Source organism: Somniosus microcephalus, chromosome 22 (genome assembly GCF_052327205.1).
Source record: "Somniosus microcephalus isolate GS21.2 chromosome 22, FLI_Smic_1.0, whole genome shotgun sequence".
NCBI lineage: Eukaryota > Metazoa > Chordata > Chondrichthyes > Squaliformes > Somniosidae > Somniosus > Somniosus microcephalus.
Window position 1 is genome coordinate 51,934,971 of NC_141008.1, and position 123,702 is coordinate 52,058,672.

The 123,702-nt window shown below is 43.0% G+C and overlaps 1 protein-coding gene across 2 annotated transcripts; it reads right to left on the bottom strand.

The window, feature by feature from the left end:
• Positions 1-626: 626 nt before the first annotated feature.
• Positions 627-89,653, bottom strand: LOC147102304 (clathrin heavy chain 1). 2 transcript variants are annotated; one of them, XM_085964717.1, is made up of 34 exons: positions 89,526-89,653; positions 89,242-89,410; positions 57,274-57,481; positions 50,533-50,801; positions 49,765-49,926; positions 48,634-48,747; positions 42,887-43,060; positions 38,409-38,606; positions 37,659-37,859; positions 35,346-35,498; positions 33,354-33,476; positions 31,775-31,912; positions 30,346-30,510; positions 29,968-30,148; positions 28,464-28,627; positions 23,974-24,099; positions 23,565-23,707; positions 22,662-22,896; positions 21,916-22,038; positions 20,430-20,575; positions 19,337-19,520; positions 19,044-19,236; positions 18,214-18,371; positions 17,470-17,634; positions 16,716-16,823; positions 16,175-16,342; positions 15,944-16,093; positions 14,972-15,103; positions 13,608-13,718; positions 13,052-13,222; positions 11,457-11,678; positions 8,226-8,246; positions 2,798-2,873; positions 627-1,632 (listed from the first exon to the last, which is right to left on the bottom strand). In XM_085964717.1, the coding sequence occupies exons 2-34, from the start codon at positions 89,281-89,283 to the stop codon at positions 1,511-1,513; spliced, it is 5,046 nt and encodes a 1,681-aa protein (XP_085820843.1). In that variant the 5' UTR covers positions 89,284-89,410; positions 89,526-89,653; the 3' UTR covers positions 627-1,510. The 2 variants fall into 2 exon arrangements, with proteins under 2 accessions (XP_085820843.1, XP_085820844.1); XM_085964718.1 differs by lacking the exon at positions 8,226-8,246.
• Positions 89,654-123,702: the final 34,049 nt, after the last annotated feature.

Below are 123,702 nucleotides of genomic sequence, written 5' to 3' on the forward strand. Positions count from 1 at the left end.
TCCACTGTTCTGAGCCAAGTTCCACAGCTAAAAGCCTGGTACAGCTCAACACGTGCGCTCAGGGGATAAACACTTGATGGAAGGCACCCACTGCCCACAGAACCAAAGCCCAGCCAGAGCAGGTACCTTCAAGTCAAACAACTGGAGTGAGTGATTTGTATTCCAGTGAGGGAATTGTTAAATACATCAGTTCAGAATGTGTCCTCCATCTACATTAGATGTTGGGTACTTTCTCATGGCGATGCAGGTTTGACCTTAGGAGGAAGCACTTTCAATTTTAGTTAGAGACAGTACATGCAAGCCAGATACAAGCCTGCTTATACAGCCTTAAACTATGTTCCTTTTTTATATAAAAAGGAATCATGAGGAATAATTAAACTGAGCAGATAAAGGGTACTCGGTTAGAGGTACTGAATCCAACAATAGAGCTTAGAACCACTACTGAAATACTCAGTTTGTGAACACATCTTAATTCAGTTTATTACTAGAACTTTGTAAGCTTCTAACGAGTTCTTTTTAAAGCCCCACCCCCCCCCACATTTGTCAGAGGACAATTGACCCCAGTTGTAAGAATTAATGAACTAGAATGGGCACAAAGGAACAAAGAAAACACACCCACACACAAATCAGCAGAGATCCATAGTCCTGTTACTTTATTTCCAATCAGCTTTCAAATTGCACAACTGACAGGACAGTTTAATTCTTTATTCTGTACACTCAGACAGTGACCTAACACACCACAATATCCAGCAAACGCAAGACCTTAGCACAGGGTTGGAAACACAGACTGGGTTCAGGGAGTTTGTCAAACAATGGTCCCACATCAGCACTGTATTAGCACAAAAAAAAGGCCATCCTTAACCATGAGGAAGTAATGGTGTAGTAGAAACTTTAAAAACCTCTGCATGGTTTTAAACTGAGCCTGCATAGATCAGGAAGAGTCCAAGTTTGTGAACTTTTTGTAAGTCTTCAAAAAAATTGAAACTTTACAGAACTAAATTTCCAACTTTCAGATCATGGTGTTGGGTGCACTGTGATTAGTGTTTCCTTTTTTGCTCATCAACATCTTACAGGTAAGCAGCCAAGTCCTGTACTCAACTTCTATCATAACTTTTATGAATACAATGAGATTTACTGCTTTATTTTATTTTATTTTTATTTTTTATACAGCCCACAAGCTGCTCACAGACAGTTGGGAGATATTAAGTATTGTCTCACTAGAGTGCAAATCAAATTCTTTACAACAGACTGTTTTGCAGGACATGTGCTCGCACAAAGAGCTTTAAATGCGACAACCATTCCCCTTCGAAAAAAAAAAATCACAATCTAATTAACATGGAATGTGAGAGATGAGTTAGACAGCTGTGATCCAAACATTTAGAACTAGAAAACAAAACAAAGACTGAAGTCCTTCATGACATACAATATAAAGAGCTTTACTTTCTCTCCTGTTGCAAGGTGGAGGGAAACTGGCAGATGCTGAGCAGGTGGGTAACTGGGATCTATTGCCTTACATACTATACCCATATGTGCCAGGCTGAGCATATGGTTGGGCACCGTAACCATAGCCATAAGCTGCCTGTGGAGGGACGCTGACACTGGGTCCTGCTGTCAACATGAGCTGCGACTGACCTGCACAGAAGAAAACAAGAAAAAAAAAATTAGTGCACATCCAGGTTATTTTGAGGGAACTATTTGCAAGGGTCTCAAGATGTGGACTGTTTGAAGCACAAGAACTTGAAGAAACCACAAAAAGTCCATTCCTTCTGCAGATCAGTCATTTAATTGCAGGAAAATTTTGTATAAATACCCTAACGAAAGTGAGCAAAACGCTCATGTCGCCACTAACACTACTTGCCAAACATTTCCCCCAGCTCCAGCTGGAAGACGACTTCATCCTGTGGAGATTAATCGCCATTTATAATTTAATCATTAACCAGTTACAATATTTAGGCTCCTTCAACAAGTTGGATCAACCAGGTGGAAGTGCAATAGTTGAGAAAAAATTCTCATGATGCCCATTTGTACCATCAAACATCCAGTAGTTCCTTGGACTAACTTTTCAAATTTGGCTTGCATAGGCAGCATTTTCACTTGTGCACTAGGGTTAAGTACCCATGACAGGTCTGTCACAGATGGAGCAATCATAGGAATTAAGACCATTGGGCAACAGATCAGTGCCCCAAATATCAGCAACACTGTACTAAAACTTTCCAGTGGATAAAGTACTTTGTGCCATGGTGTGGGTGATTTGAGACCCAGGAAGATGCAAAACAAGTCACTAGGATTTCAGTTTTTAAAAAGTATGGGGAGCAAGCAATTTAAGCTTGATCAATTTGAATGGCAAACCCAGAGTAGTTACAAGTTGTTGCCGGAGTCACTGCTATTAATCAATTTACTTGAAGTCATAGGTTTAAGTGCAATGAGCTGAACCAGTCTAGTGATAGTCAGCCCGCTGGTGAGGGAAAAACTTTGTTATCTCCAGTGTCAGACTTTTGACCTGTGCTTGCAGTCCAAGTCAGTTAGGCTACTTACACCTACATGTCAGCATTTAAGACATAGACCAGAGTCTTTGATCTCAGACCACCAAGTTTCTGATCCAGTATCTTTATATATGTTCATAAAGATCCAAACCTTGTGCTTGATCAAATTTGAAAGTTTTAGCATTGATATTTTAGCACCATGCTCAATTTACTGCAAAATCCCATTACATTTCTGTACCTTAATTGCCACTTTGTAAATGGTTAAAAATTAAGAGTCCATAAAAATGAACTGTACTGTAAAGCTATTTACAGACCATAAACAATGGGCGTCGTCTCCGTGGCCTGCTCCTCCTCTTTCCTCAGTGATTCAGACACATCCAACTTGTCCACCTGAAAAACCCAAACAATTCCCAGTCACTTGTCTCCCAATGGCAAGATTTGCTTCTGCTGAACGTCAAAAGGAAAAGCCTTACAAATGCTTAAAATTGTTAGTTAGAGATTTCCAAAACAGAGGACGAGTGACCATTCAATGGATTGCAGTGAGCAACACAAACTACTAATTCAGTTGGTTTAGATGTCTAACGTATGGCAAAGCTGATTAGTTTAGTTTACTGCTGAATTTCTGGATTGCGGTTTCCTTTTGCCCAGAATGCTGCATTCTTCTCTACAATTACTGGGCAAGTGTTCTAACCATCAGAAGGAAAACCCTGGCACGTCGAGTGACCTGCAGCACCAACATGCAGGACTTTGGGGTGCATATTCAAACATCCACCTCGAAGGCATCAGCAGCAGAAGAGCCACTCGAGGCCCATTTATGTCCAATTGCTTGTTTCACAGATTTTTTTTTTGGGGGGGGGGGGGGGTTGTGTAGAGGATGGAAGGCAGGGAAGGAGACGAGGACAGAAGACAACATGAAAAAGGTGTTCCTGCAACTTTAATACTTGTATTTGAAGTTAAGTTTCCAACTAACCAAGCAGTGAGTGGCTTCTGGATTGGGAATATCTGAGTCACATGCCAGAGATACAGCAGATCAGTGACTTTCATACACCAAGCACCTACTGCTTTCAATCAAGAAATATGACAGCCAGGATACACAAGCCTCATATTTCTGCCTTGTTCAATACCAAGAGGGCCAGCCACGGAGTTAATGGTTTTTAAAACTTGTTGCAGATAAAGTGGGGAACAAGCCAGCTTCTCTATAGTCTGAAGACAAGTGCATATCCAGTTGCATTCACAGGAAAATGTATCCATAAGGTCTACACATTTCCCATGGTTTATAGTGCATTATTTCTTTCCCCCAGCACAGGGAGGATAAGGTAAATAGGAGTTGGAGCTTTTAGTTTACACTTAACTAGCCAATACAAGTCCCTCCTCAAAACAATGCCTAGTAAGGCAGCAATGGAACCCATTTTGCCATATTCCACATCCCCAGCAATCTCTAAGAAGGGACATGAATAAAAATCTCAATACCATTGTGTAAACACATTCAGTTGTCGGGTCCAGGTTAAACAACTGCATGCAGCAAGGATGCTCTGTATGAAATCCAAAGGACTGGAGTAAAAATGAATTTTATTCCTGAAAAGGAGAAACTGAACTACAGAAAGAGCTCAATTGTAGTTTTAATTTTCCTACACTACAGATAAGAAAAACCCCTTTTGAAGTTTGCTTTGTGCTTTCCCCCAGATGTAGCAACTGGATCGACACAAGTTACTATGTTTGGACAACAAAGCTGATTGATCATTCTTCAAACTTCTAATTAAGTTTTATGAAGGCTCAAGTTCACATTTCTTCCCCCTCCTTGCTGGGGCATAGTTCTACTACCCTCTGGTAGTCAGTCAGTCAGTCAATGACCATTTACAATCGTGGTCATTACAGCAAAGCCCCATTCTGAAGTCCATGCTTGCTTCCAACAGGGCTCACTGAACAGCCATCGGGAGCAAGTGCCCAGGCTGATCGTCCTCCAGGGAGGACAAAGACCAATTGTAGTGCACCTGCTCCTCTGGACAGCAGCCAACTCAAGACTGGGGGGGTTTGAACCTGGGACTTGACTCAGCTACTCATGGCCTTAACCAGCTGAGCCTTAAAACAAGAGCTGTTAATCCTTAAAAGGCTCAAAGTAGTGTGTTAAAGTGAAGCTCATTATATAAAAGAGATTTCAAATGTACCTATGCAAAGGCTTAAGCGGTTAGTAAAAGGAGCGCTAGCTCACCAACACAGGATATAGAAATGCTGACGATTAACTGTTGCATGCAATATTTGCACCTTGGCCTTCATCCATTGAATGGTCTCCCACCCCCATGCTTGTTATTAAGATATTATTGTATTAGTCAGAGGTATGCAGAGAAATCAAGATGCAGATCCAGAACAAGCTGTAATTAAATGAAGCTAGAGGCATGGGGCAAAACTGTGGGTTTTAAGCAGCAACCAGTGTGAACAAACTAACAGGGACTTGTATAAAGGCAGTTTGCTCATCCTGCCTGCAGTGGCCCCATCAACTGGAGCAATCTACTCTAGTCACCTTTCCCTGCAGATTCATATTCTTCCCTTTCCAAACTTATCCCATTCCTTTTTGAAAATAGTCTTCCCCACACTAGCCACCTGTGAAAAGCACGAATAAGAGTCTGTCACCTCGTCAGAGTGGAAATAAACCCATGTACCCTCGAAACTTTCAAACTTCTTCTCAACCTTCAAAACTTCTTCAACCAAGCAATCAGCCGCTACACTGGAGCCATTTGCTCACTCTTGCCGGAGGGACTGTAAATACCATTAGTTGAAAAAGCCAAAGCAAATTTGTATGAAAATTATGTTCTTGTAGCACAAGAAGTGAATTTGTTGGTGTTTGGGACAGTTAAAGCACTAACCCCATAAACATTCTTGCCAGAGTATTTGAAAATTCCAGTGTCTAGGCCATTTAATGTAGTTACCAAGACCAAAAACAGGATTTAAACATTTATGAACCAGTTTAGTCACCGAATCCTGGAGAACAGAATACAACAGGTGAAGAATGGTCTATGCATTCTCAATGCAGATAAACTCTGACCGAGTTTCTATTTGGGATGGCATAGAGAATCCAAATCAAATGCAACTCCAGATTAAATGAAGGAATCAAGTTTACTCAATGGGGAAACTTAAACATAACAGGTAGCAGTGGTCTTTAAGTTCCACTGGCAGGTTAAGTAGAGATTTATGCACAAGCTGAATGCTAGTGATTGTCCTGGAAATGGTGCTTTTGGACACTCACTCATTTGGTGTGCCAGTGAAAAACCTAAAACTGACCCCACCATTACTGTCACTTTTAATTAGAATGGACATAGCACTGGTGATGGATCCACAATTCATTAGAATCATAGGCATAAATTGAGACCAGCAAAATATACTTGCACACCTCCACCAGTGCAGTATTCTACACATTGAAAAATATTGACCATCTTGGAGGGACAGTTTCACTCATTTAATTGCAAGAATCTTTGTCAATTAAACAAGCTATAAAGTGGGTTTACACAAAACCAAAGTTGCTTTTCAGCGAGAGGCCAAGTTATACTGCCGTCCTCACAACTAACAGCCCATCAGGAACAGACAGCGGTAGAAGGGAAACGCAGGGTCAGACATTCTAATTAAGAGGAAGCCGTCCACCATATAAGGCAGTTTAGTCTCAACATTACTGCAAATCAAGCCCTAGATTTCAGCTTTCTAAGCAAATATACTTCAAGACAACCCAACTGTTTAAGACAGTTTATAGTATAAATGTCTGGTTTAAAGCCATATCTGAATAGATTAAGATGGAATCCTCAGCCTACATTGTCCGATATCCAAAAATTCTATTTGGAAAAATGGCACTAAAATGTAGTCTGTCCCTGCTCACCCGTTTCCACATTAGTAACCATTAGTTTAAATGAAATTAAGCAGATGTAGTTAAAGGCCTTTACCTTTCAAGATAATGGGGCACAGGGAAAACAATGTAAAGAATTAAAAAGTGTACATTTGTCAGTGAGCATCAAGTGTCCCTTGATATTCCACCCCCCCCCCCATCTCCACTGCTCAACACAATAGCAAGTGCCTTCTGCAGACACACTAGTACCAATGCTGCTCTCCAGTTAGTGACTAAATGCATGACCATTTCCCCTTCTAGTGTGGGGAGGCAACTAATCTTTACTTGACAACACCCCAGTGAGGCCAGTATTACTGTGAGCACAAGAATCAAAAGGAGGAATGCACCATACATCAAAAAAGGAGCTGCTAATTATTCAGCTATTGCACCAGAAACATTACTTCACCTAAATATCATCCACTCACATGCCTAATCATTTAGGACATATCTGGACTATTCACCCCCTCACTGAATTTAAAGATTTTAATTGTACACTGCCATGCCACAAAGAATTCAGTAACTTAGCTGCAAGTGACCAAAATGTAACATCCACCCTAAAAATTAAACAGGGAGGACGATGCCTATCCACCTTGCCCAAAGGATACATATATTTTGTAACCATCCAACAGCCACAACGAGACAAGGAGGAAGCATTAAGCATAACTAAGCAGCAAATCTCATTATGGGACAGATGCAAGTGTTGCATAAAATTAAAGCGTTTTAAACTGATCTGCATGAAACTTCTCAATTTTTACATACCCCTTGTTAATAGCAGTTAGTAGAGAATACAGAACAAACTGCAGCACAAAAGGCTTTTCCACAAATTGCAGCCAGCAAACTGCAGTTTTGATTGAGAAAAACATGCCGATTATGTTTCATTTTAGCATTTGTGTGCATGAAAAAGAGGCAAAAGTACTGAAGCAAAAAAATGGGCCCGAGAGATGGTTCTGCCAAACAGGCTCTTCAAAAGTACACACGCAGCCAAACAGCAATGCTTCATGGCCTCAAACGTGACCCCCTTGCAAATGGAGTTGCACATGCTCAAGTTTTAAACAAACACACCGCAGTTCAGTTACCCGTTTTTCACACACACTCAAGTGGCTGGGAGGGGGCTACTGAATGGTTGTACCCACAACACACACTGCTGCCCACTTGCCCTAAAGTCCCTGTGGAAATAGTTCCACCCCATGGAGCCACTTTGCCGTGGCACAAATTTAAAAAACTCAGATTTAATCAAGCCCAGTTGATTTCTGGCTACCTCATTAAATGGGGAAAACATTTTCACTTGGACACTAAACCTGAATTTGAAGAGCATCCTCCGAAATGAGGGGCTCTTCCCTGCCCTTAAACCAGTCGGCCAAAGCCAGAGTTTGAAGCTTCAATGGGGCACCACAGGGACTAACTTGAGAAACAGTGCGTGGGACAGGTCCCATCATGAAACCCCTCAAACTGCCTTGTGTCTGTCAGAAGGTATTAACAGAACTAGTTCATAAGCTGGTTCACAATCCTCTGGAAGAGGCAAGACGGTTTGCATCTTACATCACAATCTTCAATATACTCACATCAGTAGTGTAATACCACAGTGGAAAGTTTTCAAAATTAAAAAAGTGAAAACAAGTCCAGTTTTAAATTCTGAAAGGCAGGGATTGTGAACCAGTCACCATATGGCCACCTGCCAATTCCTGCCAGTGACTTATAGGTCACTGCGAAGGTCCTCACTAAACACTTCAACTGCTCTAACTCTGCTCGGAAGGATTTGCAGTGGATCTAGTGGAATTAAAAAGCAGCAGTGTAAGATGGGGAGGAAACAATTCATGCAGATTTCCTGAGGTTCAGTCTCCAGAACTAAAGATGGAAAATGAGTCAACTTTCACCTTTTTCTTTATTTCATCAACCTGCAAGGGAATTCAGAGGGTAGCAGCTTAGAATCCAAACTCCATGTCCAGCACAATAAAGCAGGTAGAAAACAGCAAAACAAGGAGCAAAAAGTCAAGGAAGGAAAACCCAGAATGGGGAGGGGCAGTGGAAGGGAAGAAAACAGTAAATAGCAGCATTTCAGTGTACTACAAAATGTCAGGAAGGACACCAAATATACAGATGAATGCTGGCAGAATAAAATTGAGACAAGTAACTCACAGCAAAAATGGGGACTGATATTATGGTGTACTTTAGCTTAATCTAATCTAAAAATCAGACTCCGCTATTTAACAACTGTGCAGCGCAGCTTCCAAGTCTTCAGTATCCCATACAGCTGTTGTAACTTGGGTCAGATTAGAAAACCAAGAATCAGGAGTAGGCCATACAGCCCCTCGAGCTTGCTCTGCCATTCAATAAGATCATGGCTGATCTGTATCGACTACCTCTAAATTTCCACATTTAAAGTCTCCATTTCCCAAACCAACCAACTTCTCCAGATCCATATGCCAAGTCACATGAATGGACTGTGGGAAAACTGACCATTAATACTTTCAAGCTATATGTGAGATAAAAAAAAAGGACAAAGCAAGCTAGCAAGTCTTTGCTTCACTGTGAAGAAAGCAAGCCCTGCTCAGCCCAAGGCCCAGTGTCCTATATAGGAAACATACCAAGTGGTGTAGTCCCATGGCAATCAGAGCCATTACTTGCAAGGGTAACTTATAAACTGGCCAACTCTTGGCTACGTGGAATTTAAGTTTACACTCCTCCAGACTGGCTGCAAGTTGAGCTGGATTTCAAACCTAAATTTTATTATGCCATTCATCTGCAAGCAAAAAAAAGTAGTCTGCAACACGTACAGAAAAAACAATTAAATCTCAAAATAAGACACTGCAAGCATATTAAAGGATTGTAATTCTACACAGGAAAGTGTGGCCCAGGAATGCAAGGTTGTTAGATAAGGCATTACAGTGTAAACAAAGTAGTGCTGCAGGTGTGGATAAAGGAACCGGATAAAGGAAGTCTGTTGGCCAGCTCAGTTTCTTGCTGTCACAATCTCAGCCACTTCTCAGCATCAGATACGATTCAACTTGGAGAAAGAACTTTGTTACTCAGACCAAGTTTTGTTAGTACAGTACAGCACGATCTAGACGGATAATGTCTTCAATCACATGCCCATGGTTGGGAACATTTACCAACATTTCTGGTACTGTCTAAACAGTCAGCAATTCTGAAACTTCAAATCAAAAGCAGTGAGGCAACCCACTTTAAACTATCTCCCATTCCATACACTAACTGAAAGCTATGAGAAATTAGTCCTCTTGCTTAATTGTAAAGTTGAAAGTTTACAGTAAGGTCACTACTAGAACCCTCTTAAACTAGAGCATAATTATGTCACGTCCATTGTTTAAAAACCCTACTTACGCAGACCAAGAGCCAAGTCAATAGTTAAGCTAGTCAAACTTAGCTCAACATTACCAAGTAAAATGATCTCCCTTAATAGCAGGGAGTGCAACACCAGCACACTTCATTGAAATACCAAGTAGAACAGGAAAAAAGAACCATAATTCTCAAATGGGGGCCCTGGCAGCATTTTCCAAAAAGTTGTTCAGTTTAGTTCTGTAGGCAGACATTAAAAAGCAAATGGGTCTCCAGCAAAGTTACTGGTTAGCAGTTGAATTAAAGAAAAAAAGCACTACTACAGGTGGTTGCCAGAAGTACAAGTCACTCGAGCCCTGGCCAAATGGAATTGCAATGCTCATTAACAGCAGAATACTCACTGGGACAGGCCTCATGTTAACAGTTAGCACAGTTTAATAAAAATGAAGACGGTCCATCGGCAATCTTGTAGTACAGGAAACTCAGATATCCGGCACCAACGGGACCGAGCTGTTGCCGTCCCGTCAAAACTGCCGGACAAACCAGCGCTCATGTTAAAACATATGGCAGCTTTTGAGCTCCGTATCTAGCAACAAACCCTGTTGCTAACAGCTTCTAAACAGTCAGCCGTAGCTTGCAAGCGTCTCTAGCTAAGCAACCGCTTTAGCTAGACCTTGCAGAGCCTGACTAGTGAAAAAAAAGCAACGAAAAGAAAAAACTTACTGAACCGACTCCTGAATTTTGCCAGTGGCTCGAGCATTCCAGACAGTTAACCTCGGGATAAACCAAAGTTTCCTGTAATTGGGACAGTGTGTGGACCAACAAGTTTTTAAACAAGAGTCTGCACAGCACTGCACTCCCAAAGAGGTTTAAATTACAAGACAAATGAAGTCATTGGAGATTAAAGTTGATGGATTTTTTCCAGCCTTTCCAGAAAGCCTTTTTCAGTAGCCAGATTACACTTAATTTATGGTAGAGTTTAAATGCTTTTTAATATTTAAGTGAAATGAAAGGGCTTTTATAATACCATTGATTAACACTCAAGCATTAAAGACAGGGTTAGGGACCCAGCTGTTCTGTTAGGCTCTCGGCAGTTGAGTAAACTCACTGCAACCCACAGTTGGCAGATTGACTGGTCACATGTGTGATGCAACCCAGTGCTGTCAAACAGATGCTGGTTTCTTGCCAAGAGATTGTCTAAACTTGTCTCACCTAGAGTGGACTGTGGGAGCTAGGAGGAAATAGACAAGATCTAGCAGCTTAAAAGGAGTGGGGAAGAATAGGATTAGATAGGAAAAAAGTTATTTGAACATATAGAATACAAGAAAGGAGAAAATAGGGAACATGAGTGCCAGAACTAGTGTTTTAATCTGGGGTTAATCACATTATTCTGCATGATTCATTACAGGCTCAGTAGAGGAGCTGAAGGCAATAATCTAGTAATGCTCAGCAGGAATTTTACTAGGCCTGCTAGTCTAGGGTTAACAGTTAATCTTGCAACCATTAGGTTGAAGCACTAGTGTAGCTCAAACAGCAAACTCTCAGGTCAGTTTAAAGTTACTTCTGAATCAGTCAAAATACACACAGCCTTCTTAAACTACCAGTTAAGCTAATTGTGCCAGTATGCTGTGCATTTCAAAAAGATGCTGAATCCCCAAAGTAAAACCTCAAACTAGAAGCTATTGATAACTTTGCAGTATCCATGTAGCTCATACAAGCATCTTTGGAGATTAGAATCTCCAACTCTCAAGCTGTGACATTCCTTGCAGTTAGAGCTCCTTTAAGCTCACTCCAGTACCCTGGTCACATACCTTTGAGAGATACTCCCTCATCACCTGGATGAAGTATGGCATTGAGAAATCCATGATATTGTGCCTCCAAGAGAGCTCAAGCACAACGTCTGGCCTCAGCAGGTCGTAACAAGTGAACAGACAGGAAGCAAAGCACTCGTTCTTCCCATCTTCAAGGAACCACTGCAGCAGTTCTTCTGCCAGCTCGGTGTCCTTGGACTCAGACGCATACTGCATAGCATCCTGAAAGCAGAACAAGGGGAGTGCACGATTAACTTGAAGTGCACTGCAAGGTATATACACAAGTAACCGATTGACTAGTTGCCTGCCCCCAGATGGATGATCAATGGCTCCATATGTAAATTTTAAAACCCAATATTCACCCCACTTTTGAAAACAGGACATCCAGAACCAAATAAACTACTTTAAAGTCATTGCTCCAATTATTTGCACCCAATAAATTAATGCATGCAAGTTATTCTACATGCATAGCTCACTCTTGCACAGAAAAGCCACCAAGTCTAACCAGTTTTACACAACTGTTCAGCCCAACCAGCATTCATCCTCCACATGGGCTTAGGATCACTCGCTTGTGCACCCTCTATTTCATATGGTCAGACCAGTTTATGGCATGGTGACCAGAACTCCAAGTGGGGAGCAAGCACAGCATTGCCTCTGAAGACAGTGCTGGGATGTATAGCCAGAGTACATCTTTTAAATGATTTGCACATTGTCCGGACAGTCTAGGTCCTGCAAGTCACCCTGCCATTCCACTCATTGTACACTGATGCATTTTTGCAGTCAATGTGCAATACTTTATCCTTGAGCAAATCTTTTGCTGCATTTGCAGCTTCTAGTACTACATTTTACAATAGTTTGGTTTTGATATCTAAATTATAGATTAGAAACAGGGCTCCAAACAGTCTACATACATCATTCACTCTCCCAACATTACATTTCATGAGTACTTTGCCTCTGGCACAGATTTCAAAATCTCACTGCATTTTAGGTCGAATACAAAAAGAAATAGCAAGTTATCATCATCTTCATTAAAGTTTAACTTCAGAAGTTAATAGGACCTTTGAAGCTACAAGAGTGTAAATATTTGAGCCATTTAACCTTCATTGCATTCCTGTCATATGGGGCAAGCTGACTAGGAGTCTACCAGACTGCTAGAGTGAAAGTCTGATGCCTCCATCAAGTATAGTGCATAATGGCGCTCCAAATGTTGTCATTTGGCTACAGAAATAAAAAAATCTAAACAGGGAGCAGCAATAATGACCACCGAAATTGTGGTTCAAGTTCCCTCACACACTCACTTTGAAATTTCATTCAGTATGTCGAAACAAATCCCAGGGGCTGCTACAATTGGCCTCAGCATTTCTGGACTGAAGGTGGGTTAAAAAAAAAAAGCCAAGATTTCCACTCCAGATTGCAAACTGTGACTTGTATTGGACATTGGGCAGGTAGTGCAGGGATGCGGAATACCCAAAGGAAGTCCATCTAGGCTGGTTTAGAGCTCATAACCCCAGGAGTTGAGAAAAACCAATCTCAGCAACTCCACCTTCAAGGTGAACATGAACTGAACTCGAAAGCACAAGTGAAAGGTATCTTACTTTGTATAGCCTGTCCTTCTTGCATAGCTCCACGCTCTGCTTCCAGCGGTTGTTGCCCTTGAACAGATACGCACCAATTCGTCGGAACTCAATCAACTCGTGTTTCTCAAGCCGCTGAGCCAGGGAGATATTATCGAAGTTGTCATATGCATCTATGGATGTGCGAAGAGCCTAAGTAACAAGGATACATTTTTGTAACTTTCAGTATAACCAGACAGTTAAATGCATCTCCCATCTACATACTAACAGCTGTTCCCATCCACCTGCATCATATCTACAGCAAGAACTGAATTGGCCAGGACCAACTCCACCCACTTACTATCATAGGGTACAGCCAGACGCTTCAGGAATTCTCACATCTACAGTTAGTTAAAAATTTGCCCCACAATCCTAAAACCCTCTCCATCATTTCTGCTCTTCAACCATCTTTCAAGGTCGTAAAGCTCAATCTGCTCGTTTTATCTAATCAAGTGAAACTGTGGTATATATGGGACAGTAAACTGTTGCTATAATACAGCTCGTTTGTGAATACCTCCCGATTCTCATCCTCACCCACCTGGTAGTCCTCCTCTTGGATGAAGAGGTTATTCAGTGATTCATTCACAGACTTGTTGTTGTTGCTTTGTACAGAGCGCAGGTAGGGTTTAACCAGATTCAGCTGCTTAACCTGAAAATCAAGACAAGTTTGAAAGTTTGCAGCTGCTAACCATTTAAAGAGAGTTGTATCCCTATCAGACCAGCCACAGCACAGGGGCAGGTGCTCTAAATAATGTGACAAAACAGTTCAATACCAGATTAAATGAAAAATCAGAATACCATGCAATTCTGAATAGAATTTTCCAACAGTGATTCAGGATCACCACTGGCAGATAAGGTCCAAGGGGCTACAAATAGCCAGGAGCCAATTGGTCACTGGCAGTGCTATGTAGCAGGATACAATTTGCTTGTGTTCTTGGCAACTTTTATCAAAGCCAATGCAAGACACCAAGGTCTGAAGGATCTACCTTCAAAACATGTTACTTTGCAAGATTAGACAAGCATATTTAACCAGGTCTCATACCTGCATCAATGTTCTAGATATCACCTTTGCCACTCCTCAACTTTACCCATCAAGTTTCAGCTACCTACATTACACTATCTAGTACTAGTGTGGCAGAGAAAATGGAAGACCTAATAGAAATTAGCAAGTCAACCCATAATTTCCCCCCCCCCCCACTGGCTCAAGTGTTTACTCACCAAGTAGGCAAATCATACAAGACCAGAAAGTCCCAGGTTCAACTGCTGATATGTACCAAGTCAGCTGGGTAGGCAGAGTTGGGGTGCTACAACTGACCAGCATCCTTGGATCAGAACGGGTGAAGTGAACGAGAATTCTTCCCCCTTCTAGAAGAGTGGGTTCACATTGGAGTGTGGACAGGATCAGGCTTAGGCACGACACCAACCAAACAACCTGCTGGCGCTTGCCAAGGCTCTCGTGAGGTAGTGACAAGAGTCATGGAACTGTACCTAATCAAGGGGTTAATGCACTAGGGAAGTGAAGATACACAAATGGTCTATTATATTTTACCCTGAAATCTAAATGCTCCAGCTTCGATTTCAAACCACCACAGGTTAATTTGAGTCCTAAAGTAATTCAAACATAAAACAGAAAATGCTGGAAACAAGCTGGTTTTTCAGCATTTTCCATTTCTCAGATTTCCAGTATCCACAATATTTTGCTTTTGCAATTCCAGTATCTTGACTATGGGAAGTTCTCAGCTACTGACTTAGAAAAATGTTACATACCCCAAAAAGGATTCCTCAATTAGCTTAACCAAAGCAGCCACTTTACTAGTAGCAGCACAGATTTGTTTATCTGAAGCACCACAAGTTTATGTATTGATATTGTAATTAGAAAATTGCCAGTCTTGCAGCGAGTACCTTGGTGAAGTAGTTCACAGCACGTGTATGGTCCAGACGAGGGGACAGCACCATAAGCAGGTCGTTCAGTAACAAAGGCTTAAATTCCAAATAGAACTGTGTTGCTTTGTAATAGAGCTCTACATTGGCCACCTGAGAAAAATGAAATTGGATATTAAAAAGTGATTAAGAAAGCAAGTTTTACTTCAGCAGGCAAGCCAAGAAAACTTGGCTTCAGCATATTAATGTTACAAGTAGCAAGTTTTTTATAAAAAAATGCTTGTGCAACTAATCTACAGAAAGATTGGAATACAATTCCCAGGAGTTTATACACTTCACATCCAGATCTCCCTTCATATATTGCAAGCTTATCTTGCCCCACACAGCTTGGACAAACCTATACCTTCCTCCAACCACTGGGTGGCACAGTGTACAAGATGTCCATGGTCTCTAGTGTCACCCAGTGGGTAGAACTGGTACTAAACATTCGGTACTACAGCTTTTGTGCAGAAGATCCCCGGTCACATTTTAGCCGGTCTCAGTCAACATCACCCGACTGCACCCCTGTATTTTTTAGTATTTGTTGACTTACTAATCTTACTTCTGTTGCTACCTTTCTCAACAAGGGTAGTGCTTTCAGGCCAACATCTTTTGAAGACAAGGGTCATCAGGGAGGTCAGTATTCAAGGGCCTGTCCTAGCTTCAAAGTTTGAAAGGCACCAGTGTGACAATTAGCTACCAGAGACAAAGTTCTAAAAAAGAGTACTTTTAACTAGTTATTTGAAAACAAGGGGTATAAATGGAAAGAAACATCTCCAAAGTACGAGAAGCTTGCTCAGAACCATAAGAAAACCAATTATTTTCTTGCAACAGCTGTACCTGAAGTTTATCAGCTCCATTAGTTCAGTCTCCAATTTTAAATGAATAGCCTACAATAGATTTGCCCCCGACTTTGAATAAATCAGATCTGTCTACCCGCTGAGAAATGACTACCTTTGTGATAATGTCTTTGAACTGTCCCTCCTTCCATGCGTCTGTTGGGTGGTTCATCATGGTAATGATGGCATTGTCATACTCTTCATACTTGTCATACAGGAAGACTAATTCGGCCCAAAGGTGAGCCTGCTCCGCAGCTCTCAGCACCTGTGCAATTACAGCCAGTTAGTAAATATTCTGAGAGCACTGTGTATTTTTGTATCAGAAGACAATGCAAATTTAGGTTACCTTGGGAATGTTGACTCTGGACCAGAAGAGCTCCAGATGTTCCCTCATCTTCTGTGGTTTGTATTTGGAGTATAGAATAGCCAGTTCAGTAAACATTCCCATATGAGCACGCTCCAGACCCAGAGCTGCCTCCAACATGGTGATGAGTTCCTCAAAGTAACCACGGTCCTGTGAACAGGACACATTTATGAAGATAGCGTTCAGAGCAAGCAGAGAACAAGTTTACACTACATTTAATCCATATGCCACAAGGTCAGCAACCTATGTAGACTGATTTGGTCAGTTGTTTAAAAATATCCAATAATGCTTATTTCTACACATGCCTATTGAATAGAAGTGATGTACAATAAAGCAGTCTTCTATACAATTTCAGTGAGGTTAAAGGTCAGTGCAACTGAGTGCACAAAGTTTGGATAAAGTCAGTACAGACAAGTCAAGTCTACCAATCAACACGCCTCAGTATCAAACAGCTGTTTAACCAAATTAATGATAAATCCGGTGGTCTGACAAGGCTACTTTTCCTGGTCATTTCAGGCATTACCTGGTAGTAGTTAATAAGTTCCTCCAGTTCATCAGCATGTACAACAATGTGGAGGCCACACATTTGAGCTAGACGGAATTCCTTCCCCTCAACACAGGCAAAGCACACCTAAAAACCAGCAGAAAAGACAGAGTTAAGAGTCATGGAAAGGAGATTTAAATCAAGCCCAGATTCAAACTTCAACTAAATTTCTTCTAGATACTGGTTATGGAAAATTGCAAACTGTTTGACAGCAACAACACTTGGAGAAGCTTCTTCAAATTTCACTACTTTATAATTGAACACTGTATAAAAAGACAGATTCCATTATAAACTTTCCCACCATAGAGTTAAAATTTGATTCGAGAGCTGTTGGGCTTCTTATTTATACAAGGGAGTAATTTTCACCATGGTCTCCATTCCTGTTGAAAGAGCATTTCCCCCCCCCCCCCCCTCAGCCAGAGGTAAAATTCCCCACTTCACCCAAAGAATGTCCAAGCAATCCTCCCAACTTCAGGAAAGGATGAACTGGCTGGGTCTCTTCTCTTGAAGATAGAGAGGTGACCAAATAGAGGTCTTTAAAATTATGAAAGGTTTTGACAAGAGTGGACAGACTGACTTCAGGAGGGACAGTGATCATGGAGACCAACCTACATCCCATACCTAAAGTTAGCAAACTGGAGAAGTCATCAAGATGTCCTGAATTTAATACTCAAGTGATCAAGTACAAGTCAGCAAGGCACTTAGTAAGCTAGCAGGGTGCAGAAAAGTGTACCTCTTTCCAAGTACGAGTGCTGTTTGCTTTGCGTGCACCATCCACTGCAGCCTGATATTCCCCAAGGTGAACCAGGGTTGATGCCAAGCGGCCAAAGTTGGAGACGTTGTTGTACAGCAGCTTAGCAGCTTCATACATTTTCTCATCATAGCAGCGATCACCAACCTGTGAACAAAGTTTGTACTAATGAACAGAGCCAATACAGTACTGATAGGAACTTGACCACATACCACTGACATCCAGTCCCACTCCATGTCATTGAGAAGCTTCACTGTTTGGACCTTGCAAATATACCCAGGGATCTTTAAAAATGTACAATTAGCAAGTTTTCCCAAAAGCTTACAAAACATTTACTTAATTTCTAGGGTTCCTATCCTTTTATCTAGCTCAACATTGCCAAAATCAAAAAGCAAGCCAAAAAAGGAGACCTATATCCCACTGACAAATTAAACTGGAGGTCATCAATTGTCTCAATGGCTCAGATGGTCAAGGCAGCAAGTAGCTGACCCACACAAGCCAAAGGTTGTAGGTTCAATCCTTAATCCAAGTGTTACTAGATCTCTGGCTGCAGTGTCGAGTTAAGAAGGGATTGATCACTGGCTAGGGTTTCTACTTCCAGATCCTCTCCAGCAACTATATATGAAAACTTTGCTTAAACTTCAAACCTGGATTCACATGCATTACAGCTTTACTGGTCAGCTGCTAGGAGAGAGATCAAGTCTGCTTCAGATTGAAAACACTTACTTGCTGGATGTGAGCATTGTTGGGACCATTGATAAACTCCTCCAGCTCCGCCAAGCGGTTGGTTTTTGCCAATGCAAAAATAAGTTCCGTCTCCACATAGGACTCACGGGCCTTCTTCCTGGCCATCTGAAGGTATTTTACGAGGTCCTCCCAGTTACCTGAAATTAATAGAAGACAATAAGCATAGAGGCAACCAGTCTGCTCACATTACCCTCTAACCATTAGAGCAGAATTAAGCTCATGCCTCAGTTTTGTAATGAATACAGGAGGTTGCAAATCAAACTCAGCAAGAATTTAACAAAGAACTAGGAGGAGTAGGCCATACAGCCCCTCAAGCCTGCTCTGCCGTGCAATAAGATCTAGCTGATCTTTGACTTCAACTCCACTGTCCCACCCGATCCCCATATCCCTCGATTCCTTTAGTGTCAAAAATCTATCAGCCTTGAATATATTCAATGATTCAGCATCCACAGCCCTGGAGGAGGAGGAGGAGAGGGGGGGGTAGAGAATTTCCAAGATTCACAACCCTCAGTGAAGAAATTTCTCATCAGTCTTAATGGCTGACCCCTTATCCTGAAACTATACCTAGTTCTAGACTCTCCAGCCAGGGGAAACAACCTCAGCATCTACCCTGTCAATTCCCCTCAGACCCTTGTGTTTCAATGAGATCACCTCTCATTCTTCTAAACTCAAGTGTACAGGCCCAATTTTTCAGGACAACCTTCTCATCCCAGGAATAAATTATTGTGCTCTTAATTTGAAATCAAAAGCCATGAGAGCTCAGTGATGAAGAGCAGATTTGGAAAAACATATGAAAAAAAAAAAGTTACCACTTTTGTTGGCTGCTTCTACAACCTCCATGTATGATGATGGATCATCTGCCTTGATATAAGAGTCAATGGCCTCTTTAACCATCTCTTTTTGCAGCTGGGCTTTAGCAAGTTGGCTCCACACTGCAGGTTCATTACATCTTTCAGCAAATTCATATGCACGATCCAGATTGCCAATGTGTTCAATCAGCACCTACAGAACAGTGCCATGTGTTAAACAATGCTATTAGCTGCACTTGAACTGTTAAGCTACCAACATGCAAGATTTGCTACAGTACATTGCATCATCTGACCTGCACTGCAGATGTGTTCACATCAAATTTTCTGAAGATGGCAAATGCCTCTTCAAAGAGCTCATTACTGATGGCAATGTTGGCAATGTCAGGGGCATCATAGTTGTCCAGACGATTGATGTACTCCATCACACGAGTACGGTCAGCTTTGATAGCAGTGAGGATCAGCAGGTTCTGCAGATTCCTGGGTTGGAGAGGGAAGTCACAGGATTTCTGTACATTTTGTATTTATAATGCTAGACAAGACAATTAGAATTGTGCTTTTGTTTACCAAAAGGAAGGGTTGCCAAGATATGGTTCTATAGGCACCAATTTTTTTGCTGCGTCTCATCCTACTGAGGATTCATAATGGACCCTGAACAGCCAGTGAATGAAAAAGGAGAAACAGGAAAGGCAGGAATGTAGCCAGATACATTCTGGGACTTGGGTGACCCATAAACAGAATTATGTACATTAGCAGAAAATTATAAACCCCAATTCTATTGAAGTACAAATTAACTGGGTAATAATTCCAGCAACAGGAAAATGTTTCTTCTGCAAGTCCATCACTTTGTTTTTATTCTGAATTCACAAGGCAACCAAAGATCCAGCACCCTTCAGACACCAACTGCCAGGACTCTGCATATTTGGGTTCTAACAGGCTTGCTGGGGGATGCAGCTTCTGCCTGCCCTGAACAATTCTATTGGCACAAGGTGGTAGGGCTCCCAATACCAGGAGTTCCCATATCTCCTGCCTCCATGGCCTGACAGCCAGAGCACACTAGACTAAAGCAGAATTAGGGCCCAGGGCGAGATTGTGGAGTGAACCTTGACAGGGTCAAAGAGCTGCCCCCCCCCCAGTATTTAAATGCAGCCCCAGCAAGGGGTCATTGTTGCAAAACTTGATATTAGTGGCACCCTTTTAAATAAATAGGGTCATGGATCCTAGTGGATAGACTAGTAACTTCAGCAGACCAAGTTACAACTTCCAATACCACATCACAATAGCAACTGGACTGCAGGCTGTAACAATGTGAAGCAGTCATTATTTTAGTTTGACATTTGAAGAGTTTTACACCCATGTTGAAAGATAAACTTCACTGATTTGTTCTACCTGTGCTCACTGAAGACAGAATTGTCCAGGACAATTTTTTCCAACAGTTCAATTAATTCATTTGGAAGGTCAGCAGTCATGAAAGCCTTTACAGTAACCGAAACCTCCTCAGGATCCTGAGTTTCTGACAGAGCAGTTTGTACAACCTGAAAAAAAGCCATTTGAGAACAGTGAACTACATTATACCCAAGTCAGATTTCCAAAAATCTATTAAAGAACACCCATTTTATGCAGATCAACATGGAAAGCTCAAAACATTTGGTACCTCTAGTCAGGATTGTATGATATTGACTTGAAACTAGTTACCCACAGTCAAACCAAGATCAGGTGCTTCTCTAGTGAGGGAATAAAAAACTGATAATTCTTATGCTGCTACACTCAGCTGGATATAGACCAACCTTCTAGAGACCCGGGCATGTGTAGTATAGAAAGCCTGAGTGTAGGCCCAATCTTTTAAAAAAAAGTGGAACAGTTTTATTCAGGAAAAGGAAATGGTGAATGGGTAGTTAAAAGTACAGTGAGTTTAAACAGTGCACCACCAATTGCATAGTTCCTCCTGCACCTTTCAAGAGCAATTGGTGCGTTTTGCACACAAGGGCCAAGGAAGCCAGTCAATATTTAGCACCTATAAAAATATGGAATCTGCAGTTTGTTACTGCATTTAAGAGCAGTGTAAAATATTGCATACTACTCTTTTGCATACACATTATAGAACCCTTAAACAATGGAAAAAATAATCCCACCTCAGTTTTAGGTCACATTCTTGGCTTTGCCCAACTATTACTACCCCATTTACTCTCCAGCTGTCATGTCCTGCACCATGGTCCTCAACATTCAAGACACCTTAAACAATGCTGTAGCACATTTTTGAAGACATGGAACTTCAAACTGGTCACTTCGTTGCTTGTGATTTCAGTTATGTGCTCTACCCTCAGGTGTAAGATTCTAAAAAGGCATCAGTATGGTTTTGGAGCCAATAATTCCCAATCCAAATTTTAAGTTACCAAGGCCACCCCAGGTCTTATACACTAATGGCCTTAAATAGATCCAGCAAGTTTACACTACGATTGTCACTAGCTGCGCAAGACTTGCGCTTTGGGAACTTCAGTGGAAACTTAATACTGAAGTTAAGCTGCTGTCGTATGAAGACAATGAACCATCACAATCCCAATTCCTCCTTTTCTTTCTCCTCCCCTTCTCCCCATAATTGATCACCCCCAACACAGTGAACCATTAATGTTGCTAAAAGATTCAGGTTTTCACAACCTTCCTAAATGACAGCTCACTAACAGATTGGTGAGTAACCTTCCATTATTGTGGATGATGAAATTTCAGGTTGTAGCTCTGAGTTTGCCACTCAGAACAATGTCAGTAGAACCAGGCCATAATTAAGCTTTTACATTGCAGCCAAATGTATGAAACTACTCTGCAAATACACAACTTCATACTTGAATTCTAGAATGCCATGTAATCAAGTGGTTCTTGCCTGGTCAATAAGGGGTCTCCTGTAAGGGTTGGTCTCCTGCAGGACATTTGCCCAGAGCTCAGGGTCTTTCCGGCGGACTAGGTAACGAGACAGGCTCTTGAACAGCGAGTTCTCATTGCACACCTGCATTAGAAGAAAAGTGGCTTAAGGACAAAATTTCACAGCAAGTTTTTAAAAATAAATTAAACCCAGACCTCTTAACCTTTATTTAACAGACTCAATTTTCAAATGATCAAAGTATACAAAAGCTAAAATACAACTATCTAGGCAATATTTAAGTATTACAGTACTCAGTCAGATTTATACTGTGACCATTTAAACTGGTTAGTTCAAATGGTTGCACTCTTACTTCAAAAAAGTAGTTACAAGTCTCCTGTGTAAATCTAGGCAGACCTTCCAGTACAGTACTGAGGTAGGGCTACATTGTCAGCTACTATTTCAGGAGGACATTTAACAATTCCATGGCACAGAGCAGAGCCTGGTCAACATTCAACCAAAAATCAAGTGACTAATTTTTTTTGCACTGCTTTTAAGTGAGCTTTTGCTGTGCACAAAATGGCTGCCACATTTGCCTACATACTGTATTTCAAAAGTAATTGCTTCTGGCTAGATATTCCACTTATGGGTGGAGAATCTGGCCATTTGTGAAGAACCAATATGTTTGAGCTAGACAAGTGCATCAAACTCAGCTTAACCTGCATTTCTTTTTTTATACATTAACCCAAAGCACCTTCCCTTTCACTCACATTGATGAGCTCCAGGTCACACTGGCCACGCTCATAGGCCACACAAGCCAGATGGGGGTCTCTCTTCTCGCAGTATTTGCCAACCACGCGGCTATCATAATATGGATTCTCCCGGAGGAAGCGCTCAGGGTTGTTGTTGCTGTCAATGTAAATTTTTGCAAGTGCATTGTGGGTGGCAGGTTCCTCACAGCCTTCATGAATTCGAGATTCCAGCCAAGGCAGCAGCAACTTAAGCCTGCAAACAAAGTATTTGGAAGTTTAGAAACCTGTGGCCAATGCATTCAAGCCACATCATTCAGCACTACATAAAAAGGCAGGAGGCCTGTTTGACTCACTCCAAAAATTGAATTAAAAAAATGGATCAGTTGTGTAGTAGGTTAGCACAAATTCTCTGGAAGGGCAGCGGTGGGGAGAGAAGGCAGGAAGTGCCAATCCTTTTCAGATGCCTCCAAGCAACTAGATTTCAGAACAGAACCAGAGGTGTTAGCTGGTCAACTGTCAGACTTCTTGGTTAGGGATGGTGTTTGATAAGGTCTCTAAGCAAACAAACCATTCTGGCACAACTGAATTTCAAAATGCAAGGACCTACTTGCTCATCCAGGGATTGATGGGCAGTGGAGATATGCCTAGTCAGAGCACTAAGCAGAAGTTACATCAAGTCAGAGGCTCAAGGGAACTGACATTTCAGTCCACAGAAGTGCCATCGGCTGACTAATTCCTTTAGTGGCCCAGTTGAAATGGAGAAAGCCATTAATGTTACTACTATTTACTAATTTTTATACACAGTCTACAAATTTATGAAACGGCAATATTCAAATAGTCACCAAACCAGCTAGGCCAAGTTGATAAAGATGGCCTCACATTAAGATAAATTCACCGAGTAGAATGGGTTTGATGTCATACCTGTTTCTCTTCTCTACTTCAGCAACCAGCTCATCAGTGGAGAATTGTCCACGTACAACAAGGATTAGATTCTTAATGACATCTTCGGAACAATCTACATCAAGGAGCCCTCCGACCACTACTGGCAAACGACTTGGGTTCACCTACACAAAGCACAAGAGTTACATTCTTGTCCCAACAGACCCTTTTACAATTAAAAGCAAGTGAATAATTTGAGAATGGAAATGTGGTAAAACTGCTCAAACCTTAAGTGAATTAAGGCAGAGTTTAGCTTGTGGGCTAAAGAACAATTCTGCCCCCACCCCACCCCCTGCTAGAAGTGTAATAACCATCTGACTAAGTTAGACCAAGTTACAACTCAACAAATTAACAGCACAAGCATTTTCCCCTCCATGCACAATTCACTCACCTTCTGAACATAGATCTCAATGTACTTCTGCAGATTGTTGCGGTACAGATACAACACCAGATCATGCACAAAGTCAAAGCGATCGCAAACAATAATCAGAGGCAGCTGGTCAGTCAGTTTGGCTTCCTACAAAAACAAAACAATTTTAAAATCGGTAGCTTCAGGGCCCTAACGTAAAGCATCACGAACACATTCACCAATCTCCTTCAATGACAAATGCTCTGAACCGCCCCTTTTGACAGCAGAACTAAAGCACGATATTTTAAATCTACATTTTCTTTTAGCATGGTGCAGAAATGCTGCTGCTTTTATCACGAAAGGAAAAATGAGAGAACGTAGTCAAATTCTAACAAATACACTCTTGTAAATCCTTGAATGGATTATTGATCACTTAGTAAATCAGTACATTTGATGAAGAAAAGTATCAAGTAAAAACTGCAGCAAAAGTGGCCATGTCTTTAGGTGCATCTACAGCAAAGGATATTTCAGCTCTAAAGAAATGCATATGGGGAATAGAGGAGATACAGGTTTATACTGTAGATCTGTATTTGACCTTTCACAGAAGTGATCATTTTACCTTAAGCTCAAATCTATATTTCACACCAGTCTTGTTCAGATGGATGTGAAAAAGACCCAAAAATATTTGAATAGTAGAGAGCTCTCCCAGCCAACAAATCAACTAGTCACTAATCTCTTGCTGTGTGCATCTGCAGAAATGACTCAAATTGCTCAAAGTGCAAATGCTTTGGGATGCAATAAGAGGCTACATAAATGCAAGCTTTCTTGCAGTCCAAATGGATTTTACTGAGCTTTGGCAGCTTATACACCAAACAGGGCTGAATTTTCACCTATGTTCTTTAAGTGTGCACAGAATAAGCATACATGACTGAGGAATGGGACAGACACTGGAGCATTGTAGAACTGTCTACTCGGCCTAGAAACAAATTGGTTTGAATTATCACAAGCCAAATGCTTAATCTTTCAAGCTATCTATGCAACATACCAAAAAAAAGGACATGGCACAAGTATTGCTTCAGTTGAGTAAGGGCATCTCAACATTATAAACTTGGATTCTACTTGAAACATGGGGGGCTTAGAGACCCCCTGTACCAAGTCTGTAGATTTAACTGAAAATTTAAGGTTGATGTAACGCTGGGGTTACAAATTTGAATCTCAATCTTCAATACTAATCCAGAACTCCCAAAAATGTTTCACCAATACTGATCATACAGGGTTTTTGTGGCACCTCACCTCCCCAATTAGGAGCACAACACAACAGCATTGAGATAACAACCCTACATCTACAGTAGTGATGGTATTCAAGAAGCTAGCAGTTACTGCAGGAATAGCACTCTGGGATTGAGATGCAGACATTGCTATATTAATTTATATGGGATTTTAATCAGTTTTAAAGTTCATACATTTGTAAGCAAATTCACATGCACTCACCCATTGGTGTATTGAGTCTGACTAATGCCAAGTGTTGTACATCAGAATTCATTTTTCCCATTAAATCCTAAATGTTGTTAAGTGGTTTAATAGAACCAATTAGAATTGGTTCTTTCTCCCCTTCCCTCAGCATGCTAGCTGTGCAAGGATACATTTCACATCTACAATTCCCACACTTGCATGTCTAGTCTTATCCATGACCTCTGGCAGCAAGTGCTCACCATCACTGCTCAAGAAAAATGGCAATCACCAAATCTGGTAGACGACTAGGCAAGAAGCTCAAGAGAGCAGTTGCTGAAAGTTTAGTGTGTACTTATGCTCTGGCTAGAGACAAGAAACTGGAGGCAGATGAGACTCAATTTATGGAAGAAGGATTAAGTAATTTAACCCTCTTTCCTCCATCTTGACATGCAATGTGTAGCATGAATATAGCCCAAAGCCAGATACTGAATTTTCAATGTGAACCAAGAAGCCATCCATTCACTAGTTACTAGGCTTACAGGCAGTCCAACAGGGGGGGAGAACCATGTTCACTGGCCTCCAGTATAGAGAACAGAGAAAAGCCTCAAAATTGTGCTTCAGCAAACTCAACAGTTGCTTACACTTATATTTTAGTTTTCACTTAAAGTACTAGATCAAAAGATTGATTCAAACTTGCATTTTAACATTACTGTAGTAACTGACAAGGTGGCTTTCCTCCTGAATCTTTGAGCTGGTTTGTTTCTGTGCCAGCCAGATGTCCCTAGTTGGATTTTGCTCCTTTTTAAAAAAAGAGCAGAATTAATGATAGATGAAGCTGCAAAACTGCAGTGCTAGCTTAGTGTCAGGAAACCTTAATGTGCATAATGTCTAGTTTGTTTTACAGATATACAAGTGTGATTTGTTCACATTGATGGCTGTTAAGCAGTCAATATTCTATTTAGTTTACAATGGTTTCCTCCAAACACCTTTGCTTACAGCTTAAAGTCAAACATCTAATTTTTTGCAAAAATCAGAGTCAAGCTTGTGACCCAATGGCAAGGAACTCTAAGCAGGTCAGCTCACCAGCACTTTCATTATTCAGCTCAGTCAAAACAATGCAACTAAACTGGACATCTTGCCCTGCATTATTTGAATCCATTTTATGATCGATGAGCAGTTGTTAAACTTTGGAAATACTGCAAAGTAGTGGTGTCATGGTTTGTTTAAATATATCCTACTGGAAAATTAGATTAGCATTAAACAAGATATTCTAGAAAACATGAAGACAACCTTCTGTAAATCCATATTTTAGCCAGCTTTACAATGGATATTCTGCCATCAATGTCTCCACATCCAAGAGCACTATCCTGCACAAATACAGAAGGAATACAGTCTGCTGTAAATAAGGTAGGGAGAAAGGCGGCAGCCTGCGCTGCAACATTTACCTGGTACATGTCCTGCCCATTCCAGACACAAGGAACAGCACAAAAGATAATAGCTTCCATCAGGAGCTGGTCACTCAATGCAACATTATACAAACTGACAAGCAGTGGAATAAGTTTAACATGGTTATCAAACTACAGCTCAAAATTTAGCACTAATAACTGAACAAACACCTCTCAATTCTGCAAACCCAGTTTAATCGGTTCTAGATTATTGCATGAAGCTTTAAGGGTCATTAGACTACAGTCGAGAAAGCAGCTATTAGGTTAAGTGTTTCTTTAAAGGCTATTTACTTTTGTAGCCACTTCAGGCTCAGTAACTTCAACTTTCTGTAGATTTATGCTTAATGCAAGTACATAATAAAGTAGCAAATTAGTTCTTAATAAAACCAAACAAAAACAGCAACTACATTTGATCATATACTAGCAGTTTGGCAACTACAAATCTGAAGCATGCATAAGTACACATACTAAGTCACTGTCAGCTATATTGTGAAAATAATGGTTAAGTTTAGTGTGGACCCTCTAATCAAGATATGCATATTTTCAAGACTAGCTTCAATTTAAGGTTCAGGTGCTTCAGTTATTAGATCCCTTGTTTAGAATGAGCAGCTTGTAGTCAAGGTCTTGATGTGAAAGATAGAATACAAAAACAGCTCACTGCCATTACAAGTCACAAAGCTTTTAGAAATGCAACATGTGCTTATGGCAGGACAACAGTAAATTGAGAAAAGGTGATTAAACAGATTTGGAAGCTTGAAATTGCTCAATAACCAAGCTGGATTCACAGTCAAACATTCAAATCCCAGAGAGAAGCCCAAAACTTGGACAGGTATGGGGTGCTAACATAGAAGCTAGGAGTAGGCCAGTCGGCCCCTCGAACCTGTGCCGCCATTCAATGCGATCATGGCTGATCATCCAAATTCAGTACCTGTCCCTGCTTTCTCCCCATATCCCTTGATCCCCTTCGCCTTAAGAAATATATCTAACTCCTTCTTGAAAATATTTAAATGAATTGGCCTCAACTGTCTTCTGTGGTAGAGAATTCCACAGGTTCACCACTCTGAAGAAATTCCTCCTCAGTCCTAAATGGCTTACCCCTTATCCTTAGACTGTGACCCCTGGTTCTAGACTCCCGTCATCAGGAACAGCTTTCCTGCATCTAGTCCAGTTAGAATTTTACACATTTCAATGAGAACTTGGGGCTAGAATCCGATTGAGGACAATCAAATACTGTAGTGTACTGAACATGGAGCCCTTTGTACCCTAGATGACCCTGCACAGAACAGTATCAGAAAGGAGTGATAAAAAAATTACACATGAGTTTGTGCAAATAGCCAATAGATAAACACTAAGAAAATGCACTTCAGTTCCTATGGCATGATCAAGACAAGACAACAGCTTCCTTAAGGGAAGGTGGCAATCTTGGGACAGATTGCTATGGTTACTCACTTGGATTTTGCAATTCAGGCACCAATAGAAATTCTTTATGCAGTCATGCAAAAAAAGACTTGCCAGACCAAAGTAGCCAGTTTTTACACAGCATTATTTAAACAGTTTATAAATTACTTTGCTCTCTTGCATATACTGTGTACACGTCAAAGAAATAAAGCCATGAAGTTTTCAAATTGTTTTTACCTTAAGGAAGTTCTTCACACGTTCTGGGTCATAGCAGTTGCTCTCACGACAGATTCGCTCCACCTCTTTGATCTGCCCAGTTTTGCAGGCAGCCTGAATGTACTTGAAGTGAACTTCTGGATCTTGACTGAAGTTTACAATGGAGCCCAAAAAGTAGAACAGACCTTACAAATAAAGCAAAGTACATGTTACAAAGAGATAAGCAGGGAATTTTGTTCGTCAAGGTAGCCATCGATACGCTGCTTTTGTTTGCCATCCAATTTGACCCAAGAACACTCAATGGACAAGAAAAGCCCAACATTTTTTCCAAGTCAAGATTCATCCTAGTTACCTAGTAGCCCATGACTCTACTTGGTAACAGACCAAGTCAATTAAGATAGGATGACAAAGCTTGGTAGAAGAGATTGAGGTTTTTAAAAAAAAAGTTAGAGATGAGAAGTTTAAAGAAACAAGATTAAAAAATAAATTTTTCTGCCATCAATGGTGGCATGAAAGGGCGCAGAAGGATGCAGAGGGGCAGACTCAGGAACAAAGTATTTTTAAGAGAGGAATTAGAGCTTGGAGATTTCAGATGAAAATGCAGCAATTTATAAGAGGGGGCAAGGGTTTAGAATTTAGACAAAGCTAACATAGGTCAGCAAGGACAAGGATGCTGGAGAGGACCTGTAGCAAAGTTTTGGATAATACTTATGCAAGAGCTCAAAGGAGGGCATTTTTGAATAATCTAGGTATCAAAAAAGGTACACAATTGTTACAGTAAAAGGCTAGCAATGTTGGAAAGTAAGTAGTCAATGATGGATAGGATATGGGTTTCAATTTCAGTCAGGAGGCCAAGGCTGCAAATAAATTGAGCCAGAGTGACCAGGGAAGGCTATGGTGTCTGTACCAAAAGGCCAGAGATTAAGACTTCAGGTTAAGCTTGAGGAAGTAGCGACTTATTTAAAAATGCTGTACAAGCAGTCAGATTGCACACAAGCACATGAAGGCTGGGTTGCAAAAAGCAAGCAGTAGAACTGCAAGTTGACCCTGTGCTTGGAGCCTGGAAAAGCAGGGGGGGGGGGGGGGGCAGTTACATCCTAGCAGGGGCTTAGTCTTTTAGAAGTGGCAATATAAAGTAATGTGGACCAGGTTAGCAGATTGAAGCTGGGGCACCAATTGCTACTAAGCTAGGAGTTCCTGTGCACAATTATCCCAGGGATTACTACCTAAAAGAGCAAATAGTAGGAATTCAGATAATAATTGCATAGGTGGTGATATTTACCACTCAATAGCTACTGATTCACTGTTTTGGCACAAAAAAGGCCTAGTCAGGCAAACTGCTCAAGACATGCTGGCAACAGTACAATTCAGTCACCTGCAGAAAATATGCAGGTGGTGATGAAAGCAGCATGTACAATTGCCCACTCTTCCATTCAATTCCTGTCAATTAGCTATGAATTACCCATGGCTTAAATTACCACCCAAGTAGAAGTTACATGAAATTCTATACAAGTCAAGCATCTACCTTCAAAGCTCTTGAAAGACTCAAATAGTTCGATCAGTTGCTGGGTGCCAAGTTGTTCATGGTATTTGGAGGCAACTTGCACACAGATCTGCAGATTCTGACGGATGTTAGCAGACAGCATGGCACGCAGACATTCAACAGAATCCTCAACGGACAGGGAGCCGAAGTAATTAACGAGCCACTGTGGGAGAATGATCAAGGTTTACAATTGTAGATCTAAAGCAAATTTAAAATGCAAATATTTACTTGGCTTTCTGAAACAGACATGACATTTAGTATTTTAAATCTAAAGCAGCCTCCAATTAAGGAACGTTATATTACTTAAAACTACCACTGCTGCACCCCCCACCACTGGATAAAATCTATGTAGTTACTGACCTCAGGATTGAGGAGGTGGGTGTGCACAACAGCACGCTTAATGTCATACAGGTCTGTATAATGTTCCAGGGCTCTTTGCAGCAATCCAGCTTTCTCACAAAGCTGAGCGATGTGCGCACGGTCATAGTGAGTGAACATCTGGTTACCAAGAATAGCATCGGCAACCTGCAAACCGAGACAAGTGATGCTCATTAATAAATTGTTAGAATAGTCTGTCTACAACCAAAGACAAGTGCTATTTATTAAAATATAAATTGCTAAAGTATGGTATTTTGGGGGGCATGAGCTCCAATTGAAAAGAAAGCCATATTGACGAGAGGAAGACACTTCAAAGCACTGTACTAGCATACAAATGAATCCTCTAGCTTTATGCTAAAAAGTAGGTCAAGTAAATGTCAAGGATTTCTTCAATAGTGGAGAGTGTGATCTGAAGGTGCAATCACCTGGGTAGTGCCAACTCCTACTAGCAAATAATCAGCATCACAGATGAGCAGCAGCAGGGCACCTGTGATTCTGAGTCAAAGGATACAAAGTGCAGGAGCCTTGGAAGGGGAAGAAACGCAAGAGTATATTGAACACAGCAATCACTATAGTCCACTCTTGCTGAATATTTAAGTCAGCCGACTACCCAAAGAACAAGTAACTGGATTATGTTGTGCAATGCAACAACCCAAAAAAGTGAAATGCAAGTCATCCATGCAGCCACCAGAGGGGGTAGAAATGCCAACCATATGGAAGATGCATTACTGCAGTAGCTCCTACTAGCTGGAAAGGCATTAATGAAGCAACAATACACCAGCTGCTAGTAGAGTTAAAGAACAAACCTGGGTAGATTAGAATTTGAAGGGGAACTCTTAAAATGGGGTAAAACTAAGCAAATATAGCATTCAAACTTCAACCTAAGGGGGATGGGATATTGATTTAGCAAGCAATATTCCCCAGGGTAACAAGGTAATTTATATTGTAGAATGTACAGCACAGGCCATTTGGTCCAAAAGTCCATACTGGTGGTTATGCTTCACGCAAGCCTTCTCCCACCCTTCTAGCACATCCTATTGCTTCATGTTTATCTAGCTTCCCTTAAATTAGTCTATGCTATTCATCTCAACTACTCTGCTTGCAGTAGTTGATTTTACACAGAATGTGTAAAGAGGTTTCTCCTGGATTTTAGGGACTGCTACTTAAATGAAAAAGAATCAGACAGCCCTTCTATTACAACTGGGTCAGACACTGCAAAAGTGTAATTAAACCCACTCAGCAGGATCACTGTCCAAATATTTGGCAGGGAAGTGAATGCAACATCCAATTATCACCACTTCCACCCCAGAGTATAGAACTGTTCATGGTTAGTTTGTTCTACACTTTTGCCTCTACAACCTGCAAGGTCACACCAACAGCTTCACTTTTCTTGTACTGAAACAACTTGTACCTGAGGAGCATGCATGAGGTTCATTTCCAAGAGGCGAGTTTGCAGGGGGCCTTCAGATGGACGGTTATTCTTGAGGGCATCCAGCAAGAAGGAAGTGCACTGCTGGATCAGGTTGTATTCCATGAACACATCGACAATCTGCAACAAGATCATAACAGTTGAAGGAAATTCAGTGGCTTAGACAAAAAACTTGCACTCTAGATGTGGAATGTTAGTGAAGAATGAAACACTTTCCATACTTGTCAAAATTCTTCACTAGTGAGTGGATACAAAATAAAAAGTAGGGTTATTTATCCCTCTTGCTTGCAATCATTTCCATGCATTGCAAAAGTCAAACTCTAAGAGCAGGCAATTTTACCAGAAAAGGGATGCGCTTCTTGGGCCAATAATCAGCTCTGCCCAACTCCACCATTTCTGAAAACATTAAAATGTCATACAAATTTCCCACAGTTGGGGGGCTCAGAGGTATTTAATAGGCACGAGAAGCCCCTTATCCAAAGGAGGACCATTCATGCAAGTTCAGAAAAGTTTGTGGGCAGCCTGTGGAAACACCAGACAAACTCAATACATAGAAGGCTGCCATTCAGCCCATCATGCCAGCTCTTTCTACCACTCCCTGCAAATTTTTCCTTTAAGTATATACCCAATACCCCTTTGAAAGTTACTATTTAATCTGCTTCCATCACCCTTACAGGCTGCACATTCCAGATCATAACTTGCTGCATTAAAATTCTCATCTTCCTTCTGGTTTTGTTGATTTTAAAGTTCATATTTTCAAAGCTGCATTTACACAAAATCAAAATCTAAGTACTACACAGACTTCTATTCAAGTGCAGCACAAGTAAATGTACATGCAATTTCCAGCAAGAGTACCAGACAGCAATCCAGTGTGACAATCCTTGCTCACTGCCATCGCTTTTCCAAGATGGATACCAACTGTGACCCCCCACTCCAGCTAGTGATGCAACTCAATCAGGGACTGAAGCTGGGGCCTTTCTGGCCAGATGTACCCACTTTCTTGGACTGGTAGAGGCAGCACTGGGTTTCCCCCCCAGTGTCACCAAGCATAAAATCAGTACTCCAAGTACCCCCTTTGAGGGTTGTCACTAAAAATAATCTGAGGTTCACAAATCTCAACACGAACTAGGTCAGGCCAGTATTCCATTGTTCAATTATACAATGAACATCCTGCAGTGCCCAGTCACTGAAGAGTTTTCTTCCCTGCACATAGTATACCAGGAAAGATTTAAAGTGGGCGATGAGTTAAACACAATGGAATTTTTTTTTGGGGGGGGGGGGGGGAAAAGAGAGGAGGGAGGAAGAAGTGTATAAATCAGTACTGATTAAACATGGAACTTTGAAGAAAACAAACAGTCTAGCAGATGTTTTGAGTTAATTAGTTTTCAAAAGCAAGCGTTTCAGCATTACAAGGCCGGCCATTCATTCCTGTCCCGTTACTCCTACCATTATAAGTTGTAATTAACTGAATAAGTGGTTTCAGTTTGTATTTTCAATTAAAGATTTATTTCTGCTATTATGCAAGTTTTTTTTAGTACTCTTAAATTAAGAGTTTTCTTACCTGGGTGATATCTGCAAGAGGCTCTTCATCCTGAACCAACATCTGAGCAAACTGAAGTCCCTGATCAGGCCCAACCCTCATCACATTCCTCAGCAGAAAGATCCAATCTGGAGAGTAACCAACCTGAACAAGACAAACCATAAAATGGAGCAATAAATCTAGTATTACATGGATACAATCATTCCTACACCCTCAGGAATTCAATACCTTCCATCTAGCTGAATCAGTCCTAAATTTCCTTTAATGCAGATTCTGAATACCTACAAAAAAGACATTCCATATTGCTACAGCTCAATGAAGATTGCAGAAGGATTTCTCAATTTAAGCAAGGTAATTTGTGGCAAAATTCAATGATCTGCAGGGCTTTGAATGCAAAGGCCATCAGTGCTAAAACAGAATAATTTGGACAATCTCAATCACAACCAAAGCCAGATTTATCCCATTTAAATGGGAACGTGCAACATTCAAGTTTTGCAAGTTAACCTTCCTAAGACATTATACCTACCATGACGCTGATCCCTTACAATCCAGACATTGAATTGTGTGTGATTTGCACATGATGATTTTCAAAAGGCATTCGATAAGGTTCCACAAGAGGTTGTTGTACAAGATTAGGGCTCATGGGATTGAGGGCAATTGATTAGCTTGGATTGAGGATTGGTGAATCAACAAAAAAAAAGTGTAGGAATAAACTGGTCATTTTCCAGTTGGCAGGTTGTAACTAGTGGGATGCCACAAGGATCAGTGCTTGGGCCTCAGCTATTTATAATCTACATCAAATGACAGAGGACTGAGTGTTGTATCCAAGCTAGAAAGACTTGCATTTCTATAGCACCGTTAACAGCCACCAGATGTCCCAAAGCACTTCCCAGCCAATGAAGTACTTCTAAGTGTAGTCATTGTTGGAAATATAATAGGTAGGAAAGTAAGCTACAAGGAGGATGTAGAGGCTGCAAAGGGATAAGACTGTTTGAGTGGGCAAAAAGGTGGCAGATGGAGTATAATTGGGGAAATGTGAAATTATCCACTTTGGTAGGAAGAATAGAAAAGCCTATTTTTTTTTTTTTTTTTTTTTTAAAGTTGAGCACAGAAACTGTTAGTACAGAGGTATTTGGGGGTCCTTGTACAGTATTGTAAGGGGTTGGGAGTACAAGTAAAGAAGTCTTGCTGCAATTATATAGGGCTTTGGCAACACCACACTAAGTACAGTGTACAATTGGTCTCTTTACCCTAGGAAGGATATGCTGCCCAAAAAAGGATCCAAAGGTTCACTAGATTGATTCCTGGGAAGAGACAGACACCTGGAGTCAACAAGGTGATCTCATTGAAATGTCAAATTCTTGACAGGGTAGATGCAGAGAGGCTGTTTCTCATAGTTGGAGAGTCTAGAACTAGGGGTCACACTCAGGTTAAGGGGGTCAGCCATTTAGGACCAGAGATGAGAAATTTCTTTGCTCATGAAGGTTGCGAATCTTTGGAATTATCTACCCTAGAGAGCTGTGAATGCTCAGTCAGAGTATATTCAAGAATTAGATTGGTATTTGGGACACCAAGGGAATCAAGGAACATGGGGATAGGGTAGGAAAGGTCAGTCATGATCTTATTGAATGGCAGAGCAGGCTTGAGGGGATTGTATGGTCTACTCCTGCTCCTATTTAGGTGCTGTATTCCTATGGAGCACGACTGAAAAATTATGCACAGCTCTAAATTGAACAGCAAAATTATTGTAGAACAGTTTAGGACAGAAGGTGACCAGAAAGGGCTTTGAACTGAATGAAGTCTCAACTGAGGAATTCTGCAAGAAGTCAAATGGGCCATGAGAATGGATTAAACAAAACATTCAGGCAAGTAACTCAATGAATGAGCAGTTACTCAAATGAGGAAAACCTGAAAGCAGATTTAACATTCTAAAGAGAGAGAACTTGGCCCAATAGTCCCATCTCTAGGAGCAAGTAAACCATTAATCACATGGCTAAAAAAAATGCAACTTACTTTCTTAGCATAGAGCACAATCTTCTGGAACTGGCCGGTTTCAGCAAAACACTGGATCACCTTGTTGGGGACATTCGCCCTCAGGTAGACACTCAGTGCCAGTGTGGGGTCCACAGACTTCACAATATCACCAAGCTCCTCCGAGCATTCCAGCTACAGGAACACAACACAGACCCATTCAACAAGGTACCAAAAAAGTTCAATTTTCATTTACTGATTAAAACAACAATTTTTGGAAGTGGCAGAGCATTCTCAAGCAGTGGTGCTTGGCACATGGAAACTAGAGGCATGGTGGTGTGGTGGCAGTAGTGTTAAATACTATGCCATCTACCAGAAAGATTCCCTTAACCAGCTTTTGCATAAAAAGGTTTTGGTTTACAAGCCAGCAAATTTCAATTTCAATTTAATTCAGTACACAAGGAACAGATTAGCAATTATTGGCAAGTTTCAATTTGTCTACTTTTCTCTAAAAGGAAGAGATATAGGTTTAGACAGACACAGGCTAATACCTCATCCAAGTTTATGTATCACTAGGCAACAATTAGAGTTGTTACTTAGGCCCAATATCCTGTGCCAATTGCAAAAAATAGCATTTTAATAACCTTTCAACTGGAGATTTGGTACAGGTGGACCAAGGTTAGAAAAAGTTACCAAGTGTATGCTTGTAAACTGGATATTGAAGCAGAGGGAAGGGATTTACATCACAGCCCACATTTTGTTTGAGCCTACACATGTCCAGAGTTTAAGGAACAAGGTGTGGAAAAATGAAGTGGCACATATGAATCATTCAAGACTTGTGCATTGGAGTAATACTTCCATACATTTGCATAACAATTACCAATATCTACCAGATAAACTTCAATCTTGCAGCATCCCAGGTGGTTTTCTGGGCAGCAGTTAATTTCAGACCCTTTATACAGCATTGAAAAGGGAACCCAATGCTACATTGAGTGGCATCTCCATGAAAGACACCAAGATAAGCTGGTGCAATCAATCAAATTGGGCTACAATCCAATCTGTTCAGCCAATTGTTCATCACACTCGAGAAACTAGGTGAAGAGGAGCTGCTGCCAAAAACGGTTTTCCAGGACACGTTAAATAAAATCGTACACTTGGACTTGGGAGGATAAACCAAGTCATCAAGTCTCAACCTCACTCTTCCCAAAAGATTTTCTGCTTAAGTTTATATTTTGCTTCACTCAAAAGCAATTATTGGCACCTTTTGCAGTCTGACTTAGGTCGCTTTAATCTCGACTTGGAAGTTCAAGTTCTACTGCTTCCTGCCCAAAATTACCCTACCTAGTGTGTTGCAAGAGTTTTCCCTCCAAGGATTCAGCTTTTTCTTTTGAGGGAGACCCTGGAAAGATCACATTTATTGCCCATCCCTTGTTGCCAAGATGGTGGGCCTTGAACCATTCCAGTCCTTTTGTGCTCCCACAATATGGTTTGGTTGGAAATGGCAGGATTTTGAGCCAACAATGAAAGAATGGCAACATATGTCCAAGTCAGGATCATGTGACTTGGGAGGGGAATTTGAAGGTTATGATGGTCCAACACTACTGCTTGTGTCCTCTGGTGGTCGATGTTATGGGGAGGCAGGTAAAGTGAGCATGGCAAGTTGCTGCTATGCATCCTTGAAGATATTACATACCACAGTCTGATGGAGAGCAAGTTCAGCTGATCAAGTGAACTGCTTGGTCCTGGTTATGCTCGTGTTGTGGCTCCACCCAGTCAGGAGTATAAATATTTAATCAGTCCTGACTTCAGCCTTGTAGATAGAGGGACAAATGAGCAACTTTGCATACCCAGCCTCTGCCTTGCTCTTGGGCGAGATCACTGCACCACAGGGACTGCATGGTTGAAGGCAACTAGAGACTGGCAATTCATGCAGTCTTTCCAACATATCCCCAGCACGAGAACAAAGTATCAGCTATTTAAATACACCAACTATATTGAAAAGCCTAAATTAGCAATAATCTGGATGGCTATCAACCTTCAAGTCCAATTCATTTCAACAAGTATCATAACCCAAATAGATATCTGGAAGTAGAGAAAACATGTGGGGGATTCAGGTTTTCCTAAACCATAGTAAACCACAATTAATGCCATGTAAGCATTAAGCTGCAGTTCAATAGCAGCAGTGGGGGCAATTTGGCTTTCACTTATCTGCCAAGATCCCAACAGGATAACATGTCCTTGTGCTCAGCTACATTACACTTATGCAATTGCAACAAGTTCAAACTATTTTATTCTGTAAGGACTATTGCCCGAGATGAACCCAAATTGGAGTTCCATCTGTCAAATAAGCATTACCTTATCTTCTTTTAGCCATTTCTCAAGCAACTGCTTGCGGCCCTGCTGTAGCACAGGCCTACATAGTTCCAAAGACTCAAATTTGTTCAGCTGCCCTTGATCGAGCAGGATTCCAAAGTACTGAAGCAGAGGAGAGGTCTGTCCTGGCTGAGCAGGTACACTCTGAAAACGTCGGATTGTATCTGGAGTGCGCAAGATACCCTGGTTTAAAAAAGATGTACATCAAATTTATAGCAAAGTGAATGAAGTCTACAGGAATGTTGTTGACAATCATGACACTGTAGAGCAATACAATGGCTAATAAATAAATGTCTCCTTGATCAAACTTTTCATACATCAGCCACCAAAAATTAATTTAGCTCATCAATATCACATTAGATTGCTCAAGCCAGGGGTTCAGAATCAGTATTACAGCAAGAACTAAATTAAAGCCAATGTCTGCTGCAATAAAGTGGATCCTAGCACCACTTCACATTGATTTAATTTTTATTTTAAATGCAAACTTGTGAAAGAATATAAATTTACACTTCCTAGGGATAAGTCAAAAAGTGGAGAAAGCAACTGGTAGCACACAATTAAAGCAGCTTTAATTTCCTGCAAATCATCCCACCAGATACCATAACACTTCATAAATATACCAGTTGTATCACAGATGAACATTTGGTCCATTTCTTGGCAAGGGAGTGTTTGTACTCAACAGCCCTCCCACCCACCAGGATTCAATTTGAATTGCACTGTATAATGCATTACCTTTGGTGCATTTGCAGCTATTTTTGCTGCTTCAGAATAGTTTCCCTGAGCAAAGAGAGTGTTGAACTTGCGAGCAAAGAGTTCCTCTGCCCCAGCCAGGTTATTGCGCACAGCCATGCGCAGAGCAAGGTCTGGGTTCTGTAACACGTTGGTGATGTAAGGAATGATATTCTCTTCCTCGACACAGACAGACAACACCTGCAATAAGAAGACAGCTGTTAAGTTTCCTAAAATGCAATAATACAATGCAGACAGTATTTTGTCCAGTCTAACTTGGACAATCTGAAACTTCATTTGAAGTGGCAAACTGCTATCTGATGCCAGTATCTTCACAAGACAATTTTTATTGACCTGTGAACTTATTTACAAGAAAAATCCTACCATAGCATGGAAACTGCTTGGTAATAATTAATTCTATTCAGTCTAATCCAACGTTTTACATCAACGGAAAACCATTTATTCAAATGCATCTCCAATGGCATATTGCAAATTTATTTCTGGAGTTTAGGCTGTCTGCCTTTTCACAGCAACATAGCGGAATCCAGCTGCGCGCACGCACGCACGCACACCCCTTGCAAAAGAGGAGAAATTTAGATTTCTGACTTGCTTCCACATCTCTGGATAAATGCAGGAGATACACAGCCTTGGGATAAAGTTGATGTTTTGGGAAAAGGATGTGCACTTGCTCAGATCACCAACTCACCAGGAGTCATTCACTGCATCCCATTTCAAATGGGTTTTACTGATCAAGCATTACCCTACAAAGCTCAAGTATTTCACAAGGTTCCAGTTTTATTAAATTTTTGAACAAATGATTCCTGTGCACAGATTAAACAAGGCCACTGCATGATAAATGTTGACCCTTTAACTTGTCTTGGCTATACCCCAACCATGTCAGTGCAAGGAAATAACCAAATTCTGTAAAACTGCACCACCCATCGGCAGAAACTAGGTTGCCTGCATCAGTGCTTAGCTCAAGATACATGAAGCAACCACTCTCCAAACTGCTGCAAAACCATTTACTCAAACATGGATGGTTGTTAGATCAGAAGTTTAGGGACCACTGAGTTGAAGCTAGCTAAAACCCTGCAACATCAGTAGCAAGCTTGCCATTTGTCCAGATGGGAGCAGCCTACCTCATTAGGACACAGACTAGCAGTTGTCAAGTCACGTGGGAAGAATTCCAGTCCCTAGGTGGCAGATTTATCCTTCAGGTCTAAATGAGCCAGCCTGGTCCACCAACAGCATTAGTGTTTCTGGACTCCTGATTGCAAAGTCTGTCAGGGATGGAATCAGTTTTTTGGGGGCAGAAAGGGTCCTCAAGATGATAGTCATTGACTTAATGTCGTCAATGGCTCCTAACAATTTGCTTTAATTAAAAAGGCATCATTTTATGGAATTTAGGTTCAGAATACCAATTTTTCAAACTATTGAAATCTTATCCTAGTGACAATAGCATATCACTGCATTTTTTGGATGGGAACTAGAGCAAGACAGGAAATGCACTGTTGAAGTTCAAGGTCACAGCAGCAAAGCAAATACTAATCTAATCTACCAACATGGCCAAACTGGAGCCTTGATCCTAGCCTGTTTCTGGAGCTCCTTGCACAAGAGATAAGAGTAGCAATTAGTTTGTAGAGAAAACTGCAAATTTGCAAAAATATAGCACAAATTTAAGTATGTTTACATTGGTGGATCTGACTATTGACCCTCAACAAAAGTATAGGTTTCTAAAATGTAAAGAATTTTCATGGAACAATTCTGAAGCCAAAACTTGTTTGGAAACAACCAATGCCAACACCAGCCCCCCCCCTACAATGTTAGTAGAGATCATTGCCCTGTTCCACAAAAATACAATTGAAGACAAATACTTAGCTGCTAGACAAAATATCAGTGGCCCCCTAAACTTCTGATCTAACCAACCAAGACAAAATATTTGATCATTTAAAGTGTAAATATGCTCTCAATCCACAAACATGGTGAACTTTTATATAAGCACTTATTGACAATACACTAAGGAGTTGCATTACCAAGCTAAACTTGCAGAGGAAGTTAGAACACAATTGAGCTCAAACATTACATGCATCATGGCAGTGCAGTCATGGACTGCCATTTGCATGTATGGGAAGAAATTCCAGGCTGCTCACATTTAGTAGAGATTGATGCAGCAGCACAGACCTGGGAGCATGTCACCAATTGTTCTCCATTTTGGAGCAAATTAAGGAATATCAGATATTTGAGTGTGGTCATGCCCCAGGAAGTGTGTAGTTGGGACTTGAATGCAAATAACTGTTGAGTACATGGTATTTCACTCATCCAGGTTCTCTTGTATTCAACAAAAAACAGCATGTGGACATCCAAGGTCCGACAGACAGTTTCTTCGCACAGACGATGGGTCGAATGGTCTCCCTCTGCTGTAAATTTCTATGCAGCATAAATGGACAACAGACCATCAATTTAACATGGGCTGGAAAATTCCCTCAACTGGCAGAGGTTGTGGGGGGGGGGGGGGGGGGGGCAGGGGAAGAGAGAGAAGGGGTGGTGGGAGAGGAAGGAGGGTAAGAAAGCAATTTTGCCATCTTGAAAATCTTTGAACACTGAACTGCTACAGCACTCTCCAAAACAACCACCATCACTATTGTACAACAGTTCTTTTCAAATTGTACCTCCAAAGTTCATGGAAACTTGGTGCAGTCCCTGCTCCTACAACAATTCTGTGCTAACAATGCTTCAGGCAAACTTCAACTGCTTTATTTCTGACCAGGAAATTAGAACAGCACAGATGTTTGCAGATGTGACCCAGAATCTTTAAAACATCACCTATCCCAAGTTTATGCATCAGCAGCCAGTCTCCTCGGGATTCCTTTTGATATGAAATAAAAGTACACTGAATGACATGCCAGTTTGTTAATGGCAAACTGAACAGGCTTCCCAATTTTGCTCTGCAAAAATGTAGCTCCTGTTCATTTCCAGGGCATGAAGTCACTGCAGATGGGATAAGTGTGTAGCAAAGGGAAATAGACTTGCTGCAGTTGAGAGTATTATGCTGATATTTTGCACACAGGACCAGAATTTAGAAATGTTATAATTTGAGGAGCAACTCACTTTCCCCATTCTCAATGCCAAAAGGAACACTACCCTGAAGAATGACCTTTGGTTAAATACAATGGCTGCTGCACCGATCACATTTCTACATCAATTTTTAATGCTGCTACAACTGGCAACCAGTCTGATGGATCAATTGACTGAATAACACTTCCTCACAAACATGCTGCTGCAACATATTGTACTTAAAATTACCAACGGTCACAAGGCTGCTCATAAGAGCTTCCTTCGAATGTTCAGAATTGCCATGACATGTCACTGGCTACAGATTGGCTCTGGTCTGAACTGATCACCATTCCAGAATATGGCATGGATCACAACAGTGCCTGTGAATATCAAACACCAACCAAAATACATCTACACAGAATGTAGTCGCCACTACCTTATCACCCCAAAAACTTTCCAGCCATTTAAAATGAAACCGAGAAGCACAATTTATAATTTATGAAACAGTAAGCTGCCATCTGAACAGAGCAGGAGCTGCATTTCGCAGAGTTAAAAAAAGGGAAGCTTTAGTTTGACATTAAAATGAACAGAAGCCTCCATGTCAATTGGTGTATTTTTACTGACAATCAAAAAGGTGTATGCATTTGATTATAGCACATGGTATTTGATACCTCACTGGCATTTATGTAGCACCTTTAACTGAAAAGCCATCAAGACTCTTCAGTGATGCAAGGAAAAAATAATGCCCTGCCAAAAACTTGGTCAAAGAAGTGGGTTTTAAGCAGAGTCTTGAGAGGGAGAATTCCAGAGTGTGGTGCCCAGGCAGTTAATGGTGGGCTAAAGGGGGGGATTCACAAGGCCAGAATCCAAGCAAGAACTGGAGTGGAGAGGCCATGAAGGAATTAAACAAGAATGAGAATTGTGATCATTGTGGGTCCAGAAGCCAATGTAGATCAGCTAGGACAGGTTTGATGCACAAGGACAGGATAATGCACAATTTCAGGGTTGTGCAAGTGTAGTCAACATCACCGAATATTCAGTTAATCCTAGTCGAAGGGCCAACTACCATGTATTCAGACTACCAAGTCTAACAGGTTGCCTAAAATTCCTCAAAGCTAGTCATCCCACACAAGTCCAGAGGATGGAAAGAAAGCCATGCCTAATCTCAAAAGGGATGGGGGGAACAGTAGATTTGAGAATCACCACAATCCCTAAAAAACACATGCATAAGAAACTTATATTTTAGAAAGTAAATTGCTGCAAAGTTGCAACTGTCTTTAGAGCATGAACCTTGATCTCATTGCAAGCAGTTCAAACACACATTATATATATATATATATATATATATATATATATATATATATATATGTGTATGTGTAAATACAAACTTTAATACTTCAAACTTATTATGCAATTTGTTTTCCTACCTGACCCTTTCTATTCACTCCAATTATTCCAGATGTGGCATCATGTCCTGCTGTAACGAAGATAGTCTCACCACTGATTCTGTTCATGTAGATACAGGTGCCAGTCTCCAAATCATACAGATGGATGTATCCATATTTAGTGATCAGGAAAACAACATCATGCTTTATGCTTATCTTTTCAGGAAAGAAAGAAAGAAAGGCTCATTAAATTTATAATCTGCCTTTCGGGCAACAATGGAATATGAAAGCTTTCTATACGGTTAGAAAAGTTACAGCAGCTGCCACCTACAGAATCACAAACAGCCCAATGACTTGTTTCACCCAACAGATTTTAGCTAGGTGGCTGCATGCAGCATCTTGGAGGAACTGTTCCATCAAAATGGAGAACCAATTGCAGCTCAGTTGCTTGAACTGTATGGGTGAAAAAGGCCAAGTCCCCCTAATGCAGTCTTTGCCCTCTGCATTTCAGACTGGTTTACATTATTCTGATGCAATGGCAGGGTACAAAACAGCAAATTCAATCCTCATTTCCTCAAGTGTTAATGAAGGAAAGGAGAAATGTTTATGAATTTACTGTACAGCAAATACAGGGTTAGTACTCTTGAAGAGTGTAATTTGAATGTTTTACATCAGTGGCATTAGTTTGAAATATTGAGGCCAGTAGTTTGCGATCTCTGCTGACTGGTTAGTCTCCAAGCACCATGTAACATTGAAAGTCCTCTACTATTTTCTGCATGCTTACTGAAACCTGTAAATGAAGTACACCTTCAGGTCAGGCATCCGCTGTCCTCATTTTCAAAATGGCCATTGTCTGTACTGTAAAGATTGCCCAACAACCTTGAAGAACCAGCTGAGATGATCAGCTGCATCAGCATTCAGCTCTGCGACAGTTTCAGTCCATTTCAATTCAAACTGCATTTTGAGCTGAGTGCAACTACATTTCACAGTCCTACTTACCTGCATTGGGGCAATCACAGGACAAAAAAGGGGGAATGCCAGTGTGTGCTGGTATATTGAAGCTTCCAAAAGCAAGTGTTAGAATGGATCAAGAACATTTGGGAGGGAGAACAGAACAACTCATGCTGTAGGAGTGAAACTGCAATTTTCTGGTTGAGCAGATTGTCTGTAGGAAAAAACTGACTGATAGCTGGAACTCAAGCCTGTTCATCACTCAAGCAAGAGACCAGGGCAGCCACCACCTTACTACCCAAAGCCAAAGCTCCTCAAAGAAGCAGAAGATGAAGGAAAGACAATGGCAGGGTCAGGGAGGAGCTGCCAGCAGCCAAAGAATGTATAGATTCACCACAGGGCAGGAAAGGACAGCCCCTCTTGCTGTTCATGCACTTTTGATCCAGAGGCTAGTCAGGTCAGTGCGAAGTGGTAGAGCTCTTTACCCAGCATCCATAGCAGCAGAGAAACCACTATCCCTGGGACTAGAACCATGCAAGCATTCGATCCCAAAGTAGAGCTGTTTCTGCACTATGGATTTTGGATAACGAGCTCTCTATTCCACAAAAGCCATTTTTCATAAAACTCACTGCCACTGTGCTGACCTGGTCATGTGTTTAATGGGCTTGGTGCATTGAAGGCTGTCCATAGTTCATAATTTGCAAGTGTGTGGGGTTTCAGGGTCTATGTTTTGCTATACAAGTTATTTGGGTCTCAATAAGTGTATGTTAATGCAGGTTTCACTGTACATGCAAATTCAATAATAGCACCATGTTCCTGGTAATGAACATCTATTAATCCAGTTACAGCCTCACTGGTGAAATCCTGGTACTATAAACCTAGTGACATACCACAGTTGGCATATTGAGCAGCTCATTAAAGCCAATATACACAAGCATGCACTAAATGGAGTGCAAGGGGACATTAGGCTCAACCATTTTAAATATTCATTGTGATCCGCTTTGCTTACAGCAAATTTGAAATGTTTAACCCAAACCGCATGACAAAATATTCCCTTTCTGAAACTACTTCGGTTGGTATTTCTCACTTTTCCAAACTTAATTTTTGTGGTTATAGTTTCCTACGGTTGTGTGTAGCAGGGAGTGCTAGTAAACAAGGGCCCTTGAGTATATCATTTAATTGTAGTGTAATTGGTGGTATGGATTGATTTAATTTGAATTAAAGGGTAAGTCATGGCAGCCCCGTGGCATGCTCCTCCTGCACTATGTGGGAAATCAGGGCCCTGTGTCCCTGACGATCATGTGTGCAGGAAGTGTATCCAGCTGCAGCTACTGGCAGACTGCATCGCAGCACTGGAGTGGCAAATGGATACATACTGGAGCATTTGTGATGCTGAGGACATAGTGGATAGCACGTTTAGGGAGTAGGTAAAGGCTGCACAGGCAGGAAGGGGTGACCGCCAGGCAGAGTAGTAGGCACAGGCAGGTAGTGCAGGGGTCCCCTATGGCCATCCCCCTCAGATATACTGCTTTGGATACTGTTGGGGAGATGGCTTATCAGGGAAGGCAGCAGCAGCCAACTTCCTGACACCATGGGTGGCTCTGCTGTACAGGACGGGAGGAAAAAGAGCAGGAGAGCTAGTGATAGGGGATTCTATGGCAAGGGAGATAGGCGTTTCTGCGGCTGCAAACAAGACTCCAGGATGGTATGCTGCCTCCCTGGTGCAAGGGTCAAGGATGTCTGAGCAGCTGCAGTGCATTCTGGAGGGGGGGGGAAAAAGGGTGAACAGTGAACAGCTAGTTGTCGTGCTGCATATAGGTACCAACGATTTAGGTAAAAAATGTTCTAAAAGCTGAATACAGGGAGTTAGGTAAATTAAAAAAAAAATAGGACCTCAAAAAGGTAGTAATCTCAGGATTGCTACCAGTGCCATGTGCTAGTCAAGAGTAGAAATTGAAGGATATTTCAGATGAATACGTGGCTAGAGAAATGGTACAAGGGGAGGGATTCAAATTCCTGGGACATTGGAACTGGTTTTGGGGGGGGGGGGGGGGGGGGGGGGGGTGGAAACCAGTACAAACTGGACGGTTTGCACCTAAGCAGGACTGGGACTGATGTCCTAGGGGGAGTGTTTGCTAGTGCTGTTGGGGAGGGTTTAAACTAAAATGGCAGGGGGTTGGAAACCTGTGCAGGGAAGCAAGGATAGAAGCAAAAGACAGGAAGGAGAAAAGCAAAAGTGGAAGGCAGAGAAATCAAGAGTGTAAATCAAACAGGGCCACAGTAAATAAGAATTCTAAAAAGGACTAAGTTTTAAAAAACCAAGCCTGAAGGCTGTGTGTCTTAATGCAAGGAGCATTCGTAATAAGATGGATGAATTAGCTGTGCAAAGAGATGTAAATGGATATGATAATATAATTGGGATTACAGAGACATGGCTCCAGGGTGACCAAGGCTGGGACTTCAACATTCAGGAAGGACAGGCAAAAAAGGAAAAGGAGGTGGGGTAGCATTGCTGGTTAAAGAGATTAACACAATAGTAAGGAAGGATATTAGCTCTGATGTGGAATCTGTATGGTAGAGCCAAGAAATACCAAGGGGCAGAAAACATTAGTGGGAGTTGTATACAGACCCCCAAACAGTAATGCAGAGGTTGGGGATGGCATTAAAAATGAGAAATTAGAGACGCGTGCAATAAGGGCACAGCAGTTATCATGGGTGACTAATCTACATATAGATTGGGCTAACCAAATTAGTAACAATACAGTGGAGGAGAAATTCCTGGAGTGTATACAGGCTGGTTTCCTGGACCAATATGTCAAGGAACCAACTAGAGATCAGGCCATCTGAGACTGGGTATTATGTAATGAGAAAGGATTGATTAGCAATCTTGTGAGGCCCCTTGGGGAAGAGCGATCATATGATGAATTCTTCATTAAGATGGAGCGAGTGAAGCAGTTGAGAGACTAGGGTCTTGAATTTAAATAAAGGAACCTACGATAGTATGAGGCGTGAGTTGGGGAACATTAAAGGGTTGACGGTGGATAGGCAATGGCAAATATTTAAAGATCGCATGGATGAACTACAGAATTTGTTCAAGATTGGTGAAGTCAAGCGTAGGTCCCTTGCAGTCAGAATCAGGGGAATTTATAATGGGGAACAAAGAAATGGCCGACCAATTAAATACATACTTTGGTTCTGTCTTCACAAAGGAGGTCAGGGAACATAGGGTCTAATGAGGGGGAGGAACTGAAATCAGTATTTGTAGGGAAATGGTGTTAGGGAAATTGATGGGATTGAAGGCCAATAAATCCCCAGGGCCTGATAATCTACATCCTAGGGTACTTAAGGAAGTGGCCCTAGAAACAGTAGATGCATTGCTAGTCATCTTCCAAAATGCGACTCGAACAGTTCCCATGGATTGGAGGGTAGCTAATGTTACCCCACTATACAAAAAAAGGTGGTAGAGAGAAAACAGGGAATTATAGACCGGTAAGCCGGACATCGGTAGTGGGGAAAATGCTAGAGTCCATTATAAAAGATGTAATAGCAGAGCACTTGGAAACAGTGACAGGATTAGACAGTCAACCTGGATTTACAAAAGGTAAATCGTGCTTGACTAATCTACTGGAATTTTTTGATGTAACTGGTAGAATAGATGAGTGAGGACCAGTGAATGTGGTGTATTTGGACTTTCAGAAGGCTTTCGATAAGGTCCCGCATAAGAGATTAGCATGCAAAGTTAAAGCACATGGGATTGGGGGTAAGGTACTGACTTGGATAGAGAACTGGTTGGCAGACAGGAAGCAAAGAGTTGGAATAAAACGGGTCTTTTTCCGAGTGGTAGGCAGTGACTAGTGGGGTACCGCAGGGATTGGCGCTAGGTCCCCAGCTATTTCACTATATATTGATCTAGACAAGGGGACTAGATGTAATACCTCCAAGTTTGCAGATGACACAAAGCTGGATGGGCGTGCACACTGAGGAGGATGCAGAGAAACTCCAGTATGATTTGGACTGGGGTTTGGTGATTATACTGCATCTGCCCAATGTGGATAAATGCAAGGTTATCCACTTAGGTGGCTAAAACAGGAAGGCAGATTATTATCTGAACGGCAATAGATTGGGAGAAGGGGAAAGTGCAACGAGACCTGGGTGTCCTTGTGCACCAGTTGCAGAAGGTAAGCATGCAGGTGGTTAAGGCGGCAAATGGTATGTTGGCCTTCATAGGTGAGAGGATTCGAGTACAGAAGCAAGGATGTCTTGCTGCAGAGGAATGACGTATGGAGAGAGAGATTGGGTCGATTAGGCTTATATTCGCTAGCGTTTAGATGAATGAGGGGATCTCATTGAAATAAAATTCTAACAGGACTAGATGCAGGAAGGCTGTTCCCGATGGCGGGGGGAGTCCAGAACCAGGGATCTCGGTCCAAGGATAAGGGGTAAGCCATTTAGGACAGATGGAGGAATTTCTTCACCCAGAGTGGTGAACTTGTGGAATTCTCTATCACAGGGCAGTTGAGGCCAATTCATTAAATATATTCAAGAAGGAGTTAGATATATTTAAGGCTAAAGGGATTAAGGGAGTAAGCAGGGACAGGGCACTGAATTTGGATGATCAGCCATGATCTCATTAAATGGCAGCGCAGGCTCGAGGCGCCAAATGGCCTTCTCCTGCTCTTATCTAGGTTTCTATGTTTCCAGGACAATCAGCTTCATAAACCAGCACCTCCACAATAGTGGCTTGGATCATCTCAGGATAGAGCCTCAATTAGCTTGAGGAAACTAGAATTAAAGTGGCAATGTTGTGTACAATTTCTCCAGAGTGCATATTTAATTACCTGCATTGCAACAGGAAAGTCATTCTGTGCTTCTGGTGGGAAAAAGACATCCACTGCTTTTTTGGCAAAGGGCTGGTTCCCTGTAGGAGGAGTACCTACTTCAATAATGTGAAGCTACAAGGAAACAAAACAAATATTAGCAGCATACATACAGGCAGTGGACACCCAAGCATTAAATCAACCCATTAAATACTGGAGTCAATGTTATACAAGCAAAACAGAATTCAACCATGTTGGCTCATTACAGTATTTTCCCCACAATCAACTTTTAATACTCCAATCTAGAATGTATATCAAGTGCTATCTAGCCAAGTATTTTTATCTCAAGGAAACCTGCTTAAGTTTTCCACACTTTTCTCAGTCTGAACAGCAAAGCCATATTTACTCTAGTACAGTGGAGCCACAGCACAAGTTATTTTGGAGACTCGATTTACAGCTGTCCAATCTCATTCCTGGCAAGATCCTTAGTGTTAGGCCTCACAGGCATGGCTGAAATGGCTTTAAAATAATGGTAGAAACTCTGCAGTCTTATGCATTCTTCAACTTGGCAGTTAAGCATCCCCCCAAACAATTGTTCAGTGGGTAAACTGCAAACAGACCAGAAAGGTTCTCAACCTTGTTGCTGACTGCAGGCAGTAATGCACCAATTGACAGTCCTAGACTAGGAATAGAAAAAACTGCCAATGTTACTAAAGATTACTTCCAGTATGAGATTGGAAAAGAAAGATGGGAACATAGGGCAGGGCATGACACCCATGATGGGCCCTCACTGAACTGTTCAACACAAGCTGCTACTTTCACTAGGAAGGGTCAGGAAACAAGTAAAACTCTACAAAGCAAGAGAGTTTTAAATGTCAGTGGAATTTTCAATTGCATGGACAAGGAGTGCTTGGACACCGCGTGTATAGCACTGTCCTTGAGTTCTGCCAGTGGAGCTTGCAAATCTTGTAAATATTAGAAGGCTTAAAGGCAAGTTGGCCTGAGCTGCTAATGGATTTACAACCAGCCTCTTGAAAGGGCAGAGGTTGCAAAGCAGTTTAAAAAACCTTCAAACAAGGGACAGCAATTGCCCAGTCTGAACTGGTAAGAGGCTATACTATACTACCATGAGATACACCAAGGTGGACTCACCTTCCCTCCAGCTTGTCCTCTGACAGCAAAGCAGAACAAAGTTGACTCTTCTGCATTGCCTTCCATCTTGAACTGTGCAAAGGCTGCGGCATGTCCTTCAATTGGCTGAGATACCTTCCTGTCCAGAGAGTATAGCTGCATTGCACCCACCACGCGGTTTTGCTGTTTAGAAAAATATTCCATTTTGGAAAGTTAAAGGAATTCAAAGCTCCTGAACATGCTTTCCTTTCTCTTCCCCAATCGGTTTGTAAAAGGATGCCAAAGATGCATTTAAAGCCCCTATAACTGCACATGCCTCAGCCACCAGCACTAGATACAAGTGCTTTGAACAGCAAATTTGCTTCCAATGAAGAGAAAAATAATCATGCAGGTACTTTTTGGCTACTTCTGCTGTACAGGAGCAAACAAAAGGCCAGCTCCCAAAACAATCAACTGTTATAGAAGCATCCTAGCAGGGTCTAGCTACCTGTCTTTCCCTCCCCCTTAGAAGTATCCTTCTGTGTAGCACTGTTCAGATCAGTTGCTGAATGAAGAAAACAGCCAACCAACATTTGTTCATTAAAATAGCACTACACATGGGGTACAACTACCAGTGAGATTTAATACTGAGGGACACCATGCCACCACATACCCCAAAAGCAGGCACTTGGACAGACTTGGTCAACATCTTCAGCAAACATCCACATGGGAAACAAGAAAAACTTTGCCAAGACTGGAGAATTCCAAGAATACAAATTTACAGTAGTACCTAGTGAAAGTTTGGTATACCTGGGCAGAGATGCCAATAAGCAGTAACCACTTCTGCTTAGCATCAGTCCGGTAATTGATGATCTGGCAGCCTGCTAGACTGGAGTGTCTGTCAAAGACCTTCATCGGCTGAGACTCTCCCTCCATGCTCCAGTGATAGACTGCAGTGTCCGTTACCAGGGCAATTGTGTTCAGCGAGATCCACTTCCAGAAAGTGACATCATCCACCATGGTATGAGCCTTCATTTTACTTTTCATTTCAATGTTAAATATTTGCAACGTTTTCCCAGCTGTAGGAAGTTGAACAAATAGTTAATCCAAAGACTAGGACTAAACAGATACTGCCAAGTTGCTCTACAATCTTTATTCAGCTCTCCATACTCCTCCCTCAGGCCTTTTGTTGGTGAGCCAGTAACTTCCAATGTAATGCCACAAGTTGGTAACCTTTTAAAAGGCAAACTTCATTTAGATGTTTCCCTTCAACATTCAGGTGAGAATAGCTTTGACCAGCAAATTTGTGGCCCTACAATTCAACCAGAAAACATGGAAATATTATGAAGAAGCCAATTTGTGAAGAAGCCAATTTGTGTAAAGTCTTGCTGATTGTCACAAGTTACAACACTAGAAATTAATTAATTTTAGTTAAGGTTAAAATCAATGTGGTCCAAGTCACAGAACTGAAATCTCAGGACCAACTAGCTGTCTATTTGATGCTAGGTATATAATAAAGGCATCCAGAGCAATGCAGTATCTGTCTATAGTTAATGCTTTTGTAAAAAGGGGACCTTTTACAAAATTGCATTACATGTGAATCAGAGACATTCAGCTGTATGCATTTCTAGAGCACAACACCACAGCACTCAAGGATGGGAACATCTACAACTAGCACTCGAGGCCAACATTTTCCCACTTGCAAGAATTGATGTGGAGCAAGGCTACAAGAGAATTACTGCAAACTGTACAATCCCTATACCAAAGATCTTGCTGAATTACTACATTTTAAAGTTTTATTCTTCGTACTAAAGCTCATCCACAATTCACATCAAGAGTTAGGAGTGAAGTTGGGCCAATGTTACAAATTTTTGGGGGGGGCACAGCCCCTTTAAAGGGCTCTGTGGCCCACAGTTTCACATGTGCAAAATTTGACATTAGAAAAGCCAGTCCCAGGCTGAGAGAGAACAGCTGAGAGCTGCACAGCTTAAGAGGGAACATTGGGTTGGGCTAGTCTTTTTGCATGTAACTGTTATTTTCCTCCCAAAAATTCAGCTCAATCTTATTCCATAGGAAGTTAGTCTCTAGACATTCTAAGACCCTTAACAGGGAACAGAACAAAGGGCAGGTTTCAGTCCACACTAGTGGACCAAACAGCCTTTTCTTGTTTGAGCTGGACAAAAAAAAAATTAAAGCATCATTTACTCAATTGTGGTCAGACAAAAGCTGGAAAGAAAAAAAAATCCTCCCAGCTACTTAAGTGCAAGAAAGTACAGGGGGAAAAAAACCAACTGCTTAGTGCTTGTTCCCATCCCAAATATCCAGTAATACACAACACTACATAGCAATCAAGATGCAAAATTCAGGCTCAAGGCTCGGTTCTGGTCCGGTTCATAAACTGCAGCTTGCATTCCCTCACCCACCTATCTGAAGTTTCAGAATTCAGACCGATACAAACAAAATGCCTAAAAAAGTCTCGAGTTGGTGGGATTTAGCAAGTTGAAAGTCCAGCTCAAGATAAACTTACAACTATGAAGAGATAGCCAGCCATGACCAGGAAAAGCCACGTCCAACAGTTTTCCTCCATTTTATTTCTACCTCCTTTACTGCAGCTGGCTCAGGTTTGAGTGCTTTGAGATTACCTACACTGATTCTACAAAGATGTTAAAGGTATGTACAAATGTTAAGTGTCCAGGCAGGTTTGTTTTTTATAAAAAAAGGTTCAGTACATGTGGTTAGTCTTCAGCTACAACAGCTAACATTTCAGACATGTGATTCTGAAGACTATGAAGCATGAAAATGGTCAAGACCCAACAGGCAGTTAAGTTTTATAAACAGGACCAGTCTCAAGAGTCGAGATTTAAAGTAACTCACCATCTGCTTATACACAAAGAAAGCAGTAAAAAAATGCAAAGTAATTGAATCAGTAAAACAAACTCCTTCAGATATTAAGTGTCACAAAAGCAAGCTTATAATTAAGTTAACCTTTGGTAGCCTGTTCTGTAGATTTAAATCTCCACTATTTTATAATCTCCACTGTATTTTATAATGTGCCATACAGCAGCAGATTTAACACATGAAGCAGGCACTGCACGTCACTAGTAAACTTAATTTCCTACCTAAACCAAGTGCCATATGTATCAAGAATTTTTCAGCTTCCATATTTTTGCTTTTAAAAATAATTTATGTCAATTATACATGTAGACAGAGTGGAGGACATCAGGGGTAATAGCTAGGGGAAGCTACTGAACCAATGAGAAACCGAGATGTGTTGGCTTCAGTTGTTAATTCAATCAGGAACAGTAACTCCTCCAAACCAGCTCCTAATGTCATCAGCACTTCCTGCATAAAAGATCAAAAAATGTAGAACAGAAACAGTTAACATTCATAATTCTTTGTACAAGGCAAGAGTAGTATGGATTTTAAAGCAGGTCTTAAAATGGGCATTTAAAAAAATTCAGCCAAAATGCTAGCAGTGTTAAACATACAAAAAATGCAAGCAAAAGCTTCCTCCCATTGACTTTGCCCAAATGTAAGAGTCAGATAGATGATGGCTAGCTGGGTGTCAAGTCTATCCAGCAACTAGAATCCAAAATCAAAAACATTTGCTCAGGTTATCAAGCCAATCACACTGCAGCTTTTATTCTCTGCTGACACCAAATGTCTACCACCACAAGACCTACATCCACAGTATGTAGATGTGACAGTGAGAAACCATTTAAAGCTTGAGGACCACTGAAGTAGAATAAGCTGCACAGCAAATATTGTAGGTTGAAAGTCTAAAAAGGCAGTTTATTTCTGCAGTTGGGACTGGCCCTATTTATGCCTCCAGTTTACTTTCCCACCCTGTGCTATACTCTGCAAGACCAGCTGCAAACAGAAAATTGGTTTTATGCACATGTCCAATGTAATGACATTGCAGAGGGGTTAGACAATGGCTGGGGATTTGTGTTAGTAATGACAGTGAAAACTCGTGTTCACCCTCATTACTCCAAAACTGACAGCAACTTCTGGCATCTGCACATGTGCAGTTAAACACAGAAATCCAGAAGTTGCCAGTGATTTCCCTGCTCCTCCACAGGGTGCACAGTTAAAGTCTTCAGATAGAAATCTAAAGATCACTTGAATTGGCAAACTTGCATTTAAAAAAAAAAAAAAAAAAAAAATTTTACACTCCAATCTCACTGTAAAAACCTCTGGGGGAAAAAAAAAGTTAAGCCTTCTTGAATGTGGTGTAACTGGGGCATACAAAGTCATAATTACTGAAAACCTCCAACCTTGACATTCCACAAATAAATTTAGTTTTTCAAGATTCTCCATTAGTTAATGATATTTCAACTTAATCCCATGTGTATGTCCCAATCTTTATTTTTACTCTAATATTATCTGAAAGGATAATCAGTGCTTTTTTTAATTTTTTTAAATAAACTTCCTGGCTTGCTGTCTTGAGAATTCTTAACTGCGATTGGCTGCTCAGCCTGCTTGATGACACTGTTGCAAGATGCCAGAGATCCCTACACATGGCACCACAATGAAATTAATGGTAGGAAAGGTGAAATAGATGCCACAGACATCACTAGATGTTTGTGGGCAGTTTTGAGGTCGCTGACTGCAAAATCCAGGCCATTCAGTTCTCATTTAGCGGGCCAAAAGCAGAACGTGAATCCAGTGGCAGTACACAACAAAATAAGTGGTCACTGCCAATAAAAAATATTTAGGCTTGTCTAGTTTTAATTACTGCTACCTACACATTTACCAGTAAGATGCAATGTAAAAGCACCTTAATAGGAACAGGGAACTAGGTTTAAAGTCTGAACCACCCACAACTTGCTTTAAGCAAACTACCCAGAGGATTAAAAAAAAACAAATGGCACTTTCCTCATTTTGCCCCACAATTTGCTTTCACAATACATGAGTTTTAAGAACTTGAATTTTGCACTGGAGGACATGGTGGGGCAGGCTGTGCTATTTCCAGTATACACAGTTCATTGTGATATCATCTACAAGGTTTTACTTCATTAGGAAGCACAGGCTTGCCTGGAGTTAGCTACTATTCATTCTCAGGAACAGTGTTGCTGGCAAGGCTGGCATTTATTGCCCAGCCAATTGCCCCAAGTGATACAACCAAGGGTAGTGTCAGCCACATTGGTGCAGGACTGGAGTCACAAGCAAGGTTTCCTTCCCAAAAAGGACATTAGTGAACCAATTAGTAATTGAAATCTTAAGCTTAAGCACTGGGAAGATGTCCAATTTTAGGTGACTACCAAAGTGAAATACTAAACAGTAATATTTAACTAAAGAGCAGTTTTACAAAAATAAAATCTGTCTTAAATAAATTTGGATAATTTCAACTACTTTAAGTTAAAACCCACACTGTAGCAATTGGTTTTCAATTAAAGCCTACTGCAGATATATTAAGCCAACCTCATTTAAGTACTGCAGGTTATCCATTGATACACAATCAACTGGAGGTTGAATAACTACAGTAAAAGTACACTCCGCTAGATCAGAGGTGACCAAGTGATAAAAGCCTGAATTTTCTGACAGGGATGAAGTCACTGGAGAATTCCACATCTGCCTTATTGGAGCACGAGGAGGAAGCATGGCAATTGCATCTCCCCTCATCCAGAAAAAGACCTAGATGCAAGAAAGAGACCTGGACGCAAGATTTAACAAACGGTTTACTTGACAAGATAGCCAAAAACCCTTAGCTGGATGAGACTCCATCCTAAATCCAAATTGTATTGGATGCCCAAACAAGCAAAATATTTCAGCTGTTGTAAAGATCAGTTTCTGAATGCTTCAGCTAAAACTTACTTTGCAAAATGCCTACATTAACACACTAAGCTAAACATTCAATTCTACCTGGACCAGCTAGAGGCAGCTGGAACCAGATACTGATCACTACATCAAAGCTCGTTTCTTGCAACATTTCAGTGGCTCAGCAAGCTTTATTCTACAGTTACCCATACTGAAGGGCAAGTGAAAGTGATCTTACTGCCTTTCACTAAAGCCCATTACAAGTAACTACATTCAAAAACAATGTTAAATATGGATTTCAGATAAGTGGGTAAAAATTGAAATCATCCAGTATATTTGGACAACTGGGATGTGATTTATTGTAAATAAAAGCAAGGTACAATCACCATGAACAATGCACTAAACACCAGCATTTGTTGCAACTAACCATCTGATCAGTTCCTTGCAAGCTTTAAGTTGGTCAAAAGTTTTAAGATTTATATAATTTGTATTCCCAATTAGGTCCATCTTAATTAAAATTAGTTTCTCTGCACATGAGCCTGCATTCCTCACCCTCTGGTAGGGAACACAAGACCCTCCTACTAGCATGGGGGGCATATTTCTTGGTTGTGTTGTCAAGATGCCCAACTTCAGTGGCATCTCTTTTCTCCCCCCCCCAGAATCTTAATCCATATTCTGTGATCCTGAATCATGACTTTTGAATCATCTAGAAGAAAATATTGGCGACTAAGGGATCTGTTTTGCAAAAATGTTCTAAGCTATCTGCTGCTCTTCATTTGCACTAGTTTTGCCTATTTAAGTTTGGAGCATTTAAAACAGCTTCTGACAGATTGGAGTTGATTTAAGGGATGTTTTGAGAATGGCAGGAGTCGAGATACTAAGTAACAGATGGCACAGGATCAGAATTGAAAGGTGTCAGTGTTTACTAGTACAAGCATCCTAGAAGCCAGTGACCAATAGGCTCATCAATTCTGCTGGCACACAAACTACTGGAATTCCATTGCTCCAAGAAGATCAGAGAAAAGCCTGTGCAGACTAGGAGCACCAGCTGATACTGCCCTCGGGTGTGGGCTGTTAAGTTAGCTTTCAGTTTAAGCAAACATGCACTAGTGATGTAGGGAAAAGTCAGTGAACACAGATTCAAGAGGGTACTGAACAGTTCTGGTGTGAATGAGCCAGAGGAGCAACCATCATTGCTGGTGACCTCTTGCTAAGGCCAAGTACAGAATTATCCTTTTCAATGTGCACTGGCAACAAAAGGTGCTGCCATGACCAGCAGGAGCAGATAAGAATCAGTTACCACAAAACCAAGATGTCCTTCTGCTAATGTCCCATTTGAATCAGTCCCTTGCACCAAGTTACCCATGGACACAGGCAAAGACGATTGTTACATAAACATGATACAGCTACCATGTTGCAAATCCAAGCTTTGGAAACAAGTGAACTCTAGGTCAGTGCAAAAAATTGAGTTTTATGCACTTCTAGGCACTGGTAACTAACTTCTCAAATTGAAACATGTGCACTTGCCATCATTTGAAGCCACTAGTCAACAAGTCCATAGCTGTGTTAAGGGAACCATTTACAGATGAATGCCAATGTAGTGACAAGACAATGGCTCAAGCCTGCACTAAAGAAAGTTCAATCCAAAACAGACAGGAATGTGGAAAAAGCCATCTGTAAACCTAGCAATCAGTACTAAAGCAGACATCAAACTCTCCCCACTGGCAAACATTACAAAAATAAATCAGCACCTTTTAGTCAATTGCCACCAAACCATTTATAACCACTTACCTTTTAATGCAATAACCTTGCTGGCTGGGTTCATAATGGCACTATCGGCCGAGATTGGACGGCGAATGGGATTGGTGGGCTCATTCATATCAATGATGACCACCTGGGCTTGCTCACCAACTTTCTCCCGAATGCAGATGAACTTGTCGGACTCCATAGTAAGGGTGCTGAACCCAATATTAGCAGGATTAATGCCCAGGTTTTGGAGCTGAAACAAAAAAGTTTCTTCGATGAGTCAGCATTCAAAGTGCATCTAGGCCAAAAAAAGTTACACCAATCAGAGGATGCTGTGCAAGAGCGAGATGTGGAAACATGGATTTAAATCCATGAAATTCTCTTTGCTACAACCAAGTCCTATACACGAGATCAAAATAAATGACCACTTGGTTATATAGTCGAGACCCAGAACTACTAATGGTTCCAATAAACTTTACTTATTTTCAATGTTGATGCCCTACACCATGAGAAAAAAAGATAAACCAAGTGATGTTACACCATGCTTAAATTTTAAGTCTGTAGGAAGACTTTTAGACAAGGAAGAGTTTGGTTGCTTCAGCAAGCCAGGCATACATGCTTGTACACCAAATTACCTCGGATACTAACCACAAATGGTGCGTGATGGAATACCCTCCACTTGTCTGGATGAGTGCAGCTCCAACAAGCTCTACACCATCCAGGACAAAGCAAACTGCTTGATTGGCACCCCATCCACCACCTTAAACATTCACTCCCTCCACTACCGGCGTACCATGGCTGCAGTGTACACCTACAAGATGCACTGCAGCAACTTGCCAAGGCTTCTTCAGCAGCACCTCCCAAACCTGTGACCTCTACCACCTAGAAAGGCAAGGGCAGCAGGTGCTTGGGACCAGCACCATCTCCAAGTTCCCCTCCAAGTCTCACACCATCCTGACTTAGAAGTATATTGCTGATCCTTCATCACTGGGTCAAAATCCTGGAATTCCCTACCTAACAGCACAGAGTACCTTCACCACAGACTGCAGCATTTCAAGAAAGCAGCTCACCACCACCCTCGAGAGCAATTAGGGATGGGCAATAAATGCTGGCCTTGCCAGTGACACCCACATCCCATAAACAAAACAATTAGCTCAACTTTAACCTCCTACTGCACATTGTTTCCTTAGTTTTGCCCATCAATACTATTGTGAATGCCTGCCTCTAACCCAGGTGCTATTTCACTTCAGTTGATTATTATGACCAAGACATTTCAAAAGCAACTAGAATATATTTAGTATGCAAAAATCCAAATTTGCAGGTAATTAACCCCTTTCTTCCCCCCCCCCCCACCCAAACCAAGAAAGTGTGCATTGAGTGAAGAGCAACATTCAGGGAAATGGTGCACAAGTTTGCTACTTACAACTATGGCTCTCAACCAAGACGAGAGGGCACAATCCAGGCATCATGTCTGGGTGAAAGACTGCAAGCAGTTAAGTTAACTAATCATAACCAGCAAGACTAAAATTTGAAGAATTGGTTCCAGGTCTAAAAAGTCAATACAATTACGATCAGAACTTAGCATGCTAGGAATTAAGGGGAACTGGGGACATTCTAAAATCGTCAAATTTATATGACTTCTGTGCGGAAACTAGGAGATTTAAGTAGCAAAAATACACTTCTAGCACCAAGGTTTAAAACAATTCAATTCACATTTAGTCATTGGTGTATCTCAACATTCACCAATCTTTAAACCTGTGAGCACTCATCCTGCTGCCATGATGTGATAAAATGGGTGCAATTTACCCTGTTCATAATCTAAAGCTATGCAGCAGTAGCTGAAAACTGCAATGAGAAGCTGCAAGACATCAGATTAGGAGTTGGGAGTAACTGATGCTTAGTCAATTCTGTAACTGAAATGCCCTTGGCCAGTCATGAATGAAGATACTTTATCAATACTCAACTAGATCATAAATCCAAATGCTACAATTCTAGTTCACAACAGGAGTTAGTCATTTTGATTACTTGTAATTTTAAGGTTATCCTACTTTTTAGAGAAGGGTCTAAAAATCTGGAGACAAGTTGGACCAGGTAATGTTTAAGACAGCTGGGTTCTCCAATAAGTGGTTACTTCTGGAATGGAGGAAGATACTCATGGCAGTAGAGTGCAAAACACAACATTTAATACTAAAATGAATACACTAAATCCCAAGGAGATTTCCCCAAGGAGTGACCAAGTCAGTTTACATGGTAGGATGACAATAGTCAGACATGGGTAGAGTTACCACCTGACTTCAGTCGCCTGTTGTCAATTGGAAATAATGCTGGAAACTCAGGTCACGCAGCATCTGTGGAGAAACAATGAACGTTTCAGGTCGATGACTTTGTCAACGACCTGAAACATTAACTCTGGTTTCCTTCTCCACAGATGCTGCCTGACCAAGTATTTCCAGATCCAACATCTGCAGTATTTTGCTTTTGTATTAAAAGGTCATTGGATGGGATGGGGGGGGGGGGGGGGGGGGCACGAAGTGAAAAAGGCAGCAAGTACTTCTAGATGCCATGATATTACAACAACATAGCCAATTAGGTAAAGTGCTCCATTTCATCCCTATTTCAAATCAAGCAGTCAGTATTGTATATCTAAATAAATTGCCACTATAGAAGATCCCAACTAGTTTAGAGAGCAAGCCTCATTTCTCAAAACTACATGTAGGGCCAGAACAAGATTGTCAATGTCAGTTGTAGGTCATCAACCTACACCCAATATTCTAATTAAACCAGCACCCCAATACCAGGCACAAACATGTACTGGGGCTGAATAACCCACAATTAACTAGGGACATTATGATGAAGACATCAACAAGAAAAAAACCTACAAGATTCCAATATTCCATGATAAACAAATCAATGATTCAATTGTACTTGATTCTGTAGCACCTAATCATCTGACAGTTATTTTAGCATTCTCCAGGGTCACTTTTTCCATGAGTTCACCAGACTGCTGTTTTCTATTGGCAGTCATACTACAGCATGTTCAATTTCAACTGAATATAGAATCAGTTAAATTAAAAGGAATCCATTCTTTAAAAATGTTCCTAATGAGCATAGCATTAAAGTTTGATCAAAACTTGCTTTTTTGTATATACGCCAGTGCATTTATTCATGACATTTGATTATAAAACGTGACAAAACATGTGACACTAGATTTACTCAATACAGCATGGCTGTCTTGCGTTTCAGTAAGCATATCAAAATTCAGTATGCAAAGGAAAGTGGGATTTAGACAAGGAGAGTTGAATCAATTTTGAAACTGGGTTTCCACATGGTTTTAGAAAGCTGTTCTTGGTCAGTTTGTAGAGATGGTAATTTAGAGAACTACATTATTCATGGTTAGTGATACTGAAAAGCTACACTGGTGCACACTACAAAACAGCCAGTCACCGCTCTAGTCAGCTGCCAGAATTTTCAGATGGAAAACATCCCTCAAGGTGATTGATAAACTCACTCATTGCTGAATTAACAATTTCAAAGTAGTCACATGAAGATTCCTCTTGCAAGATATCCTGCACCTTCAGAGGATGGACAACATGCTGTTTTTGCCACCTGTCTGCATTTTTCAAAGAGTCAACAGACTGCTTTGATGCATATTGTACATTTCAATTAGACTTCAGATGTACTGATTTGAGTACCAAACTTGCCCTTAGGAGCTAGTTCAGACCCATTTCTAATAGTGTTGTGTTATGTCTTGCAGTACTGTTAACTCAGTATGCTGACCTGACCATTCCAAAAAGCCTGGAAGGGCATAATAAAGGTTGTGTTATGTAATGTAAAGGGACAGAAAAATGCTACTTTTGCAAATCAGTACAACTTGCAAATGCTCAACAGCAGACAGGTTTTAATTCAAATTCACTATTGGAAATTAAGCTTAGACAAGTTGAATCAATTTTGTCTGCATCATGTATGCCTCCACTTTAGCCAGATGTTCTCCCTGCTCTTTCAAAGCAATGAAAGAACTACAGTTGAGAATAGGCAAGCTGCTCAGGCCCAGATGACTGTTGCTCTGGCCCAGATGACACTTGCTCTGACCAGCTGCAATGTGGTGCCAGAAGTGGTCCTATAATCAACATTTCTTCACGAGGATAGAAATTTACACCGCATGGTCATTTTGTTCATAGTCTGTGCTGACCCTTTGCTAGAGTCATCCAAAAAGGTCATCCCATTGCCCTGTCTCTGCCTGCAGTGCTGTATCACTTGCCTCAAGGATGCAATGGTCTTTGCCTCAAATACTGCCTGTCCCATAGAAACATAGAAGATAGGAGTAGGCCATTTGGCCCCTCAAGCCTGCTCCGCCATTCAATGAGATCATGGCTGATCATTGAAATTCAGTACCCAGTTCCTGCCTTCTCTCCATATCCCTTGAGCCTTAAGAAATATATCCAACTCCTTCTTCAATATATTTAATGAATTGGCCTCTACTGCTTTCTTTGGTAGAGAATTCCACAGGTTCACCACTCGGTGAAGAAATTCCTCATCTGTCCTAAATGGCTTACCCCTTATCCTTAGACTGTGACCCCTGGTTCTGGACTCCCCAACCATCAGGAACATCCTTCCTGCATCTAGTCGGTCTAGTCCTGTTAGAATTTTAAACGTTTCAATGAGATCCCCTCATTCTTCTGAACTCCAGCAAGTACAAGCCCAATCAACCCAATCTCTCATACATCATTCCTGCCATCCCAGGTATCAGCCTGGTGAATCTTTGCTGCACTCCTTCCATGGCAAGAACATCCTTCCTCAGATAAGGCGACCAAAACTGCACACAATACTCAAGATGTGGTCTCACCAAGGCCCTGTACAACTGCAGCAAGACATCCTTGTCCCTGTACTCAAACCCTCTCGCTACAAAGGTCAACATACCATTTGCCTTCTTAACCGCCTGCTGCACCTGCATGCTTACCTTCAGCGACTGGTGCACAAGGACACCCAGGTCTCGTTGCACTTCCCCTTCTATTGCCACTCAATAATCTGCCTTCCTGTTGGACACCAAAGTAGATAACCTCGCATTTATCCATGTTATATTGCATCTGCCATGCTTCTGCCCAATCACCCAACTTGTCCAAATCATCCTGGAGTTTCTCAGCATCCTCCTCACAGCACACACCCACCTTTGTCTCATCTGCAAACTTGGAGATATTACATCTAGTTCCCTTGTCCAGATTAATATATCTGGTGAATAGCTGGGGTCCAAGGACCAATCTCTGCGGTACCCCACTAGTCACTGCCTGCCACTCGGAAAAAGCCGTTTATTCCAATGGCTTTCTGTCTGCCAACCAGTTCTCTATCCAAGTCAATAGCTTGCCCCCAATCCCATGTGCCTTAACTTTACACACTAATCTCTTATGTGGGACCTTATCAAAAAGCCTTTTGAAAGTCCAAATACACCACATCCACTGGTTCTCCCTCATCTATTTTACCATTTACATCCTCAAAATTCCAGTTGATTAGTCAAGCACGATTTATCTTTTGTAAATCCATGTTGACTTTGTCCAATCCAGGTCACTGTTTTCCAAGTGCTCTGCTATTACATCTTTTATAATGGACTCTAGCATTTTCCCCACTACCGATGTCAGGCTTACTGGTCTGTAATTCCCCATTGCTCAAACACTGAGGAGCACCCACACATTTCAGTCAGATTGCAAGAGATCAGGAGCCCATCAGCACCAAGGCAAATTTAACTTTATAGAAAGACCAAGTTAGGGAACTTTGGCCCTGTGAAGCAGCAATAGTAAGGCGAGTCTTAATCATCTTTTGCATTTTCCCCCCATATGGAAGCAACTAACCACCACTTTTTGCTCAAGTTGCTGCATTCCAAAAGTAGCTCATGCATGATGCACTTGGCTGTTTAGATAAGACAAGTATACTAGTTTTTACTTTCTCATGCAACACAAGAAACAAAACTCATTTGTATAGCACTTCTCAGCCTCAGGACATCCCAAAGCACTTCACAGCCAGTGAAAAGTACTTTTGAAGTGCAGTCACTTGTAATGTAGGAAATGCAGCAGGCAATTTGCACAGCAGGGTCCCAGCAATGAAACAAATGACCAGATCATGTTTTAGGCATTAAACAAGGGATAAATGTTGGCCAGTACACTGGAGAACTTCCCCCACCCCCCTTTTTGAATAGGGCCATGGTATCTTGATGTCCACTTGAGGCATCAGGTTGAATACCTCATCTAAATGACGGCAGCTCCCGACAGTGCTGCACTGGTATAGCCTGGATTATGTGCTCAAGTCGAGCAGGGCTTGAACCCACAATCTTCTGACTGAAGAGAATCCTACTTCTGAGCCATGGCGGACACCGAGAATTGGGACCCACATCCCCGTGTGGCTAGCATTCTGCACCACCCACAATACATTAGGGATGATGCACTACTATTCAGTGAAGATCTGCTGTTCAAGATGGATAATGCAGGATCACAGTAAAAGAATGGCATTAATGAGTACTCAGAACCCTCCTGGGGTGACTAAGCTAGACTGCATTGTGCACAAGGATCAAGTGGAATTTAAGGAAACCAAAATTAACTACTAGAAAAAGTGCACAAAAGTTCAGTTAATGAACAGCAGTTGCTGAAATGTCTTTGCATAAGGACTGCTCTACAATTCTGGAGCCCATTCAAGTTCCAAGAAGCAGCCAAATATCTACCTCTTCAATAAACACTATTTTGGCAGAGTATAGATCTGAAGCTGTTTTTGTCAGAGTAAAAAAACTTTCAATGCATTAAATAATGTCCAGTGAAAGAGCCAAACTTGGAATAAGTGGTTTTGCTCATTAGTTTGCACACTAAGTGGATACAATTGCAAGAGATACCAGAATCAGCAGTTTAAAAAAAATCCCATGTAAATTAATTTACAGTGGCTGAATTCGTGACCCTGGTCCAGTTAGTCAAAGCTTTTGGCTCAATAAAGATCCTTTAGAAGGACAGTGGGAGAAAAATCCAGCACAGGAGCCACTTAACTATTTTCCCATTTACTGCCCAAGTGGCCCAGATTTCTAAGCTGAAGCCACTCAATTGTGGATGTATTTGTGCAATTCCTTGCTCAGTCACTGCTGTAATACTGTAGACTGAAGCAGATGCTAGTCAGAGTCAAGGCACTTTTATTACTTATGGCCATGTGTCATCTAACTTTTAGGATACTGGTGACACTGACCATTAGAATTGAAATTTGGAGATCTAGATCCTCAATGGTCAAAAGGGGAAAGCCTACCCATTTCTGGTCAGCTGTACTACAATGAAAAGGCTATATATTATACATACACAATTATCCAATTAATTCACAGGCAAGTTAATAGAAGCTACTCAACAAGAGCCTCAAGATAGCTTTATTTGGACACCCTGTATACTATGAGCAACAGTTTAGTTTCTTCAGCTAAGCAAAGTTCCCTTTAGAAAGCATTAAATCAGGAGATAGTCAAAGTTAAACCAGCTCCTTGGTAAATAATTAAACAATGGCCCAGTTTAAGTTAGGAGGTATTCAGTAACTGCACCCTTGATCAACTGGTGAAACTGAAAACTACAAGTTAATACCAACTTCCTGCACAGCTCACCATCCCGACCCTAGGAAAATGAAAATTGACATTTGAGACAGCCAAGCAAACAAGTCTGCCTTCTCTTCCTTCCCCCCAAACCCCAAAAGATCATACATTTTCACTTAAGGCAGAAACAGCACATTGTAAATTACTGAAATAAAACAATTCAATGGAAAAGTTGACTTTTGATAAGCAGTGAAATTACTTGGTTAAGGAGCCGATTTATGCTTTCTGCCTTAAACCTTAGATTTGAATTACCTTTAAAAGCAACATTAACCACACCTTTTCCTTGCCTAGCTACAAGAGAAACTAAACACTTCAACAAAAGCAAAAGCTGGGTGTGGTAGTTATACTCAGTTTGCATTTTTCTACAAAAATAATGATCATCTCCAGGCACAGGTGGCTTTTACACCAAAATATTTCCACTAGCACAAGTGTAGAACATGTCCCAGATGGCTCACTGGGTAAACTAGTGCTTCCTATAGGGCCAGAAGTATCCATATTTGATTCCTGATTTGCATAGAGTTGGCAGATTTCAGCTGCAGAGGGACAGAGTGCTACAGGTGACTTCAGGGGGGTTGCAAACCAGGATTCCCACTGCATCATTATTCAACATGGACTTCAGACAAGGGATGGATCAAGCCCAGTGGTGCTGCCAACAGTCGAATAGTCTACCAACATATTGGCTTGGCCAGCCAAGCAAGGCCAGGTGCTGGAAGACTGCCAATGCTTATAGAACCATACCCCAGCATGAGTAACCTGCCAAGAGGGAGAAAGGAATTGGAACACTTAGAAAACTGTTGGAACAATTTTAAAAGATTGTTTTGACTTTAAATAACACAGGAACCCTAGCATGCAAGATTAATTGCTGCATGCTCTTTAGCAAGTCATTTAATTGACCATCAAAAGTAGTACGCCAACACTGCCTTGCTATGTCCAATTCTACTTCAATACCATAGCCATGATTATTTAATCTCAATTTTCAAATGTGGAAACTGGCAACATTCAGTCCTTTTACTGCAAAATGGATAGACTATTTAGACAGTCTGGTGGCATTGCAGTAAAGCAAATTTCTCAGCCAGGCAAGTTTAAGAGCGAATAAGGGAAGAGAAAAAGGGCAGTAAAGAACACATTACCCACCAACGGTCCAGGAATCAACAAGGTGGGATAACCCTAAAAAAGGTTACATTTCAATTAAGTTGCCATTTCTTACTGGTCTCCATACATACTTTGATCCAACCAATACTAGATGGTTCAAAGTTACACCCCCATTAGTAGTTAATTGGTCTCCACCGTGGAGGAAAAATTGGCAACTCCACACACTGGAGAGAAGCTATTGAACCTGCATTTCATTCATGGCACCAAGTGTTGGCGCTCTCAAAAAAGTGCTTTCAATCACCAAAATGGCACAAAGGTGGAATTAAGTTGAGACTGAAAAAAATCTACAAGGATTACATGCAGGACACCATGGTAGGCAGGTATTCCAGTACCTTTCATGCAGTAGGCTAGGAATGTGAACCACAGATTCACTAAAGTTCCTAATCTCAACCATTACATTGGGCAGATGCAGACAAGAGGCTAAACACTGAATGGAAGATTAAGGCCCAGGGACTTAGAAGGCAATGATAAATGCTGATAAAGATTTTTTTCTTGTTGTCTACATAATCAGTTTAACACCTTTAGTCTGTAAATGCACAATTTCTACATATACCACCTTTATGTAATGAAATGTCCCATGGCACTACACAGGAGTGTTATCAAATACTAGGTACAAATTGTAGCAGTTAAACTTCAGGGCTATTACACATCTGTTGGGGGAGGAAGCAAGGTTTTATTACTTGCCTTCCTTGATCTGTTGCTGTGCAAGGGTGTGGCTGCAGCTGTTGCTAAGCTAGAGACACTTGGAACTTGTGGCCATTGTTCTGAACTTACAGGGTTTGTTGCTTTATACAGAGCTCTCAGCTCTATCTTTTAGTTATCTGGAATTTTTGATGAACTGGCACCATGTCGGTCCCGTATAAAAAAAGTTTCCTGTAATTGCAAGATCAGTCTCAAAGGCAACTAAAATCCTTGTTTGACAAAAAAGTGATCAATGCAGGTCCCAACACTTACACTTCAGACCAGAGTGCTGAATTAGTACAGTCAATGCTGAAGCACTGGTTAATTAGTAACTAACAGCCTCACATGCGAGTGAATATTTCATTAAATGTATTGCTCAACTCCCAATTACTTTTTTATTCATTCACGGAATGGGGACGTCACTGGCAAAGCCAGCGTTAATTGCACATCCTCAATTGCAGAGAAGGTAGTGGACCTTCTAGAACTACTGTAGCCATTTGATGAGTGGTTTGCTAGGCCATTTCAGAGTCAACTACATTGGTATGAGACAGGCACCTAGGCCAGATAGAATGGAAGAAAACCAGGTTACCTTCCTTTAGAGCACATTTGGAAACTAGTTTTGTGCATGACACCATGTTCACTTTTAGATACTGGCTTCAGAATTATTTTTTTAAATTAAACTGCATGAATGCTGAAACTGCCAGTGGGATTTGAACTCACGCTCTGAATGATTAGGCCAGTCCTCTGGATTACTACTCTAGTAACATGCCCGGTGCTACAAAATGCAACTGCTCAGATTCGGATTCTAAAATAAGCAAACTGATTTTATGGTTAATGACCAAATGCTAGACAGCCAATGTTGGCCACCATCTTCATAACTAAATCAAACTGAGGGCTATACCCACCCCCAAAAATTCAGTTACCCAGTTTATTCACTTACAACTACCTTATCCAAAGAAATGCAAAATAGTACTGTTAAAATTCTAGCATAAAAGTTTGATTTCATGCACACCGATCCCTTCAAATCAAAGATCATGACAGGGGTGAATTGTATTTATGACTGCACCTGAAAGAAGTCTCTTCCACCCCCCCTTTTTTTTTTTTGCAAGGGGGCTTTTTTTTTTTTTTTTTAATAAATATACAGTGCGCACTCCAAGTCATGGCTAGGTTTGGTTTGCTGAAACATGAATACTGAAAAGTTAAGGGTCTAATCTCAAGCTCACTTTGGCATTATTCAAGTTCCTCTCATTACATCAGTTAAACTTCCAAAAAGGTGATGAGCAAACTGGTCATAAGTTACTAGGAACATACTCAATGTACTATTTTTCAGTAATGGAATTTGGGGCAAAGGTAGTTACACCCCCAAATTAGATCCCAAGTACTAGAGCCATTTCAAAAACGACAGTATTGAGCATAGCAAGATAATCTGCACCATCAAATATTTATAGCTACTTGCACATCCTGTGACTGAAGATAACAGCCTCACTGTTCATGGAGACTGTTATGCAGGGGAGGTACATAGCTTATTGTATGTATAGACTATGCAGGGAGGCAGTTTATTGTATGTATAGACTATTTAGATTTACTATAACAATTAAGTAATATTTTCATATTCCAATACATGAATTCTGCAGTGTATATAAAACTGTACAAGTCAAATAAAGAATTGAGAAAATTTGGAACTCTGCACATGGAATGGTTGAAAGGATTGACATTTAAGGGGAGGCTTGATGCATATGTGAGGAAGAAGGGAATAAAGGGATGAGGCAGAGAGTAGGAATTAGTAGAGAGACTTGGAGTATTAACACTAGCATAGACCAGTTGGACTGAACAGCCTGTTTCTGTACAGTAGTTTCTACATAACTATGTAAATACAGCAAGATCATGAATGGCACTATTTGAGCAAGGTGTTAAAATGAAGTTTTACATCAAGATGGACTACTTGCATTTTTGTTACAGCTCCACATTCTTGTGACGTCCCAAGATACTTTACAGCCAACAAATTACTTTTGAATTACTCTTGTAGACAAGGTCCCACAAATCTGCAAGGATCAGTGCTTGGGCCTCAGCTATTCACAATCTACATCAATGATTTGGACGAGGGGGGATCAAATATAATATATCCAAGTTTGTTAATGATACAAAGCTAGGTGGGAATGCAAGTTGAGGAGGATGCAGAGGTTTCAAGGGAGACAGGTTAAGTGAGTGGGCAAGAACATGGCAAATGGAATATAAATGGAGAAATGTGAAGTTATCCACTTTGATAGGAAAAATAGAAAAGCAGAGTTTTTTTTTTAAATGGAGATTGGGAAATATTGGTGTTGAGGGTGTCCTTGTGCACAAATCACTGAAAGTTAACATGCAGGTACAGCAAGCAAAATATATAAAACCAATATAGTTAAAAACCAGGAGGAGGTCCTAAAAGCTGAATATAGGGAGTTAGGAGGTAAATTAAAAAAGACCTCCAAAAAGTAGTAATCTCAGGATTGCTACCAGTGCCATATGCTAGTCAGAGTAGAAATAGAAGGATATTTCAGATGAATACATGGCTAGAGGAATGGATTCAAATTCCTGGGACATTGGAACCGGTTCCGGGGGGGGGGGGGGTGGGACCAGTACAAAACAGACGGTTTGCACCTGGGTAGGGCCAGGACCGATGTCCTAGGGCAAAGTGTTTAAACTAAAATGGCAGGGGGTTGGGAACCTGAGTGGGGAAACAGGAAAAAAGGGAAACAAGGATAAAAGCAAAAAAGACTAGGAGAAAAACAAAAGTGACAGGCAGAGAAATCAAGGGTTTAAATCAAACATGGCCACAGTAAATAATAATTCTAATAAATCTAAGAGCATTAAAAAAAAAGCCTGAAGGCTTTGTGTCTTAATGTGATGAGCATTTGTAATAAGGTGGATGAATTAGCTGTGCAAATAGAGGTAAACGAATATGATTTGATTGGGATTACAGAAACATGGCTCCAGGGTGGCCAAGGCTGGGAACTCAACATCCAGGGGTATTCAATATTTAGGAAGGATAGGCAAAAAGGAAAGTGAGGTGGGGGTAGCATTGCTGGTTAAAGAAGGGGTTAACAATTGTAAGGAAGGATATTAGCTCTGATGTGGAATCTGTATGGGTAGAACTGAGAAATACCAAGGGGCAGAAAACATTAGTGGGAATGGTATATAGGCCTCCAAACAGTAATGTGGAGGTTGGGGATGGCATTAAAAAGGGAAATTAGAGAAGCGTGCAATAAGGGCACAGCAGTCATCATGGGTGACTTTAATCTACATATAGATTGGGCTAACCAATTTAGTAACAATACTGGAAGAAGAATTCCTGGAGCGCTTACGGGATGGTTTCCTGGACCAATATGTCGAGGAACCAGAGATCAGGCCATCTTAGACTGGGTATTATGTAACGAGAAAGGATTAATTAGCAAGCTTGTTGTACGAGGCCCCTTGGGTCGGAGCAATCATAATATGATCGAATTCTTCATTAAGATGGAGAATGAAGTAGTTGACTCAGACTAGGGTCCTGAATTTAAATAAAGGAAACTACGATGGTCTGAGGCATGAGTTGGGTAGGATTGATGGGGAATGTCACTCAAAGGGTTGACAGTGGATAGGCAATGGCAAACATTCAAAGACCACATGGATGAACTACAGAATTTGTTCATCCCAGTTTGGCATAAAAATAAAACAAAAAAAGGTGACTCAACCGTGGCTAACAAGGGAAATTAGGGATAGCATAAGATCCAAGGAGAGGACATATAAATTGGCCAGAAAAAGCAGTAATCCAGAGGATTGGGAGCAGTTTAGGATCCAACAAAGGAAGACAAAGGGATTAATTAAGAGGGGGAAATAGAGTATGAGTGTAAGCTTGCAGGGAACATTGTAAAAGTTTTTATAGATATGTGAAGAGAAGATTGGTGAAGTCAAGCATAGGTCCCTTGCAGTCAGAATCAGGGGAATTTATAATGGGGAACAAAGAAATGGCTGACCAATTAAATACATACTTTGGTTCTGTCTTCACAAAAGGAGGAGGACACAAATAACCTCCCAAAGATGTCAGGGAACATGGGGTCTAATGAAGAGGAACTGATAGAAATCAGTATTTGTAGGGAAATGGTGTTAGGGAAATTGATGGGATTGAGGGCCGATAAATCCCCAGGGCCTGATAATCTACATCCTAGGGTACTTAAGGAAGTGGCCCTAGAAATAGTAGATGCATTGCTGGTCATCTTCCAAAATTCGATAGACTCTGGAACAGTACCCATGGATTGGCAGGTAGCTAATGTTACCTCTGTTCAAAAAGGGTGGTAGAGAGAAAATGGGGATGAACAGACCGGTAAGCCTGACATCGGTAGTGGGGAAAATGCTAGAGTCCATTATAAAAAGGATGTAATGGCAGCGCACTTGGAAAAAAGGTGACCGGATCGGACAAAGTCAACATGACTTTACGAAAGGTAAATCGTGCTCAACTAATCTACTGGAATTTTGAGGATGTAACTGGTAAAATAGAAAAAAGGGAGAACCAGTGGATATGGTGTATTTGGATTTTCAAAAGGCTTTCGATAAGGTCCTGCGAGATTAGTGTGTAAAATTAAGGCACAAGGGATGGGGCAAGGTACTGACTTGGATAGAGAACTGGTTGGCAGAGAACTGGTTGGCAGACAGAAAGCAAAGAGTTGGAATAAACAGCTCTTTTTCTGAGTGGCAGGCAGTGACTAGTGGGGTACCGCAGGGATCGGTCCTTGGACCCCAGCTATTCACAATATATATTAATGATCTGGACGAGGGAACTAGATGTAATATCTCCAAGTTTGCAGACGACACAAAGCTGGGTGGGTGTGCGCGCTGCAAGGAGGACGCCAAGAAACTACAGGATGATTTGGACAGGTTGGGTGATTTGGCAGATGCAATTTAATGTGGATAAATGCCAGGTTATCCACTTGTCAAAAACAGGAAGGCAGATTATCTGAATGGCAATAGATTGGGAGAAGGGGAAGTGCAACAAGACCTGGGTGTCCTTGTGCACCAGTTGCTGAAAGTAAGCATGCAGATGCAGGCAGTTAAGGAGGCAAGTGGTATGTTGGCCTTCGTAGCGAGAGGGTTTGAGTACAGGAACAAGGATGTCTTGCTGCAGTTGTACAGGGCCTTAGTGAGACCACATCTTGAGTATTGTGTGCAGTTTTGGTCACCTTATCTGAAGGATATTCTTGCCATGGAAGGAGTGCAGCAAAGATTCACCAGACTGATACCTGGGATGGCAGGAATGACATGTGAGGAGAGATTGGGTCGATTGGGCTTGTACTTGCTGGAGCTTAGAAGAATGAGGGGATCTCATCAAAACTTATAAAATTCTATCAGGACTAGACAGACTAGATGCTGGAAGGATGTTCCCAATGGTCAGAGAGTCCAGAACCAGGGGTCACAGTCTAAGGATAAGGGGTAAGCCATTTAGGACAGAGATGAGGAGGAATTTCTTCACCCAGAGAGAGTGGTGAACCTGTGGAATTCTCTGCCAAAGAATGCAGTAGAGGCCAATTCATTAAATATATTCAAGGAGTTGGATATATTTCTTAAGGCTAAAGGGATATGGAGAGAAGGCAGGAACAGGGTACTGAATTTGGATGATCAGCCATGGTCTCATTGAATGGCAGAGCAGGCTCAAGGGGCCGAATGGCCTACTCCCATCTTCTATGTTGGCCTTTATTACAAGAGGATGAGAAGAGTAAAGACATCTTACTGCAACTATATAGGGCCCTGGTGAGACCACACCTGGAGTATTGTGGACAGTTTTGATCTCCTTACCAAAGGAAGGATATACTTGCCATAGAGGGAGTGCAATGAAGGTTCACCAGACTGATTCCTGGGATATGGGGGGGGGGGGGGGGGATTGTCCTATGAGGAGAGATGGAGTAGACTGGGCCTATATTCTCTGGAATTTAGAAGAATGAGAAGTGATCTCATTGAAACATACAAAATTCTTACACGGCTCAACAGAGTAGATGCAGGGAGAATGTTAACCAGGGGCCAGTGTCTCAGAATAAGGGGTTGGCCATTTAGGACCGAGATGGAGAAATTTCTTCACTCGTGAATCTTTGGAATTCTCTGCCCCAGAGGCCTGTCGTTGAGTATATTCAAGACAGAGATTGATAAAGGGAATCAAGGGACATGAAGATAGTGCAGGAAAGTGGAGTTAGGTCAGCCATGATCTTATTCAACAGCAGAGCAGGCTCAAGGGGCCAATGGCCAACTCCTGCTCCTATTTATGTTCTTAAACAAATATATGAGTCCATTTTTGGTGATGCAGGGAACAATGTGGACGAGGACACTAGAAATCCTTGCTCTTCAAATAGAACCATGGAATCACTTGCATGCCCCTCCTTCACTATTAAGATAGCAAGCTTGGTTTAATGCCTCATCCAAAAGATGGCACCTCCAACAATGCATTATTTCCCCGAGTTATTAAGTGTCAACTTACACATCACTTTACAATTTATAATGAAGTTAAAATTGAAGTAAGCTACTGTATTTTAAGCAAAGTTATGCCAAGCTTTTGAACTAAAACAAACCCATAGCTTAGTGTGCAGGAGTCAAATAGTACAGCAACTATTGAACAAAAGGAAATAGGTTATTGGGACAATATTCACAAAAACTAAAATTCCAGCCAAAACCCCAATATAATATTCCTACAAAGATAGCATTTACTTGCAGAAAGCACAAAGTTCTAGGAGAACAATTTGCCACTTTCCTGGAGGTTGCTCCAGTCAGCAGAAAGGACTACACACTTAATACCAGGAAGGATGCAAAACGGCTGTGTGCAGCACCATAACTATACAACAGGAAGCCAAGTCACTTGACTCCAGTGCAGATTTTAAGCTGGTTAACTGTTTTGGGAGGGTGGTAATTAAGAACAAGCACTTTTGGTCTCAAAGTTGCCTTCAGCCCCTGGTTTAGTGAGGAAGTCATAAACCAGGAAGATTCTAGGTTTGAACCCTGGCCTGCGTGCTCTTGTTTCAGCATACCAGTTACTGGACAGGCACATCCCTGGATTTGCCTCCATAGGACTCGGCCTTGTTGACTCGAACAGACACCAAAACTGACCGAAGTGTTCTGTCTTCACCTCCCTCCCCATCAGTAAGCTTCTAAACTAGCTACACAAGGACACAAACTTCATTGGACAGTCAAGTACTACCATGGTCATGCTTTGGTGCTGGAATACATGGTTATGCCTGCAATTCCACACTGCAAGGGTAGGGGTGGGGGGAAAAAAGCTAATCAATTCTCCTGCTAGTCACTTCAAGAGCAGGACCAAGCAAAGCCAGAGGTTACGGCTATGCTTTTTTGGTGCACTGCATTACACAAGAACAAGCATCACCTTTGAGACTTCAGCAGATTTGCCTCATCTTCCATCCTACCCAACCTGCAGTTTAAAAAAAGAGCATGGTGCAATGAGAAGTTTAGAGCACTCTGCCCAAATTTCACCACTTAAAAATGGAAACTTCTCTCTTCTGCCTCCCATTATCAGGGAAAAGCCTGGGGTACAGTTCCAGGGGCAGTCAACCTCATACTTCAAGTCAGAAATATTACATTCTAGAGCTTTAACAGGGCATGATTTGTGCCGACACCAAACCAAATCCCAGTGGAAATGTAAGTTTGAAAGCTACAAGAAAGAAGTCAGCTGGTATTGTCTAATTTCCACAATCTCAATGAAGCACAGTAAACATCTTAAGCCTTGCCCTGCTGAATAAATTATTAATGTAGAGTTCAGAACCAGGGCACTTTTTTTCCCCTTGTTTAAAAGCTCAATGACCAGTCATGGCAGTTTTCCATGTGCCATCTGAGCTGGCTTGAACCACAAGCCCTTCAACACCAATCCTCAAGGAAGTTGTCAAGCCCTGTAACCATTCCTCCAAATTAACATTTAGTTGGTTGATCAGGAAGGGCAATAGACTGACAAGCTCTTCACCTAAACTACTTCACATCTGTACACTTTGATTAGGGTGATGTCAGAGACAGATTCTGACTTCAATCAACAGCAGCTAATTTGTTCCCTCCCTGCCAAGAAAGCTCAAGCCACCTGCTACATGAAGAAATAACAACAGAAAAGGCTGGAAAAACTCAGCAGGTCAGGCAACATCCGTGGAGAGAAATTTGAGTTGACGTTTCGGGTTTGACCCTTCTTCAAAACGAGAGAGAAAAGGAACTAGATCGAAGGCAGGGCTGCGATCGGACAAAAGAATAAAAGAACCAAAAGAAGTAAAAGAGATTAGAAGCTACGAGATGGTAATAGGCTGGGATTAGGTGTAAAGTGTACATGAAGACATGTACATACTGGCAATTGGTCAACTCTTTTAGCCATTGTTTAAAACTCTTGACATACCAGTTTGTGACTTTTTCTAGACACGTCAATGATATTCTAATGCTTTAACAAAGCATTAGCCTAGATTAGGTGATTAAGTTAGCATTGCAGGGTAGAGCTCAGAACAGCTATTGTTCAAAAGCTCTATAGCCACACAAAAAAAAAAATCAATCAAGCAATAATGAAATCCTGTCCACCAACTCCAATTTTAGTTGCCAAAGCTTTAATATGATTCAAGTTAGAGGCCAAAGCTTCTACACATCTGGCATGTAAAGATCTTACTGTTCTGGAGGCTAAAATATTAAAAAGTTACTCAAATCAAGAGTATAAAAGGAAATGAGTTTAGAAGCTCCAAACAGGGGCCAGCATTTTCAACACAAGCTAGTTAAGTGCAGACTTCTCCCTCAAGTATTCACTTGAACTGCTGTGCTTAATACAGGAACTACTAGCTCAACAAGTGAAGCCAGGTATAAATTGCAGTAGTTTTAGTTAAAAGTGTCAATTTCCTGCCAGTGACTTAACCTCCACATTGAGGTAACTGGTCACATGAAATCACTAAAGCTGCTGTGTTAGATTACATTCAACAAGCAAAATGTACTTAAACCTGACAGGTCAACTGTAGTCAAGACTTAATTTGGAGTGATGGTAAGTTAGCTTCTTTTACAATGGCCTCAGGGGTGTTTGCACCAGTTCCCAACCTACAGGTCTAACACCTGGCAGAAACCTTCTAAACAAACTTGCCAAAGCTAGGTCTATCCAGCAAGCCAACAATGAAATGCAATAGAAATGCTGGAAAGATAATCATTTCAGAAAAGACAAGTTATGATATTGCAATTGTGCACCCATTAAGGAATCACCAGTGTCATGCAGTCTTCTCTTAGATGCCAACTGATCTATTCTTCAGTTTGTAATCTTACAATGGGGTTGCTGCTAGGTGCAGCTTAGACGTTAGTGACCAACTCAGATGCACTTAACATGCAGTCTATTTACATAATTTGGAAAACAAATACACATCTGCAATATGGTCAACAGCATTAACTCAACTCTGCCTTCTAACTGAAGGAAGTTTATTGTACATTGGAACTGGTTACTTTAGCTACCAGATATGCTATACTGTACAGTTTGTGAAAGTTGCAACAAAGTAGGCTCAATATAGACCATCTGCAAGGGAACTGAGTTAATAGTGCATGATTTAAAGCCAAGGTATTGGCTAGGCTACATACTGAAGCCACCAAGATCTGGCAATCAGGGAGCTTAAAGTTCAGGCAGCTCAGTCTTCTGTGCTTCCATTTGATAAAAGTCATATTTTGACTTCTGGGACAAGAGGTTTAAGGGGGGGGGGGGGGGTTCACCTAGCAATGTTGCTTTATGCACAAATCCCAACACACCATGGTCAGTTAGTACAAAGAACCAAATTTACTAGTTAGTTAATGCAAACATGGACTAAAAACTTTACTGCTTGGACTTGTCTCAGCCAATAATGACCAAAGTGTCCCCGTGTATGGAAACTACAAATGGTCAGTATACTCAGTTGAAGTAATAGATGAGCAGACATGAAACTGACAAATTATGCCAATAGGCTTTTTGGAAATTGAAAGGTGACTGACTTATCTAAAGCTTTGGCAATTAGGCAGTTGAGCTACTTGCATTCAGGAATTCTGGTAGTGTTATATCTTCTCCTTTTGTTTAAACAGGGGACCTACAGCAAAACTTATGCAATAGGGTGGTAGAAGTAGTGATAGGATAGACAGAAGTTGTTTCCACTTGTGGGTGAGCCCAAAAATACAAAAAAAGGTAGTCACTAATAAATACAAGGAATTCAAGAGAAACTTCACCCAGAGAGTGTGGAACACTGCCACATGGAGCAGTTGAGGCAAGTAGCATGGGTACATTTAAGGGGAAGCTAGACAAGTACATGGAGAAAGGAACAGAAGAATTTGTTGATGGGGAAGCAAGGTGGGAGGAGCCTCATGTGGAGCTCAGACCAGCTCAGCCAAATGGCCTTATCGTTGTAAAAGACAACATCCTTCCAAGGAGAGAACAGACTGAATCCCACTTTTTTTGCCTGTTCTTTCACATGCAAGATAGTTACCAAACTGCAGAACAGCATTTCAGTACAATATTTAATTTAAGGCAAAAAAACTGCAGTTAAACAGGATTCTACCAAAAATCACAAAGGACTATTGGAACCATCAGTTTCTTAGACCCATGGAGCAAGACAGTATTAAACAAATAGACCAGCAGTTAAAAGCCAGAGTTTCAGACCAAACTATAAACAGTGTTCAGGTGTATTGAATGTTATTTGTACAAACAGCAAACATACTAGGCATGACAGCTTCAACCATAGAACATAATTCATCTAATGTCTGGGAGCATTTGACCTCCAAGTGACTAACAACAAATCTCCTGGCTGAAACAGCTGAGCTGACTTGTATCCAGCAAATTACTTCCCATCTCAACATCTTTCATTGCATCCCAGTGGAAGAAATTTGAGAATTGTTTAGTGTGGTCATTACAGTTCAGAGTAAGACCCAAGGACAAAAAGAGTCTTTAAGAAGCTGCTTTAAATACACCAAATGCACTTTATGCCACCTTTACATTGCTTTGTGGGATGCTAGAAACACCAGTTCCCAGTAAGCAGGTTTCTTGCAGCCAGTGGCAACCCAAGTAACCAGCCAGAAGATTTTCAATGCCATTTTACTACATAAAAAGCAGTTCAACTAGCTTAAAAAACCTAAACATCCAGTGATTGACAATCTGTGACTCATCTCAACCCTTCTAGTTGAAGAGGAGCTGAATAGAATGCAACTAGTAATCAAGAGAACACATCTATAGTTTACTAATGTCAGCACCATTAGACTGCATTCCAGCCTTCAACGCACAAGTAGATGAGAAAAGCCATGTATTCTAGCAAGGGTGTCTAAACTACAGCCCAAGACATTTACTACCATCAAGCCCTGGCTATCCAGCCAAAGCCCAGATAACTCAGTCCATTTGAAGCCAATATTTGGCAGCTTTGGTCCCATTTCAATCTGGTTGACCCAGATGTCTAGAAAGCAGTTTGTCTCAGTGGGGCAGTTTGAGGTGGGGGAATCCTAAAATCAGAACTTGTGCCACAATTTAATGGGAACACAGGATTTAAACAATGTTCACACCCCAGGTGATCCATACAGAAAACAAAACCTTCAATAGTCCAGCACTAAAAGGGTTCAGAAGATAGCAAATTAAAAGCAGTCATTCTCTAGTACTATTGGAATAAAATGGACAAAACAGTAGTAACTTGGTGCAAAAATTGGAATTTTCCTGCTAAATTTCACTCCCAAACCTTTGATTTGGTCAGTTTTACTATCTAAAGTGTGCTAAACAAGTACAAACTGGCAGTTAAGAGGCTACAAAACAAGTCAAAAAAAGCAAGAAACCAGTCACCCAAAACACATTAAAACTAAAACTGCTGGTTTTAAAAGAAATTACCACAACGCTCAAGAGCTGGAGTGCTGAGGCACCATTAAGTGAAGGGATAAAGCCAACATCCTCACCGTAGAGGGTTTTTTCTTGACTTTGTAGATTATCTTAAAGATGGTCTGGATGAATTAGACATGCCTCAAGTTTGTGAGGAGCCAGTATACAAGGACAGCAAGGGACCCCATACAAATCAACAGTTCACCCCCATCCATGTTCAATTTATATTGTAAGGAAAGATACTGTCCAAGGAGGGGTCAGCATTAGTGGCAAGAAAATGTCACAGGTGGAAAACAAATAGGTATCCAACAGATGAAATCTTGTATGTTTGAACACAGGACAAGGATACTTAAAATTTCAGCCAAAGAAGCCATTCCCAGCCCACTCATGTCCCAATCACTGCTTTAAAAAAGTCCAACTCTTGTACCAGCACTATTATTTGCTCTCATTTCAAGTCTTCTACAACACCATTAACAGGGAAATTCTGTAAATACAATTGTATCAAGTATTTTTTTTTAATGTATGTGTGTTATGTTTATACACTCATTCCTCATTGAGCTCTAATCACTTCAGTAACTCCACCAAAACTTAACCTTACTGAAGCAAATTAGACTTGGCAGGTTGTACACCCTACAATGCCTAAAATTTGTGCCAGTGTTTCAAATGCAAGTGATGAAACTGTGGTGCATCAAATCCCACAAGATATGCTTCCAAATTCATATCTAGGGGGCAAGCTAGAGATGTCTGAAAAGCAGAAGATTAAACAGATGTTATTCATTGCTTCCAACTCAAATTACTGATTCATTTGTAGGATTCAACATTAAACTTAAATGTTGAGTAAAGTTTGAGGTCCATGAACACAAATGCATATGGATTCAGCTCATTAGAAAGCCACAAGAGTTATTTCATCTTTAAACTGTGCTCTCAGTAACTTATCAGCTTTTGTCCTATGGGAAATGGGTGAAACAGGCAAGACCTTGACAGTCAAGTCACTTATGTCACTGTACTTAAAATCAAGGGCTAAGTTGCTCTTTTGTCAAAGATCATTGGTAGAATTTGATCTAGCTGCAGCAAAGTTAAGTGTACAAACTGTCATTGTAAAAGGTATGTTCCTCAGTTGATCTCTGCCAGGGTGGCAGCATTAGTGCTGCCGTTAAGTCAACTGCCCCCCATATAGGGAAGGCAGGGTTAAGTTTTTTATTCTAATTGAGTGATCCTCACCAGAAAGATCATATACAGACATAATCAAGCTAATTCCCCAAGGCTCAGGGAGGTACATGGCCCATGAGACAATCAAGTAAACTGAGGCACCACACAAGTGGGCCCAAATGATAATTTAGCACACTACTTCATATGAAGCCAATTTTAACATTTTGTATGACATGGCAAACTAAATCAATGTAATCGAGCCCCCTCACCCCAATTACAAACAAGTTCAAGTCAATGAACTCAACCCAAGAAAACTTAATTAACATTGACCAATACAGCTCTCCAGGCATCTCAATACTTTAGACCCAATGTAAAAACCATCTCTGTTTGGCAAGCTTGTCATGAGCTAATCTGGGACAGTGTGCTGTTTGCAAAGAGACCTATTTTATGATTTTGATTTACATTACAGTATCTGCTCAGAACAGCCAACAGTCAGACACTTGTAGCCAAAGTACCAAACCAGTCTATTGTTATTTACAGTAGCAAATTGATCCCTCTAAAACAGCAGTTTGTGGCCTGGTTAAATAGATCAATTTGACTGAAGAACTTCCTAAAAAAAAGTGGACAAAAAGCCAAATGCTTCAAGAGAATTAGACAGCCAGCCAATGCCAGTTAGTCTTGGACACATACTACCTAGTTGGGGTAAGTCTAAACCAGAACTAACCAGTGCATCAAATGTTGGATTCTTATATTCAAGAAGCACTGCAGTCTCACCTTGAGACCCCAATCTTGCAGACTACTTTTTAAATGCGAGTGCAACAGACTCAATACATACACAAGCATGCCAATGGCTATCTTTGGTATTTTTGGTCAACTGGTGGTCATCAGGGCTATCTGGATTATGTTGGCTATTAATAGCTGGTAACAAGTCATTATTCCAAGCACTTGGGTGTGTATTAACTTTGTCTAAAGGGATGGATCTTAATCAAACCTTTCCCTTATATGCTTTCTGCAGGAGCAAAGAGCAGAATAGAAGCCATTCTCAGCATGCAATTGCAGAAGCTATTTTGAGGGTGCTATTTTAAAAGCCTATTTAAGCCAAGGAACGCCTAGAGGGGAAACACTAAACTACAGACAAGAATATGCTCTTTATTAGTCAGCTTTTTTCAGTGGCAATTCTGTGAAAAAGGCCATCTATTCTAAACACCAGTCCTACCACCTCTAAAGTCAGTAATGATTTAGACACATTTAATGTGAGGGAACCCTAATGAGGGAGACACCCATTTCATTTGGCATAACTTCAAAAAAATGAAGTGCTCCAATACTCAACATTCCCAGTACAAAGTTCCATTTTAAGCTTTTGCTCAAGGAGTACAAAACAGCTCAAGGGCTACTGTACCTTTGGTATTCTAACATGTGCACAGTATCTTAAACCACTCAATTCAAATTTAAACATTTACACCAACTGCTCCCAAAGCAAAAAAGGTGGGCTCAAAAGTTAGTCCAACACATGCACCAATACTGTATAATGAAGCCGAGAGCCAGGACATTCAAATCAATCTGTATGCAGGCAGCTGATTCTCAAAATTATCCCATCTGCACACGATTAAAGCCAGCACTGATGTGCCTTTTACTTCACAAGAGTGAAGGAAATGGTTTGGTTTATTCTAATTCTAGAAGAGTCCAAAATTATCAGCTGCCAAGGAAACCAGCTATAACTTCAGACAATACTAATGCTGCTACAGCAGCTCTGCCAATATAAAGAGTTAGTCAGTAAATACTATGGCCAGTGAGGAATTAAAACAAAGGGTACAGCTGGAAACATTAATACTGTACTTTTACTTTCAAAATACAACACAGGAAGTCTAGAGTCAGTCATTTAAAAATCCACCGTTTCTGTACCAGATACTTATCAGAAGTGGGTGGGTTTGACAAGAAGCCAGTTTTCTGGGTTCAAATCAGATTAGTCAGAAATAAGTTTGGGGGAACGCAACAATTCAATGAGAGCAGAGGCAAATTTTAAAAAAAGGTAGTTGAAAGTTTGCAGATATAACTAACCAGTCCAGGTGCTTTTCAAATAGGATGGCTACATAAAGCTTCTGGAGAATTTAAATCAATTTCATTGGTCACCCATCCTAAATAAATTTAATAGATGGGCAGAACAGTGGCAAATGGAATGTAACCCTGAAAAGCGAGGTGATGCATTTTGGGAGGACTCAAGGCAAGGAATACACAATGAATGGTAGGATCCTAGGAAGGACAGATGAACCTTGGTGTGCATGTACAGATCCCTGAAGGCAGCAGGGCAGGTAGAGAAGGTGGTTAAGAAGGCATATAGGATACTTATATTCTATGCCTCAGCTAATGAAGGCAAGAGCAGGGAGGTTATGATGGAGCTGTACACTAGTTAGGCCACAGCTGGAATACTGTGTGCAGTTCTGGTCACCACACTAAAGGAGGGATGGATTGCATTGGAAAGGGTGCAGAGGAGATTCACCAGGAGGATACCTGGGCTGGAGCGCTTCAGCTGTGAAGAGACTGGACAGGCTGGGGTTGTTTTCCTTAGAGCAGAGAAGGCTGAGGGGGAACCTGATTGAGGTGTACAAAATTATGAGGGGCATAGATAGGAACTTTTCCCCTTAGTAGAGGGGTCAATAACCAGGGGGCATAGTTTCAAGGTAAGGGGATTTGAGGAAAAAACTTTCAACCAGAGGGTGGTTGGAATCTGGAACTCACTGCCTGAAAAGGGTGGTAGAGGCAGGAACCCTCAACACAAGAAGCATTTAGATGAGCACTTGAAACACCATAGCATACAAGGCTACGGACTAAGTGCTGGAAAATGGGATTAGAATAGACGGGGCTTGATGGCCGGCGTGGACACGATGGGCTGAAGGGTATGACTCATGACAGCTTACTCATTGCAACAGTCCAAAGTGATAGATTTGGAATCACCAACAAGCCTATTTTACTTGGTAAAGATGGCAAGTGTTCAATATAAATGCATTACAATTGTTCTTGTAGGCATCAAACCCAGGGGATCACAAGTCTGCAGCATTACAAATCTGAATTAATTCAAACCACCCAGCATCAAGTGCCACATCACCCAATAGTGCAGGGTTGTAGAGTTTGCCTGTAGCAAGTCAAATCAAGGTGCAAGTGACTAGGCACTCAAACCTTCACATTGTTACTTTAAACCGACATCTAATATCCAGTTAAAATGGAAGATATCAAACACTCCAAATACCTGTGGAGATTTAGTGGGTTGTACACAACAGGAACCATCACTTTCCCCACCCAACCCCCCCTACACAATAGGTTTTAAATAAAGTGATGGAGCAATTAGAGAGCCAATTTAAAGAAGCCGATAGAAGATGGAGTGAAAGATGAAACAAAAAAACAGGAATCCCATCTGGTCCGGCACAGCAGGCTGTGCGTCAGCCAGAGCAGGACTGACAGGTTTGCTGCAAAACAACTTCCATTTATAAATTACACTTAATGCAGCAAAACAAAGATATTTCACAATACAGAAACAGGCCTGGAAGATGGAGAACCAGGGTGAGGTAGTAAGTTTTAAAGAAAGTTTTTGAAGGTGGAGGAGAGATGTAGCAAAAAAGATTCAAGGAGTTCACATGCAGGCAAGACATGTAAAGACTGCCAATTTGGATGGGGGGGGGGGGGGCCCCCTGAGGGGAAAAAAAAGAGTACTGCATGGTAGAGGGAGAAGTGTGTGTGTATATATATATATATATATATATATATATATATATATATATATATATATATATATATATATATATATATAGTGGATAATGAGTTGCTGGCAGGATCATTAAGGTGGAGAAAGTTCCAAAGGGAGGGATTTTTGAAGCAGATGCACTGGGTGGGGTGCAAATAGAGGTCAGTAATAATTGTCATACTACACAGGTAGGAATTGAGTTTATGTTGGGTTGAGCGCAAGAGCCCAGTGAGGAGTGCGCTGGAGTCAAGGCAGCAGACAGGGAGGAGTTTAAGCAGCAGTTGAGATACAATATTTCCAGGTGAAAGTCAGCAGTCTTGGCGATGGACTGACTATGGCAATTGAAACTACACAATCAGGACAGGTTGAAGTTGCTCAAGTATCCAGGGGAGGGAGGAGATAAATTGAGACAGCATGTCAGGGCAAAATACAATGGCTTTGCCAATGTTTAGCTGCAAAACATTGCAGCCCATCCACAGCTTGATGCTGGTCAGCCAGTCTACTACAGCAACAGTTGCAACTCAATGCTAGGAGTTACTCAATACAAACATTCCTACCTCCACCCACACTTGCACAAGATAATTAAATTGTAGCCAATTGAACTGTTAGAATAATTGCTACAGTACAATGACATTCAACCAAACATGTTAACATGGAGTTCAGGTAAATACAGCAAAGTACCCCAAAGGATAGTCGGTCCAACAGGATTCAACAAGCTACAATGTGACTGAACAAGCTGGTCAACAGTCAGGAATACATGTCATTTGGAAGGCTACTGCTCTTTGCATGGTTGGAGTGTATTCACTATTCATAAAATACTTGAAGATCAAAATTAACCATGCAGACCTTTTCAATTAAACTACTACAGCCAAGTAGCAATGAAAAATTCAAATTCCAATCCAACTTTTGGGAGCATATAATGTGCAAACAACTGATACCAATCTGTGCTTTGGTGAAATGAGCAAGCAAGTTACTTTACTAACAAGATTTGAACAGGCTGAACCAAGCGTAGGTCCCTCGAGTCAGAATCAGTGGACTTTATAATAGGGAACAAAGAAATGGCAGCTCAATTAAATGCATACTTTGGTTCTGTCTTCATAAAAGGAGGACAAAATCTCCCAGAGATGTCAGGGAACATAGGGTCTAATGAGGGGGCAGAACTGAATGAAATCAGTATTTGTAGGGAAATGGGGTTAAGGAAATTGACAGGATTGAAGGCTGATAAATCCCCAGGGCCTGATAAGTACTGTAGGATGTAGATTAAGGAAGTGGCCCTAGAAATAGTAGATGCATTGCTGGTCATCTTCCAGAATTCTATCAATTCTGGAACAGTTCCCATGGATTAGAGGGTAGCTAATGTTAGAAAACAGGGCATTACTGGTAAGCCTGACATCAGTAGTGGGGAAAATGCTAGAGTCCATTATAAAAGATGTAATAGCAGAGCACTTGGAAAACAGTGACAGGATCGGACAAAGTCAACATGGATATTCAAAAGGTAAATCATGCTCGACTAATCTACTGGAAATTTGAGGATGTAACTGGTAGAATAGATAAGGGAGAACCAGTGGATATGGTGTATTTGGACTTTCAGAAGGCTTTTGATAAGGTCCTGCATAAGAGATTAGCGTGTAAAGTTAAAGCACATGGGATTGGGGGGGCTAGGTACTGACTTGGATAGAGAACTGGCTGGCAGACAGGAAGCAAAGAGTTGGAATAAACAGCTCTTTTTCCAAGTGGCAGGCAATGACTAGTGGGGGGTACCACAGGGATTGGTGCCAGGACCCCAGCTATTCACAATATATATTAATGATCTAGATGTAGTATCTCCAAGTTTGCAGACAACACAAAGCTGGGTGGGCGTGTGTGCCGTGAGGAGGATGCAGAGAAACTCCAGTATGATTTGGACAGGTTGGGTGATTGGGCAGATGCAGTATAATGTGGATAAATGTGAGGTTATCCACTTCGGTGGCAAAAACAGGAAGGCAGATTATCTGAACGGCAATAGATTGGGAGAAGGGGGAAGTGCAATGAGACCTGGGTGTCCTTGTGCACTAGTCGCTGAAGGCAAGCATGCAGGTGCAGCAGGCGGTTAAGGCAGCAAATGGCATGTTGGCCTTTGTAGCGAGAGGATTAGAGTACAGGAACAAGGATGTCTTGCTGCAGTTGTACAGGGCCTTGGGGAGACCACATCTTGAGTATTGTGCGCAGTTTTGGTCACCTTATCGGAGGAAGGATGTTCTTGCCATGGAGGGAGTGCAGCGAAGATTCACCAGGCTGAATAGCAGGAATGATGTACGAAGAGATTGGGCTTATACACACTGGAGTTTAGAAGAATGAGGGGATCTCATTCTAACTTATAAAATTCTAACAGGTCTAGACAGACTAGATGCAGGAAGCATGTTCCCAATGGCAGGAGAGTCCAGAACCAGGAGTCACAGTCTAAAGATAAGGGGTAAGCCATTTAGGACAGAGATGGAGGAATTTCTTCACCCAGAGTGTGGTGAACCTGTGGAATTCTCTACCACAGAAGGCAGTTGAGGCCAATTCATTAAATATATTCAAGAAGGAGTTAGATATATTTAAGGCTAAAGGGATCAAGGGATATGGGGAGAAGGCTAGGACAGGGTACTGAAATTGGATGATCAGCTGTGATCTCATTGAATGGCAGAGCAGGCTCAAGGGGCCAAATGGCCTACTCCTATCTTATGTTTCTACCAAGGTCACCTGCTTACAGCTGTGATTTGCTTCACTACTTTTGGGTTACAGTTCCTTAATCTGGTCGTGTTTATTGATCAACATTCTCCTTTTAGCTGGTAGTACCAACTAGGAAAGCACTGTCAAAGCCCAGCCTTCATTGTGCTGGGCCCTGATCTGAAGTACTTCAATGTTGACTACAGTACATTAACAAAGACTACTCCAAGTTTAAGATTTGTGTGGCGATCAACATAATTCAAGTTACATGCCGCAATTCAAAAAGTCAAGGCAGCACAGCTTGGTTGCATGCCAACACTGCTAGAGAGCAGTAAATTGATTCTAATCAGATGTATTATGTACATTTTCATACTAGGATTCACAAGGGGAATCATAACTTTTCCAACTGATGACTTGTGAGCATGTTTGTTACAGCATAAACATTTTCTGCAATATGGTTTTCCATTCAGGCAATTGTAAACATTTGCTTACTTTGCCAGGGAAGTCAAAACTTTATTGGGGGGGGGGGGGGGGGGGGGCAAGCCCTCCCCATAAAGTTTGATAACCACTAGATTAGGAACAGAACAAAGACTTGAACTTACAGACTACACTTCCTTAACATTTTAAGTTAGGGGCAGGGCATGCATGTGTGTTGTACTGTGGGGTGTGGATGGTGAATAACCTGCATGCAGAGGCTACAGGAGAATTTGAACTACAAACTGCCCCAGGCAGCTGGTTTAATGATGGCTATCCATTCTCAGCTAGGAAATAACAGCTCATTACCAATAGCGGTGTCATAAAATGCACAAGTTTAAAACATCCCAACCTAATGAAGTGTCTATGCAAATAGTTTGAGTTTCAAATTTCAATTTTCTGCAGTCAGAATGGAAAAATGTTATGCAATAGCACTTGCATAGTAAATATGCCATCATATTTACTGCATGCAGTAACAGTTGATCAATACTGCACCAAACATCTCAGGATATTCAGTGAAGAGCATGCATGTCCCAGCATCTGCTAATGTCATCTATAAAACAGCAGCATACAAGTTTGCATCTAAAACTGACTACCAAGTCTAGTACAATTCTCTCCGTCACCCACCCCCACTCAATGTCCTTTTGGACCTAGTGAAATGTTGCGTAAAGTCAGAAGAGTTATAATAAGCCAGCGTAGTTTTTTTAGCTCAATTTTGAAAAATTAGTCATCAGTATTTTAAATTTAAGAGTCACAAAAGTCATACTAAACAAAAAGTGGTGACTCCAGGCAATCACTGCCCCTTGAGTACTAAAAGTTCTCAGCAGCAACCTTTGCTGAAAGTCCTTGCAAAGGACACTATTACATACCAGAGCAAGTCAATCAGAATTTGTAATTTTCACCCAAGTTGAACCTAGCTGAAATATCACGAGTCCTCAAAAAGTTATTATGACAGATTTAAAAAGTGGGGGGTAGCCCAATTACCATAAGTTGTGTTTAATTGAAGCAAAACTATCACCACAGCTTAATAGATCGCTGGCACCCTAAGTGACAAGTTTAAACATTTGGCTACCCATTTACAAAAATACTGGCCCATAATTTTAGAAACAAACAAAATGTTTGAAATATACAGCTGGACTGTCAGCATCTCCAGGGAGAAGACAGGTTAATGTTTGAATATATACTTTGAATTATACACTGTTTTTGTTGCAGATTTACAGTTGTTTTAGCCCCACTGGGTTAGTTTCAGTGAATTACACAGATGTCAAGATAGTGACAAGACAAACACTTCCACCTACTTGAGACCAAGAGTTCAGTTTTAGGCAGGCAAGAGAGAATTTCACATCAAGATAATCCAATTCCAAAATAATTGTTTTATGGCATGCATATAACTAGATGAAAAGTTAATGCTACAATGCATTTCAAACAACTCCTGTATCACCAGGTCAATACCAAATTGATTTTAGTTGCAGGGACTCCATGTACTAAGTATAGTCATTCTAATAAAGAATGAATCCACTTAGTTAAGAAAAAAACTTTTGCACTTTACTATAGGTTAGAATACCTTCAGGCAATGAGAGATTCAGGCAATGAGAGATGAACAATCAATCCATTACACACCTGCTAGTTACTGGAAAACACATGAAGGAAATGCCTCCAACTAACATCTATTTGCAATAGTCAAGACATGTTAAGACCAAGATATTACTAGTTCAATATGCAACTACATCAAACATAGTTTGAAATGTTTTAACTTTAAATTGTAAGAATTATACAATGTCCATATAGGCATCAGTATTTGTATTGTAATATTTGTAACTGCCTCCCCATTAAAAATTTACTAGGTAAGCCAACATTAAAACTACAAACTCTTCAAATGTTTTAGTCCACCAATTTTATTTCACAAACATCAGCTCAACTCCTTCCAGGTTAAAAATGCCAGATTGGTTTTTTAAAACCACATTGTTACTTTCCTCCACAATCTTATTGCAGGCAATCTCAAAAAAAAAAAAAATCACACCAATAATGGCATTAGCAAATTAACACAAGGAAAATGTCAGTTAAATCAAAAATCTCTGCCACCTGTCAATTTAGTTACAGGAACTCAAGGTGGGCTTCAGATTAAAGTATGTAGGTAATTTAAGTTTGTTGGGAAATATTCCAGTATTAAACTCTAGTTTCCTTTTGAGTCAAGCTGCAAAAATATTAGTGGGTGGAAACTAAATGGGCACTAAAATGCTCACCACCCAACCAAGCTCCACTGATATTGCCATAGGATGGATTCGTCAGCATTTCCTCAGCCACCAGGAGAGTGAAGAATTATACCGGGTGGAGTGGAGTAACTAAATTAGCCAGAGTTAAAAATAAGTAAGTGTGGGTGTGGGGTCATTTGCAATACATTTCCTCATACGGGTGACATTGTGGAACTGTGCCACGGTGTAATTCAAGGTTGAACCTTCCTCCAGAAACACTTAAAATAAAATATATATTTTGAAGGGATTAGGAGGGGAGAAACACACAAATCCGGATTAACAATTGACATTTTTAGAGAGAGAGATTAAATAGTAAAAAGTGTTTGTACTGGGGGCGAAGGCTGCAGGCAGTTTGTGTGGGTGGGGGATGACATTTGCCCAGGGCTGGGCTAAAGCGCTAGGCCGGGAGGTTTGGGTATCGCCTTTAGCAGCCCAAGGGGTTGGGGTTTTTAAAAAAATGTTTTACCTGCAAGTGCTCCTGGAAGCGGATGGGCAGAATCTGAGCCATGGCCAACGACGTTGTTGGGGGGACCAGTCGGTCGCTTGGGGGGGCGGGTGAAGTCAGCTCTTGTAGGAGAAAAAATGCAGCGGGCGGCGTCGATGAAGAATTGAGAGAGGAAGAGGGGGGTGTAGATCTGTGAGAGAGAGAAAGAATGAACATTTAACATTTTTACCTCACAAGAAAAAAAAAAAATCAATGACAAAAGTCGGTTATTATTTTAATACATCGAACGAACGCAACAGCCTCACCTGTCCTTCAGCGGCGGTGCCTTCGCTCGCCCTCCAGCCGCCTTATAAACCGTCCGAGGAATGAGCCGCAGCGAATCCCCGCAATGGCGGACAGCCGGAAACAGCGGCCGGCGGAGCGCTACACCAGCCTGCGCGCCCGCCCCGCCGGTGATCCGCCCGCCGGAGGCGTCCAGGCCAAGGGAAGGGTAGGGAGAGGAGTGCTGAGGCTTGAGGAGAAGGGAATTGATGATTTCCCCCACACACCCGACTCTCAGATTTGTTTTAATACTCTATTTTTTTATTCAATTCTTACTTAAAAGGGTTGTGCTTGTGTCTTTTTTATTTCTTTTTTTGCTCTCTTTCAGGCTGCAAAGGAAAAGGGACTATTTTTCTTCTGCGTAGGTTTCAGCTGAAGTTTTTTCTGCCACATCATTGGCACCTGACGTGACGTCACTTCCGCCTGGGCTTCCGGGTTTCCCCCCCCCACTTCCGCCTCCTGGCTTCATTCATTGAAAAGCTGACGCTGCTGCAAGTGTTGGAAGGCTGTTTATGTGCTCTTAACAGATTTAACCTTTTTGAAGATTTGTATTTCAGTAATTGAATAAGTGTTTTCTAAAGAGTGCGTTGCAAATAAATTAAATAGGTTTATGGATTTGTGCATTTATTTTCCAGTCTTTTAAAGAAAGCTCTTGCATTTATATAGCGCCTTTCACAACCTCAGGGTATCTCAAAAAGCACTTTAAAGTGTAGTCACTGTTGTAATGTAGGAAATGCAGCAGCAAATTTGCACACAGTAAGCTCCCACAAACAGCTATGAGATAAATGATAATTTTTTTAGGGATAGATATTGGGCAGAAGAACTGCCCTGCTCTTTAAATAGTGCCATGGGATCTTTTATGTCCACCCACAACAACTTGCATTTATATAGCACCTTTAACATAGTAAAACGTCCCAAGGCGCTTCACAGGAATGTTTTCAAACTAAATTTGACACCGAGCCACATAAGGAGATGTTAAAGCAGATGAAAGGTAGGTTTTAAGGAGCGTCTTAAAGTAGGAGAGGCAGAGAGATTTAGGGAAGAAACCCCAGAGCTAAGAGGGCAGATAAGACTTCAATTTAACATCTCACCTGAAAGATGATACTTTCAATATTTAACATTGCATCCAACTGTTTCTTAAATAATTCCATGTTTTTCCTCTAACACACCCTATTCCATGTGTTCACAGAATCACAGAAACCCCACAGTGCAGATAGAGGCCATTTCGGCCCATCGAGCCTACACCAACATATATCCCACCCTATCCCCGTAACCCCACGTATTTAATTCCCCCTAACACTAAGGGTCAATTTATCGTAGCCAATTATCCTAACCCGCACATCTTTGGACTGTGGGAGGAAACCGGAGCACCCGGAGGAAACCCATGCAAACACGGGGAGAATGTGCAAACTCCACACAGACAGTCACCCGAGGCCGGATTCGAACCCGGGTCCCTGGTGCTGTGAGGCAACAGTGCTAACCACTATGTGTGAAAAAGAACTTACTGACATTAATCCTAAATTTGCCTGTTACTAGTTGGAACCTGTGTCCCCACACCTGTCAGTCACGGTTTAACCTGTAGTCGTGTTCTGGATTTATCATTGCTATACCATTTACTATCTCATGAGGTCATCTCTCAGCCACTTCCTTTCAAAGTTGAAAACAACATCTTGTATTTAAATGGCACCTTTAGTACCATAGAATGCCCCGAGGCGTTTCACAGGCGCTTGACACCTCGCCAAAGAAGGAGACATTAGGACAAGTGATCAAAAGCTTGGAAAAATGTAATGTCTTAGAGGTGGAGAGATTTAGGAAGGGAATTTCAGAGCTTAGAGCCGAGACGGCTGAAGGCACAGCCGCTAATGGCGGAGCGAAGAAAGTGGGGGATGGTCAAGAAGCCAGAGTTAGAGGAAAGTAGATTTCTCGGTGGGTTGTAGGACTGGAGGAGGTTACAGAGGAGAGGCCTCGGAGGGATTTGAAAACAAGCATGAGAATTTTAAAATCGAGGCCTTGGTGGACTGGGAACCAATGTTAGTCAGTGAGCACAGGGGTGATGGGTGAACAGGACCTGGTGTGAGTTAGGATACAGGCAGCAGAGTTTTGGATGAGCTTAAGTTTATGGAGGGTGGAAGATGGGAGGCCGGCCTGGAGAGTGTTGGCATAGTCGAGTCTGGAGATAACAAAGGCATGGATGAGGGTTTCAGCAGCGGATGAGCTGAGGCAGGGGCGGAGACGGGCGACCTAATGGAGGTGGATGCAGGCAGTCTTGGTGATGGAGAGGATATGGGGTCAGAAGCTGTGCTCAGGGTCATGTAGGACGCCGAGGTTGTGAATGGTCTGGTTCAGCCTGAGACTGTGGCCAGGAAGGGCGATGGAATCAGTGGCTCATGAACAGAGTTTGTGGCGGGGGCTGAAAGCAATGTCTTCAGTCTTACCAATGTTTAACTGGAGGAAAATTAGGTTCATCCAGGATTTTAAAAGCCCAAGTTTCTCTGGTTAATCCTTATAACTCAGACTTTTCTGCTAGGGATCAGTTAATTAGCTCCTCTCTGCACCTACTCCAGGGTTTGAATGTCTCCCTTGTGTCTTGGTGTCGAACTGAACCCAGCTTTCAATATGTGGTCTGACCAGAACAATATACTTGACTTAATAGTGACTACACTTCAAAAGTACTTCATTGGCTGTAAATTGCTTTGGGACATCCTGAGGTCGTGAAAGGCGTTTTTTGGCATATAGTTCAGTATTTGTTCTATTAATTGTTGCTCCACAGGGTTTTACATGTTGAGCACTGAGCCTGCTAAAATCTAGATTTCTCATCCTTAGCTGTGGCTCAGTAGCACACTCACCTCTGAGTCAGAAGGTCATGGGTTCAAGTCCCACTCCAGGAACTTGAGCACATAAAGCTAGGCTGACACTCCCAGTGCAGTGCTGAGGGAATGCTGCACTGTCAGAGGTGCTGTCTTTCGGCTGGGACGTTAAACCAAGGCCCCGTCTGCTCTTTCAGGTGTACGTAAAAGATCCCATGGCACTATTTCGAAGAAGAGCAGGGGGAGTTCCCCCCGGTGTCCTGGGCCAATATTTATCCCTCAACCAACATAACAACAACAGATTACCTGATCATTATTGTAGTGTATGTACCTTTAAGGGGAGAACTACTTTTTACAGCTCCTGTATACTGTAGTACCGGCAGTGACCACACCTGTATATAAGCCCTGAGTAGAGATCTGTACTTTAGTTTTAGAGTAACCTTCATCCAGTAAACACCTGTTGATTGTTCCTCTGCAGTCTCTGTCGATTTATTCAAGGACACCATACATCAAAATTCACGGATTTAACATTGGCGACGAGTCGATTCGAACCTACCTGCAACTCTGTAGAAGAAGGCCGATTCCACCAGCGCGGGTGTCGACCATCCGGAGAGGACTTGAACATTGCAGAGGAGGCTGTGGAGAGCTGGGCTTGGTTCCCCAGTCGCGATGATCCAGCGCAGCGGGCTGGCAGCAGGTACGGCGCAGACCCTTCCCGGACGGCGGCGGCTGGAGCCGACCGACGGCACAGAAAAAGGCCGAGCAGCGTCGACAGGGTAAGAGAGAGGGTAAAGCGCACAGGGCGCAGCCGGGGTTGAAGACCGAGCAGCGTCAACGAGAGAGGGGAAAACGCGCAGAGTGCGGCCGGGGTTTCAAGGGCTGAGCAGCGTCCGCGGGGGAAGAAAGGAAGCGCGGGAGACGCCATTTTGAGCCAGCGGAGAAGAAGGGAGAGCACGGGAGATGCCATTTTTAGCCAGTCTAACCACACCCAGGGATGCCGAAGAGTGGCAGTGTCACAGCGTTCGACAATGAAGTCGAAGATTGGGCAACATATATAGAACGCGTAGAAGTGTACTGCAAGGCGAATGAAGTGCCAGATGCCAGGAAAGCACTGGTATTGTTGAATTCCATGGGTGCAAAAACGTACGGCTTACTGCGAAACCTAGTAACCCCAGAGAAGCCAGTGGAAAAGGATTTTGAAAGCATAGTGGCAATCCTACAGGACCACTTAAACCCCACACCGCTGCTGATAGCAGAAAGATTTAAGTTTCACAAAAGGAACCAGCATAAAGATGAAAGTAATGCTGAGTATTTAACGGAACTGCGCAAGCTATCGAAACACTGCCAGTTTGGAACGGGACTAGCAGATACTTTAAGGGACAAGTTTGTGTGTGGGCTTCAAAGTGAAGGAACCCAGAAACGGCTTCTATCAGAAAAGGATCTTACGCTGGACAAGGCTTTCAGCATGGCAGTATCACACGAAGCAGCCGCACGGGGCGCTGCAGAGATACAACGGAGACCGTAAGAATATGGCACAAATGAAAAGTCATATGGAGCAGTGAAGTGTTATCGCTGCAGCACAACAACACACGACCATAATGATTGTTGGTTCAAGGACCAAGTGTGCAGACAGTGTGGAAAAGTAGGACACATAGCAAGTGTCTGCAGGTCGGGAAAGAAAACCAGCAGCAAGAAATCTCCACAGGAGAAGTACAAAAAGGTACATAAGGTGACGGAGAATAGTTCAGACGAACAGAAAAGTGATACAGACTCCGGAAGCAAGGAGCTGGGTTGTCTGAAACTAAATAATGTAATCAAAATGGAGGATCACCAATCTATCTGGGTCACGCTCAAGATAGACGGAGTCCAAGTGAAAATGGAATTGGACACAGGATCAGCCCTAACAGTCATAAACCGAAGGGACTACAAGTGGCTATTCTCACATATACCCTTGAGAGATACAGAGATTGTCTTGAAGACGTACACGGGGCAAAAAGTCTACCCCAAAGGAAAAATAAGGGTGAACGTGATATACAACGGCAAGGAAACACCAAAAATGGACCTATATGTATTGCCAGATGGAGGACCACCACTACTAGGGCGTGAATGGATCCGGAAGATACAGCTAGATTGGCATTCCATACAAGCACTGACTGTAGATGACAAAAAGTATGACGACGTCACACCTGGACGACTGTCAAAAATGCTAACTGACGCACAAGAAGTGTTCCAGGAGGGACTCGGAACACTAAAAGGCATAACAGCGATGATCAAAATAGAGGAAAATGCAAGCCCAAAGTTTTTTAAGGCCAGACTGGTACCTTATGCGATCCACCCAGCCGTCGAAGCAGAGCTGGAAGGTTTGGAACGTTTAGGAGTACTGTCCAAAGTGGACTGGAGCGAGTGGGTTACACCCATCGTTCCTGTAATGAAGAGGTCGTTGAGTAATACGCCTGGGGAACCAAAGAAGGTTCGCATCTGTGGGGACTTTAAGGTGACAGTGAACCCAGTCCTTCACACTGTACAATATCCGCTTCCGCGGATTGAAGATATTTTCGCCTCGCTATATGGAGGGAAATGCTTCACTAAGATTGATCTGGCCCAGGCGTACCTGCAAATGGAGGTAGAAGAAGCCTCGAAACAGTACCTCACGATCAACACTCATAAAGGTCTCTACCAATACAACCGGCTGGTGTTCGGGGTAGCATCAGCTCCGGCTATTTGGCAAAGGGCAATGGATCAAGTCCTGCAAGGGATTCCAGGGACCCAGTGTTATTTGGACGACATCCTGGTCACGGGCGAAAATGACAGTGATCACCTCGCCAACCTGCAGCAGGTGCTCACTAGATTGAAGGATTATGGGCTCCGAGCTAATCGCCACAAATGCGAGTTTTTCCAGAAGCAGATCTCGTATTGTGGCCACGTTATTGATGAAGAGGGGTTACATAAGTCCCCTGAAAAGATTGAGGCAGTAGTCAAGGCTCCAGCACCGGAAAATGTGTCACACCTGAGGTCGTTCCTCGGGTTGGTGAACTACTACCATAAGTTCTTGCCGAATTTGTCTACAGTACTACACCCACTGAACACCCTACTGCAAACGGGGGTACCATGGAAGTGGAATGACGAATGTAAATGAGCTGTCCAGAAGTGCAAAGTATTGATCACATCAAAAGAGGTGTTGGCTCATTTCAACCCAGCACTACCAATTCGGTTGGCGTGTGATGCATCACCCTATGGCATTGGAGCGGTGCTGTCGCACAAATTCCCGGACGGCTCGGAGAGGCCAGTAGCCTTTGCGTCTCGGTCACTAACCTCAGCCGAGCGTAACTACGCCCAGATTGACAGGGAGGCCCTCAGCCTAGTGTGGGGAGTGAAAAAGTTCAACCATTATCTGCACGGGCAGAAGTTCACCTTGCTGACTGACCACCAACCACTTGTCTCCATCTTTAATCCAAAGAAGGGCGTTCCGGTGATGATTGCGCAATGGCTACAAAGATGGTCCTTTTTTCTAGGGGCGCACCAATATGATATCGAGTATAAGGGCACGAAACAGCATGGAAACGCTGATGGGCTATCATGCCTGCCACTGCCTACTGCGGAGGAAGCACCAGCAGTGGATCCTGTCGAAATATTTCATTCGACTATAATTGAATGCTTGCCAGTAACTAACGCTGGTATAGAGAAGGAGACCCGAAATGACCCGACACTGTCTCGGGTATATGATTTGACGGTGAAGGGATGGCAAGCACATGGCGACTCACTGTTGCCAGCATTCTCATCCAGAAGAGAACAGCTGTCAGTATGCCAGGGGACCTTGATGTGTGGATCGCGAGTGGTAATTCCACCCAAGTTAAGGGAGAGAGTGCTCAATGAGCTTCACGAAGGCCATCTGGGAGGGGTGAAAATGAAAAGCCTTGCTCGGGCTTATGTGTGGTGGCCGGGGATCGATCAGCAAATCGAGGACCTGACAAAGAGCTGCTCAGGATGCCAGAAGGTCCAAAATGCACCACCACATGCCCCTCTACACCCATGGGAGTGGCCCTCATCTCCATGGCAACGGGTGCATATTGATTTTGCTGGTCCATTCATGGGCTCAATGTTTTTAATAGCTGTGGATGCGCACTCGAAATGGCCTGAGGTGATCAAAATGTCCTCCACCACCACGGAGAAAACTATTGCAGTCCTACGGACCATATTTGCCAGGAACGGCTTGCCAGAGCAGATTTGCTCTGATAACGGACCACAGTTTGTGTCTGAAGAGTTTCGAAGATTTATGAAAAGGAATGGGGTAAGGCATTACACATCCGCCCCGTATCATCCAGCCACAAATGGATTGGCTGAGAGGTTTGTACAAACCTTTAAAAAAGCAGTAAGGGCCATGTGCGATGACAACATTCCACTGCAGCATAAGGTGGACAATTTCCTGTTAGCCTACAGAAATACGACACATGCAGTCCCCAACCAGACCCCGGCCATGATGTTCTTTAACCGAAGGTTGAGATCTCGTCTGGATTTGCTCAGACCAAATGTACGAAGAGATGTTGAGAATAAGCAATTCCAGCACATCAATGAGAAGCCGACAAGGAGCTTCAATGTAGGGCAACCAGTCTTGGCCCGCGACTACCGAACAGAGAAATGGCAACCAGGAACAATATGCACACGGCAGGGGCCACTAATGTACACAGTGGATGTTGGGGAGAACATTGTGAGACGCCATGTCGACCAGATCCTAGAGTCACAGAAACGAGTCAACCCCAGGTCTCGCATACCTGGTGATGAACCCAACATACAGGTAGCATCTACCCCAGAAACAGTAGCATCGGAAGCTGATGAACCAACCGACGACAGGGGGCCAGAATCGCCTCCGCACCAAGAGCAAGACACTCAGGAAAGGCGCTATCCAGAAAGGATCAGGAAGCCGCCCCAAGGACTGAATTTATAAATGGACTATTTGCAGTTAATGTTGCATGTTAAAAGTGTTAATTGTTAAATGAATGTTATGGTACTGTTAATCTAAAAGGGGAGGAATTGTAGTGTATGTACCTTTAAGGGGAGAACTACTTTTTACAGCTCCTGTATACTGTAGTACCGGCAGTGACCACACCTGTATATAAACCCTGAGTAGGGATCTGTACTTTAGTTTTAGAGTAACCTTCATCCAGTAAACACCTGTTGATTGTTCCTCTGCAGTCTCTGTCGATTTATTCAAGGACACCATACATCAAAATTCACGGATTTAACAATTATCACATTGCTGTTTGTGGGAGCTTGCTGTGCGCAAATTGGCTGCCGCGTTTCCTATATTACAACAGTGACTACACTTCAAAAAGTACTTCATTGGCTGTAAAGCGCATGGAGACGTCCGGTGGTCGTGAAAGGCGCTATAGAAATGCAAGACTTTCTTTCTTTCTTTGCTATTTCACCACCTTTCATCAGTTCAACCTAACAACAACTTGCATTTATATAAAAAGCAAAATACTGCGGATGCTGAAAATCTGAAATAAAAACAGAAAATGCTGGAAATACTCAGCAGGTCAGGCAGCATCTGTGGAGAGAGAAACGTTCTGACGAAGGGTCATTGACCTGAAACATTAACTCTCTTTCTCTCTCCCACAGATGCTGCCTGACCTGCGGAGTATTTCCAGCATTTTCTGTTTTTGTTGCATTTATATAGCGCCTTTAACGTCAAAACATGTCCAAAGGTGCTTCACAGGAACGTCATCAAACAAATTTGACACCGAGTCACATACGGAGATGTTAGGATAGATGCTAAAATCTTGGTCAAAGATTAAGGAGCTTCTTAAAGGAAGAGTGAGAGTTAGGGATGCAGAGAGATTTAGGGCAATATAAAAAATAAGCAGAAATTACTTTGGCAGAAATGCCAACAGACTACAGTAACCATAAGTCAAAGGACAGTGGCATGAAATTGTGCAAGTGTTCGAGGAGGAGTTTTTATTTATAATTTACTCTTCAAATCAAATATTAAAAATCAAGCTTCACAGATTTATTAAGTATAAGGTACATGTACAATAGTACTGAAATGTACACTTAAAAGGTAATACGTACAACAAAACCTTGCTAGTTTAGTTAAAGGACTGAAAAGTTCTGAGCTCAGTATCTTAGGCCTTTACGAATTCAAACACTCATTACAAACAGCCAATGTGTGCACACTTCTCTTACTTCCTCCACGTGATAATCCACACAATTCTGAATGACATAGTTACATAATTATTAAAATACAACCCCATTTAAGAATTTAATTGATTTATCCCTTATCAATAACTTTCATTTTTCTTACTTAACAAGCTCTTTTTTTCATTGACCAGTGCAATTCCCTTATTTTGTATCTTATCATATATTTGCTATCCCACCAAGTGAAACTTTAATTATAAGTCTGTCTTTTATTTGGCAGTATTCTGTACCAGTAAATCTCCTGCTTCTGCAGAAATCCCACTTAAAGAGGATGATGCACACCCAGATGGTTTTCTTTTACAGATCTAATTGCTTTTCCTGCACTTGTTACCAACTGATTAAATATATGAATCGGTATTCAATGGCATGGCTTTTAATTAGGTTTACTGAAGTGACTAAACTGACCGCTGCAGTAAGGTCAGCCCTGGCTCAATAGCCCAGTGCAACTTTCAATTAACTTGGCATAGTGGCATAGTGGTTAGCACTGTTGCATAGTGGTTAGCACTGTTGCCTCACAGCGCCAGAGACCCGGGTTCGAATCCGGCCTCGGGTGACTGTGTGGAGTTTGCACATTCTCCCCGTGTTTGCGTGGGTTTCCTCCGGGTGCTCCAGTTTCCTCCCACAGTCCAAAGATGTGCGGGTTAGGTTAATTGGCTATGATAAATTGACCCTTAGTGTTAGGGGGATTAAATACGTGGGGTTACGGGGATAGGGTGGGATATGTGTTGGTGTAGGGGTTACGGGGATCGGGTGGGATATGTGTCGGTGCAGGCTCGATGGGCCAAAATGGCCTCTATCTGCACTGTGGGGATTCTGTGATTCTGTGATTCTGTGAACTTAAACTTCCCTGCTTTCACCCGTGCCTTTGTTACCTCTAGACTTGACTATTCCAACACACTCCTGGCTGGCCTCCCACATTCCACCCTACATAAACTCGAGGTCATCCAAAACTCGGCTGCCCGTGTCCTAACTCGCACCAAGTCCTGTTCACCCATCACCCCTGTGCTCTCTGACCTACATTGGCTCCCGGTTAAGCAGCGCCTTGATTTCAAACTTCTCATCCTTGTGTTCAAATCCCTCCATGGCCTCGCCCCCTCCCTATCTCTGTAATCTCATTCAGCCCCACAACCTCCCCGAAATATCTGCGCTCCTCTAATTCTGCCCTCTTGAGCATCCCTGATTATAATCGCTCAACCATTGGTGGCCGTGCCTTCTGTTGCTTAGGCCCCAAGCTCTGGAATTCCCTGCCTAAACTTCTCCGTCTCGCTACCTCTCTTTCCTCCTTTAAGACACTCCTTAAAACCTATCTCTTTGACCAAGCTTTTGGTCACCTGCCCTAATTCCTCCTTATATGGCTCGGTGTCAAATTATTTGTCTTAAAATACTCCTGTGCAGCGCCTTGGGATGTTTTACTACTTTAAAGGTGCTTTAAAGTTGTTGTTGTTGCTTATCAGGTGAAGGCATTTTAAAGGTTACTATTACTACAAGAGTAAGGAAGCCTTGCTACAATTGTACAGCGCTTTGGTGAGACTGGAGTACTCTGCACTATTTTGGTCTCCTTATCTAAGGAAGAATATACTTGCCTTAGAGACGGTACAACGAAGGTTCGCTAGATTTCCACCCTTCCCTCACCTTCACATGGTCCATCTCTGACTCTTCCCTTCCTCGACTTCTCCGTCTCCATCTCTGGGGATAGGTTATTGACCAATATTCACTACAAGCCCACTGACTCCCACAGCTACCTGGACTACACTTCCTCCCACCCCGCCTCCTGTAAGGACTCTATTCCATTCTCCCAGTTTCTCCATCTCCGCCGCATCTGCTCCGACAATGCCACCTTCCACACCAGTGCTTCTGACATGTCTTCCTTTTTCCTCAACCGAGGATTCCCCTCTACCGTGGTTGACACGGCCCTCGACCGTGTCCATTCTATCTCCCGCACTTCTGCCCTCACCCCTGCCCCTCCCTCCCGGAACCACGATAGGGTTCCCCTTGTCCTCACCTTTCACCCCACCAGCCTCCACATTCAACGGATCATCCTCCGCCATTTCCGCCAACTCCAAAGTGATCCCACCACCAAACGCATCTTCCCCTCCCCTCCCCTTTCAGTATTCCATAGGGACCGCTGCCTCCGAGACACCCTAGTCCACTCCTCTATCACCCCCAGCACCCCTTCCCCTTCGTCTGGCACCTTCCCGTGCAAGCGCAGGAGATGTAACACCTGCCCTTATACCTCCCCCCTTCCCACTGTACAGGGCCCCAAACACCCCTTCCAGGTGAAACAGCGATTTACTTGTACTTCTTGCAATCTAGTATACTGTATTCGCTGCTCACGATGCGGTCTCCTCTACATTGGGGAGACCAAACGCAGATTGGGTGACCGCTTTGCGGAACACCTCCGTTCAGTCCGTAAGGGGGACCCCGAGCTTCCGGTCGCCTGTCATTTTAATTCACTGCTCCATTCCCACTCGGACCTCACCGTCCTTGGCCTCTTGCATTGTTCCACGGAAGCTCAACGTAAACTCGAGGAACAGCACCTCATCTTCCGATTAGGCACTTTACAGCCTTCCGGACTCAATATCGAGTTAAACAATTTCAGATCATAACCTTGGCCCCTATTACATTTTTACTTATATTTTTTATCCACACCTTTGTTTTGGTTTTTCCCTCCCCCCCCCCTTTCCTTTTTTTTTTCTCTCTCCCACATGGCAGCTGTCTCCCATTCTGCCAGCGCATTTCACACCTAATCTAGAGCCGTCTTTTGTCTCCACTAGTCCTATCGCCATCTCGTCTCGTTTTGAATACCTCTTAATGTCTCTTCTCTTTTGTTCTCTCCCAGCCTGGCCTCTTAATCTATTTCATTCCCCGTGCCTCTTTAGTCTTGATAAAGGGTTTTGACCCAAAACGTCGACTTTAATTTCTCTCCATGGATGTTGCCTGGCCTGCTGAGTTTTTCCAGCATTTTCTGTTGTTATTTCACTAGATTGATCCTTATCTGAGATCCTTATCTGAGGAAGGATGTTCTTGCCATGGAGGGAGTGCAGCGAAGATTCACCAGACTGATACCTGGGATGGCAGGAATGACGTATGAAGAGAGATTGGGTCGATTAGGCTTATATTCGCTGGAGTTTAGAAGAATGAGAGGGGATTGTAATGTACTCAACACACGGACACACACGGACACGGGATGTATTCCTTCAGCCATCAACACGAGGCTTCTTTATTTATTTCCTTTCTCTGTTTACCCTCCGTCGCCCCCTACCGGGGTGGAGGGTAACTATCACCACATCTCCCTTTCTAAACAGACTTTGAATACTATTCCTTTACTATTAACATTTCAAATGACCTTCTTTCAAATCATTACTTTTTTACTGTGCTTAAGAAATAACAAACTCTAACAAACATAACATCTCTAATGCACAATGTATCTCTTCTTTTTTTTCTGTTTTTAGAGAAACACGAATAATGCAAGCAGAGTAAGCTTAGAGGGACAAGGTGGCTGCCTGAACCCTCCACCAAGTACCTCGGGTATTATTCTGACCCAATGAGGTGTCTTGGTTCTTAAGCTATTTATGTTGCAAAGTCCTGGAGGTATGAAGGAGGATCGCGGACCCTTTCAGGGTATCGTCTGGAACCCGATGGAGGTGGGGTATCCCCTGTGGGTGGAGGAGTTCCAGGACCCGCATCCCCATTGTAGTCATCGGGAATGGAAGGCTCATCAGCAGCGTCTGGGGGCTGCTGGGTAAGTGCGAGGTGTCTGCAGTTCCTGCGAACAATCTGGCCCTGGATATCAACCAGATACGATCTTGGGGTGTTGGCCTGTCCTTGCACAATGCCTCTTTTGCAGGAGTCACGTATCCACACATAGTCACCCGGAAGGAGTGGACACAAGGGCTTAGCTCTGTGGCGACTGTTAAAGTTGGCCTGTTGTCTTAGTTTAGATTGTTTGTCCTTGTCTGTAAACTTCTGGAGGTCGGGCCAGCCTGGGCATTGTTGTACTTTACGTTGTAGTTGACCGCTTAATCCAGGCCACCAGACAGAACACCTGGCTTGTGCTCTGCATTTTGTGATCCCTTGATGGCCATCATGCAGTTTGTCCAGAATGTCTTTCTGCATTGATGCTGGAATGACCAACCGGCACCCTTGTAGCAGCAATCCTTGTGCAATAGTGAGGTCACCTGAAACGGCCGTGTAAGGTCTAAGAGCGTTGTCAAGTTTCGCATGATCTGGCCAGCCCTCACGGCAGTATGTGAAGACCTGACGAAGTAGTGCATCCGTTTCCTGTTCTTGACGAAGTGCAGCCAGGCGTTTCTCGGTAATGGGCAGTGCAGTGAGTATTGAGTGTACATAATTCTCTATGCACTGCACCTCAGGGGAATCATCCACCGGCGGCTGGTAGGGAGCCCTGGAGAGGACATCGGCAGTTGCTAAGCTCTTCCTTGGCACTTGATATAGTGAAGTGAAAGTGCATGAGTCGCATCCGAAAGCGCTGAATGCGGGGGGACAACTCGTCCAGGTTTTTAGATCCCAATAGTGTAAGGAGGGGCTTGTGATCTGTTTTGACCTGGAATGTCCTGCCTATTAGGAAGTCTCTATAGCGCTCACACGCCTATGTAATGGCCAGGGCCTCTTTTTCAATCTGCGCATAGCGCTGTTCTGTTTTTGAAAGGGCTCGTGAAGCATAGGTTACAGGGCGCCAGTCAGTGTCAGGTCTCTTTTGTAAAAGGACTGCACCCAAGCCAAACGAGGAGGCATCAGCTGACACTTTAGTGAGTGCATTGGGGTCATACAGTGCAAGGCCTGGCGGGGTGGTTAGCTCTGTCTTTATCTCAGTGAAAGCTTGGGACTGCTGGGGTCCCCAATACCATGAGGCCTGCCTGTTGAGGAGATCCCGGAGTGGCTTGGTTTTATCGGCTAGATGGGGTATGCATTTGCCCAAGTGATTGACCAGGCCCATGAAGCGGCGTATTTCAGATACATTCCTTGGCGCGGCCATGTGTGCGAGGGCCTTGACTTTGTCAGGATCTGCTCTGACCCCGGTCCCATCGATGACCTGGCCGAGAAATTTCACCTGCGTTTTGGCGAATTCACATTTGGAGTTAAGAGTAAGTCCAGCTTGCTGTAGTTTACTGAGAATTGCAAAAAGTCGCTGATCGTGCTGTTCTTGGGTTGCGCCAAACACCAACACATCATCCATTTGGCATAAGACACCATCAAGTCCCTCAAGGAGGCGGGACATGCGACGCTGGAAATGCTCAGGGGCGGAGGATATTCCAAAGGGCAGTCTGTGGAAACAGTAACGTCCGAATGGCGTGATGAACGTGATGAGACGTTTTGACTCCTCCGACAAGGGTATTTGCCAGAAACCAGATTGAGTGTCAAGCTTTGTAAAAACCTTTGCATCTTTCAGCTGCCCCAGAGTGTGCTCTACGCAGGGTAAGAGATGCCGCTCTCTACAGACACTTTCATTGAGTTTTGTTAGGTCTACGCAGATTCTGATTTTTCCGTTGGGTTTTGGGACTACAACCATTCCGGAGCACCAGGCTGTGGGTTCCTCAACTCTTGCAATTATCCCCAGTTGCTCCATGTGGGTGAGTTCTGTTGTGTATGTAACCGTTTACCTTTAAGGGAACTATAGAATGTGACCGTTCGCCTTTAAGAGCACTACTTCAGGGTGGCACTATTTATTGGCTCATGTATACTGTAATACCGATAGTGACCACACCAGTATATAAGGGTTGTGATACGTTAACTAGGGCAGAAATCGCCCAGACCTCTGAATAGTAAAGACCTGTTTTGTTTGTACTTCTAAAGTCTCTGAAGTTATTTACTGCACAACCTACAGACTTTACAATGGCGACGAGGCCGATCGTACCCTGCGGCAACAGTAGTTCCTAAGCAACTAAGGAGCGTCGAAGTGAGGCACCCGCCCTCGTCGTTCTGCTGGGTGAAAACTCGAGGCTGCAGCGATAGCAAAGAGGAAGATTTTGGCATTGAAAACTTCCATCTGCAACAGGCACTGACGGTCCCTTCTGCCACAGTGAGGAGCGAGCCGATCGACAAGAGAGGCAAGGCTGCCACGGACTGTGAGTAAGGGAACAGTAAAAGAAAATAAGGAAGGAGTAAAACCAGAGGATAAGGGCGGTACACTCGACCACGGTCGAGGGGGAAAGGAGCCAGACAAAGTCGGGTCCAGAGGCGCTGAGACCGGGAGCAGGCCGGGTGAGACAGAGCCGAGAAATCGGGAATTGGCCGAGAGCCAGTTCAGAGGCTGTAACTGTCCGCCGTCATCGGGGGTACCCGGAGCCGGTTGCCTGCCGCGGGAAGGAGAGCGCTGAAGCCGACGCGCGGGCTGGGGATCTGAAAGCCAGCGGAGAGCGCTGAAGCCGACGCGCGGGCTGGGGATCTGAAAACCAGCGGAGAGCGCTGAAGCCGACGCGCGGGCTGGGGGTCTGAAAGCCAGCGGAGAGCGCTGAAGCCGACGCACAGGCTGGGGACCGGTAGCCAGCGGCCGTCGCCCGCGGGGGAAAGTGTACCCCTCCCGCCAGGGGAAGAAGCGGGAAACCGCCATTGCCGTGGGCGGGGAGAACAGAAAAGCGCGGGGAAAACCGCCATTAAAGTGGGCGGGGAGAGCCGAGAAGCGCGGGAAAGCCGCCATTTTTCGCGGGAAAACCGCCGAAGAAGAAGGAAGAAGCGGGAAACCGCCATCTTGGAAATTATTAAGAATTTCAGAAAAGTAATAAGATTTTTCAGAAAGGCTGGTGTGTTCTCAAGAAGAGAGAAGAAAATTAATAATAAGTAAAGTAATACTTGTACTGTTCTCAAAAAGAGAAGAAGATGCCTAAGCGAGGAAATATTAATGACTTTAATGCAGAAATAGAAGACTGGGCCACGTATGTGGAACGCATAGAAATATATTGCGTAGCCAACGAAATTGAGGATGACAACAAGGCAATAACTTTGTTAAATTCGATGGGAGCAAAAACATACGGGCTTTTGAAACATCTAATAGCACCAGTTAAACCAGTGGACCAGACCTTCGAAGAGATCGTAACAGTGTTGAAGGATCACTTGAACCCCACACCGTTGATGCTGGCTGAACGATTTAAATTTTACGCCAGAACCCAGAGGCAAGATGAAAGCAATGCGGAATACTTAGTCGAACTGCATAAGCTAGCGAAATACTGCCAGTTTGGAGGGAATTTGACAGAGGCGCTGCGGGACAAGTTCGTATGCGGCTTGGCCAAAGAAGGAACGCAGAAGCGACTTCTGGAAGAAAACGACCTCACACTGGACAGGGCTGTCCTCATAGCTTCATCGCACGAAGCCGCAGCGAAAGGGACGGCGGAAATGCAACTAAAGGCGGCGGCACTCGGGGTGGACCAAATTACAACAAGCACTCCCAAATGCTACCGTTGTGGAAAGACAACGCACGACCAGAATCAGTGCTGGTTTAAGAACCAAGAGTGCAGGAAATGTGGCAAACTGGGTCACATCGCGAAGGTATGCAGGTCCGGAAAGAAGACCAACAAGCAAAGGAAGCCACCACCACAAGGAAAGTACAACAAGGTGCATCAGGTGGCTGAAAAGAGTTCAGACGAACAAAATTCAGACTCAGACCCAAACAGCCAGGAGCTGGATAGTCTGAGAATCCACCATGTGGGTAAAGTAACTGATCTACAGTTGATCTGGGTCACACTAAAAATAGCGGGAGTCCAAGTACGAATGGAGCTGGACACGGGATCAGCTGTATCCGTCATCAACCAAAAGGACTATCACCGGCTATTCTCTCACATACCCTTAAGAAATACAAAATTCATATTACAGACATACACGGGGCATCATGTATACCCCCTGGGAAAAATACGAGTCAAGGTGAGAGATAGGGGTAAAGAACACCCACGAATGTATCTGTACGTACTACCTGAGGGAGGACCACCACTTCTGGGACGGGAGTGGATCAAGAAAATAGACATGGAATGGCACTACCGACAAGCAATGACGAGTGAGGACTCGGTGCAGACAAGCAGCTCAGACTCCGAGCCGGAAGACGATAAGTCCAGCTTATGTATGAAAAACAAGATTAACATGAACTCACGGACTAAGGTTGGGAAATCGATGGCGTGCATAAAGACAGAGAATTCTGAGTCTGTTCAAGCTACAGACAGATGCATTACGGAGGAACACCGGGCTAGAACTCAACGTTATGTCAAAGTACAACGACAATTAGAACAGTTGAGTGCCCGTCTCCTACAAGAGATGGAAAAGGTGAAAAAGTTCTGGGACACCGAATGGGAGTCCCTGGAAAGACAACAGAGACAGCTCGCTCAAGCAGAGAGCGACCATAGAGCCATCGTGGCCAAGTACCAATCACATCTCCCTGAGGCTGTTCAGGAACTAGAATATACACAGAACGATCCAAAGGAAGAGGAATCTTCAGGAAGTCAGGATGGTATTCCAGTTCACCTCTACGACTTGTTGCAAGCAGAGTGTAACGAGTTGAAAGAACAGTATGAACAGGCTCGGACTACAATCCTGGAAGGGGTTAACTTGGCAACTTCCGAAAAGCTCGTGTTAGTGAAAGAACATGAACGACTAAAGGTTGACCATAAACAAGAATTACAAAGTCTGCAGGAAATGTTTGATGAGCTTCAGGCCAAGGCTGACTCATCGTTAGGGATTCAATCCATAGGAAAAAAATTAGTGGTGGAAGACATACCAGAACAGGGAATTCAGGATGTCCAAGAACTCGTTAAATTATTAAAGGAAACACAAAATAAATATGAAGCGGCAATGGCCGAGGTCCAACGACTTGAAGAACAGATGCAACTGGAAATCTTTTCAGTGGAAGAAAAGGGAACTGTAAGAAACACAGAGACCGTAAGAATGGGCCATGAACATGAGCTTAAATCGTCAGAGGAGAAGGGTTTGGAGCTCTCAAAAGTTATTGAAATAGCCGAGGTTGCAACACAGACTGAGAAGATGGCAGCAGAGCAACCCTTAGATACCAAAAGTACGCTGACTCATGTCAAGGTTGAACAACAGAACGCTGAAACAACTGCTCCGGTAGAGGGATTGAATAGTCCGATCAATCAATCTCCAAAGGAAGTTGAAGTATTAAAATCACAAATGAGGTCATTAGTAAACAACTTGCTGAAAGCCCAGAAAAAGTTAGAGGAAGCGGAACACGTGAAGAAGTCTCTTCAGGAAAGATGTCTGGATTTGGAACAAAAATTGGCTGACGTCCAGCTGGGTAGGGAGGACATAGAAGACCCTCTCGCTGGCCTAGCTCAGGACGACTCCGAATATTACTATGTCCTGTCCTGCCCAACTTGTAACTTCGACTCCCACCATACAGAAATCATGGAGGAGCACCGAAAGTCTACGGAACATCGGGAGAAGGTGGCTCTACTACGGAAAAAGGAGGAAGAGAAGGAGGAACTGCGCATACAGCTGGCAGCTGACAGTGGAGCCCAGAGAGTCTCCAAGAAGCAGAAAAGGAAAAGTCAAAACAGAAGATGACCCATCTGAACCATGATTACCTCTACCAGATCACACACGTGGTCCCTCCGAACGGAGCCAATTCAGTTCGGAAGTTCAAACTGTTAAACCCATGGAAGGACTATTGAATGAGTCACTCCAGCAATGTGAACCGACTACACCACAGAGACTGAATCTATGAACTGTTTTCCACAGAGACTGAATCTGTGATCTGTTTTGACATGAAGTTATATATGTTATTATGTTATGTTAAACATGAAGTTATATGACGTTGACTCCATCGAGAGTATATCTGTAAATTGTTATATGACGTTGACTCCATCGAGAGTATATCTGCAACCTGTTTATATAAAATTGAAGATTGTATGTTTAACGGGATTCTGTAAGTAATAAGCTAGGAAGGGAGGAGTGTTGTGTATGTAACCGTTTACCTTTAAGGGAGCTATAGAATGTGACCGTTCGCCTTTAAGAGCACTACTTCAGGGTGGCACTATTTATTGGCTCATGTATACTGTAATACCGATAGTGACCACACCAGTATATAAGGGTTGTGATACGTTAACTAGGGCAGAAATCGCCCAGACCTCTGAATAGTAAAGACCTGTTTTGTTTGTACTTCTAAAGTCTCTGAAGTTATTTACTGCACAACCTACAGACTTTACAAGTTCCTCCTTAACTTTGGACATAAGGGGGAGTGAGACACGTCGGGGTGTAGAGAGAGCAAAAGGTTTAGCATCCGGCTTGAGGCGAATGTGATACTCCTCTTGCAGTCGCCCAATGCCTTGAAACAGTCTGGGGAACCGCTGTCTGACCTCCCGTTCGAGGTCCGTAGATACTGTCTCTGCTACTTGTGTGTCCAACCTGGACACCAGACGCAGGGAAATGATGGCGGGGCGACCGAGGAGCGCTGTTCGTAGACCGCGTACCACATACACGTCCTGTTTTGTAGACCGTGGACCACGGGTCAGGGTAGCTGAAAATTTTCCTCTGACATTCAACGGGACTTGACCAGGCCCCTGAAGAATCTTAGTGGTGCTCTGAAGAGCCTCTTGACCTAGGTCGTTGTAGAGGCACTCCGGGATGACAGTGACATCAGCCCCTGTATCGAGTTTGAATTCAGTCATGTGACCACACAGGCTTAGGGTGATGGTCCACGGCTGGTCCTGCCCATCTCCAATTGATCCCAGGAACGCTATCTCATTGTCGTCGTCCTCTGATATTTCAGCAACCGCAGGTGTGGATCGGCAAACTGCAGCAAAATGTCCCTTTTTCTGGCAATTCCTGCAGCTAACATCTTTGGCTGGACAGATTTGTCTATTGTGTGTACTCCGGCCACACCATCTGCAACTCCGCTTTTGTGGTTGGAAATGTGTTCCAGTTTGAGTTCCAGTGCGAGGCCTCTGTACATATTCATGTGAGTCAGTTTGTCTTGATTTGGTAGAAAAATGTTTTTGGGGGGCTGATCGTCGGGGGGCACTTATGGTTTCAATGGACTCCTCCTCCTCATTACTATCTTTCCGAAGCATTGATTGCTGTTTCTTTATTGCTTCACATTGGAAAACCTGTGTTTTTGCTTTGTCAACCGTGAGGTCTGGATCCATCTGTAATTTTTCAGAGAGTTTAAGATTCCTTAGTCCAACAACCAATCTGTCAAGAATTAGTTCGTCCCGCATAGCTCCATATGCACAGTGTTCTTTCTATGAGCTCATATAGCGTTTTGATGAAGCTATCACCCGATTCCCCTCTCTCCTGCACGCGCCTATGGAATCTTGCGCGTTCGAATATCAAATTCCTCCGCAGGATGAAATGATTAGACAACTCCGTTTTAACTGTGTCATAGCTTTTCAGTTGGTCAGCCATAATATTCCTGCGCCGGACAATCGCTTCAGCCTCCGCTCCCATGGAATATAATACTGTAGCGTGTTGACCTGTTTTTCCTGTGACTGTTTATCAAGGCCTGAAGCCTGTCTGAAGCGTTCAAATCTGCTGAGCCACAACGGCCACTCTTCCGGCCACGTAAAATCAAATTCGGAGGGGGGAGAAATCTGAAAGAATGCAGGACTTTGAGTGGCCATGATAGTAAGCAACGTGGGGTAAGTACACTTTTTTTTCTCAGTCTCTCTTGTTTATCTCCGTCCTGGCGTAACTAGCTACTATGCTACACCCGTATCGTAAACTTTCACTCACCGGGAGCTGACTGGTTTCACTGGGAAAGTTAGTTCCATTGACGCGGACAGTCTTTAACAAGGGTATTTCGGGTACTTGCCACTTCTGTCACCATGTAATGTACTCAACACACGGACACACACGGACACGTGATGTATTCCTTTAGCCATCAACACGAGGCTTCTTTATTTATTTCCTTTCTCTGTTTACCCTCCGTCGCCCCCTACCGGGGTGGAGGGTAACTATCACCACAGGGATCTCATTGAAACTTATAAAATTCTAACAGGACTAGACAGCCTAGATGCAGGAAGGATGTTCCCGATGGCGGGAGAGTCCAGAACCAGGGGTCACAGTCTAAAGATAAGGGGTAAGCCATTTAGGACTGAGATGAGGAGGAATTTCTTCATCCAGAGAGTGGTGAACACAAGGCAGTTGAGGCCAATTCATTAAATATATTCAAGAAGGAGTTAGATATATTTCTTAAGGCTAAAGGGATCAAGGATATGGGGAGAAAGCAGGGACAGAGTACTGAATTTGGATGATCAGCCATGATCTCATTAAATGGCGGAACAGGCTCGAGGGGCCGAATGGCCTACTCCTGCTCCTATCTTCTATGTTGCTATGATTCCTGAGATGAAATGGTTGTCCTATGATTGTGTAGATTGGGCCTATACTCTCTGGACTTTAGAAGAATGAGAGGTGATCTCATTGAAACATATAAGATTCTGAGGGGGATTGACAGGGTAGATGCTGAGAGGTTGTTTCCCCTAGCTGGAGGGTCTAGAACTAGGGGGGCATAGTCTCAGGATAAGGGGTAGGCCATTTAGGACTGAGATGAGGAGGAATTTCTTCACTGAGGGTTGTGAATCTTTGGAATTCTCTACCCCAGAGGGCTGTGGATGCTGAGTCATTGAGTATATTCAAGGCTGAGCTCGAGTATATTCAAGGTGAGGCCGAGCACGGTGGCATAGTGGTTAGCACTGTTGCCTCACAGCGCCAGGGACCCGGGTTCGAATCCGGCCTCGGGTGACTGTCTGTGTGGAGTTTGCACATTCTCCCCGTGTTTGCGTGGGTTTCCTCCGGGTGCTCCGGTTTCCTCCCACAGTCCAAAGATGTGCGGGTTAGGATGATTGGCTATGATAAATTGACCCTTAGTGTTAGGGGGATTAAATACGTGGGGTTACGGGGATAGGGTGGGATATGTGTTGGTGTAGGGGTTACGGGGATCGGGTGGGATATGTGTCGGTGCAGGCTCGATGGGCCGAAATGGCCTCTATCTGCACTGTGGGGTTTCTGTGATTCTGTGATAGATTTTTGGACTCTAGGGGAATCAAAGGATACGGGGATCGGGCAGGAAAGTGGAACCATGATCTTATTGAATGGCGGAGCAGGCCCGAAGGGCCGTATGGCCTACTCCTGCTCCTAATTCTTATGTTCTTATATTCTTATTTACTACAATATAAAGAGAAATCAACAGCAGACTTCCGGATAGTCTGATTAACCCTTCCTTACAAAGGTATTGGATTCAAATTTCACTCAAGAATTAAAAGCTTAAAGGGGGTTCGATATAACAAGCTCACTACAAAAAAAACAGATCAGAGAATGTACCCATAAAGAATTCCTATCCAAAAGCAAGTGAAAGGCAGATCTGATTGTTCTATACATCCAAACCAAACTAGGTTTAAGTCTTTTTTTCATCAATGTTCCTCCAGTCCTTCCTGAGGTTGTTAGCTCCTTGCCTCAGTTCCACAAGGTCCTTCCAGTACCTTTCCCATTCTTCATGGGTAAGCCTGGACAGTGAGTGTCAGCAGATCTCTTGACCAAAGCAGCCATCATAGCCAAGCCCAAGCCTGTCCAATACCTGAAAGAAAGACTTGCATTTATACAGCGCTGTTCACAACCTCAGGATGTCCCAAAGCGCTTTACAGCCAATGAAGTACTTTTTGATGTGTAGTCACTGTTGTAATGTGGGAAAGACAGCAGCCAATTGCGCACAGCAAGCTCCCATAAACAGCAATGTGATAATGACCAGATAATCTGTTTTAGTGATGTTGGTTGAGGGATAAATATTTGCCAGGACACCAGGGAGAACTCCCCTGCTCTTATTCGAAATAGTGCCATGGGATCATTTACGTCCACCTGAGAGGGCCTCAGTTTAACCTCTCATCTGAAAGACGGCACCTCCGACAGTGCAGCACTCCCTTAGTACTGTAGTGGAGTGTCAGCCTAGGTTTTTGTGCTTCAAATCTCTGGAGTGGGACTTGAACCCACGGCCTTCTGACTCAGAGGCAAGAGCACCAATCACTGAAGCACAGCCAACACATTCATAGAAGCATCCCCCTCAGGTGGTCACTGAATAGTGATCCCGAGTGGGAATCCTGCCCAATGTTCCCTGTAATGATCAATAACATGTCATTCTATAGTGGACACTAGGTGGAGCCGTAGAGCTGTGTAGAGCTGTATATAAGACTACACTACCCAGCTGTATATATATTAAGACTACATTACCCATGAGGCACTAGGCTACCCACAAGGCAGCAGTCAAGATGGAAGCCTCTACAGATACTGTACCTAGTCCACATGTGCTCAATAAAGTAACTAGCAAAAACTAGCTGTGTTCATAATAAGAATGTCTATTTATTAATGAACATAAGATTCCCCTTCCTAAACCAGGAGCAGCAAGACCAATTGTTGCACTCCTACCCCTCCTGCAGCTCAGGTCAGCTACCTTGGGATTGAACCCGAGCCACATCTGGTAGGTAAGACATAGTTACTGCCTTAACCAGCTGTATTACTGGGGAAGTGTGGGCCTGTCCTGGTAAAACAGCCAGGCCATCACCACAAACTGGTTTGGGTTGAGTGCCAAAACTCTTTCCACTCTGGGAGCGAGAGGGCGTCCTATATCTGGTGGGTCCGAGAGGCATGAAAGGGAGAAAAGCACAATATCTGCATCCACTGTGGAGTGAGTAGAATCAGCCTGACTTTCTGGGGCCTGGCCTTCATTTTTACCTTGGAGAGGTTGGTGGGGGGGCGGATTAACAGAAATGGAGGGAACACATGCATAGACACTAGGGGCTGGATTTTCATTGAGGAGGCGGGACTACAACTTTCGGGGTTGTAGTCCCGCCTCCATCAAGTTCTAGCCAACCCACGCGATTTAGACTTGATTGACCTTGTTGAGCCCGCCCAGCGGGCTCAGCAGGCCAATTAAGGGCCACCCGGCAACAGGTGACATCACAGATTGAAATTTCATCTGTCAAGACCTTTTGACAGATGAAATATCAGCGTTTCACAGCTCTTTGAAGCTGTCAAACACTGACAATCTGTACTCCAGGTTAACTCCTTCCTCTCAGGATGATTTAGAGATCTCTCCAGAACAGAAAGCAGAGGCTGCAGATTTTGACAGCTGGCGACCATTCTGCTTTCTGTGCCGGTGAGATGAGGGACTCCTGAGACCTGAAGGAAGGAAGGCTGTAAAGGTAAGTAAAGGTTAGTAGAACTTCTTTAAACACTTTACACACACCAAACACACTTACCTCTGCACTCATGCACCCATCACTCACCTGAACACCGGACATCTCGACCCCTCCAAGCCCTTCATCCCGACGGCCTGCCTCGCTAACAGCGTGGTTTGGAGCCATCGGGAATCCCACATTTCAACAATGAAAATAGGGATTAGGCTAAAAACTGCTTGTTAACTACTTGTTAACAGGCAGTTAATTGGCACTAATCCCCTTCCCGTCTCGGGGAGGCGGGTTCCAGCGCGGGGCGGGTACCCACCTCCTTTGAAACTGGCATGGAGGCGGGATGGGGTCGGGACCCCCGATTTCGGGATTTAAAACCCCCACACACCTCCAATCCCGACTCCACGGCCCAATGAAAATCCAGCCCTAGATATCTCTCAATTTTCCAGTTTACAGTGCTAATAGAATACTAGCTCTGCTGTGAGTAAGAAGTATTTTTGAATTCAAGGTATTTTTAAGCCTCATGTCTCTTCACCCTCCACAACCTTCAGCTGAGACGGTGTCACGAGAGGTGCACGAGAACTCCTGGGATAGCTCTCTCCCCTCCTTCCACTTAGCAGCATGGCTGAGATAGGGAATTCTTCTGGTAGTGTAATGTATGTACCTTTAAGGGGAGAACTACTTTTTACAGCTCCTGCATACTGTAGTACCGGCAGTGACCACACCTGTATATAAACCCTGAGTAGTAATCTGTACAATTAGTTCTAGAGTAACCCTCATTCAGTAAACACCTGTTGATCGTTCCCTGCAGTCTTTTGTCTGATTATTGAAGGACACAACTTTAAGATACACGGATCTAACATTGGCGACGATGCAGATTCGAACCTATCTGCAACTCTGCATCACCTCCCAGGGATTCGCTCCTGGAGAACAGTGGAAGGAGGTTGAGTCCAGAAGCATGGGCGTCGACCACGGGCAACCGCCCAGTCATCCAGCGGAGATTTGAGCATCGCAGGGGAGGCTGTCGAGAGCCAGGCTTGGCTTTCCAGTCACGGTGGTCCAGCGAAACGGGCTGGCAACAGGTACTGCGCAGACCCTTCCTGGACAGCGGCAGCTAGAGCCGACCGAGCGGCACAGAAAAAGGCCGAGCAGCGTCGACGGGGGAGAGAGAGAGGGCAGAGCTGTTCAGGACTGAGCGGCGTCAACAGGGAGAGAGACGAGAGAGAGCAGAGCGCAGCCGGTGTTCAAGGGCCGAGCAGTGTCAACGGGGGAGAGAGGCGAGAGAGAGCAGAGCGCAGCCGGTGTTCAAGGGCCGAGCAGCGTCAACGGGGGAGAGAGGCGCGCAGGAAAACGCGAGGCGCTGCCATTGCCACGAGGACCGCAGAGAGCGGCATTGGCAGCAGCGCAGGAGCAGCGCACGAAACCCACAGGGCATCGCCATTTGCCACGAGGACCGCCGAGAGTGGCGTTGGCAGCAGCGCGGGAGACGCCATTTTAAGTCGCAGCGGGGAAGAAAGGAAAGCGCGGGAGACGCCATTTTAAGCCGCAGCGGGGAAGAAAGGAAAGCGCGGGAGACGCCATTTTAAGCCAGTCTAACCACACCCAAAAATGCCGAAGTGCGGCAGTATCACAGCGTTCGACAATGAAGTCGAAGATTGGACGACATATGTCGAACGCATAGAAGTATACTGCAAGGCGAATGAAGTGCCAGATGACAAGAAAGCGCTGGTATTGTTGAATTCAATGGGTGCAAAAACGTATGGCTTACTACGAAACCTAGTAACCCCAGAGAAGCCAGTAGAAAAGGATTTTGAAAACATAGTGTCAATCCTACAGGACCACTTAAACCCCACACCGCTGCTGATAGCAGAAAGATTTAAGTTTCACAAAAGGAACCAGCATAAAGATGAAAGTAATGCTGAGTATTTAACGGAACTGCGCAAGCTATCGAAACACTGCCAGTTTGGAACGGGACTAGCAGATACTTTAAGGGACAAGTTTGTGTGTGGGCTTCAAAGTGAAGGAACCCAGAAACGGCTTCTATCAGAAAAGGATCTTACGCTGGACAAGGCTTTCAGCATTGCAGTATCACACGAAGCAGCCGCACGGGGCGCTGCAGAGATACAACGGAAACTGCAAGAATATGGCACAAATGAAATATCATACGGAACAGTGAAGTGCTATCGCTGCGGCAGAACAACACACGACCATAATGATTGCTGGTTCAAGGACAAAGTGTGCAGACAGTGTGGAAAAGTAGGACACATAGCAAGAGTCTGCAGGTCGGGAAAGAAAACCAGCAGCAAGAAATCTCCACAGGAGAAGTACAAAAAGGTACATAAGGTGACGGAGAGTAGTTCAGACGAACAGAAAAGTGATACAGACTCCGGAAGCAAGGAGCTGGGTTGTCTGAAACTACATAATGTGATCAAAACGGAGGATCACCAAACTATCTGGGTCACGCTCAAGATAGCAGGAGTCCAAGTGAAAATGGAATTGGACACAGGATCAGCCCTAACAGTCATAAACCGAAGGGACTACAAGCGGCTATTCTCACATATACCCTTGAGAGATACAAAGATTATCTTGAAGACGTACACGGGGCAAAAAGTCTACCCCAAAGGAAAAATAAGGGTGAACGTTATATATAACGGCAAGGAAACACCAAAAATGGACCTATATGTATTGCCAGATGGAGGACCAACACTACTAGGACGTGAATGGATCCGGAAGATACAGCTAGATTGGCATTCCATACAAGCACTGACTGTAGATGCCAAAAAGGATGACGACGTCACACCTGGACGACTGTCAAAAATGCTAACTGACGCACAAGAAGTGTTCCAGCAGGGACTCGGAACACTAAAAGGCATAACAGCGATGATCAAAATAGAGGAAAATGCAAGCCCAAAGTTTTTTAAGGCCAGACCAGTACCTTATGCGATCCGCCCAGCCGTCGAAGCAGAGCTGGAAGGTTTGGAACGTTCAGGAGTACTGTCCAAAGTGGACTGGAGCGAGTGGGCTACACCCATCGTTCCTGTAATGAAGAGGTCGTTGAGTAATACGCCTGGGGAACCAAAGAAGGTTCGCATCTGTGGGGACTTTAAGGTGACAGTGAACCCAGTCCTTCACACTGTACAATATCCGCTTCCGCGGATTGAAGATATTTTTGCCTCGCTATATGGATTCCAGGGACCCAGTGTTATTTGGACGACATCCTGGTCACGGGCGAAAATGACAGTGATCACCTCACCAACCTGGAGCAGGTGCTCACTAGATTGAAGGAATATGGGCTCTGAGCTAATCGCCACAAATGCGAGTTTTTCCAGAAGCAGATCTCGTATTGTGGCCATGTTATTGATAAAGAGGGGTTACATAAGTCCCCTGAAAAGATTGAGGCAGTAGTCAAGGCTCCAGCACCGGAAAATGTGTCACAACTGAGGTCGTTCCTCAGGCTGGTGAACTACTACCATAAGTTCTTGCCGAATTTGTCTACCGTACTACACCCACTGAACACCCTACTGCAAACGGGGGTACCATGGAAGTGGAGTGACGAATGTAAACGAGCTTTCCAGAAGAGCAAAGCATTGATCACATCAAAAGAGGTGTTGGCTCATTTCAACCCAGCACTACCAATTCGGTTGGCATGTGATGCATCACCCTATGGCACTGGAGCGGTGCTGTCGCACAAATTCCCGGACGGCTCGGAGAGGCCAGTAGCCTTTGCGTCTTGGTCACTAACCTCAGCCGAGCGTAACTACGCCCAGATTGACAGGGAGGCCCTCAGCCTGGTGTGGGGAGTGAAAAAGTTCAATCACTATCTGCACGGGCAGAAGTTCACCTTGCTGACTGACCACCAACCACTTGTCTCCATCTTTAATCCAAAGAAGGGCGTTCCGGTGATGACTGCGCAACGGCTACAAAGATGGTCCCTTTTTCTAGGGCCGCACCAATATGAAATTGAGTATAAGGGCACGAAACAGCATGGAAACGCTGATGGGCTATCACGCCTGCCACTGCCTACTGCGGAGGAAGCACCAGCAGTGGATCCTGTCGAAATATTTCATTCGACTATAATTGAATGCTTGCCAGTAACTAACACTGGTATAGAGAAGGAGACCCGAAATGACCCGACGCTGTCTCGGGTATATGATTTGACGGTGAAGGGATGGCCAGCACATGGCGACTCGCTGTTGCCAGCATTCTCATCCAGAAGAGAACAGCTGTCAGTATGCCAGGGGACCTTGATGTGTGGATCGCGAGTGGTAATTCCACCCAAGTTAAGGGAGGGAGTGCTCAATGAGCTTCACGAAGGCCATCTGGGAGGGGTGAAAATGAAAAGCCTTGCTAGGGCTTATGTGTGGTGGCCGGGGATCGATCAGCAAATCGAGGACCTGACAAAGAGCTGCTCAGGATGCCAGAAGGTCCAAAATGCACCACCACATGCCCCTCTACACCCATGGGAGTGGTCCTCATCTCCATGGCAACGGGTGCATATTGATTTTGCTGGTCCATTCATGGACTCAATTTTTTAATAGCCGTGGATGCGCACTCGAAATGGCCTGAGATGATCAAAATGCCCTCCACCACCATGGAGAAAACTATTGCAGTCCTACGGACCATTTTTGCCAGGAATGGCTTGCCAGAGCAGATTTGCTCTGATAATGGACCACAGTTTGTGTCTGAAGAGTTTCGAAGATTTATGAAAAGGAATGGGGTAAGGCATTACACATCCGCCCCATATCATCCAGCCACAAATGGATTGGCTGAGAGGTTCGTACAAACCTTTAAAAAAGCAGTAAGGGCCACGTGCGATGACGACATTCCACTGCAGCATAAGGTGGACAGTTTCCTGTTAGCCTACAGAAATGCGACACATGCAGTCACCAACCAGACCCCAGCCATGATGTTCTTTAACCAAAGGTTGAGATCTCGTCTGGATTTGCTCAGACCAAATGTACGAAGAGATGTTGAGAATAAGCAATTCCAGCACATCAATGAGAAGCCGACAAGGAGCTTCAATGTAGGGCAACCAGTCTTGGCCCGCGACTAACGAACAGAGAAATGGCCAGCAGGAAAGATATGCACACGGCAGGGGCCACGAATGTACACAGTGGATGTTGGGGAGAACATTGTGAGATGCCATGCTGGCCAGATCCTAGAGTCACAGGAACGAGTCAACCCCATGTCTCGGCCATACGTACCTGGTGAGGAACCCGACGTACAGGTCGCATCTACCTCAGAAACAGTAGCATCGGAAGCTGATGAACCAACCGACGACAGGGGGCCAGAATCGCCTCCGCACCAAGAGCAAGACACTCGGGGAAAGGCGCTATCCAGAAAGGATCAGGAAGCCTCCCCAAAGACTGAATTTATAAATAGACTATTTTCAGCTAATGTTGCATGTTAAAAGTGTTAATTGTAATTAGTTTGATATTTAATTGTTAAATGAGTTTTATGGTACTGTTAATCTAAAAGGGGAGGAATTGTAATGTATGTACCTTTAAGGGGAGAACTACTTTTTACAGCTCCTGTATACTGTAGTACCGGCAGTGACCACACCTGTATATAAACCCTGAGTAGTGATCTGGATAGTTAGTTCTAGAGTAACCCTCATTCAGTAAACACCTGTTGATCGTTCCCTGCAGTCTTTTGTCTGATTATTGAAGGACACAACATTAAGATACCCGGATCTAACAGGTAGCAGTACTAGATTTTAGCCCCAGGGTTATTATTTTCCAGTTTTCTCCCCCACCCCATGCCCTCCTCCAAAACTTCTGGAGTACCGCTCTGCAGGTCCCACCAGTCCTACAGTGCCTGACCCGGGTGATGATTCTTCATGCATCAGCCTAGGCCAGTAGTGCCGGCAGCCGATACATACACGGGTCATCGGGGAGGGTCGGTGGGCATCACTTCCTTCATCGATTGAGGAAAAACTTTTTCACACAGCGAGTGGTGAGGACCTGGAACTCGCTGCCGACGGAAGTGGTGGAAGCGGAGACACTCGATGTTTTCAAGGGGAGGCTGGATAGGCACTTGAGGGAATTAAACTTGCAGGGCTACGGGGATAGAGCGGGGTGGGGGGAATGGGACTGAGTGGATTGCTCTGCAGAGAGCTGGCACGGACTGGATGGGCCGAATGGCCTCCTTCTGTGCCGTTATGACTCTAGGATTCTATGATTATATTGCAGCCTCAGCTGAGAGCAGCTAACACAGCACAGACCAGAGTCTATCTGGTCCATAATACAACAGGTGGTGCCTTTAGTCATTCAGCCACTGAAAGGCTCGTGTTGCACCAATCACATTCTCAGGACATCCCAAAGCACTTCATAGCCAATGAAATGTAGTCACTGTTGTCTTGAAGGCAAACACGGCAGCCAGTCTGTGCACAGCAAGGTCCCACAAACAGTAAATGAATGCCCGGATAATCTGCTTTGGTGGTATTGGTTGAAGGTTAGTCAGGACACCAGAAGAATTACCTGCTCTTCTTCGAATAGCGCAATGGGATCTTCAATGTTCTCCTGAACCACCAGAAGGGACCTCAGTTTAACGTCTCATTCAAAGGATGTCGTCTCGACTCCCTCAGTACGATACTGCGTTAGAACAGCTTTGGCTTCAGTCTCCAATCAATCTTAGTTTTCTCCAGTAGGGATTTGCACCAGACCAGAATTATGTTTGGGGGTCTGTCCGTTACTTGTATGTGCCCTAATATGGGTCTCTCTCTTCCTTCTAAGATTTTTCAAACTGCATGAAAAGCCTCTCCTTGTCCTCACTCGCTGCACTTAATATTTCCTTTGGTAAACTGCCCAGATGGAAGAAACTTCTGAAATAATGAGTTGCAAGCTGTGGGACCAATATATTTTACAATTGGATTTAGAAATGATTTACTTGGTCCCCATCCAATCCACCTGAGCAAACCTTTCACCAGGGGAGTTGGCAACTAACCTGCTCCTCTGTATCCATCCAATAGGAGGAACACAACAACCAACAAGCTCGGCTGCCAAATTTCTCCTTGCTCTCAGGAGATTAGCAGCTTGGCTCTGATGGGCTGAGAGAATCACAAACACAAACCAGCAGCCTATCACTCCGTAGTCAGGATGTCGGTGCCCTGATCCACTGTACCAGCTTATCTTCTCATGCTGAGAAAACATCCGCCCCCCCCCCCTACAATTAACTCAGTGCGTAAATGCCCCACTCTATCTACTTCTGAGACATGTAGACAAAGTTCCCAGCTTTAAATCCTGGTTTATGTTGAGCATGTTAATCTCAACTGAGGTTTGACAATTGGATTCAGTGTCCCTGTGCTGGGCGACGGGGAAATCAGCCGGTGTTCCCACTCCCGATTGCTGTCCAAGAGAAAGGAGGAAAGAAAGAAAGACTTGCATTTCTATAGCGCCTTTCACGATCACCGGACATCCCAAAGCGCTTTACAGCCAATGAAGTACTTTTTGACGTGTAGTCACTGTTGTAATGTGGGAAACATGGCAGCCAATTTGCACACAGCAAGCTCCCACAAATAGCAATGTGATAACGACCAGATAATCTGTTTTAGCGATGTTGATTGAGGAATAAATATTGGCCAGGACACCGGGGAGAACTCCCCTGCTCTTCTTCCAAATAGTGGCCATGGGGTCTTTTACGTCCACCTGAAAGGGCAGACGGGGCCTCGGTTTAACGTCTCATCCGAAAGACGGATGACCACCCCCTCCCCCCGGAAAGTACGCTCACGACGCTATGCGCACTTGTATATCCTGCTGTGACTCACCATCTGGACTTCCACCAGTGCTGGCATCCAGACAACTGTACTGCAGCACAGCTCAGAAACCGAGCGTTTTAGGAAAGCAAAAGACTGCAGGGGCTGGAAATCCAAAAATAAAAACAGGGAATGCTGGAAATAGTCAGCGCCTGTGGAGAGAGAAACCGAGTTGACGTTTCACATGGATGACCTTTCACTCTCTCTCTCCACGGATGCCGCCTGACTTGCTGGGTGTTTCCAGCATTTGCTGTTTTTTTATTTCACAAAGTTTCATGGTTATAAAGGACTGCAATGGCTACCCATAACTATAGCCACCGGCCAAAGGGTCGCATTCAGCCCCTGGTCTGATGAAGAAAGGCAGTCAATCTTTTTTCTTTTTCTTTTTTTTGTCAGATTGCGACAAATTTCCACCAGATTTACTATAGGTTGGATTTTGTCTTTTTTGAATCATTTCTGAGTCAATTCCAAAGGTCTGTACAAGCCTGGCTGCACCAGATACATACAAGGTCTCTCGGCCACATGCAGTTACTTTGGCCTTTACACTGTAAACCCAACAGGCTTGAAAATAAAACACAGCTGTTTTTTTGCACATGCTTGTGATCACAAGTATATTTATTTTGCAAATATTATAATAAATAAATATACCAATGGAATTTTAACTACTTGGAAAGTGTAGATTTATCCTTCTGCTGGCACAAGCCTAAATTTGTGTGTGTGACTGAAGCACAGCATTAATCTTTATTTCTGTGTTTTGTATTCCTCTCCTACCTCGTCGGCCCGCCCTGTGGCAGGACTCATCCTCCAACTGAAAAGGGCAGTTGGCCCAAGCCCAGCGCGCTAACCAGTTGCATAAGAGTGGAGGCACTTTGAACGGTCGCTTCCAGCCAGCACCTGTCCCCCCACTCTCCCACCCCCCCAATCCCGCAGCCCAGCCAAGACGGAGTCCAGTCTGCGGGAGAATCACGAGCGAACACTCCCAGGGTAGGGGACCTTGTGTTGCTGCAGGGACATGACATAACTTGCATTTATGTAGCGCCTTTAAGGTAGTAAAATGCCCCCAAGGTGCTTAACAGGAACGTTATCAAACAAAATTTGACACCGAACCATATAGGAAGATATTGGGGCAGGTGACTAAAATCTTGGTCGATGAGGTAGGTTTGATGGAGGGTTTTAAAGGAGGAGAGAGAGGCGGAGAGGTTTAGGGAGGGAATTCCAGACCTTGGGGTCTAATAACCAATCTTCTTCTTAAGCAGTCCCTCGGAACTGAGGATGACTTGCTTCCACACTAAAAATTAGTTCTTAGGTGGCTGATGAGTCCAATGCGGGACCTACAGTCTCTGTCACAGGTGGGGCGGTTGAAGGGGCGGGTGGGTGGGGTGCTTGGGTTGACGTGCGCTCCTTGCGCAGCCTGCGCTTGACTTCCGTTTGCTCCCGGCGAAGAAACGCGAGGTGTTCGGCGCCTTCCCGGATGCTTCTCCTCCACTATGTGCGGTCTTGGGCCAGGGATTCCCAGGTGTCGGTGGGGATGTTACACTTTTTTCAAGAAGGCGTTGAAGGTGTCCTTGAAGTGTTTCCTCTGCCCACCTAGAGCTCTCTTGCTGTGTCAGAGCTCCGAGTAGAGCTAACTAATACATAGTTATTGGCAGCATTGCTCTAAACTGTTTCATTTAAGTTAAACATTTGGTTGTCCAGTTCCCCGTCTCCAGCCACCCAAGGGTGCTGTGGGGAGCAAATGCTATACAAATCAGAAAGGTCCAAGATTTCTTTGGGTTTCTAGGCTTAAATCAGTCAGGATTTCCACTCCAGCTCAATGTTCCCACTTCATTTTTTTCTGGTGCGCGGCCCATTCAAATTTTTGCACGTGTGCCGTTTCACAGGAAATCACAGGAAGGCAGTGTAAAAGCCGGTGAGCGGCTTGCGCGGGACCTCCAAACCGCTGCGCAGCCTAGCGGGAACGTTGCTCCTGCTTGCTATCAAGTGGACCACAGAACATGCATGTGTGCGGATGTCGAGAGGGGTCAGGACCAGGCTCCCAGGAGTGAATAGCCTGCCAAGGACAGGCTTCACGTGGCAAGAACGGATCTTGTAACCAGTTGGGGGTACAGAGCCTGTGCCCTTCAAACACGAGTCAGCAGTGAGGGGACAGGGACTGAGGGGCAACAAAAAAAAATCAGAGGAAATCTTTTTCTTGAAGTCGATTAGTTCAGTGCTGCAAATGCATGAAGATGTAAATCACAAGTGGACTAAGAGAAGTTTCAGCAGAATTATAAAATAA

Excerpts from the sequence above, each read along its gene's own strand:
- LOC147102304 (XM_085964717.1), bottom strand. The coding sequence starts at position 89,283 with ATGGCTCAGATTCTGCCCATCCGCTTCCAGGAGCACTTGCAG. Across the intron at positions 16,094-16,174 it reads CCAGAGTCAACATTCCCAAG|GTGCTGAGAGCTGCGGAGCA; the intron begins GTAACCTAAATT and ends GTAATTGCACAG. Across the intron at positions 2,874-8,225 it reads TTGATGAAATAAAGAAAAAG|GTGGACAAGTTGGATGTGTC; the intron begins GTGAAAGTTGAC and ends TGGGTTTTTCAG.